Below are 121,896 nucleotides of genomic sequence, written 5' to 3'. Positions count from 1 at the left end.
CTCCTACTCTCCCTCTCTGTGTTTATCTTGTTTTGTGCACCTGCTCACCCAGACCCTGAGATGCAGTTGGATGAATTAGGACCATAGTTTAGCCTCATATTTCAGTGGTATCCCCCTATCTTGTGCCAGCTAACTGTTTTCTAAAGTGAGATTAACGCAATGGAGGACAGGACAATGGACAGGACAATGGATAAAGTGTTTTCTGTACGGCGCTAAGGTTGCATGTGTATGAACAAAAATAAACTTTAACAAAACTCTATGACTCTGTCATACTGTAGAGGTGGTCCCTTCTATCAGGGTATTTACCGTAATTTCCGGACTATTAAGCGCATCCACTGAATTTTTTTAAATATATTATTTTGAACATAAATAAGCCGCACATGTCTATAAGCCGCAGGTGCCTACCGGTACATTGAAACAAATGAACTTTACACAGGCTTTAACGAAACACGGCTTGTAACAAAAATAAATAGGCTTTAACGAAATACGGCTTGTAACAAAAAGAAATAGGCTTTAACGAAACACGGCTTGTAACAAAAATAAATAGGCTTTAACAAAACACGGCTTGTAACAAAAAATAAATAGGCTTTAACAAAACACGGCTTGTAACAAAAAGAAATAGGCTTTAACGAAACACGGCTTGTAACAAAAATAGGCTTTAACAAAACACGGCTTGTAACAAAAATAGGCTTTAACAAAACACGGCTTGTAACAAAAAATAGGCTTTAACAAAACACGGCTTGTAACAAAAAATAAAAAATTAGCAGTAAGCTTTACCAGTAGTTGTCTTTTTGCACTGAGTCAATTCCTCACGCTGCTGTTTCCAACGTCTTATCATCGACTCATTAAGACCAAGCTCCCGTGCAGCAGCTCTATTTCCTTTTCCAACAGCCAGATCAATCGCCTTCAACTTGAAAGCTGCATCATATGCATTTCTCCGTGTCTTTGCCATGATGAGGGTGACAAAATGACTACCGTAATCAGAATGATGGGAAGTTTGAGAGCGCTCGATTTAATCTAAACAGTAAACAAAAAAGTTGTTTGACCTTAACACGTTCGGCAATTTCATTGGTCTAATGAAAGCTTCATGCCGCCAAAAAACTGAGCACGTCACAGAATGTGTTTTTTTGGAGAAAGCGGGAAAAATCCATATATTAGCCGCGTCATTGTTTAAGCCGCGAGGTTCAAAGCGTGGGAAAAAAGTTGCGGCTTATAGTCCGGTACTATAAAAGGTTTAGATTTCTCCATGACATGTGAAACAATCCACTTTTGGAAAGAATAAAACAAACTTGTTTTGCTATATTTCAATAGCTCTTTGCATCTAATATGTTGATTTCAATGTTGTTTTGAAACAATCCCAGGGTCAGGACTGTCACCTTGATGCACAAGCAGGGTGAAAATCTGGATGGTATTAATCACACCCAGGTTATCTCTCCCATTCTCTAGCTGTCCCATGTCTCCCACTGACTAATTCTCTATTGAGCTGTTTCTCAGCTAGGGCTCATCCTATGTGACTCTGGGTCTGTGGAGTATAGGTTTACCCAGAGGGCCAAGCCAGCGCCTCTCTGTGGGCTGTCACAGAGCAGACACATCCATCCTCCGGTCACTGCAGCCACACAATCAGGCCCTGTACTGGGCCGCAGCGGCAGGCTCCCTGGTGTCAGACTGCTGTCTGCAGGCCCCGTAACCCCGTCCGAGTGGGGCAAGTGAAAGGATCCCTCCCTGCCCCCCTGGCCCTTTAACTCTGTGTCACTGTGGCCTGTTGTGGAACAATAACTTCCTCTTGTATTATTGATGCTGTAGGGAACAGCAGTCAGTCAGCACTGTGGGGTTCAGTTGGCTAAAGGAATATATAATGAGAAACAGGATAGTGCCAGCCTCTCTATCTGTGTGCCTGCAGAACACACAGCACACTGGGGAGACAAAACAGAGGGTGCTGGAGAGACAAGGGACCTGTTTGAATACTTGAAGAGGGCATCCTTCCCATAGAGATAGAGTAGCTATCTCTATGATCCATCCATCCTCCCCTCTTGAAATAATCACTGGTTGGATGGGTGAAGGCAAGGATTCCACCAAATATCTTTCACCAATCCAGTCATGTCAGATCAGGGACTATTTCAAGGTAGGGAAGATTTAAGAATGCATTTTCAAAGTGAACAAGTGTTCATGAAACGTAATCTCAAAATGACGGACGAACAGGTGGAAACAATTGATTTTAAGAGCTCACTGTTTTGGTGGCAGAGTAGAGCGAAGGCCCCGTCCGATCGTAGCTATGCTTACCCACTACAAAATGAAAATTGCCTTGTTACAACAGGGTAGGGAATTGAAGAACACCCCCATTCTCTATTAATGAACAATTTCCTCATGAAATAGTGGAGAGACGACGTGCCCTGTGCCCCACTTTCAAAAGGCTCCAAGCAGAGAAGCAGAATGCTCGTCTAGTGGTCGATACATTATATGTAAATAATCAAAAATGTTCAAGGACTCGAATATTACAGCTACCTCCTGTTGAAGTAGGCCCCGATACATATTTGCACCGCATTACACAGTACAAATATGGATTCATAGTTTTTTTTTTACAAAAACGATTTTTTTTCCATGAACGACTTTTTTTCAATTTAATTTTATGCATTATGGAACCGTGGACTATGTGGACTTAAAATTAGGTTAGATTTATGGTAATGTAGAATGGGTGTGATGAACTTATCCTTTTTCTATTTAGGCAATATGGAACTTTGGACTATATGGACGTAATATCAGGTTTTGATTTAGGGGAAGGCGAGGATGGGTAAGGCTCACCCTTTTTTTTCTTTAGGTATAGGAGGCCATGTGCTCCAAATGAGAACAAAGATCTGCTATGAAATGTAATCACCACTAGGGGACAGTACACTCAAGATAATGAAAATGGTATATTGGTCCTTGGCAAATATTGTAAATCACAATTGTTATCAATGATGGAGTCAATTGTGGTCTCAGTCTCAAGACCATTGGAGACCACAAAGCCTAAATGTGTTTTGCCTAGATCTGGGACTGAAGAAATGTGGTATTGGTCCGACCCTCGCTGGCTGCAACCTGGTCTCAGAGCATTTCATATGATTCTTTATGTAAATGTAAGACACTCCATTTAGTATGATATGTTATGTTTCGTATGGTATGTATTCATTTGTGGATGTTCATCATCCATTTTGTATGATATTGTGTGTAACGAATTACAATTTGTAATGATATGTTATGAATTGCAATTTGTTGTGACTAATGTTAGCTAGGCTAGGAGTTAGGGGTTAGGGTTTAGGTTAAAGTTAGGTTAAAGGGTTGAGGTTGGGATTAGGGGAAGGGGAAGGGTTAGCTAACATGCTAAGTAGTGGCAAAATAGCTTAAAAGTAATACATAGATGACAAGTTGCTAATTAGCTAAAATGCTAATGTTGTCCGTGATGAGATTCGAGCCCGCAACCTTTGGGGTTATATGCCCACTGATTCACCCCAACCAACCACCCTCATTTTTGCCTTCTGTCTTATGTAACAATACCAAACTTAACATATCATACTAATTTGAATGTCCTGGATTTACATTTACTATGTTACGTCTATTCTATGAGACCAGGCTGGACCCTCTTACACCTATGTCATAACAGCTCTATTTTCCAAATCATCTGTATGCTAATTCCTGGTGATTTTATGAATCATTATATTACCTTTATTGTGTCAACAATGTTCTTGGACCACATGAAGAAGTTGGTAGAGACTAAATTAAAATGTACTAAGCTCTGTAATTTTACTAATAGGACCTACAAAGACAATGTGGGTACAGTCTGAGCTTCTCCTTGTGAACTTGACAGGTTACATGATGTTTACCTTTTCAGGAGCTTCATTTGTTTAGCAGGAAAAGAGGTAATTTGGCTTCAGCTATCTTTCACAGATCACAAAAGAATGCTTCCTCATTGGTGGGCTGAACAGGCACAGGTACTGAGAGACCTCTCTGATTGGTGGGCTGTACAGGCACAGGCACTGAGCCAACTGATTTGTGGGTGTGTACACGTACTTGATGTCAGGTACATGATAGACAGGAGCAGCAAAGGCCTGAGATTCAATCTGTCTCTCACTGTTGAAATAAACCTACCATTAAAATTATAGACTGATCATTTCTTTGTCAGTGGGCAAGCGTACAAAATCAGCAGGGGATCAAATACTTTTTTCCCTCACTGTACCTCGTGAAATAAAACACGGAATAAACGCACACCAGAAATAGTGCGTCAAACATGACACGTAACACGAAACACTCTCACACAAAGGCCCTCTCCTATTCTCGCTATACACCAAGTCACTTGGCTCTGTCATATCCTCACATGGTCTCTCCTATCATTGCTACGCAGACGACACACAATTAATCTTCTCCTTTCCCCCTTCTGATAACCAGGTGGTGAATCGCATCTCTGCATGTCTGGCAGACATATCAGTGTGGATGACGGATCACCACCTCAAGCTGAACCTCAGCAAGACGGAGCTGCTCTTCCTCCCGGGGAAGGACTGCCCTTTCCATGATCTCGCCATCACGGTGGACAACTCCATTGTGTCCTCCTCCCAGAGTGCTAAGAGCCTCGGCGTGACCCTGGACAACACCCTGTCGTTCTCCACTAACATCAAGGCGGTGACCCGATCCTGTAGGTTCATGCTATACAACATTCGCAGAGTACGACCCTGCCTTACACAGGAAGCGGCGCAGGTCCTAATCCAGGCACTTGTCATCTCCCGTCTGGATTACTGCAACTCCCTGTTGGCGGGGCTCCCTGCCTGTGCCATTAAACCCCTACAACTCATCCAGAACGCCGCAGCCCGTCTGGTGTTCAACCTTCCCAAGTTCTCTCACGTCACCCCGCTCCTCCGCACACTCCACTGGCTTCCAGTTGAAGCTCGCATCTGCTACAAGATCATGGTGCTTGCCTATGGAGCTGTGAGGGGAACGGCACCTCCGTACCTTCAGGCTCTGATCAGGCCCTACACCCAAACAAGGGCACTGCGTTCATCCACCTCTGGCCTGCTGGCCCCCCTACCTCTGCGGAAGCACAGTTCCCGCTCAGCCCAGTCAAAACTGTTCGCTGCTCTGGCACCCCAATGGTGGAACAAGCTCCCTCACGACGCCAGGACAGCGGAGTCAATCACCACCTTCCGTAGACACCTGAAACCCCACCTCTTTAAGGAATACCTGGGATAGGATATAGTAATCCTTAAACCCCCCCCCCCCAAAAAAAAAATAAGATATAGATGTACTATTGTAAAGTGGTTGTTCCACTGGATATCATAAGGTGAATGCACCAATTTGTAAGTCGCTCTGGATAAGAGCGTCTGCTAAATGACGTAAATGTTAAAAAAATGTAAATGTAAAGACATGAGGGGGAACAGAGGAATAAATACATGTAGTGTGATTGGGGAATGACTTCGGCGGAAATCGTGACATGTACATACTACCTCAATCAGTCTCACTAACCGATGTCTGTATGTAGCCTCGCTACCTTTATACCCTCGCTACTGTATATACCATGTCTTTTTACTGTTGTTTTATTTCTTTACCTACCTATTGTTCACCTAATACCTTTTTTGCACTATTGGTTAGAGCCCGTAAGTAAGCATTTCACTGTAAGTTGTATTCGGCGCACGTGACAAATAAACTTTGATTTTGATTTGATTTGAGTACTGCAGGCAGCACCACAGTAACCTCTCCAGCCTGCTCTCTAAGACAGAGCAGCTCCAAACCCAACAGCAGATCTCAGAAGCCCAGACGGACCATGTGTGGATGGGTCTGCTCTTCCTGGCTGGCGAGTGGCTGTGGAGCACCAGGCATGTACCGGGGGGAAGCTGCCCCACTGCCCCGCCCAACACATCAACTGTGGGACTCTGGCCAAGATGGGAGAGCACTGGGGAACCTGGGACTGTGAGGACAGGCTGAACTTCCTCTGCTCCACGAAGAATGAAGAAAAGACAGCCTTCTAGGCCTCTCTTTTACCATGATGACCAATGTTCCCGCTAAGCTGCACGTGGGTGCACAATAGCCCCGAGACTGCCACGCAGATCCCCCAGGACTGCCGCACAGAAGAAATATCAGCCCATGGAGAGAAGCACGAGATTGAACTTCACTGAACTGTCTAGCGTTTTCCTTGTTAGTTAACACTATCAACGTTTCCCTTTACTGTGGCAATTGTGATCGAATCAACACAATATTAGCCAATTTCAATGCAACATACAGAAACAAAATGAACGATGCACGAGATTTTGTTGTAGGCAGAACGCATCGGAGTAGGATTCCATTGCATTGACAAGCAGGACTCGACCCATTCTCTACACAGACCGGTGCGGCATAACCAATCAGTTGCAGTATACCTATTTTGCAAATAGAGCAGTGCCATATATGGATCTGTGCCATTTACTTTGAGCTGGACTGTGTTTACAGCATGAGCGGTCGTGAGTAGATGCACTTGTTTTGAGATCAAAGCGAGAGCTGCATGTAGCCAAGTGTGCACATTTTGCTCATATCCTTTGCTAGTTAGTGAGTTATTAGCCCAGTTATATATCATTTGTAGTCAGCAATAGGGGAAGGATTGCTTCCTACAACAGCACAAAATGTGTACATTTCCTGATATCTTTGAAAAGTTAGTATTGAATAAACTAAGTAGCTAATATGCAGAGGGTAGCATAATTTGTCTGATTCTCTGTAATAATTGTATGGAATAATAATAATAATAATAATAATAATGCATTTTATTTTGTAAAACATTGAGGATGACTTGTAACATTGTATGTTTCTTGGTAACTTGGTAGTGTAAAACGATTGGATAAATCATCTAAAAGTACTCTCACTTATGCACAAGTATTGTCTTACTTTTTGGATATTTTTTTAATTGAACCTTTATTTAACTAGGCAAGTTAGTTAACAAGCTGAAAGACTTAAAGAGGTTCATCCCTGGCCTTCCTCCACTGGGTTATAGAAGTGGCAGATTCAGCAGGCTGCTAGCACTCCATGACTGTCTGAAAGTCTACCGTCGATCCGCAGGCATTACTTTTATCGAGAATTTTGATACCTTTTGGCAACAGAAAATATTTTTCAGGGATGATGGAATTCACCCAAATCACCTTGGCGCGTGAACACTATCTAATCACTACAAGGCAGCTCTAAGAAATTGACTCTGCTATGGCTAGAAAGGAGGCTACTGCCATTAGCACTTTTACAAATGTGTATTGTAAAGTGAAGCCGCTGCTGTCACAGGTTGTCACGGCTGTTTGAAAGAGCGGACCAAAATGCAGCGTGTTCGTAGTTCCACATATTTATTAAAAGTGAAACTGAATGCAATACACTGAAATACTTGAAAATACACAACAAACCGTGACGCAGAGAGGACAACACACTACTCAAAAGACAATAACCCACAAACCACAATGAGAAAAACCCCTACTTAAATATGATCTCTAATCAGAGGCAATCCCAACATAGAAATAGACAAACTAGAACTTAAGCATAGAAATAGAAAACATAGAAAAACAAAAAAACACCCCCTGTCACACCCTGCCCTACACTACTATAGAAAATTACATCTTACTAGGGTCAGGACGTGACACAGATAATCACTAATATTATTACGTCTCAACGCCCCCAGCAAACAGTGATAGATAAACAAAATGTAGGGCGGATCGGGGTCAATTTTGACAATGTAATTCCCATTGCTATGCAGCCTTTGGCTATAAATAATAGGTTGGCAGGTAATGATCCGGCTTTTATTGACACCCCAGGTGATTTCAAAACCCTAAAAAGGTTAGAAATTCATGCACCTAAACGTTCGCACCCTTTTGCCAAAAATGGACTAGTAGAGGTGATGATGTGACAGCGTGGTATGGCAAGGCTTGTTCCATGAATTAATCACAAAAATTGAGAATTAACTGATAACTACGAAACAAACATTCTGGATAATATAGAGAATCTGGAACGATTTATTGATCAGCGTTTTGAAATGCTCGAGAAAGAAACGGATACATCGAAGCGAACCAGACAAGACCTTTTCTCAAGTTCTGCGAGCGAAACAGGAGGAAAGCTGCCCAGGGGCGGTTCTGGGGGGGGGGGGGGCAGTGCCCCTGTGACAACAATTGTGGAGATGTGGAGTAGGACATTTTTTTAACATAACACATTTTTGCTATCATTCTTTTTTTACATCCGTTATTAGACAGTGGCAACGAGGAACACTAATGATTATGAACATGGTCTTTTGCCTGCTAATGCAGTGAATAAAACGATATGACAACAATAACGTCTAATGTAACTGGCCCCTCTAACAGTACAACTAGCCCCAGCTTGGCCCCCCCAGTTGAAATGGTCTAGAACCGCCACTGAAGCCGCCGTCTAAAATTCCAAACTTAACATTGGAGGGGGACGTTTTTATAATTATGTCTCCAAAAGATAGAGCATTGCTTACAAGCATGAGCGAGCAGTTAAAAAAATGGGATCTATTGCCTGGGCTACTGTGTCACATCTGCCGGAAGGATTGGACCAAAACGCAGCGTGTTGAGTGCTCATCTTCTTTTATTTTAGATTAAAGTGAACACTTAAACAAAAAATAACAAACGACAAAACGACACTTCCGTAAGGTACATGGACTATACGAAAAACAATCACCCACAACCCACAGGAAAAAACAGGCTGCCTAAGTATGGCTTCCAATCAGAGACAACGAAAGACACCTGCCTCTGATTGGAAACCATACTCGGCCACAATTAGAAAATGAACAGAAAATGAACTAGAACAAATACCCATGAATCAAACCAACCCCAAAACACACAAAAACAACACCCCCTACCACGCCCTGACCATACTACAATGACAAATGACCCCTTTTACTGGTCAGGAAGTGACATACTGGGGGAGGTTGAGGCCTTAAAAACAGGACTGGATTACAGTAAAAAGGATAGAAGAAATACAAGCGGAAAATACGATTTAGAAAACTACAGTGGACTCCCTAAAAGACACTACAGAGAGGCTACGGTATGATTTTTTAAAATGTATTTAATTTGAAGATTGTACATTACAAAAACCAAGGTAGTTTTTTTGTTTGTTTAATATGATATGTCCTAATTGTAGAGGTCGGGTATATTATGACTTAAAAGCCGTTATATAGTGCGGCCCTTGTTCGCCGATGTGAATCGGAATGATTAGCTTTTAAGATACAACTTAATAAATATGAATATGTATTATAGGGCTAGGATAAAGGATTATATAATTAAAAACCTGCCTAGGTTCTCTATTGGAATAGGCATATACGATCATAAAATATTTGGTATTACCCTTTTACATTAAAAAAATTCATCTCAATATAAATATGTAAAGGATGATACACACCGGCAAATGGATGGATTGAGTATTGTCAACAGGGTTGTTGTCTCTAGTGTGTGTGGGCTGGTTAACACTGGGATAAAGTGATTCAAGTTGACGGTAGAATACAATAATTGGCTTATGGAAGCACTTCTGTAAGCGCAGCCCAACCTCACATTCAATTCGCGCATACATGTGCATAATGTATTTCACAGCCAGCCCATAATGTTGACCCTGAGGACTTGCGTATTTGCACTCCAAATGGAGACCAAAATGAGAAAGTTTCTCACTATAAGTATTTGGGTATCTGGCTTGATGCCAAGTTGTCTTTTGAAACACATTGAACATTTGACAAATAAGCTGAGAACTACGATTGTTTTTTATATAGCAATAAATCCTGCCTCAGTTTTGAAAATAGAAGGAAGAATGTTCAAACAACGCTTCTCCCTGTAATAGACTATGTTGACATTATTTATATGCAAGCGGCAGCCTCTGTTTTGAAACAATTGTACTCAGTATTCCATTCAGCAATACGTTTTATCACTGGGGATGGTTTTAGGACTCATTATTTTAATCTGTACAAACATGTGGGATGGACCTCTGTCTGTAAGAAGAGAACTGCACTCTATTTTATTTATTTAGTCTTGCAGAAACTCTGTACATTACAATACTTCATCGATTCATTTTAGACGTACAAATTACCAAACCCGTTCTCAGAGATGGTTAACTCTGGAGATCCCTTTGGTCTCCACAGAATTGGGAAAATATGCTTTTAGTTATTTTGCCCATGTGTGGAACAATACACAAAATTCCTTGCAATTAGATATTCTGGTGCCTTTCAGGCATTTTTAATTATTGATTGGAGACTTGTTACAGAATTCGATTGCTTTTCTTAAATATATGTAATGTTGTGTATTATGTATTTAATTATAGTGGGTTTTGTAGGGCTGTTATGTTTTATTTATGTATTGGTATTTATTTGTAAACTTATACAAGGTTCTCTTGTACATATTACCTCAAATAACTGGTGTTCTCCCACATTGACTGTACCGGTACCCCCTGTATATAGTCTGCCTATTGTTATTTTACTGCTGCTCTTTAATTACTTGTTACTTTTATTTCTTATTCTCATCCGTATTTTTTAAAACTGCATTGTTGGTTAGGGGCTCGTAAGTAAGCATTTCCTGACTAATAAAATTAGATTTGTAGAAGAGTTCTCAATGTGACTCCGTTTAAATAAAGGTTAATATCAAAAATAAAATGTGAGTAGCTACTGTACTTGTGCTTTGAAAAAAAAGAACAATTTATTCATATAGTTTGAGCTAGGCCTTAAATATTACTTTTACACACCTTTGTATGTACCGTTTCTACAGTCAACTAGTATTCTGTATGTTCAGAGGGCTATGAGCATTGTGTCTCTGTATAGAATGTGTGTCACAGTTGTCTTATGAATGAGACCAAGGCGCAGCATGTGTATCGTTCCACATATTTATTTATCTGTGAAACTATGCAAGACATACTATAAACAAAGAAACAACTAACCATGATGAAGAGGTGCAACATACACTAACTCAAAATAATCTCCCACAAACACTAGTGGGAAAAACAACAACTTAAATATGATCCCCAATTAGAGACAACGATGACCGGCTGCCTCTAATTGGGAATCATACAAAAAACCCAACCTAGAAAAAAGAACCTAGAACACAACATAGAAAATTTAAACTAGACAAAAAACCCAACATAGAAAAAAGAAACTAGAACCAAACATATAAATAAACTAGACAAAACCCCCCAGTCATGCCCTGACCTACTCTACCATAGAAAAATACAAGCTCTCTATGGTCAGGACGTGACAGTACACCCCCCCCCCCCCCAAGGTGCGGATTCCAGCCACAAAACCTGAAACCAAAAGGGAGGGTTGGGGGGGGGGGGGGGGGGGGTGTCTAGTGTTGGTGGCGGCTTTAGTGCAGGACGAAGAACCTTCTCATCCCGCGATCCGCCTGCATCAGAGGGGGTTCTGGTGCGGGACGAAGAACCCTCTCATCCTGCGAACCCGCCAGCATTGGTGGAGGCTCCGGGCCACCGACCGTCGCTGGAGGCTCCGGACCACGGGCCGGAGCCTCCAGACTGGGAACTGTCGCAGAAGGTTCCGGACTGACGGGCCGCTCTGGCGACTCCTGACTGACGGGCCGCTCTGGCGACTCCTGACTGACGGGCCGCTCTGGCGACTCCTGACTGACGGGCCGCTCTGGCGACTCCTGACTGACGGGCCGCTCTGGCGACTCCTGACTGACGGGCCGCTCTGGCGACTCCTGACTGACGGGCCGCTCTGGCGACTCCTGACTGACGGGCCGCTCTGGCGACTCCTGACTGACGGGCCGCTCTGGCGACTCCTGACTGACGCACTAGAAGCCTTGTGCGTGGAGCTGGTACTGGACGTGCCAGCCCGGAGACACGCACCTCAAGGCTAGTGCGTGTAACGGGAAACAGTGGACCGTAGAGGCGCACTGGCGGTCTCAAGCGCAGGGTTGGCATCACCCCTGCTGGCTCGATGCCCACTTTCCCCTGGCACATGCGGAGTGCTGGTACTGAGCATACTGGCCTGAAAATACCAGGCCTTACCATAGCACCTACCCCAAAGCACGGGACCTGTCCAGTCTGTTTACCTCTAAAAAGGGTACGGGGAGCTGGCCTGGGTCTCCAGTCTCACCCCGTCAAACAGCCCTATTGGGGCTGCCTCTCGGGCTCCCTTACCAGTCGTGTTCCCCAGTCCTCGCCAGAATTCTTCCGCTGCTTGGTCCTGGTTTGGTGGGTAATTCTGTCACGGTTGTCGTAGTGGAGAGAAGACCAAAATGCAGCGGGTATGTGGATACTCATTCTTTTAATGAAAAAACGCAAAGCATCCACAGGAAAAAACAAACAATAAACGATACTCACGACCAAACAGTGTGGCAGGCTAAACCAGTAGTGCTCACAAACAATTACCCGCAAACACACAGACAAACACACCCTACTAATATAGGACTCCCAATCAAAGGCAACACAACACACCTGCCTTAAATTGGGAGTCCACCCCAATTAACTATACATAGAACAACCCAACCTAGACAGAACATAGACACACATACAAAACACAACTCCCTCTGCCACGCCCTGAACAAAACTTATACACTTACTCCCTCTGCTGGTCAGGATGTGACACTAGGGCCTATTTATTGCCTACCTCCCTACTCTTCTACATTAACACACACTGTACATAGATTTTTCTATTTTTCTTTTGTGTTATTGACTACGTTTGTTTATGTGTAACTCTGTGTTGTTGTTTTTGTCGCACTGCTTTGCTTTATCTTGGCCAGGTCGCAGTTGTAAATGAGAACTTGTTCTCAACTGGCCTACCTGGTTAAATAAAGGTGAAATGAAAAAAAAGAAACACAAGCATTTCTCTGCACCTGCGATAACAACTGCAAATATGCGTACACAACCAATAAAATGTTATTTGATTTGATGACGGTGAAAACGTGAAACATTTTGGGCTTCCCAAGAAGTTTGAAAAACATGACATGGGACATGCCAAAATGGGGATTTCCAGAGAAAACAAATAACTTATTTGAATGAAAACACACTGCTATTGGATTGTTTTTTACATTTATTAGTTAAGTTAGAGCATAGATGTATGTGATCGAACTGTTCAATTGAGTGTTTCATAAAAATGTACACGCATAATGTCTGAGGGACATAAAAGGCACTCTATTGGTGGAACGACCCTGGTTTTCCATTAGGATTTTTTTCCATTAGGATATATATATATTATTATTATTATTTCAATTAAAGGTAGGGGTGTAGCAGCAGTAGTAGTGATAATAGTGTTCTGTACCATGGCCCAAGGTCCGATAGCAATTTTGGTTAAATCCTGTATCCTACTGATGAGGGTGAGGAAGACCGGGTTGTCGTATTCAAGCCTTTCCCCGTAAATCAGTGAGCAGATGATGTTAGATGCTGCTAGATGGAACAGGTGCTGAGGGTCCATCGAACTGCCTGCCAGAACACAGCAACGATCACCGCACCAGGCAATACACACAGACAAGATAAGAGCAACGATCATAGAGCTTCCGAAATTGAACACAATGATAGGATATAGTAAAAATGACCACATTCTTTATACCCAATGTTAATACAATATTGTACATATTGTAACGCTAATTGGTTGATATTGATGAACTTTAGTCTGGATACTAAGTATGTGGTGATAATAACATGAATATGTATGGTGATGACTATGTGGTACGTTGTGTGTGTGTGGCTGTACCAGAATTGCGCTCCAGCTCAGAGCAGATGTGGGAGACCTCGAGGATGCGGTCTTCCATGGAGCGTTTGCCCAGACCAAAGTTTCTCAGCGTGGTCAGAGCAAAGCGTCTGCGGTCCCTCCAGCTGGAGCCAAAATCTTCCATGATGATCCCTGATGAACACATGTAACAGGGTTGGTTATGTTTCCACTTGCTACTGCAGAAATATGTATTCAATGTTTATGTATTTATATTGGTTGGTTCAAGTCAGATGCCAATAAGGTTTATTGTCATTGGCTATGCTTGATGATAGGGGAAGATTGCAAACGTCAATTCTTCCCAGTCTGATATTGACATGCAAGCAGTAGGTCACGTTCTGAAATACTGTATTCTATTTCAATGTGTAAGAGTTCACTATGTACATTTCCTAACGTCTAAATGTATTTGATATATATGTATATACACTACTGTTCAAAAGTTTGGGGTCACTTAGAAATGACCCACAAATGCTGATGCTCCAGATACTCAACTAGTCTAAAGAAGGTCAGTTTGATTGTTTCTTTAATCAGAACTACAGTTTTCAGCTGTGCTAACATAATTGCAAAAGGGTTTTCTAATGATAAATTATCCTTTTAAAATGATAAACTTGGATTAGCTAACACAACGTGCCATTGGAACACAGGAGTGATGGTTGCTGATAATGGGCCTCTGTACGCCTATGTAGATATTCCATAAAAAAATCAGCCATTTCCAGCTACAATAGTCATTTACAACATTCAAAATGTCTACACTGTATTTCTGATACATTTTAAGTTATTTTAATGGACAAAAAATGTGTTTTTCTTTAAAAACAAGGACATTTCTAAGTGACCCCAAACTTTTGAACGGTATTATATATACTGCTCAAAAAAATAAAGGGAACACTTAAACAACACATCCTAGATCTGAATGAAAGAAATAATCTTATTAAGTACTTTTTTCTTTACATAGTTGAATGTGCTGACAACAAAATCACACAAAAATAATCAATGGAAATCCAATTTATCAACCCATGGAGGTCTGGATCTGGAGTCACACTCAAAATTAAAGTGGAAAACCACACTACAGGCTGATCCAACTTTGATGTAATGTCCTTAAAACAAGTCAAAATGAGGCTCAGTAGTGTGTGTGGCCTCCACGTGCCTGTATGACCTCCCTACAACGCCTGGGCATGCTCCTGATGAGGTGGCGGATGGTCTCCTGAGGGATCGCCTCCCAGACCTGGACTAAAGCATCCGCCAACTCCTGGACAGCCTGTGGTGCAACGTGGCGTTGGTGGATGGAGCGAGACATGATGTCCCAGATGTGCTCAATTGGATTCAGGTCTGGGGAACGGGCGGGCCAGTCCATAGCATCAATGCCTTCCTCTTGCAGGAACTGCTGACACACTCCAGCCACATGAGGTCTAGCATTGTCTTGCATTAGGAGGAACCCAGGGCCAACAGCACCAGCATATGGTCTCACAAGGGGTCTGAGGATCTCATCTCGGTACCTAATGGCAGTCAGGCTACCTCTGGCGAGCACATGGAGGGCTGTGTGGCCCCCCAAAGAAATGCCACCCCACACCATGACTGACCCACTGCCAAACCGGTCATGCTGGAGGATGTTGCAGGCAGCAGAACGTTCTCCACGGCGTCTCCAGACTCTGTCACGTCTGTCACGTGCTCTGTGTGAACCTGCTTTCATCTGTGAAGAGCACAGGGCGCCAGTGGTGAATGTGCCAATCTTGGTGTTCTCTGGCAAATGCCAAACGTCCTGCACGGTGTTGGGCTGTAAGCACAACCCCCACCTGTGGACGTCGGGCCCTCATACCATCCTCATGGAGTCTGTTTCTGACCGTTTGAGCAGACACATGCACATTTGTGGCCTGCTGGAGGTCATTTTGCAGGGCTCTGGCAGTGCTTCTCCTGCTCCTCCTTGCACAAAGGCGGAGGTAGCGGTCCTGCAGCTGGGTTGTTGCCCTCCTACGGCCTCCTCCACGTCTCCTGATGTACTGGCCTGTCTCCTGGTAGCGCCTCCATGCTCTGGACACTACGCTGACAGACACAGCAAACCTTCTTGCCACAGCTCGCATTGATGTGCCATCCTGGATGAGCTGCACTACCTGAGCCACTTGTGTGGGTTGTAGACTCCGTCTCATGCTACCACTAGAGTGAAAGCACCGCCAGCATTCAAAAGTGACCAAAACATCAGCCAGGAAGCATAGGAACTGAGAAGTGGGCTGTGGTTACCACCTGCAGAACCACTCCTTTATTGGGGGTGTCTTGCTAATTGCCTATAATTTCCACCTGTTGTCTATTCCATTTGCACAACAGCATGTGAAATTTATTGTCAATCAGTGTTGCTTCCTAAGGGGACAGTTTGATTTCACAGAAGTGTGATTGACTTACATTTACATTACATTTAAGTCATTTAGCAGACGCTCTTATCCAGAGCGACTTACAAAATGGTGCATTCACCTTATGATATCCAGTGGAACAACCACTTTACAATAGTGCATCTAAATCTTTTAAGGGGGGGGGGGGGTTAGAAGGATTACTTTATCCTATCCTAGGTATTCCTTAAAGAGGTGGGGTTTCAGGTGTCTCCGGAAGGTGGTGATTGACTCCGCTGTCCTGGCGTCGTGAGGGAGCTTGTTCCACCATTGGGGTGCCAGAGCAGCGAACAGTTTTGACTGGGCTGAGCGGGAACTGTGCTTCCTCAGAGGTAGGGGGGCCAGCAGGCCAGTGGTGGATGAACGCAGTGCCCTTGTTTGGGTGTAGGGCCTGATCAGAGCCTGAAGGTATGGAGGTGCCGTTCCCTTCACAGCTCCGTAGGCAATCACCATGGTCTTGTAGCGGATGCGAGCTTCAACTGGAAGCCAGTGGAGAGAGCGGAGGAGCGGGGTGACGTGAGAGAACTTGGGAAGGTTGAACACCAGACGGGCTGCGGCGTTCTGGATGAGTTGTAGGGGTTTAATGGCACAGGCAGGGAGCCCAGCCAACAGCGAGTTGCAGTAATCCAGACGGGAGATGACAAGTGCCTGGATTAGGACCTGCGCCGCTTCCTGTGTGAGGCAGGGTCGTACTCTGCGAATGTTGTAGAGCATGAACCTACAGGATCGGGTCACCGCCTTGATGTTAGTGGAGAACGACAGGGTGTTGTCCAGGATCACGCCAAGGTTCTTAGCACTCTGGGAGGAGGACACAAGGGAGTTGTCAACCGTGATGGCGAGATCATGGAAGGGGCAGTCCTTCCCCGGGAGGAAGAGCAGCTCCGTCTTGCCGAGGTTCAGCTTGAGCTGGTGAGCCGTCATCCACACTGATATGTCTGACAGACATGCAGAGATGCGATTCGCCGCCTGGTTATCAGAAGGGGGAAAGGAGAAGATTAATTGTGTGTCGTCTGCATAGCAATGATAGGAGAGACCATGTGAGGATATGACAGAGCCAAGTGACTTGGTGTATAGCGAGAATAGGAGAGGGCCTAGAACAGAGCCCTGGGGGACACCAGTGGTGAGAGCGCATGGTGCGGAGACAGATCCTCGCCACGCCACCTGGTAGGAGCGACCTGTCAGGTAGGATGTAATCCAAGCGTGGGCCGCGCCGGAGATGCCCAACTCGGAGAGGGTGGAGAGGAGGATCTGATGGTTCACAGAATCAAAGGCAGCAGATAGGTCTAGAAGGATGAGAGCAGAGGAGAGAGAGTTAGCTTTAGCAGTGCGGAGAGCCTCCGTGACACAGAGAAGAGCAGTCTCAGTTGAATGCCCAGTCTTGAAACCTGACTGATTAGGATCAAGAAGGTCATTCTGAGAGAGATAGCAGGAGAGCTGGCCAAGGACGGCACGTTCAAGAGTTTTGGAGAGAAAAGAAAGAAGGGATACTGGTCTGTAGTTGTTGACATCGGAGGGATCGAGTGTAGGTTTTTTCAGAAGGGGTGCAACTCTCGCTCTCTTGAAGACGGAAGGGACTTGGAGTTACATTGTGTTGTTTAAGTGTTCCCTTTATTTTTTTGAGCAGTGTATATTAGATATTGGGGGGCTTCCTGTGATGTGGTTTTGTATGCATGATTGTTCTATAAGTGAGTTAGCTAGCATGCCCTAAATGTAATGGTCACATTAACTCCCTGCTAATTCACAGTTATTTCCGTGCTAACAGACGAATCTCACAAATCTACAGTCGTCAACATACTGTTGTCCTGCACATCTAATGTGCTTCCTTTTTTCTATCATCAGGTACTTACATTTATTGTATTTTGTGATATTTTTGTCATTGTTATGAGGTTTGATAACAAAATGCCCAGTCTGATATACAGTATGTATGCAAGCGGGTAAACACCAATCAACTGGGACCGCTGGCTGGAAATTTCTTTAAGAACACAACTCAAGAGAGTTAAGAAGTATGATCCCTATCTGTTAGACACACACACACACACACACACACACACACACACACACACACACACACACACACACACACACACACACACACACACACACACACACACACACACACACACACACACACACCCAGACATACAGTACATACAGTACATACATACCAGTGGAGGCTGCTGATGGGAGGACGGCTCATAATAATGGCTGGAATAGAGTCAATGGAACGGTATCAAAGATGTGGTTTCCATGTGGTTGATACTGTTCCATTGACTCCATTCCAGCCATTACTATTAGCCATGCTCCCCTCAGCAGCCTCCACTGATACATATGCAGTTCACACAATACCGACAAGGCGGTGTGTGTTTGTGCTCTGCATTATCTAAACTGATTTAAGGTCACCTCTACCTCTACCTACACCAATACAATTATATCACAAATGATAAAACTGACCCAGGACCAGCCTAGGGGACACTAGGGGTTAAGAACACAGTACCTTTGCATTCTGTGATGTCGCTGATCATGAGATGGTTTGGTCGTCCTGAAAATTCAGCTGTGCATGTCACCAGTGCCTCACAAACCGCCTCAAGGCCATTCAGAACCACGACAGGCCGTGATCCGATGTACAGACAGAACACGTTACCATAGCGCCTCTTCAGCTGAAACACAGAGGTAGAGAGAGGGAGAGAGAGTTCCCAAGCGGAACAGTAAGTTGTGTGACAAATCAGACACATCTGAAGATGAAGCTAAACCATAGCAAGCAACTACTGACAGTTCCAGAGGAGGACAGTACATAATAATGGCTGTAACAGAGAGAATGGAATGATGAATTTCATACCATACCACCTATTCCGCTCCAGTCATTACCACGAGCCCGTCCTCCTCAATTAAGGTGCCACCAATCTCCTGTGAAAAGTTATTGTATTGTATCATTGACACTCCTCACTATCTGGGTTAAATTAATATGGATGAACAAACTTCTGTAACAAACAAATCCCCATCAAGAACCTTTTTGAGGGTTGTTTCAAAAGCGGAGACAGTGCATGTTGATTTAGGCCTGATAAAACCTTTTGGAACCTGACCTATTTTGGATCAAACACAGTTTAGTGGCTGTTGCTGCTCTGACATGAATCACAATGGCATTTTAGTTAGTATCTAAGATGCTTAAGTTGAAAGTCTTCTAAAAACATTGTTGTTTGTTCAAGCTTAAAGGTCTGTAAGGACGCTACAAAACCATATCTTCCTGCACACAGTTTGGACAACTTCAAACAAAACCAAATTACTGGTGACTATTCAATCACTGACAACATACAGTATATGACACAAAAATAAACCCAGTGTAAACCAAACTTTTCCAGGTTTGTGGATTTTTTGTAAAGTTCTCTTACCCTTTCCAGATCTTTGAGGGGGTTGACAGGGTCCAGCTGTAGCAGATTTCCGAGGATGGGCAGGAGACGGGGTCCTGGGGGGAGGTTTTTCGGTCGGCGGACCCTGATGAAGAAGAACAGGAGGAAAAATAGCAACAACATCACCGAGCCTATCATGGTGACTGGGCTGCAGGAAATGTGTTCTTCACCATTTAAAGATACCAACCACACCACCCAGGGATATTTGCTGACTCTTAGACGCCACCCACACACATTAGACTGCTTTGAACACTAGCAGTCAGACAGTGTTCATTAGGAGGGATATTTGCTTACTCTGAGTTTACAGCCTTGATATTGACTAGCCTATTTAGACTATTAGGGGATTACGAACCTGTGGTTGAACACAGTGTTCACCACTAATAATTGCACTCAAATGGAGTTCATTCAACGTTTTGATTAGAGTTGTTCACGATTTAAAGAGAAGCCTCCTACACACATTGTCTGTTTATGCTGCCTTTTGTTGTGGAAAATTGTCTTAAGAATATAACACTCTTACAAGAACTTGTGAATTCAATATAGGCATTAATACAGCGTAGCAAAGCTGAGCTGGTCCGCGGAACATCTAACTTCCCTGAGCATCGGCTCTTCTTTTATGCACATACAGCTTATGGGTACATCCCCTATGTTAATGCAATTACTCCTCTTAGTCCTTGCGCCACCATTATCTTCCAACCCGAGTTTCTTGCCTGTTTACGCCTGATAACGCCCACATCTGTTCCGGTTTGGATTACAATGGTGGCAGAACCCCCTAGCTTATACAACAAATAATACATTTATTGCATATGGTTCACATGTTGGTCAATTTGCCACCATCCTTCCTCCTGCTTCCTCCTGACATTGGTATGTCAGAAGGCACAAATGTATCTATGTTCTCAGCTAATGCAATCTTTGGCATGACATCCTACTCAGAGATGGCAATTGTATTGCATGCCCCCACCTCTCTATCCGGTCAATGTACTCATTGTCTACATTAGTGGCTCAGCATATCAGCTGCCCCTAGTTACATTACATTAACTCCCACACTTTCCATTTTATTATGTATTATAATTTTTCTAATATTATCATAACATTTCTATTTTAATACGCATTATTATATGACCTAGATCAAGTCATAAACCACAGCACTTTAAACAAAGTTATAGTTGGATTTTTCTTTTGTAGGGAAGCAATTGAAGGCTGTGGGCGCCCAAACCTGACTCCTACTGTTCAACTCACTAAAGGGAGGAATCTGTAACATGCAGTAACACAGATAGGACAGCAGTCTGCGCCATTACTTGACTGGCCAGCACCCATTTGAAGTTACCAGCCAGCACTCAGAACAGCTCATTTCAAATGATAACAATTTAAAAATAAAAACATAAATATATGTCAGCTACTTCAATAAAATAATTTCTGCATCAGTCATACCATTAGATATGAGTTCAGGCAATGTTTTTTTTATATAGATTAGGCTATGCTTTAAAACTGTTAAAAACATTTGATATGGGCTAATAGGTTTTTAAATTGTCACAAAAAATACTATCAGTCAACATAAAGTACGTGTCTGTGACATTTGAGATCTAAGAGACAGAAATGACTAACGTAAACGTTTAAGTTCTAGTAAGTAGTTAATGTTGACTTCATAAAGGCTAGGCGATATGTAGCATTTTAATTAAATATATGGACACTTTTATGAACAATATCCTATCCTATAGGCTACAGCTGTTGAGACCGCAGTTGGTATTAAATTAAACTAAAAACAACCACAAACAAGTAGAGAGGAGATTTGATCAGGGAGAGTTGAGTTTGAGTGTAACCATTTCTCCAGTTCAACCTATTTGTGGAGCCAATTGAGTAGGGTGCAGGGTGACTCTTATCTTTCATACCACCGCTACATCGTGTTTGACAAGGCGTCAAAAACACTTTGGTTTCATTTCTTCAATTGTGAAACTCCTCAGCTGCTTCAGTTACACTGCTTCAACAAAGCTCCAATGTCGTTCTCTCACCTTCAGTCAGATAGCCCTAAAGAATGTGGCAAGCAGTCACAACTCTAAGAATTGAAAATAAAAAATAACTACAAACAAGTAGAGAGGGGTTCCGATCAGAGAAAGTTGAGTTACGTTTGAGTTTAACCATTTCTCCAGCTCAACCTACTTGTAGAGCGGACTGAACAGTATGCAGTGACTCTTATCTTTCATACAAATCAAATTAAATGTTATTTGTCACACGCGCCGAATACAACAGGTGTTGACTTTACCGTGAAACTCTTAATTACAAGGAAGAAAAATTAGCAAAATAAAAAAAGTTAATAGTAACGCAATAAAATAACGAGGCTATATACCCTGCAAGGAGTACATTTTACATTTTTGTAATTTAACAGACGCTCTTATCCAGAGCGACTTACAGTAGTGAATGCATACATTTTCTCTCCGTAGTGGTCCCCCGTGGGAATCAAATCCACAACCCTGGCGTTGCAAACACCATGCTCTACCAACTGAGCCACACCGGACCGTTACCGATGCAATGTGCAGGGGGTATGAGGTAGTTGATGTAATTTATGTATTATGTACATGTGGGTACGGCTAAAAGTGACTAGGTAATCAGGACATAAAATAAACAGAGTTGCAACAGGGTATGTGAAAAGTGTGAAAGAGTGTGAAAGTTTGTCTGTGTGAGCGTGTGTGTGGAGTCAATATGCATGTGTGTGTGTGTGTGTGTGTGTTGGAATGTCAGTGTAGTATGTATGAGTGTGTGTGTAGAGTATGAGTGTCATAGAGTCAGTGCAAAAAACAGGGGGTCAATGTAAATAGTCTGGGAAGCCATTTGATGTCTCATGGCTTGGGGGTAGAAGCTTTTCAGGAGCCTTTTGGTCTCAGACTTTGTGATCCGGTACCACTTGCCATGTGGTAGCAGAGAGAACAGTCTGTGACTTGGGTGACTGGAGTCTCTGACAATTTTAGGGCCTGCCAGGGAGCTCGGCCCCAGTGATGTACTGGGCCGTATACACTACTCTCTGTACCACCACAATATCATGATTTGCAGCTCAAATGTCAGTCTATAGCACCTTCAGTCAGATAGCCCTAAAGAATTTAGCAAGCAGTCACTCACAACTCTAAGAATTGAGCAGGTCATGAATTAATTGAAAGATTGAACTCCAACAGTGGTAGAAAAGTACCCAATTGTCATTCTTGAATAAAAGATACCTTAATAGAAAATGACTCAAGTAAAAGTGAATGATCCAGTAAAATACTACTTGAGTAAAGGTCTAAAAGTATTTCGTTTTAAATAAACGTAAGTATCCAAAGTAAATGTAACTGCTAAAATATACTTAAGTATCAAAAGTAAAAGAATAAATCATTTCAAATTGCTTATATTAAGGAAACCAGAAGGCACAATTTTCTTGTTTTAAAAAATGTACAAATAGCCAGCGGCACACTCCAACAGACATCATTTACAGACAAGGCATTTAAGTTTAGTGAGTGCGCCAGATCAGAGGCAGTGGGGACGACCAGGATGTGCTCTTGATAAGTGCGTGAATTTGACCATTTTTCTGTTCTGCTAAGTATTCACAATGTAATGAGTACTTTTTGGTGTCAGGGAAAATGTTTGGACATTATTTTCTTTAGGAATGTAGTGAAGTAAAAGTTGCCAAAAAAAACTACTTAAATTCTACTTTAAATAATTTTTATACTACTGAACTCCAAGGTTGTATCCTTGACTCACTCTAAATTGCCTCAGCCTGTTTGGAAGCTACTGACCACTTTCCAGCCACAGATGGCCATGGCAGTCACATAACATAATATTATGCTCCTCATGGTGTCAACTAAGTAGACAAAAGTGTGTATGTTGTGTGATACAAAAAAGACAACATTCTAAAAAGTTTTCATATATTATTTTTTATTCATACAGGTAATCAGGAGTGACTGCCCATTTTTAAAACAAATATCCTCTGAGCCTCACTTAGTCTATAAAAACATAGGAAGGTTTACTCAGTGGATTTGTGGCTACATGCTGAGGTTGTTTGCACATAGGATAACAAAGACGGGTGTGTGAGTGTCAATCTGCAACGTGTACATTGTAGAATTGGAAGAGATAGGGGGTTACAATTAGTATATTCCTGATAATATAGAAAAATAAAACACATTTACGTATACAACCAATATATCACCTGTAGAATAGTTCATTTCGTCCCATTTCAGACACTGACCAAAAATATACGGTCCTGAACTGATAGGCCGGGGTGACAAAAATTCCCATGCCCATTTCTGGTTCCAGTTTGCGCCGATGTGAACTTACTCGTCAGAACATGAGCAGGTTACAAACATAAATATGCAATAAAACCAAACCATACAAATGAAACAGCAGATTTGACACTAAATTATAAAAATATTTACTGCTGAACAAACACATATCATCATAGTTGAATCTGGATCCGGATGTAAAAAAAAAAAAAAACTGAGACAAAATATGTATGTACTGTCCTTGACAGTGTCATTTCACTATAAAATACACCAAAATAAAGATAATTTGACATTATAAAAAAGAAAGTGTGCACATGCACACACATACACTGAGGGAGAAACAGACAAGATATAAAATGCACCAGCAACTGAAGAGAACTGTAAGCCTCATCAATAGTGTCAACAGATTAGGACTGGTAAAAGGCTTTGAATGGATTTACATGTTGTCAGTATATTGTGGTGTTGTGGCTGGTCTTGTGTACCTGACTCATAGGAGAGACTTGATTGCAGCAGGTGAGGGAGCTGATTATCTCTTCCTGCTGTGACTCTAGCACCACTATGTGGGCAATGGAGTAGCTGCACTCCTCACAGCTCATTGACAGTAGAATACAAACAATGCAGCTCCTCACAGCACCTGTCCCTCCCTACCCTTAATCACCATGTAGATCTGAAAGGATCAAATAGGTCTGCAATATGGCAATAGCTCTACCTTGCCCTCTAAAAGACTTGATGGAATTGTCACTATATTGCTTACTATCAAACCGTTTCAGATGTACATAAGTACCTAGGTGTAGTGGTTGATTTTGCCTTGAGCAACCCATTCAATTCCTATCCTTACCTCAACCCAAGCCATCTTTACTTGCCCCAAATGGAGCACAACTCAACTTTTAAAAACACATCCACTGTTACTTCAGTAGCACAGATCAAAAAATATATTCCATGACATCATTAAAGCTTATAAGCCTGTAGGGGAGGGCTGCTCTCCAGGGTAAGTGGCATCATCTCCCTGTTCAAACATCAACAAAGGGGACGCGACAAAAATAAAGAGTATGAAAATTATCAAAAACTGTTCATCAATTCAGCTTATATTACAAGACTCCAAAAATAGACCTGTTTGTTAGTACTCAAAGAATTGTTTTAAAAAAGTGTTCTTGGCTTTCTTTAAAAAAGGGCCTCTTCATGTGAGCCTTGTGGAAGGGTTCATAGGTCAAAGGTTGAGGATGGAGACGTCGAAGAGGTCACAGAGGCCCTCGCTCTCATCCAGGTTATAGATGTAGTCATGGTCACCCGGGGGAGGAGAAAGGCGGAGGAGTGGAGAGAACACTGGTAGAGAGAGGGAGAGGGATATAAACATGAATAACTGGAATCATCAAGTCAAAGTAAAGGTGTTTATAACATAATCCGTTTTAGACTCTTACCTTCTGAAGCCATAAGTTCCTCTAGTAGATCTGCACTCACCATCTCTACACACACACAGAGAGAGAGGTGAGAGAGTGTCTGCTGTTCACATAAAGTCACAGCTTATCATTAACTTCATTTCCTGAAATACAACGCAAGGGTCTGTTCGGATACATTTAAATAAAGTTTAAGACATGTTACACATGCACACGGGGTCAAACACAGTACCTGTAGCGGGGTCAAACACAGTACCTTTAGCGGGGTCAAACATGTCAGAAAAATATTTGGGGAAATCCAGCACTGAAAAACACAAGGCACAATATAGACACCATACAAGTACATTAGAGATTGTTTTTATAAGGTAGAGCCAAGTTACACACCGTTTTCCTGCGTACAGTTATTAAACAACCAAAAATAAAACAGCTTGCACACACACATTTCTATAGCAGGCAGGCATTGTACATAATTTGTTGCCACACAGATGCTTCCTGTGTTACAGTGCATTGGGCAGAGCTTAATGTAAAAAAAAAAAAAAACGTTTCAAAACCACTGTGGTCGGAAGTGTGTGCTTACTAAACAGATAAACAATGTACGTACAGTACCAGTCAAAAGTTTGGACACACCTACTCATTCAAGTTGCATTTCATATATATATATATATATATATATATATATATATATATATATATATATATATTTTTTTTTTAAACTATTTTCTACATTGTAGAATAAAAGTGAAGACAAACTATGAAATGTCACATATGGAATCATGTATTAACCAAAAAGTGTTAAACAAATCAATATATATTTTAGATTCTTCAAAGTAGCCACCCTTTACCTTGATGACAGATTTGCACACTCTTGGCATTCTATCAACCAGCTTCACCTGGAATGCTTTTCTAACAGTCTTGAAGTAGTTCTCACATATGCTGAGCACTTGTTGGCCGCTTTTCCTTCACTCTGCGGTCCAACTCATCCCAAACCATCTCAGTTGGGTTAAGGTCGGATGATTGTGGAGGCCAGGTCATCTGATGCAGTGCTCCATCACTCTCCTTCTTGGTCAAATAGCCCTTACACATCCTGGAGGTGTGTTGGGTCTTTGTCTTGTTGAAAAACAAATGATAGTCCCACTAAGCACAAACCAGATGGGATGGCGTATCGCTGCAGAATGCTGTGGTAGCCATGTTGGTTAAGTGTGGCTTGAATTATAAACAAAATCAGAACAGTGTCACCAGCAAAGCACCCCCACACCACCTCCTCCATGCTTCGGGAAGCATCCATTCACCTACTCCGCATCTCACAAAGACACGGCAGTAAGAACCAAAAATCTCAAATTTGGACTCATCAGACCAAAGGACATATTTCCACAGGTCTAATGTCCATTGCTCGTGTTTCTTGGCCCAAGCAAGTCTATTCCTCTTATTGGTGTCCTTCAGTAGTGGTTTCTTTGCAGCAATTCAACCATGAAGGCCTGATTCACGCAGTCTCCTCTGAACAGTTGATGTAGAGATGTCTGTTACTTGAACTGTGAAGCATTTATTTGGACTGCAATCTGAGGTGCAGTTAAAACAAAAGATACGTTCATTAGAGTTATTTAACTAGTCAAGTTAGTGAAGAACAAATTCTTATTTACAATGACAGTCTACACTGGCCAAACCCGGGCGATGCTGGGCCAATTGTGCGCCGCCCTATGGGACTCCCAATCAGTTGTGATACAGCCTGGATTCGAACCAGGGTGTCTGTAGTGACACCTCCAGCACTGATATGCAGTGCCTTAGACCGCTGCGCCACTCGGGAGCCCATCTTGCAGCAGAGGTAACTCTGGGTCTTCCTTTCCTGTGGCGGTCCTCATGAGAACCAGTTTCATCATAGCGCTTGACGGTTTTTGCGATTGCACTTGAAGAATGTTCTTGACATTTTCCGGATTGACTGACCTTCATGTTTTAAAGTAATGATGGACTACCGTTTCTCTTTGTTTATTTGAGCTGTTCTTGCCATAATATGGACTTGGTCTTTTACCAAATAGGGCTATCTTCTGTATATGCCTAACTTGTCACAACAACTGATTTGATCAAAAGCATTAGGAAGGAATGAAATTCCACAAATTCACTTTTAAGAAGACAGACCTGTTAATTGAGATGCATTCCAGGTGACTGCCTAATGAAGCTTGTTGAGATAATGCCAAGGGTGTGCAAAGCTGTCAAGGCAAAGCGTGGCTACTTTGAAAGATCTCAAATATATTTTAATTTGTTTAACAGTTTTTTTGGATATAACATGATTCCATATGTGTTATTTCATAGTTTTGATGTCTTCAGTATTATTCTACAACGTAGAAAATAGTAAAAATAAAGAAAAACCCTTGAATGAAAAGGTGTGTCCAAACATGTCCTATCGTGATTAAGTACCCATAAAACATTGATACGTATGATGGTATCGCCCCCCTAATGGCCAACCCCACAATTGTATTTATTTATTATTATTTAAAAAATGTAATTTAAAAAAAAGACTGCTAAAAAGTACCACCAGCGAGAGGAATCATGATAAAATATACATTGGAGCAAAATCTATTTTAGTAGTGTATTCCTCTACGTTGGAGCTTTGGCACGAAGAGGTGTGTGCCGGTATTAGGTCTGGGCGACATGGCCTAAAAATCATCTCTCGATTCTTCCAAACCTATGGGCGACTCACAATATACATTTCTTGATTTTTTGTTGATGTTTTCACTAAATAAGCTTTGTTGTACAATTAAAAGGGCAAATACACTGCATTTCAACAAGTCAGCAATAATCAAATGGATTCAGGGCTTGTGAAAGTGCAAGTGACAGTCAAGGATCGTTGCTGGCTGTGCGTCGTGTGATGGGTTGTAAATTATCAAGAGCATGCAACTCCGCTGTCGCTATAACTGGATAATTATTCAATGAGTCACATTTTTTGCCTAATCTTCCTCCCTTATTAGCCTAGGTTTCTTTCTATATGTTGTATAGGTAGGTTGTGGACTACATTGCTAATTATAGGCTATGGAAATTGGCCTACTCTACACATTTCTTTCATAAGCTTTGCTCAGCTGTAAGTTCTTTTGAATTCTCATTACATTTTTCCATCTTGATATTGTTTCCTCAATTTTACTTCTTGTTGCCTGTAACATTTGTTATTTAAAAAAAAGCTGTGATGTTCGCATTTGAAAGCTGCAACTTTAGGACTTTAAACACTTCATTAGAATAGCCTATTTGGTTAATAGTATTCATAATTTTAACTTCATGCTTTTGATAGGCTATTTTAATTAGTGGGATTTGGCTTTTAGCCATTTGGTTCACAACAGAAAGAGGGAGGGTTGCATTATTTTCTAATAATGTTCAACTGTAAGGTTTGTTCAAACGACTCATTACATTTTTCTATCTTGTTATTGTTTGTTCTACCCCTTTCATATTACCTTAGGCCTATTGTGTTTTAAGGTTATTCAAAAACAACATAAAACTTACCGAGATAAATTATCTAACGGCATTCTAAGCTAATTGTTTGATCATGAAGTAGCATGGTGGGAGGGGCAGGAGAAAGCCAGCATGCATAAAAACTTAAGTCATATTCATATCAAATTGAATTCTAACTCACAGTCAGATGAATCGGATTTGATTGGTTCAAAGACAGTCAAGTTGTTGTCCAATGAAGCAGAAGACTGGAGGGACCGGGTGTCCAATGATGGTGGTTGCTGAGCAGGTTTTTCAGTGCAGGAGGTGTCTGGTAGGTAGATAGGTAGGTAGGTAGGTAGGTAGATATGTAGACACAGATGTAGACATGGGACAATTCAATGATATTGTATTGAGAGTTTAGCAGACAAAACATTTTCATAGAGCATGAGAGATATAACAGTGAGGTCACCTGATGGCTTAGCTGCTGAATGTGCTTTAGGCTTGCCGGTGGCCAGACACTGGGTGGTCTCGACAAATGTGTGAGTGGGTGTGTTAGTGGTTGTGTCTGCAGAGGCTGCCGCAGACTTTGTGTTCTGCAGCATTTCCTCAGGGGGCGGGACTGGCAGCACCACGGGGGTTGAGTTAACTGGGTCCTTGTTGATGAGCAGAACATCAATGGGCCCAGCAGCGCTCTTCAGATGGATCTGATACTTCCTCTGACCGTTTTGAACCTAAAAGTGGAGACACACACACTTACTTTTCACCCTGAGGAGACTGAGACAGACTGACTAGGGGGGAGGAGGCAGAAACAAATCGAACTTACAGCTTCAGGTATGGGCACCTCCAGCTGCGTACCAGAGGGAGCACGCACCGCCAAGAGGGTATCACCTTTGAAGCAGCTGCAGATGTCCTCATGATTAACATAGGCCAGAGTTGGTCAGAGTTAAGGTCAGACACACACCTTAACAGAGTATTATAACAGTGTTAATGCTGGCAAATGTGTCCTCTGCTATTGTACAGACAAGACAGAGCTGCAGCTCTTTTTCTATACTTTTCTACTGGTGTGGACTGTCATGGATACCTATGTAAGGTTAGGGTAACAATTTAGATGTTGGTGTAGGTATGAGTATGTGGGTACATAGTAAGGATATGGACTATTGTGTGTGTCCTCGGTCACGTTCTTGATGCTTTGTTGGACCCACACCCTCTGCTGGTCCAGCTCACTTTCCCTCATATCCAGATCTTCAAGCTCCGACTTCAGGTCAATCAGCCTGTCACCAATCTCCCTTGAGTTACAGCCTGGCCCAACTCCCCTTAGACAAATAGTGTACAGAAATGTAAGCACATAATGTGTGCATACCTATACACATACAAGCGGGCGAACGTACACTCACTTCCACTGAATACTATTCTTGGACTTCTTCTCGATCAGGCCGATGCCCTCCAGTACATTGGTGATGTCATAGATGCGCCTCTTCTGTCTGACGGCCAGGGTGTCTGCTGCCTACAAGAGCAGAAAAAACTGTCAAAGCACACCCTCTCTCATCAGAAGCAAAATAACTTAATTAATTATTTTAAAATGCAAGCACCCAAATGTCCCTACCAAGGCTATTTTCCTTAGAGGGAAATGCATATCCAGCGTAGGGTTAATAACAAATCACAAAGGTCAGAGCCTGTGAGACAGGGGCCTGTCAACCAATCACTGGATGGGTCATAGACCTGGTAGCCAATAATAGGAGAGGTCACAACCCTATGAGCCTATCAGAGGGGGGACTAAACAACGCGGACAATAATGACAGACTGTGACACAGCCACCCGCTGAGCGATGAGACACGGCTTGTCTCTTTTGCACACACACTCTGTGTTTTACCCTCTTTTATTCCTGAACTCCTTACTGACATTAACCTAGATCATGTAACAGTTTCACTTAGTTTTAGATTAGAGTTTAAGCTTCTATTTTATAGTATAAATCATCAAGATCACAGTGCATGTGTAATTGCTGGCTTTTGGCCAATAAAAAAATGAAAAGCCGATAAATAAAATTGTTGCTGGTCAAATTGACCGTGAGAAAAAAAAACAAGCCCATTACAAATAATATCAGTTGATGGAAATACATTTGACTGTCAGGCTTACTGGTCTATAGGCTAAAGCTGCAATATGTAACTTTTGGGCAACACGACCAAATTACAGATCGGTCATTATTGAAAGCAAGTTTAAGAAGCGGTAGATCTGTTCTATGTGCGCTATTTCTATGCTCCCTGTTCTTAAGTTTCGTTTTTGCATTTTTTATTTTCAGTTTTGTACACCAGCTTCAAACAGCTGAAAATAGAATATTGTTGATTATGGAAAATATATATCATAGCTGTTTAGATGGCAGAATGATTCCCCACACGGTACTTGCTTGTTTTGTCACATAAATTCTAATTGTTTGCCTAATTTCAGTTTTTGCAACCAGGAAACGGGGGATTGATTTCTGCATAGTGCAGCTTCAATTTACAACATTTTGTGTAATTAAATTGGGGCGTGTGTATTTTCGTTAGTCGCCATGTTTCTTATTTATTACACGTGCACAGCATACAGAGCCAATTTTTAAAGGAATATCACTTGTCAGAGAGCACTAGAGCTGCAGATCCTCAGCTCGTTGCTTCTGGAGTGTCAATGCGCAACAATTCTAAACGCAATCAAATGTTAAAAGCTGTTTTGATGGTCATGATTAAAAATAGCTACTATTGCTTTATTTCTCAACTGAAAATTACAGCGTGCCTTGCATTTGCCATTTATTGAGATACTTCGGGAATGAGGCCCTTTATCTACTTCCCCAGAGTCAGTTGAACCCGGGGATACCATTTGAATGTCTCTGCTTGCAGTTAAGGAAGTTGATAACTAGTGCTAGCACATTTGCTAACTAGCGTTAGCATAAACACTGTAAGTCTATGGTATCTGCTAGCACTTCCAGTCATTGCGCTAACACTAGTTAACATTGGCTCACAAAACTACCTCCAACTTCCTTCATACTGGACACAGAGACATACAAATGTTATCCACGAGTTCATCTGACTCTGGGGAAGTAAATAAAGGGCCTCATTGTCAAAATCCCGAAGTATCCCTTCAAGCGTTACAGTGTTAGTAAACACCTATTAGATTGTAATTAAAATCTTCCCGGACACACTTTTCTAACGAAAACCCTGGTGTGGGTGTCTGAGTGCATGTCATATTCCACATCCATGTCCTCGGAGTTTGTTGCACATCTGTTACAACACAATGTAGCAATCAATATCAATCAAACAGGGCAGTCCTTAAATGTATATAGGTTTAAAATTGAAGACTGCGATTATACTAAAACATAAAGAAACCATAGCTAACAATTCTCACACAGTCAGACAGTCAAAAGAGATGCAGCCCATCACTCACTACTTTGAGATCGAGCACCCCGTCCTCCGCTTCCTGCAGCAAAGTAACGAACTTCGTGGTGAGAAGTCCGAGGCTCCTCTCGTGTCTCTGAGACTGGGGAGCATCGGAACCTTCCAGCTCGGTTCGGCTCACCTCCAGCTCCATAACCAGTCTGAATCGGTTGGATGATATAGTGAATGGGAGGTCTCTGGGCCTATGCCCTCGACCGTCCTAGTCCAGTTCAACTGCAGGGATAGTTGCAACCCTAGAAAGGCTGTGCCGACACGGGGTCAGTGGTCGGTCCAGTTCGTCTCCCCGTGAGCCAGAACACAGTAAGCAGCCACCCAGCAATGATGTCCTGTGCTCGAGCCGTTGGAGGCGGGCTGAAAGCCGGGATGGTTTCAAGCGTAGGGAGCGTCTGCAAAGTGAGGACACCACGGGAAAGTGAAACGAAAATAACACAACTACTCACTGTACCATAACCTACTGTATGCATTGCATACGGAGACGAAGCTACAGTAGAGTAACTAGTTACATCTTTTAGAGTTCCTACTCCAATTTGATCAGATTGTGTATTGAGTGCAAAATACCAAGTTAGCAGTAAATGCAAGCCGGTTTCGATTAGACCTCCGCCCCTGGATTGGCTTGGTAACTCTTTGGCCAACCACCCATAGTTACGTTAGCTAACTACAGTAGTTAGCACAACAAGGTAGCTAACTAGGTAGTGTACAATAGGTACATGCATATAACTAAAACAACGATGGCTAGTGGCTAACTGGCCATCGTTAACTAAACGTTAACTTAGGTGGCAAGATAACTAACTCATCCGATTAGCAACAGACTAGATAACGTTAGCTAGCTACAGTACCTAGCTATCTCCTGTCACGAGTGTCCTGATGAATGGTCGTAAGTACTTACCAATGAGTTCATGAGTTGTCCTCAAAGCAGCGTTGGAATGCTATTCAAATTGAGTTTGTTTCATCGATATATTGTAAGCAAGCAATCACTCAGGGCATTTACTTAACTAATATTCGAAAGGCAGTTTAAAAACTCCCTCCTACTGCATCTTTCATCCAACAGAACCAATGCATTTTTCTTCCTGTTCACGAATGTCTCGCGTACAGCGAACTTGACAGAGAACGAGGCATGGAGCGACGCAGGAGATAGCCAATGAAATCACGTTATAGCTAGGGAGCGTCACATAAAGATGAGTATCACGATACAGCGCAAAATGAAACGATATTGTAATATACACTGGGTGTAAAAAAACTTGCATGACACCAACTCTTGCCATGACATAGACTTATCAGGTGAATCCAGGTGAACGCTATGATCTCTTATTGATGTCACTTGTTAAATTCACTTCAATCAGTGTAGATGAAGGGGAGGAGACTGGTTAAGTACGTTTTTTTAAGCCTTGAGACAATTGAGACACGGATTGTGTATGTGTGCCATTCAGAGGGTGAATGGGCAGGACAAACTATTTAAGTGCCTTTGAACAGGTTATGGTAGTAGGTGCCAGACACATTTGTTTGTGTCAAGAACTGCAACCCTGCTGGGTTTTTCATGCTCAACAATTTCCTGTGTGTATCAAGAATTGTCCACCACCCAAAACACATACAGCCAACTTGACACAACTGTGGGAAGCATTGGAGTCAACATGGACCAGCATCCCTGTGGAATGCTTTCGATACCTGGTAGAGTTATTGTCCCGACGGGGGGGGGGAGTTTTGCACACTCAGTGTATATTGACCCAGTGTCTTGAATAAAACACGGTATTAGAATGTCTTTCAGAACTATGTCAAGACGACATTCACATTTTTGGAACAAAGTAGAGAATGACCAATAACCCATACACCCACAGACAAGTTTAAAAGCAGAAATAATTTTGACAAGTCAAGGACTCTTTTCGCCTACTTTGCAAAGCCCCAACCCTCTATGAGTCACTCACGTGTAAGTAGATTCCCTAAAAACATGCCACTTCAATACAGCTACGACTTTTCCGTAACAGGTTAGGATAATTAACGTAGCAGTTTAGGAGGATTAGGTTAAGGTCAGGAAAAAGTTTAGTGTTAGCGAAAATGCTCTCCTAACATTCTACAAAAAGTCACTTGTACTGAAGTGCAGTGTTTTTAGAGAGTACCCAAGTGTAAGATTGAAATGACCAGAAATCATGGACACCAGAAATCTCCAAAAGTCCCCACAAGGACAGTAAAACAAGGAAAATTCTCCCTCATGCGGATATTTCCCAGGTCCCCATGAGGAAAAAGCCTATTTTAGGCATAGGGGTTAGCTTTAGGATTGGGGTTACAATTATGTTCAGGGTGTGTGTGTGTGTATGTGTGTGTGAGTGTGACAGTCTTGTCATGGTACTTTAACTGACAGTGTGGCCTTTGGATTGTAATGTATTTTGTGGATTCAAATAAAGTATTTAAAATGTGTGTGTTTTTGTGTATGTGAGTGTGTGTGTGTGTGCATGTGTGTGCTATACCTCTGCATCCTACCACTGGATCAGAGGCTAAAGGTGTGATGGTCAAACACAAAGGGGCACAGGGTGGGGAGGGGCCAAAGGGGGCATCTCCCTTCCGAAATTACAGTGTGACCTATTTCTGTCTACCATGGTTATAAACCCACAAAGAAGCCTTCCCGTGAGGCCCAGCCCAGACAGAGAAGACTGGAGTGGGACAGTCAATTGGGGTAGCATCCCCCTCACCCCAATTCAGCACGGAGGCCAAAATGTAGCAATGCTTCAAGATGCAGGGGCAACACAATAAAATACTATGGTACAATTTATTTCAGTTTAATATATGCCACTTAACAGATTCTTTTTATCCAGAGCGACATGTATGACAGAGTGCATATTTTTTATTTTATTTGAATGTGATCTTTGCGGGAATTGAGCCCGCGTTGATGGACCAGTTACGGTCAGAGTATTGGATCAAGCCAAGGTCGAAATTATTTAAACCCTGGTCTGAGGGTCACATTGGCGAGACAACCCCTGATGCATTGGTTGTGTGGAAACGGGTGCATTGGGGGTCAGGGACAGCCGTATGCTATGAATGCACAATGAACAACATGAAAGCCCAGGCCGCTGTGCTGTCCCTGCACTGTTGGGGGAGGGGGGGGGGGCATTGTTTGACAGACAAAAGGCTAACGGTGCCCAGGACAACCCACAGTGCATTTGGCCCCTATGGGACAGAGGATGAGAGACGAGAGGGAAACAAGGGTATCTGGAGAGTACACCCAACCAGATGCCCTCCCTTCTCCTTCCAAAACTAGAATTTCCCACCTCACATCCCCATCCTAAAGAGACAACAATACAATGACAATGAGAGGGCCTCTTCCTCGCAATAAAATAAGAATGAGCCAGAATATAAAGAAGGAGAAAAATTTGAGAGCGAGTATGAGGGAGGGGGTTAAAGGACTGAATGTGATTTCTATGATCTTGTAGGAGCTGATGGTGGGTGACTAATATTCCAAGACAGAAGAACACAACACACCAGTTGTCATACTAAATATGTCATACCCTCTCCCCAATTCCATTTAGATTTTTTCCAAATTGAGTTTCTCTGTTTTATTTTTTCTCGTTTCAGATTCAGTTATTTACTCTCAAAATTCCAAATTATTTATAGAGAAACATCAACATTGGATGTCCTGAGTCCATGTCAATGCATCAATCAAATCAAAAGGAAAAGAAAAAAGCTAACAAATGTAGACTTTTTTGTGTATATTCCTTTTTTGTGTAGATTCCTTTAATTGCACACCTAAGGCCTGATTCCGGCCCGAGTTAAGCCATAAACTGAATGTTATTTATTTTTATGCACTTTTCTCCATATGCATATTCTGACCTTGAACTTAAACATGAAAATAGCATGCTGTTCACCCCGCTTTTCTTTAAAGGTGGAGATCTAAGAAATGAAGGTGTGGCAGACCGGTGTATCTACAGATAAGCCATACTCTGACCTAGACTTATTTCCCTCATAATTCCACCACCTTCATGCATGAGGAAGCCATGAATTAGGTCGAGCGAACTGGCTAACTGGCTACACAAAGTGATGGACAAGCACACACCACACAGACAGGCATGCTGTGCTGTTGCTTCTTCAAAAAGTTACTAGAAATACCAATCTCTGATGCATTATTTTCATATCTTGTGAGAAACTTGTGTAGGTCAACAGATTTTCTAATAAGTTCAATACATTTAATGAATCTTCTAGATTCAACATATTTTGAACATTGTTGAATTGCGTATTAATGTTGGGACCTACTTGATAGTCTGGTAAAGTGCCACCCTGATTCACCCCCTTGCACAGTTATCACAATTTGTTGCTTGGAAAACTACTCCAATCAAAAAGTTTTGTTCAAACACAAGTCAGTATAGACTATCAAGGTTATAGGGGGGACCGGGACCGGTGTTGCAGTTGTCACACTTTTTACTCTTGTGTGTATTTTCAGGCACCAATATCCCTTACAATAATCTTTTCAACGTTAATAGAAATACCAAATTCTTGGGTTGAAATGGGGACCATTTTTATCCTCCTTATTCAAACATGGAGTTATTAGCAGGGTTAGACGTCACACAGAATGTGGTTGGTTGTCACAATGTTGCTAGTAGATTATTTAACCTCTACGGGGTTGGTGCCAATGATTCATTGGATCAGTATGAAACTTTGCACATACACTGCTCTCATCTAGTGGCCAAAATCTAAATTGCGCCTTACCTGGAATAATACATTGTGACCTTTCTCTTGCATTTCAAAGATGATGGAACAAAATAAAAAATATGCATGTTTTTTTCTTTGTATTATCTTTTACCAGATCTAATGTGTTATATTCTCCTACATTAATTTCACATTTACACAAACTTTAAAGTGTTTCCTTTGAAACGGTATCAAGAATGTGCATATCCTTGCTTCAGGTCCTGAGCTACAGGCAATTAGATTTGGGTATGTCATTTTAGGCGAAAATTGAAAAAAGGGTTCGATCCTTAAGAGGTTTTAAGCAATAGCCTATACCATGCAGTCTTAGAAATAGCCTTTCTTTGATCGAACAATATTCCTAACAAAATTCAGCATTTTATTCATTGAGAACAACATATTACATTTTGAGTACATTTGTGTGTGAATGCGTGTTTGCACATGCATGTTTGCGTGTGTAGGTTTGTGACAGAAAAAATATGTGTGTGAGAGAGAGGCAACGAAGGGAGCTCTTTATAGCACAAGCCCAGAATGGAGCTCGGGATTTATTATATACTGGAAATGGCAATGTCCATGAATAATGTTGTTATCATGGGTTAGATTGTGACAACCAACCCCCTAAATAGTTATAATGGAGTTGATAGTGACAACGAACGCCAAATTCAATGTGACAAACATCCCTAACTGAGCAAAAATGCTAACAATGATGCTAGTTACTACATGGCTTGACCTAGCAACTCGGAAATAGGTTTGAAATAAAGTTCTCCCCTTCCTCTTTTCAACAAACATAATTGTTCATGGATACGGCCATAATTAAAACTTTCACCTATGAAAAACACATAGATTTCCCTCACCTGACGAGCAGGTGGATTAATTATTTTAAAGAATTCACACAAAGCAACCTCTAGATTGGGAGTATAAGCACTGTGACAACCAACTCGAGACAGCCAAACCTGGTCTCCCCTAATTGTCATGTTTGCCTATGACTCTAATTTAGTCATTTTCTTTATTCCCTCATGTGTGCTTTATTTTGAATTTATTTACTTAAAAGTGCTTTAAATATTGATTTACTCCTAACGTGTGCTCTATTTAGGTTTACATCTTATTTACTTATTTGAGTGACTCCTTTTAATTTGAATTGATTAACCCCCTTTTGAGTGTTTGTCTCTTTGCGTGAGTGAGGGAATGAGTGTTAAAGGTAGATTCAACTACAAAAATAAATAAAGAGAGTAGCACGCTCTATATACAAGCTGCAAGTAATTTATTGGGTAAACCACCAATGCTTCAGCATCACCATGCCTTCTTCAGGATAGACTCAGCCAAATGATGTTGCCACGAGCTGCACCGGAGATATTGAGAGGAGAGAGATTCAACACTTTGCTCTCACACAGTCACACACAGTATATGGCATGTGCATGGGTTTGCTTTAGACTGTGTACAGCATGGTAGCCACGGGACCAAAACAGTGAAGAAGTTGAGCCTAACGCTTCAACGCTCTTAGTTGTTGCTGAAATTGACCCACTAAGCTGTTTACTTTCTGCATCTATGTCACATCACTGAGTCTACCTTTAATAATGCTGTATTCACAACCTTCTTCTTCGGTGGAGTTTAGGGGGGACTACATCCTGAAAAGTTGTATTGGATTAGGGTCAGGCTTACTCAGAAAACAAATCCAAAACGGAAATGGGAAAACAAAACTTATAATGCCCTCTAACGTCTGAAAACAGCATACAAAACAAAACAAAAAATACTCAGTGCCCTACACAGATCCGGGGACCTGAGAGGATGCCATGCTCCTGCCAGTACTTCATGCAGCCCTTCACCCTTTACATTCCTCACTCCCAAGAATCTTTCAGCTTCCACTACGATAATAGCAATCCTTCCGAGTTCTTTACCACTCCTGTAGTGCAGTTTATCACCGTAACAATAAATGCCCAAAAGTCCATATTTTTCATGATAAGGGTATCTGAATCCTGCAGCTGACTGCGTTCATAACCAAGTGGGAAGGTGGTATTCACCACAAGAGGCAATCTATCAATATGGTTTTTTAACACTATAATTTGTTTACAAGCATGATAGCTGTATTTTTAGTTTACGGTTGATGCAGCTTTTTGGCCATTAACCAATCTCCATTTCTCAACGAGTTCAAAGCACGTGAATGCATCCAACCGGTATTCACGACTTCACAACTAGTAATTAGCACCTTACCACTTGGTTATGAACACAGATTTAGGGACCAGAGCCACGTCCCCCACATCTGAGGAGCATTGGGGTTAATGAGTTGCTACTGCACAAAGGCAGCCAAAGGCAGAAATTAACATGAAATTCTCTGACAACCGCTCAGGTGGACATTCCTGCAGTCAGCTTGCCAATTGCACGCTCCCCCAAAACTTGAGACATCTGTGGCATTGTGGTGTGTGACAAAACTGCACATTTTAAAGCGGCCTTTTATAGTCCCCAGCACAAGGTGCGCCTGTGTAATTATCATGCTGTTTAATCAGCTTCTTGATATGCCACACCTGTCAGGTAGATTAAATATCTTGGCTAAGGAGAAATTCTCACTAACAGGGATGTAAACAAATTTGTGCACAACATTTGAGAAAAATAAGCTTTTTTTGTGAGTATGGAACTTTTTTATTTCAGCTCATAAAACATGGGACCAACACTTTATAGGTTGTGTTTATATTTTTGTCCAGTGTAATTAGAGCCTATTGAGCATAATCTCTCAGACACCCAGAGCATCCCCAAGGGGTCACAACCTTTGTGACAATTGTTGCTGAAGCAGATGAAGCTGAGAAGGAACAAAACATTACGTTTGTGAATTTAGTGGAAACCTGCCCATTTGTAACAAGCATGGTAACAAGCATTCATTGTTACACCTTTGTAATTACAGACCGCAATTACTACCAGTTACATGTTGTTATTACACCATTGGTTTTACAGTGTAATTACACATGTAATTACACTGTAATAAGGACCTCATGAAATTAAGTGTTACTGATTTAACCACAAAGACCAGGGAGGTTTTCCAATGATTTGCAAAGAAGTGTTATTACTATTCAGGTTCAGAAAACGTTAATGTCCTCAGAGAGGCAATTCATTTTGCAGCAGTCATAAAACATATCACATAACAAAACAAATGTATATAAAAAATAGCAAAGGATGTTTACAAGCAACTAGGCTGGGTAAATGGATTTTCATAATAAAATGTAAAAATGGGCTACTTGTTAAAGTGCAAGTGCTAAAGTGCAATTAGTTCAACATTTTGTTAAATTACAGAATTGCATTCAGAATAAAAGAGTACTTGGCTCTGTCTATTTTTTTTTTTACCTTAGGTAGTCTGTTCTTGCGGCCAGAGGGAAGGAGCTGGAATTCGGGGTGGAGTAGGTGAGAAGAGTCAACCGTTATATTATTCGCAGTCTGGAGAGCTCTGCCCAGGTAGAAAGATGACAGTTCTTACTGTTGCAGCCCCTTGCTTTTTCCGCAAGTCCTGACTATCTTGCCCAACCTATTTTTTGGTGAAACCTTGATATTCCCAAACCAGCAGGTCAAGCAGTAGGACAAAATGCTCTCAAATAATGATTCATAAAAGAGAACCACAATGGTTAGGTTAACATTAAAAAAGTGCAATTTCCGTAGGAAATAGTCTCTGTTGGCCTTTCTTAAAAATATATATATTTTTTTAAATTGTGTGTGCATGGTAATGTTCCTTTGAAAGTCAATCACCATATCCTTTCTTTTGTATGTGTTTTAGATGGGATGACTCACACCAGCCAGTAAAATCATTCAGAGCTGGTCCGTGTTCGGTCTCATCCCCTTCGAGGAGACTGACCAAAGGAGTGTCATCAGCATATTTGATCAGGTGGCACCCTGGAAACTGGCTCCGGCAGCTGTCTGTATACAATATGTATGTAACCGGTGAAAGAACGCTGGCTTGTGGGGTTCCAAGTGAAGAAGTGCACATCTCAGAGAGTGTGTTGCCAACTCGTACAGTTAATAAGTTGGTGATCCATGTGATAAGCATAGAATCAAGTCCGAAGTCTCCTCTAAGTCTGTCCTTGAGGATAAACGTATTGATTGTGTTAAATGCAAAGGAGAAATCTTCAAAAATGATATGCATGTTTTTGCTGCCCTTCAAATGCATGTACATCTTTTCCTCTCTCCGACCGGTATGCAAACTGGAGGGGGTCAATGAAGTGTTGGTAGATGAGTAAAAAATAAAGCAAACATTGAATATCCCTTTGAGCATGGTGTAGTTATTAATGACACTTTGGATGGTGTATCAATACAACCAGTCACTACAAATGTTCCTAACTCAGTTGCTGGAGAGGAAGGAAACTGCTCAGGGATTTCACCAAGAGGCCAATGGGGATTTTAAAACAGTTACAGAGTTTAATGGCTGTGATAGGAGAAAACTGAGGATGGATCAACAACATTGTAGTTACTCCACAATACTAACATAAATTACAAACATAAATTAGCTCAATATGAGCTTACTCAAAAGTCTTGCAGACTGACATTCAGCGTAGAGATAGGGTGCACAGGCAAAAAAATCCAGGTTTGTTCTTACTTAGTATATACATTTATTGCATTCAATATATTTCTGGCCTCTGTTTAACAAATAGAGAAACATCAGACGCAGGTGGAATTGAAACATTTAAGAGAATGGATTGAAACGCAATTTAACAAGAAAATCATAAACATCTCCACTCATAAAACTTTATATGTGTCCTTATCAGAGAAAAGTGACTTGTCCTCTGACATAAGCAGCAGTAATCATGTCTCGATATTTTATGGATTTCAGTCCCAGCCAGCAAGAAAGGCTAACCACATGGGGTAATGAAAGCTGGAGGATGCCCTGTCTAAGCAGCTGGCTAGGAGGCCTCAGATGGCTTGTCCTCTTCTGACTGTGATGATTGTACTATTATTGAAGGGTGTGTAGAAAAGGACTGTGAAATCCTAGTGGCAAAGACACACCCCTTTACACCTTTGACCTTTGTATCAATGAGACACTGATCGGAGTCACCTGAGAGGGAAAAGAGAGAGACGCAGGACACTATTCAATCACATATAAGTACATGATCTGTGATACTATTCTGTCAGATACTGATACATACACACATACTCAAACATGGACACAGTAACACACAGTGTCTCAGTTCTCCGCAGGCTACAGAACAAGCACAGCCTATGAGCAAGAGAGATTTTGTAGCACTACAGTGTAACCCCAGAGGTCACACACAGACCCAGGGGCTTAATAATAGTGCACATGCACACTTTAATAAGACCATTAAACACACACTGAGGTATAACATTCAATAGTCAATGGACCATATTGAAACTTTTTCCATTTAGGCCTAGGGCTTAGGCTATGTATTGTTAGTGCTCGACTTGGACTGAAATAGGTGCTGGTAATCACTTTGGGTGCCAGTACTTTTATATTTAGGTGCAAGAGCTCCACAATACTTTTGAGCAAATATTCTATAAGATATTCAAAAATATTCTACTTTAGGGCAGCAGGTAGCCTAGTGGTTAGAGCATTGGGCCAGTAACCGAAAGGTTGCTGGGTTGAATCCCTGAGCTGACAAGGTAAAAATCGGTAGTTCTGCCCCAGTTAACCCATTGTACCCCGGTAGGCCGTCATTGTAAATAAGAATTTGTTCTTAACTGACTAGGTTAAATAAAATAAGAGGTGCAGGAGCTCAAGCAGTAGCAACATTGAGGTGCAAGTACTCTGCTCCAGTGAGCTCCTGCCCAAGTCAAACACTGTGTATTCAAACCACATTTTATTTGTCACATGCACAGAATACAACAGGTGAAATGTTTACTTACAAGCCCTTAAACAACAATGTAGTTCTAAGAAAATAGCCCCCCAAAAAATGTAAGAGATAACAATAACAAATGATTAAAGAGCAGCAGTAAATAACAATAGCGGGGCTATATACAGGAAGTACTGGTACAGAGTCAATGTGTGAGGGCACAGGTGTAGAGGTAATTGAGGTAATGTGTACATGTAGGTAGAGTTATTAACGTGACTATGCATACATAACTATGTATTGTCTAACTGTTGATGTAAAAGGTATAACACTCAATAGTCAATGTATAACATGCAATAGTCAATGGATCATATTTCAACTTCAATGTAGGCCTAGGGCATAGGCTATGTATTGTCTAACTCTTGATTGCCTAACATGCATACATATGCATAATGTACATGCATAGCGTCACCTTAATCATGCATTTTCAGGGATCTTTTGCCAGAGACCCTTATAAAAACGCATGACTGATAATCACTTGTCTTTTTTGTTTTTACTCTTTTACTGGCCTATTGAAAACTCAGGTTGACTAATAGGCTACCATTTTCTCTGACACTCACCCACCTAATACACATTGCCACCTAATTATACCACCCTCACATTCTTCACTGTCATGTTACATCAAACGTTGACATGTTAAATGTTACGCCATGATGGAACCATATTGGCAAATGTAGCCTATTCTTGGTAGGCCTAGTTGTCATATTTTCAGCTTTATAGTTTTCTCGATGATTCTGAGCTCGTGATGATGAACGTCAAAACACAAGATCGATCACATGACCAGAGAGCTCAGTTAGTAGTCATATGACCTGTAGTGTTTTTATTTGCAGGGCATAGACACAGCAGTTGTTCCGCACACATGACTTCGAGTTTAGCAATTGAGGTCAACATTGTTGGCGCATTCGGCTAGTTTCGTCCTCGACATGACCAACATGTCTGTTGTTAGTTTGGTGTTGTGTTTCCTTGCTGTTTCGTGTCTTACATGGGCTAACTACGCCCCTGACGAGGTAACCGAACTACCGGGAATGTCGTTTAAACCAAACTACCGGCAATGGTCGGGCTATTTGAAAGCTAGCCCTGGAAAGTTTCTCCATTACTGGTGAGTATCAGTAATGGTATACGTCGCCACCTAGACTAACTAACAACTTAGTGTTTGTTTTGGCTGGGGATGCTTTCAGAAACTCCAGCTCGTGCACAACATTCGTTTACTACAATATCTATATATATATATCGGTTTATTCCAAATGGGAAAAACAATAAATTAATCAACGCATGGCATAAATAACCGTATTATCTTTTTAAGAAGTCATCAAATAAACTTACAAGATTGACTATTGTTCAATAGTAAATTAATACAGAATTTATTACAGAGACAACTGAAGCTTGTTTAACAGCACTTCAAATAGAAAGTCACCCAGGCAGAAGAGAAGGCTTCTGAAGCTGGACTAGATGATTATTTATACTTGCTCTTTTGCTACTTCCTCCAGCATTGGTCATGCATTGTGTTGTAGCTTGTACCTTTCATTGAGACGTTTTAAGAGCTAGAACATCCTTTGCCATAAGCTATGATAAGTTAATGATTGACAAAATAACACATGACATACTTTTATTCTAGTGTTCTATAGACCACACACATACTGTACACACAGGTCCACGTATGCACACATAAACATAATCAACAGACACTGTTGTACCTGGGGTCTAGAACTAAGTGCGGAGTGCACCAAGTGTGTCTTTGGGTACTCTCTTATCTCCTGTTAACCTGGCCCTCTACCTCCCTGCTTCCCCAGGTTTGTGACCTCACAGAGGGACCCACTGAAGGACCCTGTTGTGCTGTGGCTGAATGGAGGGCCAGGCTGCAGCTCGCTGGATGGCTTTCTGTCAGAGAACGGCCCCTTCCATGTTAGTTCTCCCACATGTTACCTTTTCAGCATGAGCTTAGCAGGACCTGTGATTTCAGTTTGTGTGTCCCAGTGTTTGTGTGTCCCAGTGTTTGCAGTGATTCTGAGTCCCACAGAGTAACACCATCATTTTGTCTCCCCCAGGTGAATGATGATGGGGCCACTCTGTATGAGAATAAGTTCAGCTGGAACGGGATCGCCAACGTTCTGTACCTAGAGTCACCTGCAGGTGTGGGATACTCCTACTCTGACGACCAGAAGTACAAAACTGACGACGACCAGGTGAGATCAGGGTCTCATTCGGGAGAGTGAAATGCATTGAATAAATCAGACACAATTATTTGCCTCTTGTCATAGGCATGTCTGTTATACACACTGTATTTCTATCTGAACATTCCAGTGTTGTGCTCCACTGACAGTGGCTCAGAAATCATGCAGTTCACTCTTCCTTACTGAATACTAAAGTAATAGTAACTGATTTATCTCCCCCTTACTATTAGGTGGCTGATGACAACTACCTAGCTCTGCAGAGTTTCTTTGCCAAGTTTCCAAACTTCACACAGAATGAGTTCTTCATCATCGGTGAGAGTTATGGTGGGATATATGCCCCGACACTCAGCCAGCGTGTGGCCACAGGGACCGCAAAGATTAACTTCAAGGTGAGTTGATTCACACACCAACTTAATTGTCTTGAGTGGATTACACTCTTACGCTCTCTGAAAATCTAAAGACTGAGCATAAGTTAAAAGCAATGCAATGGAATTCCATCCTATCCAACCACCTGTCAATGATTATGTAGAAAAGGCAGAGGATGATATGAATCCAATATGTATGACAGTTATAAAGAACTCCTTTAATGTGTTTTTCAGGGCTTTGCAGTGGGTAATGGCCTCAGTAGCTATGCCCTGAATGACCAGTCTCTGATCTACTTTGGTTACTACCACGGCCTCTTCGGAGAACAGTAAGAACTCACAACACATTCACTCATGTGGGCCCAGACTGTTTTGTTATGTTTACATAACTAGGGATAATTCATTTTGAAAGGCCCACAATATGAATCCAAGCTTGTCTGATGCTTCTGTTACAAGACATTGCAATGTGTTTAAGTAAACTATCCTCTTGCAGACTGTGGACAGATCTGAACACGAACTGCTGCGATAAGGGAACCTGTAACTTTTTCAACAACAGCAAGGAGGCCTGCACGATACTGGTGCACATGGAAACACATTTACAATCGGATAAGAAGTATTATATATCAAATACAAAAATTGAGCTATTACATGCACAGGTTTAACATAGAAATGGATACTTGTACCTTTGTTTCTCCCCCTCATTCATTCTTGCCCTCCCAGTTGAGCCAGGCCTTTAGTATTGTGTATGATTCTGGGCTGAATGAGTATGCACTTTACATGGACTGTGAGGGTGGAGTCGGGGCCAAAGCCTATGAGAGGAGCATGAGCCACCTCTTCAGGAACTACAGGAAGCACTGGGACACCTTCCAGGTAAGTGCCCCCCTATGGAGGAATACAGTGTTCAAGTCCATCCTGGCATTAGATTTAGTTAGTCTTGTGTTCAGAAGGGTTGTTCTGGTTATTCTCAAATTGTTTTGAAGTGGTTATGATGGAAAATATTGGTGTGTTATGTAAGTAATTTGTCTCGCTGTAGCTGCTGAAGGTGCCGCCCGTCACTGGCCAAACTCCTCCTGTGGCTGTGGTCCCTCCCTGCATTAACAGCACAGCTCAGATGAACTGGCTCAACCGGGGTGATGTGAGGGAAGCCCTACACATCCCTGATACACTTCCACCCTGGGATATCTGCAGGTATATTACACTAGTACCCACACATCCCTAACACTCAGGAAGTCTAAATTCAGCAAAGGGACATCTAAAACTTGACAACAGTAAACTACCTACAAAAGAACATCTTTACCCTAACTCTATGTAGTGATGTGGTGGGAGGACAGTACACCAACATCTACTCGACAGTGAAGGATGTGTATCTGAAGCTGCTGTCTCTGGGTGTCCGGGCGCTGGTCTATAACGGAGACACTGACATGGCCTGCAACTTCCTGGGAGACAAGTGGTTTGTGGAGCAGCTCAACCAGAAGGTAAAGCTCTTGAAGACTGGTATTTGGGTCATGTGGCATAGAGATTTGGATGCTGGCTTGAAGGGTATTTGGCATGTTTGTAACTCACAGGGCATGCATTGTGAAGACTTTTCTTTCATTTCCAGACAACCACCAAGTACCAGAGCTGGATATCTGATGACCAGATTGCCGGCTTCTACGAGCAGTATGGAAACATCACCCTCCTGACTGTGAAGGTAAGCACTACTTAGTTAGCATATTGGCATTGATTCACTGTCTCAGACTCATTAACACACCACAGACATGTTCATAAAGATTAGTGGATGCAACAGGGGTGAGGCTGCTGCGTTCTAATCCCATCTTCTGTTTCAGGGCGCTGGTCACATGGTGCCGCAGTGGGCTCCAGGCCCCGCCTTAGACATGTTCCAATCCTTCCTGTCAAACAAACCCTACTGAGCATGCTCCTGGGGCTGCTTCCAGTGTCCGTAATGGGACTTGTTAGTAGGTCAGGATGATGGCCCATTTTTCTCAGGGAGGGTTGGGTGGAAAAGGGGAAACAAATGTTTTGTTTTTGTATTGAGATCAAATGAAATGTTTCTGTTGCACTCCAAGTAAGTTCATTAGATCAAAGCGCAACTCTGGAGTTGGGGTGACAGGAGTGTAATCGGCCTAAGCCATTTCTTAATTTCAGTAAATGTATAATTTTACTTGAAGCAAACTGCATATTAATAGCCTTACAGAAATGTTTAGGTGCATCACATGTCAAATCTTCCTTTGGTGATGCTGTGCAATCACTCTGGTTGGCTTTCTAACTGATTAGCAGCTTATTAGTCACATCAGAACTGTCATTTGCCTTTTGAATTTCCTCATGCAGTTTTTGTATCAGGGGTTTTCAATTGTCACCACTTGGGGGAGCTGAAATGCCATGGAACTCAAATAACCAAAAGGCCAATCAGCACTTTAAAATGATCTAACATTCTTTGTCTTTCTAATAAATGCTTTTTATGAAACCATTTGTATCTCATTAATTTATAATTTTAAGAGCATTTTTTTTTTATTGAACATGATTAATTACAGAATGTGTAAAAACATCCATGTAATCTTAAGTGACTTCCATAGACAGACATGTAAAGATAATGGTGGTGAATTGCAGGGATGGTAATTGAGCACCAAAAATCTCCTCCTCAGCCATTATACTGAAGATTCAGTACACAACAGGCCCATCAGTGTAGCAGTTTAACTGGACATGACTAGTGATTCCTGTGTTAAATGAAATTAAGATATATATTTAGTTGCGTCAAGACTTACAGGTAGGCCTTCAATGTCTCTAGTGCTTCCTACATCTGCATTGCTTGTTTGGTGTTTTAAGCTGGGTTTCTGTATAGCACTTTGACATCTGCTGATATAAAAAGGGTTTTATAAATACATTTGACGAGTCCATGCGTTTTCCAAATGGGGTACTGCAGGGGCCGCAATTACTTTTTTTGGGAGGAAAAATATTGGTATTTTTAAACAGAATTAATGCCATGTTTGAGAACTAACAATTAAAAGCCAGACAGAAAATAAAAACAGGTATTTGGAACATATTATTTTTGAGCAGAGGAGCAAAGCATTAGTAATGGCAAAATTGTCTCACTGTGTAGAATTGCTGGAAATTAGCTTCAAAACCACTACATTTTCTTCCAGCTCAATGGAAAACTGTAGAATTGCAGATTTCTTTTACATTTTCTCTACACCAGCAGTGGTGACCCGTCATTTAAGCCCCACATTTTGGCAAAAAAATAGAGTTAATAAAGCCACATGGTCTCTTGAAGGCAGCACCAAAATGCAGGTGTTTCAGCCTAGCTCAGTGCTTTCTGTGGTGGTGGGGCAAGCCAGCAGAAAACAGAACAGGGTCAATCACAGCGCAACGCTCCATCATTCATGGGGACACTACGTCACCGCCAAGTCTAAGGGTAGACCTCATTTCTAGCCCCTTGGGCGCTGCCATAATTACATAAGTGCCCATCCAAGAAGGCTCAAGGTTATTGGTCACAGATTAAATATAACGTGATTTGACTTCATTTTCAGTAAATCTTAGTCATGAATCAAGTCAACAATCTACTGGCAAATCCTTTTTAATCCTTGTCATATGAAGAGAAATAGATAAAACGTATCGGTGCTCATCGGCCACTGGACAAACATTACACAAGTTGTAAATCGCAAATTCAACTGAGTGTGTTGGTAAGGAATCAGTGAGAGTGGCTGTGTGGTTCCACTTCTGGGATTAAAGGGCTCTTTTCCAAGTTTAAAATGATAAACATTCAACATTGGCCATGCTGTCAATGACGCATGATTTGTTCCACGCTCAAAACAACTCGGAACTGCGAAAACTTGTCTTGAACTCACGGAAGTCAACTGGGAAGTCAGGAATAAATGAGCTCCAACTGGGAAAGTATGTTTTGAATGGTCATCCATCCTCTTTCTAGAGCTACAACCTGAAGATCAATGACATGATTTGACATTGTTTTTTTCCGAGCTCCCAGTTGTTTTGAAAGAACCATAAATTCAGAAAATGGCAGACTTGGATGACAAAATTTTCCCACGAAGGACCGCCACGCCACCTTCCAGTTCAAGTGAGCACAGCACAAGGTGAGTCCATGTATTGTATACTGTAGCTATTCACCTGATAAGACAATATGTTTTTACTAACATGAGGATTTAGGACAAAACTATGACAATCTGAATTCAATGACAAAACCATGTTTATTCAAATGTAGATTGATAACAGGAGAATTCATGATAATATAAGACTGCTTATTGTTCAACCAGATTACTAAATTGGTTCAGTTCAGAAAAAACTATTTCCCTTGGCTCCAATTATGGAATACAAATTATAAAAACAATAACAAGTAATTGAATTTCAAGCATTTCCAATCAAGTTCAAGTCATTGTAAAACAGTAATTGCTGCCCTGAGGAACAATCCCTTTGAACATGATAGATTTTTGTTCCTTACCTCTTTCTGTAGCATATAGCTAATCTCTCTGTTGGTAAAGCACATTTAAAATATCTGTCTGTTTAAAGCTAGGCCCAATACAATCGTTTAACCACAGGAATCAGCCTGAGACCCCAGACTTCTGAAATCTCAAAGGCATTCAAAATCGATTAAAATTATAATGCACTTGCCACATTACACAGGTTTCAGAACTACAGTTGCAGGATACATCTTCAAACCACTTAATCATTGGAATTGTAAAATTACTATAAAAATGGATGGAAATGTTTGGCCACATTCTTAAAACAGTATGTTCATTACTCATCAGTAACAACACCCATCAGAGAGAGGTACCCTCTCTCACTGCCCAGTTTCTTGAGGGATGGGATGCCACCTGTAGTGCAGTGGTGTGTGCTGGGCCAGCAGGGAAAGGCATAAGGAGGGGCTGAGAATGTCAAAACGGATTTAGTACTGCAGCCCACAACGGGGCGAAAACACTGAGGACTGTTCCCACAATAAAATTTAATAAAAACGACATAACATTTGCATAATCTTTTTAAAAAGATAGGTCATTGTCAGTGGTTGCGCTCAGGACTCTCGTCCAATCCTAGAGCATCGCTCCATGGGTGACACGAGTGCTTGCTATGGAGCGGTTTCATCGTCAGGGAGACAACGAGACGTGCGGCATGCAGGAGAAGTCACAGGAGGGAGTGTGTTTGCATGTGTGTGTTGGATCCTCCACATCCTGATATAAGTCAATAAAGTTCAGAATAGCAGCAAAGAGTCTTCCTGGTCAGAATTCTATTGGCTGTCCGAATAGTGGATGACGTCTTGATAGATTGCATTGGCGGTGGTCTGGCCAAAGACGAAAGTGCCGATGGTTACCATGATGACACCGTAGACCACCATCCCATGCCAGCTATAGAGAGAGAAGATCAGCATTCAGTAACAGTCACATGAGGAGATTACGTACAGGTAGTGAGTCTAGTCTTACCTAGCAGATCGGACCTCTGTTTCTGAGAGCTTTGCCTGAATCAGACACAGACCTGCAGGGAAGAGCGGACATTATATACAGGCATTATGCTTATTGCTGATATAAACACACAGAATCAGACACACTGGTCATACCTGGGAAGACAAAGATGAAGCAGGCTGCCAGGCCTCCGATGAGGGAGATGACTCGGCCAATGTCGGGGATGAAAAGTGCGAGGACGAGTGTGATCGTGAACCACACAAGCGTCTGCAACACCCTGCGTCTCCGCTCACGCCTCACACACAATTCCACCTGCTCGCCGCGGAAACGGAGCCATAGCCCCTCCAGCACCGCCCTGAAGAAACAAGTTACACAACACAAAAATGTAGTACTGAAATGGCATGGGTGGCACACAGTGGTTTGTAGGGTAAGGTTAGTGTCTCACCGGCCACAGAAGTGTAGAATGGGATAGGAGGTGATAACACAGATGACGATGAAGGCCCTTGCGATCGCCACGGCGATGTCATTAGGAGGATATGACATCAGCACATCCTGACTGACGTTAGACCCAAACGACAGAAAGCCACAGACACCTGAGACAGGGAGTATGCAGTATTAATACATCAACGAATCACACTAGAAATGGGCAATGTCATTAAAAAAAACCTGATGCTTCAAAACTAACTATAGAGCCACACACTGGACAAACACACACCTGTGCCAGTGTAGACAAAGAGGCAGATGATCATGCCGACGGTGACCACACCTCCCCAGGGCTTGAGTTCACTCCTTCTCATGCTGTTAAACACTGGCACACTGCTCACATGACACTTTCGAGAAAGAGAGAAAGATTGTGAGAGGATGTAAGTAACTTCAAGCATTTTCAATCAAGTAATAGAAATAGCCATATGCACACCCCTGCACATTCATACAGACACTCACAAACACAGACAGATACCTGGAAGCCAAAGCATATGGTGGGCATGGCGTTCAACACTGCACTCCAGGAGGACGGGCTGTAACAGACACACTGACTGATTAAAACAAACAAAGCATGATGGGAACAGTAGTTTGATGTAGACTATGCTTTAATGAAAGGCAGTGGGCTGAAATGCCATTTCTGGACTCTATTTCCTGTCTGCTACCATGGGTGTAGAAAACAGGTCTGAATGAATGGGAATTGTATATGTACAGTACCAGTCAAAAGTTTGGACAGACCTCCTCATTCAAGGGTTTTTCTTTATTTTTACTATTTTCTACATTGTAGAATAATAGTGAAGACATCAACACCATGAAATAACACATGGAATCATGTAGTAACCCAAATAATTGTTAAACAAATCTAAATATATTTTATATTTGGAGATTCTTCAAAGTAGCGACCCTTTGCCTTGACAGCTTTGCACACTCTTGGCATTCTCTCAAACAGCTTAATGAGGAATGGTTTTCCAACAGTCTTGAAGGAGTTCCCACATATGCTGAGCACTTGTTGGCTGCTTTTCCTTCACTCTGCAGTCTAACTCATCCAAAACCATCTCAATTGGGTTGAGGTCGGGTGATTGTGGAGGCCAGGGCATCTGATGCAGCACTCCATCACTCTAATTGGTCAAATAACAATTACACAGCCTGGAGGTGTATTTTGGATCATTGTCCTGTTGAAAAACAAATGATAGCGCAAAGCAGATCGGATGGTGTATCGCTGCAGAATGCTGTGGTATCCATGCTGGTTAAGTGTGCCTTGAATTGTAAATAAATCACAGACAGTGTCACCAGCAAAGCACCCCCACACCTCGGGAACTACACGTGCATATCATCTGATCACCTACTCTGCATCTCATAAAGACACAGCGGTTAAAACCAAAAATCTCAAATTTGGACTCATCAGACCAAAGGACATATTTCCACAGGTCTAATGTCCATTGCTCGTGTTTCTTGGCCCAAGCAAGGCTCTTCTTCTTATTGATGTCTTTGAGTACTGGTTTCTTTGCAGCAATTCAACCATGAAGGCCTGATTCACGCAGTCTACTCTGAACAGTTGATGTTGAGATGTGTCGGTTACTTGAACTCTGAAGCATTTATTTGGGCTGCAACTCTAATGAACTGATCCTCTGCAGCAGAGGTAACTTTGGGTCTTCCTTTCCTGTGGCGGTCCTCATAAGAGTCAGTTTCATCATAGCGCTTGATGGTTTTTGCGACTGTACTTCTTAAAAAAAGTTATTGATATTTTCCGGTTTGACGGACATGTCTTAAAGTAATGATGGACTGTCGTTTCTCTTTGCTTATTTGATCTGTTCTTGCCATAATATGGGCTTGGTCTTTTACCAAATAGGGATATCTTCTGTATACCAACCCTACCTTGCCACAACACAACTGATTGGCTCAAACGCATTAAGAAAGAAAGAAATTCCACAAATTAACAAGGCATACCTGTTAATTGAAATGCATTCCAGGTACACCTGGAATTGCACCTCATTAATCTGGTTGAGAGAATGCCAAGAGTGTGCAAAACTGTCATCAAGGCAAAGGGTGGCTACTTTGAAGAAGAAACATATTTTGATTAGTAACACTTTTTTGTTACTACATGATTCCATATGTGTTATTTCATAGTTTTGATGTCTTCACTATTATTGTACAATGTAGAAAATAGTACAAATAAAAGAAAAACCCTGGAATGAGTAGGTGTGTCCAAACTTTTGACTGGTACTGTAGTTCAGTTAGCTTACCTGGTTGGAATGTAGCCGGGGGTCATCTCTTTATCAGGCCAGATGTATTTCAGTATAACCACAATGGTGACATACCAGGTGCCAACAACACTGAGCGCACTACAAAACAGGAGAACAGCACTATCAGACTGACCTGTGTTCATGTAGCCTACTGATACAAAGCAGGCTTCAAATTCTAATTCAATCATCAGTTGTAGACTAAAGGATGGTGTGGGAAGGTATACTTAGTACATTTGTAAAGTGTATTTGTCGGATGCAGGAAGGCATACCTGGCGTATTTCTGGAAGCCAATCTCTTTGGGGATGGAAAGAGGCAGAATGACCAGGACGGCGGTCACACAAATGGTGAACTTACGGTCAATGTACCAGTGACCACCGACCACACCGTCTGGCAAATGAGCTATTGCAGCTATCACTACAGAAAGACAGAGATAGTGAGTAGAGGAAGTGAGAGAAATAGAGGAAAGGCAGCAGAGGAAACAAAACATTCCATTGACTACAGTCTTATTTAAAGTGGAATTGTTTTAGTGCTGGCTATCTGATAGCAGGGTCATAGTCCATCTGAGACTGACCTAAGGTGGCTTTCCAAACTATTTTGAAGGTATAAAGGACATGGAAACCTGGTGAAAAAGGCTAGCCAATGCTACAATCTCCAACTTTGAGTGAAACTCTGGTACCCTGCAAACCATGATCTGTATTGTATTTTACACAAGTCAAACGTAATGGAGTCTATGGCATGTTGTTAATGGTTGCCGTTCATTCAAGGACTTATACATGACCGCCTCATTGACCTGATAGCTAGTGAGGTGAGACAGACAGTACCACCATCAGTGCTTATTCACAAATATTCTCATCAGAGGAGGCTGGTTTGATGTGTTTTCTTGTATACCGAATATGCCAGATATTGTTGTGTTGGGGAAGGAGCTCATTCTGGAAGTGGGTTACTCTTTTGACTCCTACATAGAGCAGACCTTTGCTGACAAGTTGCTGAAATACCAGCCCCTTGTTTGTCAGCTGTCATGGGCAGCTTAGCGGTTTGGAGAAGTTGTTTGGCAATTCTACGGTAACAGAGTGATGCGGAGACTTAGATTTTTCACTTTAAAATGTCAAACAAAAAACAATGATTGCAAAGTTAAACAACCCAGAAAACTCTATGCACAAGGCCTACTTTTAACAATTTCCAAAAACACATTTATCTGAAGAACAGTGCAGATGCAAAGTTTAGTAACCGAGTGCCGTCATTATGTTATCATCACTCTGTTACCGGGTGGGAATCCACTTCACTTACTGTAGTTCAATATCCAAAATATAGATTATTTTCAAACTCAAGGTATTTTATTTCACCTTTATTTAACCAGGTAGGCTAGTTGTGAACAAGTTCTCATTTGCAACTGCGACCTGGCCAAGATAAAGCATAGCAATTTGACACATACAACAACGCAGAGTTACACATGGAATAAACAAAACATAGTCAAAAATACAGTAGAACAAAAGAAAACAAATCTATATACAGTGAGTGCAAATGAGGTAAGTTAAGGCAATAAATAGGCCATGGTGGCGAAGTAATTACAATATAGCAATTTAACACTGGAATGGTAGATGTGCAGAAGATGAATGTGCAAGTAGAGATACTGGGGTGCAAAGGAGCAAGATAAATAAATAAATACAGTATGTGGATGTGGTAGGTAGATAGATGGGCTGTTTACAGATGGGCTATGTCCAGGTGCAGTGATCTGTGAGCTGCTCTGACAGCTGGTGCTTAAAGTTAGTGAGGGAGATATGAGTCTCCAGCTTCAGAGATTTTTGCAGTTCGTTCCAGTCATTGGCAGCAGAGAACTGGAAGGAAAGACGACCAAAGGAGAAATTGGCTTTGGGGGTGACCAGTGAGATATACCTGCTGGAGCGCGTGCTACGAGTGGGTGCTGCTATGGTGACCAGTGAGCTGAGATAAGGCGGGGCTTTACCTAGCAGAGACTTGTAAATAACCTGTAGCCAGTGGGTTTGGCAACGAGTATGAAGCGAGGGCCAACCAACGAGAGCGTACAGGTCGCAATGGTGGGTAGTGTATGGGGCTTTGTTGACAAAACGGATGGCACTGTGATAGACTGCATCCAGTTTGTTGAGTAGAGTGTTGGAGGCTATTTTATAGATGACATCACCGAAGTCGAGGATCGGTAGGATGGTCAGTTTTACAAGGGCATGTTTGGCAGCATGAGTGAAGGATGCTTTGTTGTGATATAGGAAGCCGATTCTAGATTTAATTTTGGATTGGAGATGCTTAATGTGAGTCTGGAAGGAGAGTTTACAGTGTAACCAGACACCCAGGTATTTGTAGTTGTCCACGTATTCTAAGTCTGTGCCATCCAGAGTAGTGATGCTGGACGGGCGAGCAGGTGCGGGCAGTGATCGATTGAATAGCATGCATTTAGTTTTACTTGCGTTTAAGAGCAGTTGGAGGCCACGGAAGGAGATTTGTATGGCATTGAAGCTCGTCTGGAGGTTAGTTAACACAGTGTCCAAAGAGGGGCCAGAAGTATACAGAATGGTGTCGTCTGCGTAGAGGTGGATCAGAGAATCACCAGCAGCAAGAGCAACATCATTGATGTATACAGAGAAGAGAGTCGGCCCGAGAATTGAACCCTGTGGCACACCCATAGAGACTGCCAGAGGTCCGGACAACAGGCCCTCCGATTTGACACACTGAACTCTATCAGAGAAGTAGTTGGTAAACCAGGCGAGGCAATCATTTGAGAAACCAAGGCTGTCGAGTCTGCCAATAAGAATGTGGTGATTGACAGAGTCGAAAGCCTTGGCCAGGTCGATGAAAACGGCTGCACAGTAATGTCTCTTATCGATGGCGGTTATGATGTCGTTTAGGACCTTGAGCGTGGATGAGGTGAACCCATGACCAGCTCTGAAACCAGATTGCATAGCGGAGAAGGTACGGTGGGATTCGAAATGGTCGGTGATCTGTTTGTTAACTTGGCTTTCGAAGACCTTAGAAAGGCAGGGTAGGATAGATATAGGTCTGTAGCAGTTTGGGTCTAGAGTGCCTTTGAAGAGGGGGATGACAGCAGCTGCTTTCCAATCTTTGGGAATCTCAGACGATACGAAAGAGAGGTTGAACAGGCTAGTAATAGGGGTTGCAACAATTTCGGCAGATAATTTTAGAAAGAGAGGGTCCAGATTGTCTAGCCCGGCTGATTTGTATGGGTCCAGATTTTGCAGCTCTTTCAGAACATCAGCTATCTGGATTTGGGTGAAGGAGAAATGGTGGGGGCTTTGGCGGGTTGCTGTGGAGGGTGCCGGGCAGTTGACCTAGGTAGGGGTAGCCAGGTGGAAAGCATGGCCAGCCGTAGAGAAATGCTTATTGAAATTCTCAATTATAGTGGATTTATCGGTGGTAACAGTGTTTCCTAGCCTCAGAGCAGTGGGCAGCTGGGAGGAGGTGCTCTTATTCTCCATGGACTTTACAGTGTCCCAGAACTTTTTTGAGTTAGTACTACAGGATGCAAATTTCTGTTTGAAAAAGCTAGCCTTAGCTTTTCTAACTGCCTGTGTATATTTGTTCCTAACTTCCCTGAAAAGTTGTATATCACGGGGGCTATTCGATGCTAATGCAGAACGCCACAGAATGTTTTTGTGCTGGTCAAGGGCAGACAGGTCTGGAGTGAACCAAGGACTATATCTATTCCTAGTTTGAGTGGGGCATGCTTATTTATCCTGTTAGGGCTAGGGGGCAGCATTGACACGGCTGGATAAAAAACATACCCGATTTAATCTGGTTACCACTCCTACCCAGTAACTAGAATATGCATATACTTATTACATATGGATAGAAAACACCCTAAATTTTCTAAAACTGTTTGAATGGTGTCTGTGAGTATAACAGAACTCAAATGGCAGGTCAAAACCTGAGAGATTCCTTTACAGGAAGTGGCCTGTCTGACCATTTGTTGAACTTCTTTTCCATCTCTATCATTTACTAAGGATCTCTGCTCTAACGTGACACTTCCCACGTCGTCCATAGGCTCTCAGAGCCCGGGAAAAAACAGAATGTCGTCATTCCAGCCCCAGGCTGAAACACATTATCGCCTTTCTCAAGTGGCCGATCAAGAGACACTGGCTTATGCGCGTGACCCCGACCGCCCCCGCCTTTGGGATTTTTTCCTCTGTTTGCCGAAAAGGAGATTCCCTGTCGGAATATTATCGCTTTTCTACGAGAAAAGTGTCGTAAAAATTGATTTTAAACAGCGGTTGACATGCTTCGAAGTACGGTAATGGAATACTTAGAATTTTATTGTCACGAATTGCGCCAAGCGCGTGACACTTCTTTACTATTTCGGATAGTGTCTGGAACGCACGAACAAAACGCCGCTATTCGGATATAACGATGGATTATTTTGGACCAAACCAACATTTGTTATTGAAGTAGCAGTCCTGGCTGTGTATTCTGACGAAGACAACAAAAGGTAATGAAATTTTTATAATAGTAAATATGATTATGGTGAGTGCTAAACTTGCCGGGTGTCTAAATAGCGAGCCCGTGATGCCTGGGCTATGTACTTAGAATATTGCAAAATGTGCTTTCACCAAAAAGCTATTTTAAAATCGGACATATCGAGTGCATAGAGGAGGTCTGTATCTATAATTCTTAAAATAATTGTTATGCTTTTTGTGAACGTTTATCGTGAGTAATTTAGTAAAATGTTAGCGAATTCCCCGGAAGTTTGCGGGGGGTATGCTAGTTCTGAACGTCACATGCTAATGTAAAAAGCTGGTTTTTGATATAAATATGAACTTGATTGAACAAAACATGCATGTATTGTATAACATAATGTCCTAGGGTTGTCATCTGATGAAGATCATCAAAGGTGAGTGCTGCATTTAGCTGTCTTCTGGGTTTTGGTGACATTATATGCTGGCTTGAAAAATGGGTGTCTGATTATTTCTGGCTTGGTACTCTGCTGACATAATCTAATGTTTTGCTTTCGTTGTAAAGCCTTTTTGAAATCGGACAGTGTGGTTAGATTAACGAGAGTCTTGTCTTTAAATGGCTGTAAAATAGTCATATGTTTGAGAAATTGAAGTAATAGGATTTTTAAGGTTTTGAAAATCGCGCCACAGGATAGCAGTGGCTGTTACGTAGGTGGGACGAATTCGTCCCGCCTAGCCTAGAGAGGTGTTAAGATGGTGAGGAAGGCACTTTTAAAGAACAGCCAGGCATCATCTACTGACGGGATGAGGTCAATGTCATTCCAGGATACCCCGGCCAGGTTGATTAGAACGGCCTGCTCGCAGAAGTGTTTTAGGGAGAGTTTGACAGTGATGAGGGGTGGTCATTTGGTCGCAGACCCATTACGGATGCAGGCAATGATAGCTGAGATCTTGATTGAAAACAGCAGAGGTGTATTTGGAGGGCGAGTTAGTTAGGATGACATCTATGAGGGTGCCCGTGTTTACAGATTTGGGGTTGTACCTGGTAGGTTCATTGATCATTTGTGTGAGATTGAGGGCATCAAGCTTAGATTGTAGGATGGCCGGGGTGTTAACCTGTTGGGGGTAGGGGGCAGTATTGACACGGCCGGATAAAAAACGTACCCGATTTAATCTGGTTACTACTCCTGCCCAGTGACTAGAATATGCATATAATTATTGGCTTTGGATAGAAAACACCTTAAAGTTTCTAAAACTGTTTGAATGGTGTCTGTGAGTAAAACAGAACTCATATGGCAGGCAAAAACCTGAGAAGATTCCTTACAGGAAGTGCCCTCTCTGACAAGATCTTGTTCTTCTTGTCTCTGTTTATTGAAGACTGAGGATCTTTGCTGTAACATAACACTTCCTACGGCTCCCATAGGCTCTCAGAGCCCGGGAAAAAGCTGAATGATATCGAGGCAGCCCCAGGCTGAAACACATTTGCGCTTTTGGCAAGTGGCCGATCAGAGGACAATGGGCTTAGGCGCGTGGACGAGTCGACCCCATGCTTTATTTTCTTTCATCTTTTTACCTAAACGCAGATTCCCGGTCGGAATATTATCGCTTTTTTACGAGAAAAATTGCATAAAAATTGAATTTAAACAGTGGTTGACATGCTTCGAAGTACGGTAATGGAATATTTAGAATTTTTTTGTCATGAAATGCGTCGTGCTCGTCACCCTTCTTTACCCTTTCGGATAGTGTCTTGAACGCACGAACAAAACGCTGCTGTTTGGATATAACTATGGATTATTTGGGACCAAACCAACATTTGTTATTGAAGTAGAAGTCCTGGGAGTGCATTCTGACGAAGAACACCAAAGGTAATAACATTTTTCTTATAGTAAATCTGACTTTGGTGAGTGCTAAACTTGCTGGGTGTCTAAATAGCCCGGCATCACAGGGCTAGCTATCTACTTAGAATATTGCAAAATGTGCTTTCACCGAAAAGCTATTTTAAAATCGGACATATCGAGTGCATAGAGGAGTTCTGTATCTATAATTCTTAAAATAATTGTTATGCTTTTTGTGAACGTTTATCGTGAGTAATTTAGTAAATTTTTAGTAAATTCACCGGAAGTTTGCGGGGGGTATGCTAGTTCTGAACGTCACATGCTAATGTAAAAAGCTGGTTTTTGATATAAATATGAACTTAATTGAACAAAACATGCATGTATTGTATAACATAATGTCCTAGGTGTGTCATCTGATGAAGATCATCAAAAGGTTAGTGCTGCATTTAGCTGTCTTCTGGGTTTTTGTGACATTATATTCTAGCTTGAAAAATGGGTGTCTGATTATTTCTGGCTGGGTACTCTGCTGACATAATCTAATGTTTTGCTTTCGTTGTAAAGCCTTTTTGAAATCGGACAGTGTGGTTAGATTAACGAGAGTCTTGTCTTTAAAATGGTGTAAAATAGTCATATGTTTGAGAAATTGAAGTAATAGCATTTCTAAGGTATTTGAATAACGCGCCACAGGATTCCACTGGCTGTTACGTAGGTGGGACGATTTCGTCCCGCCGACCCTAGAGAGGTTAAGCATGTCCCAGTTTAGGTCACCTAGTAGCACGAGCTCAGAAGATAGATGGGGGGGGCAATCAATTCACATATGGTATCGAGGGCACAGCAGAGGGCAGAGGGAGGTCTATAGCAAGCGGCAACAGTGAGAGACTCATTTCTGGAAAGGTGAATTTTTAGAAGTAGAAGCTCGAATTGTTTGGGTACAGACTTGGATAGTAATACAGAACTCTGCAGGCCATCTTTGCAGTAGATTGCAACACCGCCCCCTTTGGCAGTTCTATCTTGGCGGAAAATGTTATAGTTAGCGATGGAGATTTCAGGGTTTTTGGTGGTTTTCCTAAGCCAGGATTCAGACACAGCTAAGACATCCAGGTTGGCAGAGTGTGTGTGCTAAAGCAGTGAGTAAAACAAACTTAGGGAGTAGGCTTCTAATGTTAACATGCATGAAACCAAGGCTTTTACGGTTACAGAAGTCAACAAATGAGAGCACCTGGGGAGTGGGAATGGAGCTAGGCACTGCAGGACCTGGATTAACCTCCACATCACCAGAGGAACAGAGGAGAAGTAGGATAAGGGTACGGCTAAAGGCTATACGAACTGGCCGTCTAGCACGTTCAGAACAGAGAGTAAAAGGAGCAGGTTTCTGGGCACGATAGCATAAATTCAAGGCATAGTGTACAGACAAAGGTAAGGTAGGATGTGAGTACATTGGAGGAAAACCTAGGCATTGAGTAATGATGAGAGAGATATAGTCTCTAGAGACGTTTAAACCAGGTGATGTCATCGCATATGTAGGAGGTGGAACAACATGGTTGGTTAAGGCATATAGAGCAGGGCTAGAGGCTCTACAGTGAAATAAGACAGTAATCACTAACCAGGACAGTAATGGACGAGGCATATTGATATTAGAGAGAGGCATGCGTAGCCAAGTGAACACATGGGTCCAGTGAGTGGTTGGGCTGACTGGGGACACGGCAATTCAGACAGTTAGCAGGCCGATGCTAACAAGCTAACAGTTAGTAGGCCGGGGCTAAACAAGCTAGCAGTTAGCAGACCGGGGCTGGCAAGCTAGCAGTTAGCAGACCGGGTTAGCAAGCAAGCAGTTGGCAGCCCAGGGCTAACAGTTAGCAGACCGGGGCAGGCAAGCTAGCAGTTAGCAGACCAGGGCAGGCAAGCTAGCAGTTAACAGACCGATGTTATAGTTGACACCCCAATCTTTCTGCAGACATCTTTGAATCTAAATTCGGAGTAGATATTTAAGAGTTTTTGGAAAACGTGGTCACAAAAAAAACTGAGGGAGATTTTACCGTCATTCTGTTACCAAACTTTTCATCTGCACTGCTTTTCAAGTAAATGCATCAGTAAGTGTCCAGATATCCGTGTCCTTTTGAATTCTTCGACTGTAATGTGATTTGTAGATTCAAATAAAGTATTTAAAAATGTGTGTGTGTGTACACACGTTCATTATCTATGTGTGAAAAACACTCACAGCGGTCCAGCTGGTCTCCAATGACGATAAAGAAGGCGATGCAGGTGCCGAAGGTGTAGACGGCGATGGCCACCTCACAGATTACCCCGGTGACCTTCCCACACGAGGCCCGCACCACCTCCTGGTAGGTGCCCTCATTACTGACCTAGACAAACAGCACAGGGTCACTAGGATGAGTACTGCTGTAAAAGACTGTCTTAAATTGTAGATTGTGTGTTCATAAGGGGGGGGGTATTAACTTACTAACCTGGGAGCAGTATGCCAGGATCACCAGACCGCTGATGATGAAAATCAGCATTAACTACAACACACAAAAACAGGAAGTTATACCAAATACATTCTCACTTCTGCTCCTGGAGTGCCACAGTGTGCAGGCTTCGGTCTCAAAAGTGAGTATGTAGCGCTCACCATCTGTAGCACCACCCCTGCAATCACGCCTCCAGCCATGTTGAAGGCGGCGGGGAAGTTGAGTAGTCCTGCCCCCAGCGCAGCGTTCACCACAATGAAGACAGCGGCTGTGGCAGACACCCCTCCACTCCTCTCTCTGTCTGACAAAGGGGGGCGAACGGACTCCACACTGGGGCTCTGCAGTAGCCACGCCCTCTCACCAGCATCTTCACTCCCAGCCTCGGCCCAGTCCCCCGCCTCACTGTTAATCGCCATGGGACACCACCCGGCTGGCACAGCCCCAAAAACAATACCTAAAACACCCCCAAATTCACTCTACTCTGTTCAACACAGACTTCAACAATAAAGAGCTGAGTTTAGGGTATTCAGAGTTTGGGTTGAGGGGTCAGTCTGAAGGTTGAAAGTTTGTTGTGGCTCTTGTGACATTCAGGACACAGATGACTGCTTGTCAGTTTATCCTCAAAGTGGATGTAGTGTCACCCAGCAGTCAACCCTTTCGTCAATCTGCAACAAGACAAACACACATTACAGCTTTGGCCTATTCGACACCTTCTCAGCTCTCTCTAAGTGCTTACTACCTAGTAAAACTACAACCTGCTTTCCCAGTAGCCTACACATTCTTGTCAGTGCGTTCTCCCCCCGGTCCCCTGCCTTGTGCTGTCGGCTGACCTTGCTTTACTCACCAACACCAGAATGTGACCAAAAATAACAAATAAAAAGACTGGTCAAAAAAAAAAAAAAGACGAATCACCAGGAATTCAGCTAAAAATTAGTTTAATTTTAAAAATCTGTTCCCAAGTATTCCCACGAATAAAAAAAAAAGAGACATGATCGTGTGTCAATGTCATCAAGGTATGAAGTTGTTATTTTCAAATACAATCTCTTTTTGGGCCTAGTTGTGGTCAACTTGCAGTGTTCAAAATTATTATAATTATGTTCCGGCCTCCCGACCATTCGCTCCGACAAAAAATTAATTAATTAAATTAATTCCCCCAAAAAATTGAATCGGCCCCTAGGCTGAATCTAGTTGCCTACCCCTGCTTTACAGCATTCCTCGGAAACACATTCTAAAGAGACAAGTAATCATTCGTTTTAGATAGGTCTGATCCCAAGAGATTTTCACTTCATATCCCTGAGAAGGATCACAGTAAAGTGGACTTCAGTGATCAGGGTCACTGTTCTCACGATGACACAGTGTGCCACAGTAGATGACTGTTGTAAACCTCACTGTCAGGCGTGGGACCTACACACTAAACAGGATAATTATTAGTGCTTGTCAGAGGCTATGCATTTTTGTAGGCATTCATGTAGGTAAGCTATGTCATGGACATGTTGACTGTAAGTCATAAATAAGAATAGGTTATATTGAAATACAAGGTGGATAACAACTTAATCTAGTCAAAGGGAAATAGACCACATACTTCTCTTACCTCAATTATTTTGAAATTTTGTTTGTGTTCACAAGCTGCTAGGCAGAGATGGTAAGGGGCCTGTCAATAGACCATTAACACAAAATATCTTGTCTACGTACTAAAAGATGACAAGTGTCTGTAACTAGTCATCCTCAACCACCTTTAGACTTTTCTTGACGTTGAGGTGACTTGGAGAAATGAATTATCATGAACATTTTCAAACCCTCTGAAGGGGAAATATATCCCCTGCAGGACTTTCAAGACATATTTTAAAAAAGGGATAGTTTACCTACATTTTTTACCAAATTCTTAAAAAGGTGCAATATGCAGAAATCGCTCTGCCATTTCCTGGTTGCAAAAATTCTAAATAGTTTGCCTAACTTCAGTTTGTGACAAAACAAGCCCTCAGTGTAGAGAATCACTCTACCATCTAAACCACTGAAATACACTACTGGTCAAAAGTTTTAGAACATTTACTCATTCAAGGGTTTTTCTTTATTTTACTACTTTCTACATTGTAGAATAATACTGAAGACGTAAGAACTATGAAATAACACATATGGAATCATGTAGTAACCAAAAAAAAGTGTTAAACAAATCTAAATATATTTCAGATTCTTCAAATAGACAACCTTTGCATTGACAGCTTTGCACACTCTTGGCATTCTTACAACCAGCTTCACCTAGAATGCTTTTCCAAGAGTCTTGAAGGAGTTCCCACATATGCTGAGCACTTGTTGGCTGCTTTTCCTTCACTTTGAGGTCCAACTCATCACAAACCATCTCAATTTAGTTGAGGTCGGGGGGATTGTGGAGGCTAGGTCATCTGATGCAGCACCATCACTCTCCTTCTTGGTAAAATAGCACTTACACAGCCTGGAGGTGTGTTGGATCTTTGTCTTGTTGAAAAACAAATAATAGTCCCACTAAGCACAAACCAGATGGGATGGCGCATCGCTGCAGAATGCTGTGGTAGCCATGCTGGTTAAGTGTGCCTTGAATTATAAATAAATCACAGACAGTGTCACCAGCAAAACAACCCCACACCATAACACCTCCTCCTCCATGCTTTACGGTGGGAAATACACATGCGGAGATCATCCGTTCACCCACACCGCGTCTCATAAAGAAATGGCGGTTGGAACCAAACGTCTCCAATTTGGTCTCCAGACCAGAGGACAAATTTCCACCGATCTAATGTCCATTGCTTGTGTTTCTTGGCCCAAGCAAGTCTCTTCTTATTGGTTTCCTTTAGTAGTGGTTTCTTTGCAGCAATTTGATCATGAAGGCCTGATTCACACATTCTTCTCTGAACAGTTGATGTTGAGATGTGTCTGTTACTTGAACTCTGTGAAGTATTTATTTGGGCTGGTAACTCTAATGAACTTATCCTCTGCAGCAGAGGTAACTCTGGGTCTTCCATTCCTGTGGCGGTCTTCATGAGAGCTAGTTTCATCATAGCGCTTGATGGTTTTTGTGACTGCACTTGAAGAAACGTTCAAAGTTCTTGAAATTTTCCGTATTGACTGACCTTCATGTCTTAAAGTAATGATGTACTGTCGTTTCTCTTTGCTTATTTGAGCAGTTCTTGCCATCATATGGTCTTTTACCAAATAGGGCTATTTTCCGTATACTATTTTCCTATCTTGTCACAACAAAACTGATTGGCTCAAACGCATTAAGGAAAGAAATTCCACAAATTAACTTTTAAGAAGGCACACCTGTTAATTGAAATGCATTCCAGGTGACTACCCCATGAAGCAGTTTAGAGAATTCCAAGAGCGTGCAAAGCTGTCATCAAGGCAAAGGATGGCTATTTGAAAAATCTCAAATCTCAAATATATTTTGATTTGTTTAACACTTTTTTGTTACTAAATGATTCCATGTGTTATTTCATAGTGTTGGTCTTCAGTATTACTCTACAATGTAGAAAATAGCACAAATAAAGAAAAAACCTTTGAATGAGTAGGTGTTCTAAAACTTTTGACCGGTAGTGTATATATTTAAGTTGTTTGAAGCTTCTGTACAAAACTGAAAGTAAAAGAAAAAAACGATACTTAAGCATAGAAATAGCGCACATAGAACATATCCCGCTTCTTAGACTTCCTTTCAATGAGAATGACCGATCTATGATTCACATTTCTATGTGAATTTGGTCATCCACCCAAAAACTTCCATTTTGCAGCTTTAATAATTATAATCTCTCAATGTTAATCTTAAAATTAACCAGATTGATGCATTTAGCTATTGAAACGAAAATGTCTTCTTCCAGGGAGGATGCCCACGGATGCCCTACTAGTGTTCCCCTTCTGGATTTGGGCTAAACCCCCAATGTCATCAAATCATAGAAACACCACAGGAGCTACTTAAACAATAACAAAGACTAGAAACATTCATAAAATACAGAAATTTGGTAGCTTTACTAATAGTCAACTTTGCATATAAAGCAACTGGATCTTACATTCAGATCTAGCAACAGGCCTAGAAAATCCCAAATCACGACAATGAACTTGATTGGTGATGTTATTACAGCAAACTGGACACTGCATCATCGTCGTCAGCTGTTGCTAGCTGGCTGATAGTTTCCGAAAGCTGCTACCGCCTCCCCATCTACATATGCTTTAACCTATTCTGTTGAAAATATGAAAATGCATATAATATACTCAAATACTCGACAAATACCTCTCTATTGCCTCTCCGATGCTTGTGTTTTTCTCCAACAACCGCAAGCGCAGTGAAATTCCTGCTGAACAAGCAACGATGGCATGTGACTTGTTTGGGATGTGATCATGTGACGATGTAAAACGACGTCTTCAAAAACGAAGTGCATGGTGGGAATTGTAGTTTACTGCCACGAGAACGCCACAAATCATTCCAGAGAGGGTTTTAGCAGGGTAGATACTGCAGTAGAGGAGGCTGCTAAGGGGAGAACGGCTCATAATGTCCGGAACAGAGCGAATAGAATGGCAACAAACATATGGAAAAAAATGTTTTTGACGTATTTGATACCATTCCACCTATTCCGTTCCAGCCATTATCACGAGCCTGTCCTCCCCCAATTAATTTGCCACCAACCTCCTGTGCACGGCAGATACATCTTCATAAAACGAGAGTATTTTGTGTCTAATAAAACCAATGATTTACATAGTAAAATCATGTCCTACACTATAGTCCAGTGGTTCCCAACCAGGGGTACTAGGACCCCTGGGGGTACTTGGTCTATCCACAGGGGGTACTTGAGAAGATTCATGAGACAATAGACCTACTGGTAAAATGCAGGAGGGGATACTTCAGGCTACTCCAGCCAGAGCAAAATTCAGTTGGTGGTACAGTAACTTAAAAGGTTGGGAATCACTGCCGTAGTCCAATGGTATCAGTTCAGTTTCTTGACAATATAATTTTTTAGAAAGAACTACAAAATAAGCCCAGTTATTTCAATTATAGATGTTTTATTAATTGTTCAGAGAAAGACATAACCGATGCTCCGTATTGGTTTATTATTTTGCTCTAAACCGAACATGGTGACAATAATCTTCATGAGTAGACAATCTGTCTTGTTACAATCAGAAAGACACACAGAGAAAATGTTTGAAGGCTGATCATTAGTGCAAAACACTGTCTATACAACTTTTATATGTATTAAAAAAAGTTCTTTAACCTCTTGGTTCTGAAACGGAGGGGATAGGAGTCACCCCGTGATCTAAATAACACTTGTGAAATGACTTTTCTTGTGGAAATACAAGAGCACCATCATAGGACAGTCTATCCTTTTAAAGCTGCAAATTGTAACTTTTTGGAACAAATTCACATAGAAATGTTTAGTTATAGATCAGTCATTGAAAGCAAGTCTAAGAAGCAGTAGATCTGTTCTGCTTACGATTAAGTTTCATTTTTGCATCTTACTTCCAGTTTGTACACCAGCTGAAAATACAACACTTCTGGTTATTTAAGATATATTTCCCAGCGGTTTAGATGGTACAATGATTCTCTACACATTGACAAAACAAGTCTACTTAAATTAGGTTAACTATTAGAATTTTAGCAACCAGGAAATGGCAGAGTGATTTCTGTATATTGCACTTTTAAAACCTCATAAACCAAGTGCTTGGGGGGGGGGGGGGGGGGGGTTGAGGGACATTCAGTAGGCATTTAAGACTGGCTGGCTGCTCACTCATCAACACAGAGGCTGAGTGAAAGGACAGAATGATCATACATTGTCCATTTCTAAAGCATACTAAAATATCAATTACCGTATCTCATCTAAAAGTAGTGCCAGACAATCTTATAACTAATTGTTATCTGGAAATGAGTTTTCTGCTACTATACTGTTGTTGAGGAAAAGTTGAACTTTCACATCCTACATAAAATATGCAATGACAGACAAGAGTTCACAGTTAACACACACAACAGAATCTAAGTGTTGGTAAACTCATCTGTAGCCTGACAGCAATTTGGACCACAGCAGGCAAAGCAGGTTTAAAAGAGAATATTAACCTGTCATTATTAAGCCATTTATTAAGTTAATTAATATTTATTGTATGTCAAAGTTTAATAAGTGTAGAAGAGAGACATCAGACATCAGCTCATTAGTCAAATGTAGGGCAGATCATTGGACCATCATTAAACAAACTTTGACATGGTGGCCTCGTTGGGGAGGTCACAGGGAACTAACCATTAAACATCGCTACCCCAAGGAGGGTTGAGGGCAAAGTTGAACAATTGACAGTCTTAAAGAATGTCCAGCTCCTCTGTAAGGGATGGGTGAAGGGGCATTTTTATTTTGTTTTGGATTGTGTCCAGCGCCACCACACCCCACTGTTCCTCCCAGCATTCTCCTTTTTACTTAGTGACGGCGTGGATTCCATGCGCTAGGTATCCCACGTTGCCAGAGGTGACGCCTGCCATGGAGATTCTACCATCCTTGGTCATGTACACAGAAAACTCTTTAGTCAGCCGCTCAACCTGGGGTAGACGCACACAAACAACTGGACTCAACGCAATTTATCATTATACTAGAACCTAATTCCAACTGATGAATATGACCAATATGAATATAATAATGTCTTGTAAGGTACAGGTGTGGATATAAAGAGTGGGTGTGGTCGTTTGTTTGTGTGTACCTGTTCAGGCTTGAGGCCTGTGAAGCAGAACATGCCGATTTGGTCGATGACATGCTGCCAGTTGTGAGTGGAGCCCTCGTTCTTCAGGTTGGCCGCCAGCTGCTCCCTCATCTTGATGATGCGGTTGGCCATGCCGTGGACCTCCTCCAACCTGTGTAGAGAGAGAGAGGTTAATCAGGGGAGTTGATGAGGAAACAGAATGGAAGAGACAGGAGGCCACTCCGATACCTTCCCAGGCGGTCAGCTACATTATAAAATCACAGCATCAGTGAAATGGGCAAACAACATTTGTGTGTGTGTGTGTGTGTATGTGTGTGTGTATGTACACTTACCATATTTTATAAAGGTCTGGTGTGTTGAGAATAGTGGCAGCGATTCTGGCTCCGTTCATTGGAGGGTTGGAGTACATTGGCCGGATCAGAATCTTCAGCTGAGACTCCACCCTCTTAGCTTCCTCGGCATCGTTACACACCACAGTGAACCCTCCCACTCGCTCACCTGTCAACACACAGACAGGTAAGATACCACACCGGTGGGAGTTTTTTTTTTACCCTTCTATGTCAATACCATAGTTTGAGAGTGAAATTTTGTGTGTGTATAATGAGACCGACCGTAGAGGCCCATGTTCTTAGCAAACGACTGCGACAGGACAATGTTGTGGCCCTGCTCGATGAAGTGACGAACAGCCCAGGCATCACGATCAATATCTCCACTGGCAAAGCCCTGGTAGGCCATGTCAAAGAACACCAACAGGTCCCTTTTCTGAAGGAACGGCAGAACAGAGGAGTTATTATTATTAGGACCATGTGTGTGTTGTCTGGCACAGTAAAGATGTCAGTCTTCACACAAAACACCTGTAGGCACTGGGCAGTAAAGCTCTTCAGCAGTATAGTCCCAATAGTGACAGAGACTTTAGCCAGTTAGGGCCTTTACAGAGAAATCACCATTGAGGTATTTCATATCTATGGTAAGCACACTCACCTTCACCAGGTCAGCGATCTCCTTCCACTGCTCAGGCTTGGGGTCCACACCGGTGGGGTTATGGGCACAGGCATGCAGCATGATCACACTCTTCTCTGGCATTTTCTGTTTCAGAGGGAAAATAGTGTTACCCAACATTCAAATCGGAGTCTCATGAAAAAAATTGACCCCCACACCTTAACCTTATTAAGTCAACAATACAATATAAAAACAGATCACAGAAGACGTAGTAATGGTCCTCCATGTCAGTGTGGAATCATACAACCGCACCCCCCCTTTCCCATCCCTCTCTCACAGAGATGTCGTCGAGCGCCCCGTTAAAGTCGAAGCCGCAGGTGGAGGGGTCGTAGTAGCGGTAGGCTTTCAGCTGCATGCCAGCATCTCTGAAGATGGGTGTGTGGTTCCCCCAGGAGGGCTTGGGCAGGTACACGTCACGGGACGCACTGTGGAAACGAGACTAGAGAAAAATATAATGAATTAACTGACTGACACCATACACACTCCGCAGTACTACCAGTATGAGGAAATTATTGTTTTATAGAACACAATCATTTGTGATGCATATATATTATAGAGAAGGCAGTCGTTTCAGGCATGTATAGGCTGGTGCACTGTTCTAGGGGGCTATGGGCCCAAATGGAACCGTGGTAGTGTAGGTGCATTCATTCTCTTCCTGTTTAGCTATTTTTGTAACAGTATTTTTTATTGGAGTTTCACAATTTTCACCCATATTTAAGAGATACAACAACAAAGACCAGGCAAAAAAAACAGCACTCACTTACACATATCCGTATGTATACACACCATTTTCCTCTCCCCGCTCGGCACTTCTCTCACCCCATCCCCCCATTGCGTCTCTCAATACATACATTTTAAACAAACAAACAGAAATTTAAAAAAAATAAAATTACGCTCAGTTTAAACCAAGAAGTTGAGTTCCCCACGTGGACCGTACAGTGTAATTCTGAAATACATAGATCACCATTCTAAGAGAATCCTCGCAGCATAATAGCTGATACTTCAGGTTCTAGGTAATTTAGATAAGGTTCCCATACTTTGTAGAACTGATCTGTCTTAGAATGCAAAGTACATGTCACATATTCCAGCGGCACCCATTCAAATAGTATCTTATGCCAATCTTTAATAGAGGGAACCTTATCACTAATCCACTGTAAAAGTATGTTTTTCCTCGCTGCGAAGGTAAGGATGTTGTAAAGCCTCCTCTTACCCACAGAAGTTACATGCCTACTAGGGAGACCTAACAGTAGAGAGACTGGGTCCAATTCTAGATCGCCCCCTAGGATCTTTTCAATTTCTTGCAGAACACCCGACCAATATCTTTGTATTTTGGTACATGACCATAAACAATGTGTTAGGGTGCCTGTATCAGTTTTACATTTAAGACACTGAGGAGAGGAGGAAGAGGGGCTAAAAGCATGTCTGCGATTTGGGGATATATGCAATCTGTGTATTATTCTTAATTGAATTGCTCTAGTACGATTACATATAGATATTGTTTTTGCATATTTCCAAATGTCCTCCCACATCTCTTCGTCAATAGTAACAGACAGTTCTTTCTCCCACACTTGTTTCACCCTCTGTGTGTCGACAGCAGAAAAGGACCTTAAAGCATCATAAAACAGACATTTTCCTTTGTGGGGAAAAAAGCATTCTTTCAATGACAGACATATCAGGGTTGCCAATCAAGGTGGTGCTCTTCAGAATATAATGTCTTACTTGTAGGAAACGGAAAAAGTCCTGCTTTGGGAGTTGATATTTCTCGACCATCTGCTCAAATGACAAAATCTTATCCGCAAATAAGTCATTTAGTCTGCGTATGCCCTTATTAAGCCAAACGTTAAAGCCAGCATCCAGCAATCCTGGGGCAAAATCTGGGTTGTTAAGAATTGGGGTAAGAGCAGAGGTTAGTTTGGACCTTCCCAGGAAACGTTGAACTGACCTCCATACTTTGAGTGTGTTAAGTGTAATGGGGTTGTTACAGTGATCTTTTACAGACTTGAAACTTGTGAAAAATAAAAGATCCTGTAAAGGGTATTTTGAAAGAGAAGTCTCAATGTCTAACCAAATAGAGGAGTCATCATTTGTGATCCAGTCAGAAATATAACATAGGTGGGCACACCACTGATAGAACCTGATATTGGGCAGATCCAAGCCACCCATAGAACTTGGCAGCTGCAATATTGCCATCTTTAGTCTTGGCTTGCATTTACTCCATATAAAAAGGAACTTAGCCATCCATTTACATCCTTTATTACCTTATTGGAGAGTAATACTGGGATCATTTGGATTGGGTAAAGTAGCCTAGGTAAAATGTTCATTTTCAAGAGGGATATTCTACCCAACCATGAAATCGGAAGAGAGTTCCAGCGCTCCAGATCCTGTCTTATTGTGTCAAACAAGGGAACAAAATTGGCTTTGTACATTTGTTGGAATTTAGGAGTTACAGATATACCCAGATACGTAAAACCTGAGGGAGACCATTTAAAAGGGAAGGGGGGAGAAGTATTAGGTACAGAGTGAAGGTTACCATGTGGCATAGCCTCTGATTTAGTGAGGTTAATCTTGTAGCCTGAGAATTCACTGAATAATTCAATATTAATAAGAGATGTGATTGAAGTCTCGGGATTAGAAATGAATATCAGGACATCATCAGCATTCAAGCTTATTTTATGGTGAACATCACCAATGAGCAGCCCCTGTATAGCAGGCGTTACCCTGATGGCCTCGGCCAGTGGTTCCATAACGAGTGCAAATAGGAGGGGGGGACAAAGGACAGCCCTGTCTGGTACCTCTGTGTATAGAGAAGCTATTTGACCTTAGTCCATTAGTAAGGACAGCAGCCTGAGGATCATCATATAAAACTTTCACCCATTTTATAAAGTTGTCCCCCAGACCAAATTTATTTAGAGCAAAGAATAGGTAAGACCACTCCACACGATCAAATGCTTTCTCAGCATCTAGGGAGAGCACAAGACCATCCATAGCACTTCGTTGGTAGACTTGAATTACATTAAGAAGCCGTCTGACATTGTTACATGACCTACGGCCCTTAATGAAGCCAGATTGGTCTCCTTTCACAATTAGTGGCAGTGAGTCCTCTAATCTTGTGGCTAGAATTTTAGAAAGCAATTTTCTATCCACATTCAGAAGGGAAATTGGTCTGTACGAGGAACAAGACTCCGGACATTTTCCCTTTTTGCGAATAAGTGATATGTTGGCTTCTCGCAGCGTTTGGGGGAGCTGGTCATTTGAAAATGAGTGGTTAAACATATCACGCAATGGCTCAAGGATCAGGCCATGGAACTCTTTATAGAACTCACTACAAAACCCGTCTGGTCCTGGGGCCTTACCATTTTGCAGATTCTTAATTGCGAACATTATCTCTTCCTCAGTAATAGGGGCATTAAGGAGAGACCTCTGTTCTTCGGAGATAGTAGGGAGCTCAATCTTAGAAAATAAGTTCTCCATTAACTTGGGTGCGTCATTTGGCAGTTCTGAGGCATAAAGATTTGCATAAAATTTCTTAAATTAGTCATTTATCAACTTATTTTCATAAATGATTGCCATCAGAATCAGTAATAGCCACAATTGACTGTGAGTCAGCTCTCTTTTTAGCTAGGTACGCCAAGTACTTTCCTGGCTTATCGCCATGTTCATATAGCTTTTGCTTGACAAAATTCCTGTTTAGCTGTTAAGAGGCAGGTCTTTACCAGGAAGTTGGCTCCGATGCACAGTGAGCCGGTTCCTGAGATGGTCTGGACAGTGATGTTCTGAAGAGAGGAGAGATGTTAATAGCATTTCTATCATTCACTTAACCTGTTGGGTCTAGGGGGCAGCATTTGCACGTCTGGATAAAAAAAAATGTACCCGATTTAATCTGGTTACTAATCCTACCCAGTAACTAGAATATGCATATACTTATTATATATGGATAGAAAACACTCTAAAGTTTCTAAAACTGTTTGAATGGTGTCTGTGAGTATAACAGAACTCATTTGGCAGGCAAAACCCTGAGACATTTTCTGACAGGAAGTGGATACCTGATGTGTTGTATTGACTTTAAACCTATCCCATTGAAAAACACAGGGGTTTAGGAATATTTTGGCACTTCCTATTGCTTCCACTAGATGTCACCAGCCTTTACAAAGTGTTTTGAGTCTTCTGGAGGGAGATCTGACCGAACAAGAGCCATGGAACGATGATGTCCCATTAGACACCTGGCGCGCGAGTTCATGTTGGGTACCCTCGTTCCAATACGTTATAAAAGAGTATGCATTCGTCCACCTTGAATATTATTCATGTTCTGGTTAAAAAAGGCCCTAATGATTTATGCTATACAACGTTTGACATGTTTGAACGAACGGAAATATATTTTTTCCCCTCGTTCATGACGAGAAGTCCGGCTGGCTTACATCATGTGCTAACGAGACGGAGATTTTTGGACATAAATGATGAGCTTTTTTGAACAAAACTACATTCGTTATGGACCTGTGATACCTGGAAGTGACATCTGATGAAGAGAATCAAAGGTAATGGATTATTTACATAGTATTTTCGATTTTAGATCTCCCCAACATGACGTCTAGTCTGTATCGCAACGCGTATTTTTCTGGGCGCAGTGCTCAGATTATTGCAAAGTGTGATTTCCCAGTAAGGTTATTTTTAAATCTGGCAAGTTGATTGAGTTCAAGAGATGTAAATCTATAATTCTTTAAATGACAATATAATATTTTACCAATGTTTTCTAATTTTAATTATTTAATTTGTGACGCTGACTTGACTGCCGGTTATTGGAGGGAAACGATTTCCTCAACATCAATGCCATAGTAAAACGCTGTTTTTGGATATAAATATGAACTTGATAGAACTAAAAATGCATGCATTGTCTAACATAATGTCCTAGGAGTGTCATCTGATGGAGATTGTAAAAGGTTAGTGCATCATTTTAGCTGGTTTTATGGTTTTGGTGACCCTGTCTTTGACTTGACAAAACATTACACACAACTCTTGTAAATGTACTGTCCTAACATACTCTAAATTTATGCTTTCGCCGTAAAACCTTTTTGAAATCGTAAAACGTGGTTAGATTAAGGAGATGTTTATCTTTCAAATGGTGTAAAATAGTTGTATTTTTGAAAAATTTGAATTTTGACATTTATTTGGATTCAAATTTGCCGCTCTTGAAATGCACCTGCTGTTGATGGAGTGCACCACGGGTGGCACGCTAGCGTCCCACCTAGCCCCAAGAGGTTAATACACCGACAGAAAATGTGCTTTCAAGCTACCACCCACACATCCACTCACCCTGCCACTCTTGAGGACCTCACTGTCAGCCCCCAGGGCTAGCAGAGCGCAGGACTTGGTGAAGTCCCCCAGACCACCGATGGCCAGATACTCCTTATCCAACTGCTTGGAAGAAATCAGAGCCTCTGCCTAGAGAGGGGATGGTAGGGAAATAGTGAGTGTGAGAGCAAGTAGAAAAGTTTAATGGTGACATTTTCTCGGCATCCACTTCTTGACTGATCCAAAGCCCTGCCAAATCAGAGCTAATAGCGTAACACACACAGCTGGGGTTTAGCATGGCTGCGTGAGCTGAGCTCAGAACAACCATGCAGAAATACTGTTAATGTCTAACACATGGGTCTGCTGGAGCCTGCACCTCAAACTTACATACATAAAGTATGCAAACATACATCTACACAGTAATAGTGGTTCCATATGGTTATACAAGTTAAGCTCAGGATGACAGTGCAGAAATGCACCAATCAGAAACACAAAGGCCTGCAACTCCACAAAAGCTTGTATAGTGAGAATCAGCTCAATAACATGAAAACCACCTTCATGCTTCTACGTGTTTGTTAACTGATCCGGTTCTTACATAAAAGGGCTAATAGCAGTGTGACTGGATTGGCCTTTCCCCAATGCTGAGCTCGGGATTACAAAACAATAAGAGCTGGCGTAGCTACTCACCTTTCCTCTGAGGAGTGAGTCGCAATAAAATATGAATGGCTGGGTGAAACTGGGGATAGTTATCTAGTCCCTGTGTGTGTGGAAGCCTGGGTAGTTACACTGGTTGTCATGGTATTCCTACCTTGCGGACACAATCTAGCACAAAGGGTTTGCCGTGGTCGTCCCTGTAGGCCCCCACCCCCAGGTTCATCTTCTTCGGGCTGGTGTCCCTCTTGAAGGCCTCCGACACCCCCAGGATGGGGTCAGGGGGGCCCATCTGAACTCCACCCCACCATGAACTGCAACAGAGGGTAGGGGGAGAAACAAACAGAAGCAGCTTAATTTATCATTTTGAAGACTTGTGTTCTTATTTGTTTCACAGTGGACACCAATGGATGAGTTTATTTTTCTAGTCACTCAATGTAGGCTTATATTTCTCCAAGAAACTGGACTTAAAATAAAAGACTAAAACTCAACAGTAAACAGTACTGTAATCTGCTCAAGAAACAGTTGCTCTCACCCAACCAGAGGAGAGTAGCACCAACCACCCACAGTAGACCAACACTCTGGACTATGACCTGGTGAATGCCTGGTCATAGTCCCTGCACAGCAAAAATCCACACACAGTCCCTGCACAGCAGAAATCCACACACACACACACACACTACAAAATCACCACTACACACAGCTGAAGTCAGTCGAGGTGAAGGGCCCGGGTTGGATGGCATTAGGGGGAGTCACTAAAAGGGAGGAGATGTACTGCACAAAATACATGAACATCTCTCTCCATCGCCACTACACTACCAGAATGACAGCTCTAAAGGGCAGGGGGAGAGTGGTTGAAACAAAGGCAACGGTTGGTTCTTTGAAATTCAGAACACATTCATTCATCATATCCTTGGATCTTGTTATTACAGCCTGGTCTTCCTTTCACACTGACCCCACCAAGCTGATTATTCATCCAATACTTTACACTTCCCTTTCCACACACACACACACACACGAAGGTCAGGCACTGCAAACATATGCTCTCACACACAAAACGATTATCTCCCCCTGTATGGAATGTGTCTTGTGAGGAGGAAAGAACAGAAAATTAGCAGGGGCCCAGTTCAGGAACTAATATAATTACACACACACGACCTTGCCCACATGACCTCTGAAAGAGGGGCAAGCAGGACCTCTAATCTTACATATTCCTCTCACTGCTGTACTGGAGGCTATAGGCCTGCTGAGGCTGAACTAGAGATACATTTTTTTCCCATGCAATGTTCTAAATGTAAGTTCACAGCAAGACTCCCAACAGAGAATCACATCTGTTTTAGACAGCCTACATTTCTATTGGAGCCTTCTGTAACATTGCACTCTCTAAAACCGTGTTGTGTCTGATGCTACTCACCAGTGCGTACTGGTACAGTAGTATGTTTTGATATGTCAAATGTAGTGGTGAGCCACTATGACTTGAGCAGTGATACTCTGCAGCTCACTGAGATTCAGGTTCAACGGTTGTGTTCAAACACCCTGGAAATCACAGCAATACTTAGAGCCGAATGCTTCGCAAAGGGCAGCAATGCCAAGACCGCAACATGAGACTATAGACAAGAAAGATGACATGACACCCACCTTGAGTTTGAGGGAACACACTGAACAGTCAGTCACCTGTCATAGAGCCTGTTTACATAGCATTATAGAACATCCTTATAGAACGCCCATTGTCCAATAACAAAAAGATCTCAGGTGACTAAAATTGAACACTAAGCCGGTCAGAAACATTGGGACTGCACATTAAAATCAGATCCTCAATCAGTAAAACTGATAACAAATATGAATACTTGTTATCTGATTCTGACAAATCTGTTATCAGAGTGAGAAGAACCTGGGTATATTATCAGCCTACCCACTGGTGCATACTGCTACTATTATCAGCAGTATGTGCGATCTACATACACAGAACCTTTGTACATTTTAACTTGTGAGATGTCGAGCAAACATAAATATGCTTGGTAAACACTTCATTGGCCAGGGAGTACACTGACTGAGTCCTATTTATGCCACTATGACAGCACCAATGAGGGGCCATCCAATGTTTAGTCACAGACTTGAATTTAGCCTGCTAATGGACTAAAATGTACTTGAATACAGACCGAAATTATTTTTTGAATGAGAATAATTTAACTCGGCGCACGGTCTTCTAACAAAACCCGACAGTGATGCAGAGTGTATTTGCTGATGCTTTTCGAACACAGCCTGTTTTCCAGAGATGTGAAGCGGTATCTTATAAGTGAGAAACAGAGTTTGCCCTCCAAGAGGAAAGCGAAAGGACACCGGTTACTGCGGTCACATCTCAGTAGAAACCGGAACATCCCTTGGCCAATCAGCGACCAGGGGCCTGCACATGATAACCAATGATCACGCTAGAATTAGGGAGCTACGGTATGCGAGGGAGATCAAACCGAGAAAATGTCGAATCTCAAAGGCTAAAATGCTACTGCGACTTAAAAATATATTTTTTAAATGGAATCATTTACCTTTCACAGGAAGTAGTGAATGATCACTATGATATGACGACAACATACAGATAGCCTGCCACTAAAATCGGAATAATATTTTTACAGAGCCACCAAATAACAGTATCAGTATCCATAGTTGGAAAGTAACCTTGCCAAATTCGATTGTCAGTGAACTGGTTGAGCCTTGAAGTTTACAAGTATGACTTGACTAAACCCAAAGACATGAACGAGAAATGTCAGTCACGACAGGCGGCTGATGGATAAATGCGAGTTTCAGTCAGTTATCAAACCAAATCAAATGTAATTTAAATATTAGGTAGATAGCTAAATTACAATGAGAGACGTAAGTGCCTGACCGCTTTGGACACCCATTCTGTAAATTTGAAGTTAGGCCACTTGAGTCATTGCGGCATGGCTGGCTAGCTAGCTAACTAACTAAGTGCTGCTAGCTATTCATTCAATGGCAAACTACCAAAGTAGCTACGTGTCAAACATGACAGTGCAGAGATTGCATGTCTGGTATTACCTGTTACGGGTAGACAAAACTCCCAGGGATGGGGAGAAAGTCCCAATACTGGAGATTACCTTGCTGGACTTCAACAGAGACATGGTTGAGTCGAGGCGCAGAATGACAGAAAATGCAAAGAGTGAGCATATGAATCTGAGGGATAACACGCACGCACGCACGCACGCTTCTTTCTTCTTCGATGAGGTTCAACGGCGGTTGGCATCCAATAAATGCTGCATTATCGCCACCTACTAGACTGGAGTGTAACTCCCTTATACTTTGTTTAAAAAAATATATTTATATATTCAACATTATTCAACAAATACCTTACCATCTAACACTACACTCACAAAAAGTATTAATAAATACCATACTCCACTATTTAAATATATTTAGTCCTACTTCAGGCCAACAGCCTGAAAGGATGGAACACCACCGCTTAACACACCCTGTAATTTTTCTGATGTCATAACTCGCACACCCAAAAACCTCTCTACAGCTGCCACCACAACCTCAATTTTGTGCAACTTACGTTCTATCCCTGCAGTACAGTGGATAACCATTACTATAAATGGCAAAAATCCAATCTTACTGAAACATATATCACTTGATGGTTTATCCCTCTGTACTGGTACACATCTACTACTCACACCACTCCTCTCAGGATCCCTCCCCCTTGACCTCTCTTCCTCTACTTTCTTCACTGCCTCAGCATATTACAACTTCTGCACTACTCTAACCCTGGAAACCTCAACCTGCCTCTCTCCCACAGGACAATTCTGATCCCCAGCCGCATGGGCACCCCTACAATTAACACATACCACTACTTTCCCCAATGCTACACATTCATTTGTCTCATGCCCTTCTGCACAATTCTCACACCTAGGAACCTCCCTCCTACACACTGCTGCCACATGCCCGTAAGCTTGACACCTGTAACAACGTAATGTAGTCGGCACAAAAGCTCGTACAGGATAACTCATATATCCTAACATCACTTTGTCAGGCAAAGACTCAACATCAAAACTCAAAAGTACAGACAATGACTCACTCACACCACCCTGTCTGCGTCGCACCAAATGACGAGCATCACATACACCAGGAATCTTCCCCTTCAGTTGGTTAGCTTTCACATTTACCGCTACCCCAGTAATTACTCTTTCAATGGCACCCTTTTCTTGAGAGCAAAACAATTCACATCTCTTGCCCCCATTCGTTTAACACGGAGCACCTGCTCCCTCTGACCAGCAGAAACACATACAATTATTACAAGACCACTTCTGGTTACCCTCACCAATTCCACAGTACCCAACTCTGTTATCACCTACCCTGAAACATCAAATGGATCAGCCAAAAAGCAAGGGCCCACTTTTTCCAAAAACTTCACTCCTACTGTCACAAACTCATCTTTATCCTGACCCTCGGTGCAAGCCTCGGGCATCGAGAACTTCACCACACCTACCACCTCCAATACTTCACCCTCATTCACTTCCCATTCTCCTCCTGTCTTCAACTCACTCTGCTTACACTTTCTACTATTCTTCTTTAACAAACCATCTCCCTTTTTTCAGCCATTTTTAACCAACTCAAGCTCACCCTCTTCCTCTTTCTCTCTCTTAGACCTCCTCTGGCTCTTTTTTCCCCTTCATTCCTCCTCCATATTCCAAGTATAACTCTCCTTATGATAATACTGCACTTCTCCTGACATACATCTTGTTATTGCCTTGTCAAGTGACGCCATTTAACCCGCTGTCACAATCTCCATACAATCAGCACGAACTCCTCAGGATGTAGCGCTAAACAGTGCATCCCACTTGTAAAGCCGGGTGGGGGGCAAGCGCTCAGGTCTTCTTCTTCTATGGTATTATGGAGGTCCGGAAACAAATGTTAGAGTTGTATGCCGCCACCAACTAAAAAGAGATTCTGGCTTGAAAAAGTTTAATATTTTCAGAAGGAGTCGGGTAATTGGTCAAGGGAGGAGGATTGGAGGTAAAGAGAGAGGAGATTGAAAAGACTGAGGGTGGCGCAGAGGATGGGCTTGAATCTGTTGAAGCTAGCAATAACAAGGGAGAGGGTATGTCGAGGAAGATTGGTGTCAAGTTCAAACAGAGTTAGCCGGACGCCAGTTCGAGCTCTGGAGGTGAAATGGTAGGAGTAAAAGGTCTTGTGAGAGGCTCGGAGCCAACATTAATTAATGGACATGGTTATGATAAAGATATGTTTCGTCCAGTGGGAGTGATATTTTTGAAGAGGGTGGAACCAGGCCTTTTGGCTGATCTATGGGTGGTTTCAGGTTGGTTGGAGAAGGTGGTGGGTGCTGTTGAGCCGGTGAAGGTAACCCAAAGTTGACTTGTGATGTTTGTTTGTGTTTCATCAGAGGGAACAAGTGCTCCGTGCGAGGCAACTTGGGTAAATATCTGTTTTTTGCTTTGCTCTTAGGAACAGGGCACCACTGAAAGGAGTGATTTCTGGGGTAGCGTTAAGTGTGGAGGTGGAGCAATTGAAGTTGAAGATTCCTGGTGTTTGTGACGACTGTCGTTTGGTGCGATGCAGACCCGGTGGTAAGCGTGGTGAAATAGAGGAGTCACTGTCAACCTTTTGATTTTTTTATGCAAAAAGGTCAGGATATATCAGTTATCCTGTTAGAACGTTTGTGCAGAAACCACTGCGCTGTTTCAGGGGCAACGTTTATGGTCATGTCGCAGTAGTGTTTGAAGGGAGTAGAGGTCGACCGATTAATCGGAATGGCCGATTAATTAGGGCCGATTTCAAGTTGTCATAACAATCGGTAATCGGTATTTTTGGCCACTGATTTGCCGATTAAAAAAAATAAAATGTAGAATTTATTTTTTGACACCTTTATTTAACTAGGCAAGTCAGATTAAGAACACATGCTTATTTTCAATGACGGCCTAGGAACGGGGGTTAACTGCCTTGTTCAGGGGGGATTCGGGGGATTCGTTTTTGCAACCTTCCGGTTACTAGTCCAACGCTCTAACCACCTGCCTTACATTGCACTCCACGAGGAGCCTGCATGTCAGGCTGACTACCTGTTACGCAAGGGCAGCAAGAAGGCAAGGTAAGTTGCTAGCCAGCATTAAACTTCTCTTATAAAAAACTATCAATCTTAACATAAATCACTAGTTAACTATACATGGTTGATGATATTACTAGTTTATCTAACGTGTCCTGCGTTGCATATAATCGATGCGGTGCCTGTTAATTTCTCATTGAATCACAGCCTACTTCGACAAACGGGTGTTGATTTAACAAGCACATTTGCGAAAAAAGCACTGTCGTTGCACCAATGTACCTAACCATAAACATCAATGCCTTTCTTTAAAATCAATACACAAGTATATATTTTTAAACCTGCATATTTAGTTAATATTGCCTGTTAACATGAAATTGTGTCACTTCTCTAGCGTTCATTGCACGCAGAGTCAGGGTATATGCAACAGTTTGGGCCGCCTGGCTCGTTGCGAACTAATTTGCCAGAATTTTACGTAATTATGACATAACATTGAAGGTTGTGCAATGTAACAGGAATATTTAGACTTAGGGATGCCACCCGTTAGATAAAATACGGAATGGTTCTGTCACATTTTCCTTCGTTGTGTTGCAGGGAAGACCAAAATGCAGCGGAGTTGTGGATACTCATATTTTAATTAACAAAAAAAGAGTAAAGCATCCACTTGACAAAACAATAAATGATACCCACAACACTAAACAGTTTTGCAGGCTCACCAACGCAGTGCAAAAACAACTACCCACAAAACCAAGTGACAAACATACTCCTACATATATGACTCCCAATCAGGAACAACGATCCCCAGCTGTTCCTGATCAGGAGTCACAAGACCAACACAGAACAATCACACACACAAGTGAAATGGCTAGCTAGTTAGCGGGATGCGCGCTAATAGCGTTTCAAACGTCACTTGCTCTGAGACTTGGAGTAGTTGTTCCCCTTGCTCTGCATGGGTAACGCTGCTTCGAGGGTGGCTGTTGTCGATGTGTTCCTGGTTTGAGCCCAGGTAGGAGCGGGGAGAGGGACGGAAGCTATATTGTTACACTGGCAATACTAAAGTGCCTATAAGAACATCCAATAGTCAAAGGTATATGAAATACAAATCGTATAGAGAGAAATAGTCCTATAATTCCTATAATAACTACAACCTAAAACTTCTTACCTGGGAATATTGAAGACTCATGTTAAAAGGAACCACCAGCTTTCATGTGTTCCCATGTTCTGAGCAAGGCACTTAAACGTTAGTTTTCTTACATGGCACATATTGCACTTTTACTTTCATCTCCAACACTTTGTTTTGCATTATTTAAACCAAATTGAACATGTTTCATTATTTATTTGAGGCTAAATGGATTTTATTGTTGCATTATATTAAGTTAAAATAAGTGTTCATTCAGTATTGTTGTAATTGTCATTATAACAAATAAATAAATACATTTTTAAAAATCGGCCGATTAATCGGCAGCGACTTTTTCTGGTCCTCCAATAATCGATATCGGTATCGGCGTTGAAAAATCATAATCGGTCGACCTCTAGAAGGAGAGTCCAAGATGTGAGAAGTGTGCAGGAGGGCATGGAAAAGAGGATTGTGTAGTTTCAGTGGATAAAGTTGTGTAGGTCAACTGTAGGGGTGTACATGTTGCTGGGGATCAGAAGTGTCCGGTTCGAGAGAGGCAGGTTGAGGTGGCGAGAGTCAGAGTAGTGCAGAAGGTGTCTTTTGCTGGGGCAGTGAAGAAAGTAGAGGATGATGGGTCAAGACTGAGGGATTCTGAGAGGATTCCTGTGAATTGTAGATCTGTGACAGCACAGAGGAATAGACCAATGAGTGATACAGTGCCTTTGGAAAGTATTCAGACCTGTTGACTTTTTCCACATTGTGTCACGTTACTTTTTCCACATTTTGTCACGTTGAAATATTACATTTACATAAGTATTCAGACCCTTTAATCAGAACGTTGTTGAAGCACCTTTGGCAGCAATTACAGCCTCAAGTATTCTTGGGTATGACACTACAAGCTTGGCACACCTGTATTTGGGGAGTTTCTCCCATTCTTCTATGCAGATCCTCTCAAGCTCTGTCCTGGTTGGATGGGGAGCGTCGCTGCACAGCTATATTCAGGTCTCTCCAGAGATGTTCGATCGGGTTCAAGTCCGGGCTTTGGCTGGGCCACTCAAGGACATTCAGAGACTTGTCCCGAAGCCATTCCTGCATTGTCTTGGATGTGTGCTTAGGGTCGTTGTCCTGTTGGAAGGTGAACCTTAGCCCGAGTCTGAGGTCCTGAGCGCTCTAGAGTAGGTTTTCATCAAGGATCTCTCTGTACTTTGCTTCGTTCATCTTTCCCTCGATCCTGACAAGTCTCAGTCCCTGCCACTGTAAAACATCCCAGCAGCATGATGCTGCCACCACCATGCTTCACTGTAGGGATGGTGCCAGGTTTCCTCCAGATGTGACACATGGCATTCAGGCCAAAGAGTTCAATTTTGGTTTTATCAGACCTGATCATCTTGTTTCTTATGGTCTGAGAGTCCTTAGGTGCCTTTCGGCAAACTCTAAGCAGGGAGTCATGTGTCTTTTACTGAGGAGTGGCTTCCATCTGGCCACTCTACCATAAAGGTCTAATTGCTGGGGTGCTGCAGAGATGGTTGTCCTTCTGCAAGGTTTTCCCATCTTCACAGAGGAACTCTGGAGCTCTGGCTCTGACCATCGAGTTCTTGGTCACCTCTCTGACCAAGGCCCTTCTCCCCCGATTGCTCAGTTTGGCCGGGCGGGGGAGTCTTGGCGGTTCCATTCCGGTTACAGTCCCATCTTCCATTTAAGAATGATGGAGGACATTGTGTTCTTGGGGACATTCAATGCTGCAGACATTTTTTGGTACCCTTCCCCAGATCTGTGCCTCAACACAATCCTGTCTCTGAGCTCTACGGACAATTCCTTCAACCTCATGGCTTGGTTTTTGCTCTGACATGCACTGTCAACTGTGGAACCTTATATAGATAGGTGTGTGCCTTTCCAAATCATGTCCAATCAATTGAATTTACCACAGGTGGACTCCAATCAAGTTGTAGAAACATCTCAAGGATGATTAATGGAAACAGGATGCACTTTAACTTAATTTCGAGTCTCATAGCAAAGGGTCGGAATACTTATGTAAATAAGGTTTTTCTATTTTTTATTTGTAATACATTTGAAAACATTTCTAAAAACCTGTTTTCAATTGTCATTGTGTGTAGATTGATGAAGAAAAAAACATATTTAATCCATTTTAGAATAAGGCTGTAACGTAACAAAATGTGGAAAAAGGGAAGGGGTCTGAATACTTTCCGAATGCGCTGTATATCCTTCAGTAAGGTTGGCTTCTTAGCGTTCATAGCAATGTTATCAACTGTACTGCAGAAATGGAACGTAAATCACAGAAAATAGATGTTGTGATGGCAGCTGCAGAGAAGTACTTGGGGGTATGAGATTTCACTTCAGAAGGGTTACAGCGTGTGTTGGGTGGTAGTGTCCCGTCCTCAGGGCGTTGGCCTGAGGTAGGATCAGAGAGGGTTAACGTAGTGGAATAAGGTGATGGGTTTTAATGGGTATAGGGTTAGTTGGTAGGGTAATTAAAATATATGCATATTTTTATTTTTTTCCCGCTTCCCCTTTTCCACTTTGTATCACAAAGTGTAATGTATCTATATTGTAGTTCAGTTTGGGGCAATAACGGAACATATTGGATGCCAACCACCGTTAAACCTCACCGAAGAAGAATTCACAAAAGATAAGTATTCCCATTACGTGAAGGGAAAAAATAACATGAATCCACAAAAACTACAAACAATATAATTATCAACAGAAATGTTCCCACACCTTCAGTCATTTGCAGGCTCGGTGGCCTGAGAGGCTGGGATCACTCGAGACAGTAGGCATACCCCATTTACAGTGAGGGGGAAAAGTATTTGATCCCCTGCTGATTTTGTACGTTTGCCCACTGACAAAAAAATGATCAGTCTATAATTTTAATGGTAGGTTTATTTGAACAGTGAGAGACAGAATGACAAAAAAAAAATCCAGAAAAACGCATGTCAAAAATGTTATAAATTGATTTGCATTTTAATGAGGGAAATAAGTATTTGACCCCCTCTCAATCAGAAAGATTTCTGGCTCCCAGGTGTCTTTTATACCGGTAACGAGCTGAGATTAGGAGCACACTCTTAAAGGGAGTGCTCCTAATCTCAGATTGTTACCTGTATAAAAGACACCTGTCCACAGAAGCAATCAATCAATCAGATTCCAAACTCTCCACCATGGCCAAGACCAAAGAGCTCTCCAAGGATGTCAGGGACAAGATTGTAGACCTACACAAGGCTGGAATGGGCTACAAGACCATCGCCGAGCAGCTTGGTGAGAAGGTGACAACAGTTGGTGCGATTATTCGCAAATGGAAGAAACACAAAAGAAGTGTCAATCTCCCTCGGCCTGGGGCTCCATGCAAGATCTCACCTCGTGGAGTTGCAATGATCATGAGAACGGTGAGGAATCAACCCAGAACTACACAGGAGGATCTTGTCAATGATCTCAAGGCAGCTGGGACCATAGTCACCAAAAAAACAATTGGTAACACAGTACACCGTGAAGGACTGAAATCCTGCAGCGCCCGCAAGGTCCCCCTGCTCAAGAAAGCACATATACATGCCCGTCTGAAGTTTGCCAATGAACATCTGAATGATTCAGAGGACAACTGGTGAAAGTGTTGTGGTCAGATGAGACCAAAATGGAGCTCTTTGGCATCAACTCAACTCGCCATGTTTGGAGGAGGAGGAATGCTGCCTATGACCCCAAGAACACCATCCCCACCGTCAAACATGGAGGTGGAAACATTATGCTTTGGGGGTGTTTTTCTGCTAAGGGGACAGGACAACTTCACCGCATCAAAGGGATGATGGACGGGGCCATGTACCGTCAAATCTTGGGTGAGAACCTCCTTCCCTCAGCCAGGGCATTGAAAATGGGTCGTGGATGGGTATTCCAGCATGACAATGACCCAAAACACACGGCCAAGGCAACAAAGGAGTGGCTCAAGAAGAAGCACATTAAGGTCCTGGAGTGGCCTAGCCAGTCTCCAGACCTTAATCCCATAGAAAATCTGTGGAGGGAGCTCAAGGTTCGAGTTGCCAAACGTCAGCCTCGAAACCTTAATGACTTGGAGACGATCTGCAAAGAGGAGTGGGACAAAATCCCTCCTTAGATGTGTGCAAACCTGGTAGCCAACTACAAGAAACATCTGACCTCTGTGATTGCCAACAAGGGTTTTGCCACCAAGTACTAAGTCATGTTTTGCAGAGGGGGTCAAATACTTATTTCCCTCATTAAAATGCAAATCATTTTATAACATTTTTGAGATGCATTTTTCTGGATTTTTTTGTCGTTATTCTGTCTCTCACTGTTCAAATAAACCTACCATTAAAATTATAGACTGATAATTTCTTTGTCAGTGGGCAAACGTACAAAATCAGCATGGGATCAAATACTTTTTTCCCTCACTGTAGCTCTTCAAATGTGAAATCTTTTCATCCCAGATATCGTTCAGCTGCAGAAACAATAATGTAGATCTTTCGTGACATTTTCAACTTGAGAAGTGCCGTTTATCACCATTGTTTTAAGAGAGACTAAATCCACCTTCATCACATGAATCATTTATGGATCCTGTTGATTTCAGGCTGCAGTGCAGGCCTACAGGTATTCACTACCATGGGAAAGTGTTCATGTCAAATGAGATCTCCTGCTTTGTTTGTGCAGTAATACATATCACCACAGGGGGGGTGCAATTGTCCTACAAGTGATAAACAGTTGCTCGCACGACCCTGCAGGGTCTGTGCAATCCGGGATCCTTGGGACATCCCTACCCTAAACCCTAACCTTAACACCTACCCGAACCGTTTTACATTTTCAACCTCAATGGGGTAGGGACATCCAAAGGAACTCCGTAGTACTGCCGTTCATGAAGTGTATTTGATCTGTGCATTTGCTATCTTGAGAAGTGCTTACTCCCTCATTGGCGTAAGTGAGAGAGAGAACACTAAACTACATAGTTTTCAAATGTATATTCTCTTTGGTTAGAGTAGACTAAACATACTGGCTAAACCTCCAACTTCAAGTAACTTTTTTGCATTTTTGACAAAATTCCAGGTAAAAAGATATAGGACGATTAGACAAAATGTACATGCATTTATTATGGTCTCTTAGCTTTGTCTTCCTATGAGGACAACAAGGCGAGACCCAAATTCAGACACAGGAAGCAGATGGTTGAGCTCCGATATTTATTAATCCAAGGGGTAGGCAAAAGGTAGGTCGGGGACAGGTGAGAGTTCATAAACCGGGTCAGAGTCCAAAACAGTACCAGACGAAGGGCAGTCTCGAGGTCAGGCCAGGCAGGGGTTCAGTAACCAGATCCGAGTCCAAACAGTACAAGGGGGTCGGCAGGCTTGAAGACAGAACAGGCAGAGTGGTCAGGCAGGCAGGATCGGAGTCAAGACAGGCAAGGGTCGAAACCAGGAGGACCAGAACCAAAAGAGACTGGGGAAAAAAATAGGGACAAGGAAAACCGCTGGTTGACTTGGCTAACAAGACAAACTGGCACAGAGAGACAGCAGACACAGGGATATATACACCGGGGATAATAAGCGACACCTGGAGGGGGTGGAGACAATCACAAGGACAGGTGAAACAGATCAGGGGTGTGACGGCTCCCAGCCTGTGGCAGAGGCAAGTTCTCTCTATATAGTCCCTATTCCTCTTTCCTCTTCCGTGCTTGTAAACTGCAAAGGGAGAGAGGGAGTAGATGGATATTCCTCCATTGAATTATTTGCTTAGTCCCAGTTGCTTCTTTACCCTAAAGTAGCAGCAATGGGATCTTGTTGTTGTGTTGTTTTGTAGGTTGCTGAGAGAATGGTTCTGTATCAATTCCTGAATGAGAGTAGGCCTAACTGGAGCAGGTTTCACAAGGAGTAACCTCTGATCCATTCACAGTCCGATGTAAATGTCATTCATGTCATTGCTTTTTTAGTAGATAGACTGTAGCCTATTTACTCAGTGTGTCTTCTGTAAGTCTCTGTGTACTGTGGCGGAAGAATCAGAATTAGTTGTTTGTCACAAATTAAGTGGGAAACTGTCACCAAAGTCAGCCCAGAATGAAAGTTCTTTCGAACATGACAGTACCTGTGTGTTTGTTTCGCTGTCCTGGTCCACCCAGGCCACAGGTAAGGTCAAGGATAGCAGGGTTCGGTACACAGATCTGGTTCTCGGTAGGTCCAGGTCTAAACGCCAACAGGTAAGTCCAAAACAGTCCAGCTCGTATACGGTAAATCCAGCCAATGTAGATTGTCTCTTTCTCTATGGTTCATAGATCCTTCCCGCCCTCTCTCTTGCTCTTCTCTGAGCAGCTGGTTGGTGCGGTGCTGGACCTGTAACGTGTCCTGATACATTCGCATTGCATCCTGATGAGCTATTTGTTGAGCTCTAGTTGCCTCTTGTTGAGCGGCCGCCGCTTGTAACAGGGCCTGTATGGCTCCCTCCATACTAATTTTCCTGAAAAAACTGTCCTAACCAAACAAAGCCACAAAAAAACCCCCCAAAAAACCTGACTCCCCTTTGGAGTGCTACCTAAACTTTATTTTTTTAATATATATTTTTTCTTTCAACCAGCGGTATGGTTAATCCAGTGCCCACAATAGATAATTAAGATGTCTTATCTGCATAATATGCTTGTGTGATATACTTGTTATTAGAATGTATCCCTTCGGACTTGGCAGTTGCACTTCTTCCCTTAGCTGGGGCTCAGTCACCTGGGGCCCAGAGAGGGGAGAGGTCAGGCTTGTCTTTCACATGTCCCTGGTGCTATGCAGAATATCAGAAAGGGAAGAGGACAGGAGGGAACATTGTCTTCATATGTGAATGTGTCTACTTATTCTTAAACCATGTGAAAGGATGGCATGATTAATGGGGAACAAATTACTTGTCTCCACAATGTACGCCAGTCACTCCCTCCTTTGGCATTGGGGAATGTGTGTGGTAGTGTCTGGAACCATTGTATGTCATCTCTGATGTTGCACTTATCCTGGGGTAGTGTATGACCTAGAGGCTCACTCCCCTCAGTGAGCTTGTCCAGGAGTGTGGTAAAGGGGTTTTACTTGAGATGAGAGTTTCTGGAGTTGACAATTGACTTATGCCATTGGATGTGTTGGTGTTTTTGTGCAATGAAGTACCAGGAACGAGATTGGAACCTCGTCTTAGGTACCAAACTGAACGATCATTTCTAGTGAATGCTATCTGGCTACGGGATACTCCATTCTCATTTAAAAAGTCTCACCTTGTGACCCGTTCCAAACATCTGTGGTTTATGTCGACTAGGGGCTGGATCTTGGCTATAAAAGACCTTAGTACTTTTGTCTCGCCACTTTCAACGAATCATCAGAGACGGTGATTCGTCGACCAGCCATTGCTATTGCAAAGCGCTCACTATTAAAGATTTAGTTTAAGTATAACTCTGACTTGTGTGATAAGTTTGTCTCTCCTCATTTGATAGTAAAGAAATGAACCACCACAGTACACACTGACAGTTTCTGCATTTCTTTTCTGCATGTTCTGATTCTACTTGTCACGGCTGTTTGAAGGATCGGACCAAAATGCAGCGTGTTCGTAGTTCCACATATTTTATTTATTGTGAAACTAAAATGCAAAGGCCACTCCAATACCTTGACTTTGTTGTCCTTAAGCCATTTTGACACAACTTTGAAAGTATGCTTGGGGTCATTGTCCATTTGGAAGACCCATTTGCGACCAAGCTTTAACTTCCTGACTGATGTCTTGAGATGTTGCTTCAATATATCCACATAATTTCCCTTCTCATGAAGCCATCTATTTTGTGAAGTGCACCAGTCCCTCCTGCAGCAAAGCACCCCCACAACATGGTGCTGCCACCCCCTTGCTTCACGGTTGGGATGGTGTTCTTCGGCTGGGCAAGCCTCCTCCTTTTTCCTCCAAACATAACGATGGTCATTATGGTCAACCAGTTCTATTTTTGTTTCATCAGACCAGAGGATATTTCTCCAAAAAGTACGATATTTGTCCCCATGTGCAGTTGCAAACCGTAGTCTGGCTTTTTTATGGCGGTTTTGGAGCAGTGGCTTCTTCCATGCTGAGCGGCCTTTCCGGTTGTCGATATAGGACTCGTTTTACTGAAGATATAGATACTTTTGTACCTGTTTCCTCCAGCATCTTCACAAGGTCCTTTGCTGTTGTTCTGGGATTGATTTGCACTTTTCACACCAAAGTATATTCATCTCCTGAGCGGTATGATGGCTGCGTGGCCCCATGGTGTTTATACTTGCATACTATTGTTTGTACAGATGAACGTGGTACCTTCAGGTGTTTGGAAATTGCTCCCAAGGATGAACCAGACTTGTGGAGGTCTAGAATTTTTTTCTGAGGTCTTGGCTGATTTCTTTTGATTTTCCCATGATGTCAAGCAATGAGACACTGAGTTTGAAGGTAGGCCTTGAAATACATCCGCAGGTACACCTCCAATTGACTCAAATTATGTCAATTAGCCTATCAGAAGCTTCTAAAGCCATGACATCATTTTCTGGAATTTTCCAAGCTGTTTAAAGGCACAGTCAATTTAGTGTATGTAAACTTCTGACTCACTGGAATTGTGATACAGTGAATTATAAGTGAAGTAATCTGTCTGTAAACAATTGTTGGAAAAATTACTTGTGTCATTGTAACGCCCTGGCCATAGAGAGGGGTTTTTGTTCTTTTTTTGGTTAGGCCAGGGTGTTACATTGGGTGGGCGTTCTATGTTCATTTTTCTATGTTTTTGTATTTCTTTGTTTTGGGCCGTGTGTGGCTCCCAATCAGGCACAGCTGTAGTTCGTTGTTGCTGATTGGGAGTCACACATAAGTAGCCTGTTTTTCCTTTGGGTTTTTGTGGGTGATTGTATTCTGTTAGTGTGTTTTCCTGACAGAACTGTTTGCTGTCGTCTTTGGTTTATTTTTGTAAAGTGTTCTCTTTTTATATTACATTTCTAAAGATGAACACATCCTCCGCTGCACCTTGGTCTAATTCTGACGACGGCCCTTACAGAATCACCCACCAACAACGGACCAAGCAGCAGAGGAAGGAGCAGCACCAGGAGGGGATGAAGCAGCGTGCTCGGGAGGTAATGGCATCCTGGTCGTTGGAGGTTTTGGAGTCAAGGATTGCCTGGACATGGGATCAATTACTTGACCAATGCAGCAACCTGCCGAGGGAGCGCGACGGACACGAGAGGCAGCCCCCCCCCCAAAAAAATTGGGGGGGCACACGGGGAGGTTGGCGGAGTCAGGCGTTAGACCTGAGCCAACTCCCCATGCTTACCGGAAGCAGCGTGGAACTGGTAAGGCACCGTGTTATGCTGTGAAGCGCACGGTGTCTCCAGTGCGCGTTCATAGCCCGGTGCGCTATAGGCCAGCCCCCCGCAAGTGCCATGCGAGTGCAGGCATCGAGCCAGGACGGATTGTGCCAGCTCAGCGCGACTGGTCTCCAGTGCGGCTTTTCGGTCCAGGTTATCCTGCACCGGCTCTGTGCACTGTGTCTCCAGGGCGCTGGGAGGGCCCAGTTCGCCCAATGCCTGCGCTCCACCCGTGCCGGGCCAAAGTGGGCATTCAGCCTGGAGTGTGGGTAAAGAGCCTACGTACCAGAACTCCAGTGCTCCCCCACAGCCCGTTTTATCCTGTGCCTCCTCCTCGGACCAGGCCTCCAGTGGGTCTCCCCATCCTGGTCAGTCCTGTGCGTCCTCCACGGACCAGGCCTCCAGGGGGTCTCCCCATCCTGGTCAAGCCTGTGCCTCCTCCACGGACCAGGCCTCCAGGGGGTCTCCCCATCCTGGTCAAGCCTGTGCCTCCTCCACGGACCAGGCCTCCAGTGGGTCTCCCCAGCCTGGTGAGTCCAGTGCCTGCGCCCAGAGCCAGGCCTCCTTCATGTCTCCCCAGCCTGGTGAGTCCTGGGCCAGAGCCGCCAGAGCCGCCCGCCAGTCCGGAGCCGCCAGAGCCGCCCGCCAGTCCGGAGCCGCCAGAGCCGCCCGCCAGTCCGGAGCCGCCAGAGCCGCCCGCCAGTCCGGATCCGCCAGAGCCGCCCGCCTGTCCGGAGCCGCCAGAGCCGCCTGCCTGTCCGGAGCCGCCGGAGCCGCCAGAGCCGCCCGCCTGTCCGGAGCCGCCAGAGCCGCCCGCCAGCCCGGTGAGTCCTGTGCCTGCGCCCAGGGCCAGGCCTCCTTCATGTCTCCCCAGCCTGGTGAATCCTAGGTCAGTGCCGCCGGAGCCGCCCGCCAGCTCGGAGCCACCGGAGCCGCCAGGGTCGCCCGCCAGCCGGGCGCAGCCAGGGACGCCCGCCAGCCGGGCGCAGCCAGGGTCGCCCGCCAAGCGGGCGCAACCAGAATCGCCCACCAGCTGGGCGCAGCCAGGGTCGCCCGCCAGCCGGGCGCAACCAGAATCGCCCGCCAGCTGGGTGCAGTCAGGGTCGCCCACCAGTCCTCCGGCGCGGCCAGGGGCACCACCTAAGTGGGCGACGCCGAGGGTGGAGCGGAGGCCACGTCCCGCACCTGAGCCGCCGCCGTAAGAAGGCCCACCCGGACCCTCCCCTTCAGAGTCAGGTTTTGCGGCCGGAGTCCGCACCTTGGGGGGGGGGGGGTACTGTAACGCCCTGGCCATAGAGAGGGGGTTTTGTTCTTTATTTTGGTTAGGCCAGGGTGTTACATTGGGTGGGCGTTCTGTGTTCATTTTTCTATGTTTTTGTATTTCTTTGTTTTGGGCCGTGTGTGGCTCCCAATCAGGCACAGCTGTAGTTCATTGTTGCTGATTGGGAGTCTCACATAAGTAGCCTGTTTTTCCTTTGGGTTTTTGTGGGTGATTGTATTCTGTTAGTGTGTTTTCCTGACAGAACTGTTTGCTGTCGTCTTTGGTTTATTTTTGTAAAGTGTTCTCTTTTTATATTACATTTCTAAAGATGAACACATCCTCCGCTGCACCTTGGTCTAATTCTGACGACGGCCCTTACAGTCATGCACAAAGTAGATGTCCTAACCGACTTGCCAAAACTATAGTTTGTTAACAAGAAACTTGTGGAGTGGTTAAAAAACGAGTTTTGATAACTCCAACCTAAGTGTATGTAAACTTCTGACTTCAACTGTATACACACCATCATATACATATTCAACTGTATACTGTATACACACCATCATATACATATTCAACTGAATACTGTATACACACCATCATATACATATTCAACTGTATACTGTATACACACCATCATATACGTATATTTATATTCTGGCATTGCTCGTTCTAATTCATTTAAAATGTTTTGATTTGCGTGTATTGTTTTGTATTGTTAGGTATTACTGTGCTGTTGGAGCTAGGAACATAAGCATTTCGCTACACCCCCAATAACATCTGCTAAATATGTTTACACAACCAATACAATTTGATTTGATTTAAGCAAAATTTTGCATACTGTATTTATGCATGTAACATCAAAGACTTAGAAGCAGTGGTGGAAAAGTATTCAATTGTCATACTTGAGTAAAGGTAAAGATACCTTAATAGAAAATGACTCAAATAAAAGTTAGTCACCCAGTAAAATTCTACTTGAGTAAAAGTCTAAAAGTATTTGGTTGAAAATATACTTACGTTTCAAAAGTAAAAGTATAAATCATTTCAAATTCCTTATATTAAGCAAACCAGACGGCTGGTTGATTTTTTTATTTACGGATAGCCACGGGCATGCTCCAACACTCAGGCATCATTTACAAATGAAGCATGTGTGTTTAGTGAGTCTGACCAGATCAGAGGCAGTAGGGATGACCAGGGATATTCTCTGTTTAGTGAGTCTGACCAGATCAGAGGCAGTAGGAATGACCAGGGATGTTCTGTTGATAAGTGCAGGAATTGGACCATTTTCCAGTCCTGCTAAGCATTCAAAATGTAATGAGTACTTTTGGGTGTCAGGGAAAATGTATTGAGTAAAAAGTACATTATTTTCTTTAGGAATGTAGTGAAGTAAAAGTAAAAATAGTCAAAAATATAAATAGTAAATTAAAGTACAGATACCCGTAAAAAATTACTTAAGTAGTATTTTAAAGTATTTGTACTTAAGTTCTTTACACCACTGCTTAGAAGTATGTTGTGGCTGGGTGTATTTGCTCTGGGATGAAAAACACAGTAGTTACAGGAATGGAGGTCTGCTGTAGCAGTTCATCAGGGGAGAAGCTGATGACAGGACAGGATGGAGAGAGGGAGAAGGAAGAAGAATTGAAGAGGGAGGGAGGGAGTGACAGAGAAAGAGAAGGAGAAAATGAGAGGAAGAGAGGAAGAAACAATAAATGAAGAGACGGAGGAGGAGTGACAGAGACAGAGAGAGGGGATAGAAGAGAGAGAAGCAGGAGAAAAGGATGAGAGAGAAGTGTTACTGACTGTAATGCTGAATGACATTTGAAAGCCTCCCCTGATCAGGGGTTTCCTTGAGCACCATGTCAGACAGGCTTTCATAAAACCCACTGTGTGTGTGTGTGTGTGTGTGTGTGTGGTGTGTGTGTGTGTGTGTGTGTGTGTGTGTGTGTGTGTGTGTGTGTGTGTGTGTGTGTGTGTGTGTGTGTGTGTGTGTGTGTGTGAGTACGTGTGTGAGTACGTGTGTGTGTACGTGTGTGTGTGTGTGTGTGTGTGTGTGTGTGTGTGTGTGTGTGTGTGTGTGTGTGTGTGTGTGTGTGTGTACGTGTGTGTACGTGTGTGTGAGTGTGTGCAAAGCCAATTGCTTGCAGGGAATGCAGCTGTCAAAAAGGGGAAAGGCAATTATAGGGAACGATAACAGATCATGTTTTGCCCCCATCCGACACACCCACACACAGACAAACAGTTCCCCATTGTTCCTCCACACCCAGAGGTGAAGTGTTTCCCAGGGAGAGATTCAGGCCAGTGTAATTACACTGTAATAAGTTGCTGTGGAAATACGTTACCGTGGAAATAAGAAGTTGTGGTATTGTAATTAACGCTCAAAGGACAGCCATATGTAAGCACACAAACACAGAAGTGGGCCAGGGAGAGTGGGACACTCTTTTGCAGGAAGTCTTGTGTGTGACAAAGAGAGTTGATTGAGAGGCTGTGGCTACAGTATGTACATTTTTATGGGTGTGTTTCTGTCAGTGTATCCTTGCTAGTGGGGGATTTAAACACATACATGTATTTTCACATAGGAAGCACAGCCAATGACAAGCATTTACGACTCCAAAGAATAATAGATAAGTAAAGCAACAAAATAAGACAACATATTACTACTACTGATACTGACAGTTGTGAAAAATCATTCATCCATGTGTGTGTGTGTGTGTATGTGTGTGTTTTTGTGTGTGTCTGCATGTTAGTATCTTTGTCTCTCTTAGTCTCACTCATTTTCAGAAATGATGGAGATTAATTTCTCTGCCGAATAAATGGATTAGAGACAGAAACAATGGAGGGAAAATCCAAAGAGTGTTTTTTCTTTTGCCACCATTTCAGAAATCAGGGATTAGTGGCACATTGGGACTGTGCTGAGCAGGAGAGGCCTGTGTTCCAAAACCCATCAGGGATTTGACAGCATCTGTTCCCCTCTCTGCTCTGGCCATGTCCATGACTCACGAGAAAATTCCTGAAAAGCTTTACAACTGTTTGCCTTATCCAGCCACCGCAGAGCTGTCCAACAACACTCAGTGGTGTGTGTGTGTGTGTGTGTGTGTGTGTGTGTGTGTGTGTGTGTGTGTGTGTGTGTGTGTGTGTGTGTGTGTGTGTGTGTGTGTGTGTGTGTGTGTGTGTGTGCGTGTGTGCGTGTGCGTGCGTGCGTGACTGTGTCTGTATCTGTACTGGACCAAAAAGACAGCAGACTTTATAAGCCCAAACTCATTTCTAAAAACACTCAACTTTTCTACTTCGTGTGCCGATAACTCTTAAATGTGTTTGTGCACCGAGGCTGCAACCTTGCCTCATCCTCATGCTGTTATTAACATCAGTTTGTTTGTTCCTAATATTGTGTGCACCTATCCCTTTTGTTTGAAGCAATAGCAATTCTACTCAGGGGAGAATAGCTAAATATGGACCCCAATCTTAGCAGCTTGTCTTTTCCCCCATCTCTCGCTTCGCTCGCTTCCCTTTTTCTTTCTGAGTGAGGAACCAATGTGGGGGAGGGAATCAGAGCAGATTCTATTTCTCCTGTACTGTTGTCAGCAGTTGGCTGCTTGGGGATCAAAGTAGAGTGTGTGTGTGTGTGTGTGTACGTGCGTAAGTGCGTGGTTAGGTGTTTTTTTGTGCTTTAAGAAAACTAGAGTGAGTTTAATTAAAGATGAAAGTGCGGATGATTAATTGATAGAAGTCACACTGTTCCATTTGGTACTAAACCAGGGGTGTCCAGACTTCTCCATACAGTGAAAAATGTGGACAGCTCCAAAAGCTTGTGCATAACATTAGATGTATTACCCAAGAAACTGAAGGTTTTCACAAAAATATATATTTAAAAAAAATGTGCAACAACATAATGTTTACTGTGTTGTGTGGTGTTGTTATTTTAAACCTTTAAAGACCTTAAACAAGCCTGGTGCATATTTGTCATTCTCTTTCAGGACTCAGGACTCTCCCATATATATATATATATATATATATATATTACACAGGGAAATGTGTCCACCAACTGGAGTGCCCTAAATTGCTCTGTCTGCAAATTCGGGATGTGCGTGTAAGTAGTGAGGCTCAAAGGCTCCGATGGAGCTGCTGAGGCAAAAAAACATCAGGAGTTTTTCTTGTAGTGATACAGTAAGTAAACAAACTTATTGAGAATTTCAATTCCTTTGTGATCTCAAAGGTTTGTTAGGCTATTATGGTAGGACTAGTCTACTAGCAGGAGGTGTTGGAGAATGGTTGTTTAACTCCACTCATATCCCTCCCCTCGGTCACTCATCTCCTCCAGCCTTGACCCACTCAGTGTTCGTAGTGTGCAATAGAGACAGATAAGTACCTCTGAAAGTTCTCATCTATGAAAAATGGAGTGTGCAGGCTCCCTCCATCAAACTGCCTTTCAACGGGAGATTAGAACAGCGGGAATGGAGTGCTCAGGGAGATAACGCGCCTGCTCCCAACATCTGTATTGGAACTTTTATCTTCACAGGAATCCCATTATGCTGGCAAAGAAAAATAGCTCTCCCTTGCCTGGCCAAGATTAAGTCTTCATAGAAACAGAAATAACTAGGCATTTATAGAGATGTATAGGCTGATATAGAAGTTTAGCAGACTGAGATCCCATGGTTTGGATAGAGACAGTTTGGCCCTGTGGATGTGAGTAAGGCAGAGCCATAAGTGATCATCAGCTATATTTATTGATGCTCTCAATAATTTCTCCATTAAAATAGTACGAGCCTAAACCCAATTCAAAAACAAGGCAACAGACTGAAACGAATAGTGAGGGAGGGGGCATTGAGATTGGAGGTAAATAGAAAAAGAGAGAAAGAGAGATTTACAGGCGAACTGTAAAAAAACAAAGAGTAGGCTAAGGGAGTACAGTATAAAGGACATTCAGGCAAAATGTACATGCGTTCAAATAAATAGTCATATCATATATTCCTTCTATTATTTCCATATGTAATGGTTAACTCACTATAGAATTGCATGTAAAAAAATAACAAAAAAGCTGCAGATGCTGATGACATCATCAGGTAGCGCCACACTGCGATAAGGGGGGAGGTGAGGTGGGGCAAAGTAAGGGACAGGTAATTAAACAGAGTGGGTCAGTTGGGCTGAGGGTCTTGTTTATGCCTTCAAGTGGACATTCACTTTCACTCTACAGATGTTGGAGTGGAGGAGGGGGGCATACATGCACCTAGTAATGCCAGGATGGGGGCAGTGGGGAGTTGTCATGGGTCAGAGGTGAAAGATCACAGTGTGGAGTCGCGGCAGAGGACGATCTCCAGCTCGGTGCGGTAGAGCTTCCCCGCGTCGGACAGAGCCATGATGCTCTTCTTATAGCCCACCAGACCGGTCGAGTCCAACTCCTACAGCAAACAGGGTGAGAAACAGACGTGAGTGCTAGTGCCTCAACCAATGATATCATTAACTATGGTGTCTACCCTGTAAACAATAATGAGTCATTAGGACGTCCCCAGGACTTCACGAAATGGTCGCCTGAAGTCGTCAGGACGTTGTCTCATGGTCCCTTGGAGGTTTTGTCTAGTTCCCAGTTGGTCCCAGGTACGTCCCAAGGACTTTTTTTTAGAACTTTCTTGGGATTTTGGGTCTTGTACAAGACCACAACGTTCTGCTCTTGTAAACACTCCAGGTGCAGTATGACATAATCAACCAATCAACTAATCAAAAGATGAGTCAGTAAATAAGTGAAGTCTCTCGTTCTTTACCATTTTGTTCTTGTCATGTAGGTCCTTCAGCAGTGCGTCCAGCTCCTGCTCATCGATGTAACCGTTTCCATCCTAGTGAAACAGTGAAAAACAGTGAAACAGCAGACAGGGGCTGGGCATCTCATATCATATTCTCATTAAAAGAACAATCAAACACTCAGATATCCTCCCACTCAGAGTATACACAGGTAAGATCAATCATTCACAGACCAACTGCCAATCCAAGTCATTACAAAGGCATTAGTATGAGACTCCTATACTGTACACCTGTCTTTCCTACTGTACTGTTTTCTTTGTGGAAGATTCAGTGGCATGTATTCATGGATGCCAAGCGAAGCCAGGCTTCCCCAAAATGTTGACCAAGAAAAAATATATATTTTGTGGCTCTGTGTTTCATAAATTTCCTTCAATTCACAAGAGGCTGAAATGAATATATCTCACCGGAGAAAGCATCTGAGCAAACCAAACAGCTCCCCTCTGTCTCAGTATGTGTAGAGTATCTATCTGATGCTCTCTGGTCAGAAAGAGTATGACATTGTTGCTGCTCATAGCATTGAATTCAAGGGAAGCCAGTGAGCATTTGGCCTCCCTTGATAAAAAATACATTAAATAATTGTCAATCAGCTTTGAGCTAAACTGAGTGAACTCAGCTGTGAATGGTGCTAGCTCACCATAAAAAAAGTGTCAAGGGAAGGCTTCAGACCAATCACATCACAAGCCAAAGCCAAATGTCATTAATGACAGAATAAAACTTGAATTGTTGCATCTCGTTGTGTTCGGCCCTTTCCTAAATTAGGGATTTGGACTTGTGGTTTTACTTAATTCTCCATACTGGCCAATGATTATAATGGCGATTCTGATCGATCAATAAATTCATGCATTGCGCCCCTGGCCTGAGAGGATGGAAGTTCAACATGTAGCTAGATGTACACTCTTAGAAAAAAGGGTTCCAGAAGGGTTCTTCGGCTGTCCCCACAAGAGAACCCTTTTTGGTTCCAGGTAGAACCCTTTGGTTCATGTAGAACCCTGTGGAGAGGGTTCTACATGAAACCCAAAAGGGTTCTACCTGAAACCAAATAGGTTCTACCTGGAAACAAAAATGTTTCTTCAAAGGGTTCTCCTATGGGGATAGCCGAAGAAACCTTTTAGGTTCTAGATTTTTTTCAAAGAGTGTAGTATGCTAACGTTAACTAGCTGTTCTGGTGTATCGTTGCGTATGAAAGGAAGCTAGTGAGCAAGTATTTTAGCAAGGTAGCCTAGGACAACCAAAACTAAAAGTGTGTACTGTATGATAGTCATAGACCGTTTAGACAACACGAAAGAGGAGGATGGCATTGGCGTTTCTCTACAAGTAGGTTGAGTCGACATGTTTTTTCTACTTGCTCACACACACACACACACACACACACACACACACACACACACACACACACACACACACACCCACACATAAATCAGTACATAAATCAGTAACATTGACAGGCAGCTCCTGTTTTCTTTGTAACTTGCAATAACTCTCTGTGGTTCTAAATCAATAGTTGTTTAGTAGTCCAAAAATGTGGGAAACATTACCTTGCTTGACCATGCTGTAGATCATGTAACTGTTACATGCAATATGTTTTGTGGACAGATGTTGCTCTCCGGTTTTGTGATGAAACAAATGTGTGGTTGAATTTATTCTGCCACTGTGTCTTCTTATTGTCTTGGCATTAGGCCTATATATCATGGTGGCAAGGCATATGAACTAACAGGTTATAGAGCAAACAGCGCAGTTATCACAACACATAGGTTGTAATATGGCTTTTTTTCTATATTGGCTTCCCCCCTGATTTTACCCACGCACCACTACTGGGAAGGTTACCAAGGTAACACTAACAAAATGAATGATACAGACGCAGGTGTGTCTCTGGAGTATTTACCTGTGCAAGTGACCATTTGCATGGAGCTAGTAGCTTGAGTGACAGGGATACAAGCAATCTCTCTCACACACTCTCCCACCCACACACCCTCCCTGTAAATATGTCTACTGTTGTCACAAATCCCACCGAAGGTGGCTCCCCTGCCTGCTCGGGCGGCGCTCGGCGGTCGTCTTCGCCGGCCTACTAGCCACCGCTGATCCCTTTTTCCTTTTCTGTTTGTAATGTCTTATTGGTTGCACCTGTTCCCTATTGTGTGTCTTGATTTGTGTTTATTTAAGCCAGTTTAGCCCGCCCAGGTTTGTGCGGGATTGTTTTGCTGTCGTTGTGTTTTTTGGATGTGCTGGCTATTCGCCTTGTATTCTCTCTCCGGACTGTGTGCCCGTTGTTCTTGGTTGGTCGTTTGTTCACGCGCCCGTTTGTGTTGGCGTTGACCGTTTTTGTGCCGGGAAGAATAAAGGACATTATACCTTACCTCTGCTCTCTGCGCCTGACTCCTACCACCACTCCTAGTATCTCGTGACAACTGTGCTCATTTACCTTGTCATAGAAGGTGAATATTATGTTGAACTGCTCTGCTGAAAGCTTGCATCCCTGGAGAGGCGGGAAAGACAGTGAAGGGAAAGGAAATAAATAATAATTGTACATGATATATATACATTGAGTTTACCAAACATTAGGAACACCTTCCTAATATTGACACATAGCACCCTGGGAATGCCTGCATCTGTTCCTCACAAACTGGAGACTAACTGGTTTAATTAACGAGCCTAAAGGACTGAACGACAGATGTGTGTGTGTGTGTAGTGTGTGTGTGTGTGTGTGTGTGTGTGTGTGTGTGTGTGTGTGTGTGTGTGTGTGTGTGTGTGTGTGTGTGTGTGTTTTCGTGTGTGTGTGTGTGTGTGTGTGTGTTTCGTGTGTGTGTGTGTGTGTGTGTGTGTGTGTGTGTGTGTGTGTGTGTGTGTGTGTGTGTGTGTGTGTGTGTGTGTGTGTGTGTGTGAACAAGCGTGCTTGAGTGCATGTGAAAGAGTGTTGCAAAGACTTAAGGCTGTCGATGTGATAGTCTAGCCAGGTGCAGACTCAGTAAACGTCTCCTGTGATAAACAGTTTAATCCTCTTACAGTGAATGCAATAAAGCTGAATTGTACCATAGATCTGCCGACATACATATTGTATGACCTTTACCTTAGGGTTCTGGTCAAGACTGCTTTAATTCACATAGTGACCGACTCTTTCACAAATGAATACATTGCCCCAATTCCTAAAGAATGTTGTGTGTGGGGTGGGGTGTGGGGGTGGGGTGGGGTGGGGTGTGTGGGTGTGGTCTCACCTCGAACTTGAGCAAGAAATTTTCTTGAACCGGCAGCAGCCTTAAATGAGATAAAAGAAAATCGTTCATATTCAGATTCTTTACTTCAAAATGGATTTAAGTATAGCACAGAGAGTCTCTCAATGAACAAGACACACATACACTCACCTGGCCATTTCAGACAGGCCCAGTTTCCCATCACCGTTCAGATCAAACATCTTCAGCTGGAGAGTGAAATACAACAGTGAGTGGCGTAACATTACTACACAGTGTTAAACCTGTGTGTTTGTGTACACATGTACAGTATGTGTGTCACACTCACTATTGTCTGTGTGTACTCGTTGAGTTTCTTGTCATCATAGTGTCTGTTGGCTTTCTTCAGAAGATCTGACAGGAAACCCTGAGGAAGACAGATCCTCGTTACCCCACTGGTAACTGGCTCAATGACCCAAAATTAAAGTTTAAGGATGAGAGCTCAGGGGTCCTCCTCTGACAACAAGCACAAGTCCTTGGAAACTGACTACTGAAGGTTATGAATGTATTAAACTTTGACACATTTGTTTACCTTCAGTTCATTGGCTTCGATGTATCCACTGCGATCAGTGTCATACCTTCGCCATGCCTGTAGACAGAGCATTTTTAACATTTCATTACAACACAGTACACATGCATTTAAACACAGAGATTAAGAACTCTAAAGCCTTAAAACCCTCTTTACTTTAACAACAAGTGGAAAAGTCATAATGCTATAATCGGTAGAGAGAATGTAGCCAGACGGAGATAGAAGAGGATGAGAGTGAGACAGAAAAGTATATAATTTGTGTTTTAATCTACCAGCTGTCCCGTGTCTAGAGCGAAACCTTATCAAAGATGGATGCCCAAACTACATCACCCCTCCCCCCACTCTCCTGCAGTAAGCCTGCAAACCATCCATAATGTATGGCAGTCTGAGAATAGCTTCTGTGTTCCCCTCCCCCCTCCACTTTTAACACGGGGTAGCCAGCACACTGGACCACTGCAAAACTCTTTCCTTCTGTCTATCCTCCCTTCTCCTTACTTTGCGTGTCTCCACCAGCAGAGAACAGTTAAAAGGAACCCCCCTCCCTCTCTCTCTTTCTCTCTCTAGTTATTTCTAGATATAAAACGCTTTAGACAAGGAGATGCCTGTTTCCCTGATATTTCTAATCTCTGTTGGGATTGATTCTGTGTATGTGGATGGATGTATTTTTGTGGTGGTTTTTGTGTATGGGACGAAGTGATCAGACTTAGCAATACACCAAAAAGTTATCTGTATCGGAGAGCAATGATAGCAGGAGCCATCTTTAGTGATCGATATACTCTACAGTGCAGTGGGCTTACACACACACACCACACACACACACACACACACACACACACAGACAGACAGACAGACAGACAGACAGACAGACAGACACAACTTACCGCCATGAATTCTGCACTGGATCCCACAAATGTTCTGAAACAAAGCAGGAAATTCTCCTCTGTGGGCAGAATCTGAGCTAACTGGAGAGAAAGAGGGAGAGAGAGAGAAAATATAGAGAGAGAGGATTAGTACACTTGGCTACTAACTCAATATTAAAGCGGATTTCAACAACAACACTGTGTACAAAACAAAGAACATATATGCAGATATAACATCAGAGGTAAACATAAGAAGTAAGCAGACATTTCAACAGAGGAGTTTGAATGTGCTTGTGTACAGTATGAGTCTTACTTCTGACATCTCAATTCTTCCGTCTGCATTCTTGTCAAATTTCATCATGAATTCCTTCATTTTCTCTCTAAAGGCAGCATGTGTGGGATCCTTGAATAGACAAACACACACACACAAACACACAGAATAAATCAAAAACGGATAAAACAGCGACTTCCTACCTAACGACTCTCTATGATGATGAGTTGTTGTAGCATATTATATCAAATTATCTAGTCTATTAGCCTATCTAGAAGCCTGAATACACCATGGATGATGACAGTCAAGTAAAGTGGACCATGTTCTCATTTAAATACAATGTTTAAGGTTGCTTCGACTAGGATGGAGTCAGTTACTCACTTTAAGGCAGGAAGCAAGGAAGGATGCATTTTCAATGTATTCAAACCCACTCACCACACCTGTTCCTCTCCGCGCAGTCTCTAGCTGCCGGAAGAAGTTCTCCAGCTCCTTTCCCTCAATGTAGCCATTTCCTGTAGGACATACCCAAGGGTTAAAGGTCATTCCTGGGATCAGTGAGATGGGGATTACATTGACTTTTGAACCTGTGGAAAACATAATAGTTACACGGCACTTTCTCAATTAATCTTTCCTTGATTCCTTGCATCCTCTCTCCTCACCTCCTTCGCAAATCCTATTGGAGAAAAAAGTCAGGGAGGGACTTTGGACCTTCTTCTCCAATACAGCTGAGATGGAGGTGAGGGGATCAGATGCTCAGTATCTCACCAAATGTGAATTGAGATAGAACTCTGGTATGTAGTGTGTGTTTCATTACTGTAAAAATAAACAGGGTTCAATATGGAGGCATTTTTTAAGCCCTTTGTTCAACAAGTAGCTCAATGAATGTCCGGAACAACGAGTCCACAAGGAGTCCAGAGAGTCAAGTGTTGTATAGCACCGCCATGACTGTTTGCATACTCTAAACGATATGGAAACATGTTGACAAAAACACTCTCATTATCTAGCCTAATGCTACAGTCACACGATATTGTCCATCTGGCCAACACGACTCCCACAGGAGTACAGTAGCATAACATTGAGTCACATATTTATATCCAACACTGCTGAGCTCCCTGGTCCTTACTAGGATTAGTCTGATATCCCAGCAAAACCATCAGGCTCAGTATCTGATGGGAGGATGAGATAGAGGGAGGAGGAGAGAAAGGGAGAGTAGGTCGGAGGGAGGGATCTGAAAGGGCAGGGGCTTAATGTGACTTATTGTGTCATAGCATCATAGGAATAAAATGATAGCTAACCTCACGGGAAGAAAATTATGGAAAGGGGAAAGAGATTACTTGATAAGTGTGTGTGTGTGTGTGTGTGTGTGTGTGTGTGTGTGTGTGTGTGTGTGGGTGTGTGTGTGTGTGTGTGTGTGTGTGTGTGTGTGTGTGTGTGTGTGCGTGTGTGCGAGTGTGTGTGCGTGTGTGCACGTGTGTGTGTGTGTGTGTGTGTGTGCGCACGCGCGGGTCTGTGTGCGCACACTGTAGGGGCAACCCACATACTCTAGATATTTAAGGCTGATTGAGAATATAACAAGCTCCTAATTGTCTTGCCCGATCAGATCTCTAACGGTTTGTACTCTGTGAGTTCCCCCAGGTCTGTGCTCTGTGAGTTCCCCCATCGGGGAGATGAGAGAAACACTCAGAGGCCATCAAACACACACGGGAGAAACACACATCACACACACACCCTACAGGCAGATAGAAAAGGAGAAACAGAGAGAGAGAATGGGAAGAAATAGCTAGGAGATGCAGCAATAGAGAGAGAGGGGGGGTAAAGAGAGGGCAGAAGAAAGGACCCGCTCTAACATTCTTGTAGTTTAGCTCAGTGTTGGGAGAAGGTAGGGGTTCTGCATTAGTCACATGACCAAAGCACTGCTGGCATCTGGAAACTTTAGGCAGATCAGGGTGGCATTTACGAATGGGAAGTGTGGAAATTCTTTGGTAATGCTGCCACAGAATGATATTTAAAAACAGGAATCGCCTGCAGCTCAGAAGGCATTAGAAACATATTCACAGTGGAATGGCTTTGTGCCTGGGGGATTGACAGTGGGGGGTCAGGTAGATGTTTATTGGGGCACTAGATATTCTGTAGCGACATTCACAAACATGGCAGGCATGTGACTGGCTACGCATGGTGTACAGCAAGTTTGCTGACGACACAATAGTTGTAGGCCTGATAACCAACAATGACTAGTTCACCTATAGGGAGGCGATAAGTGGACTGGCATTGTGGTGACATCATGACAACAACCTCTCCCTCAATGTCAGCAAAACAAAGGAGTTGACTGTTGACTTCAGGAAGCAGAGGAGTGAACATGCCCTGATCCACATCAACGGGACTGTAGTAGAGAGAGTCACTAGTTTTATGTTCCTCAGCATCCACATCACAGAGGACTTTTCTTGGACCAACAACACCATCACTCTTGTCAAGAGGGTGCAACAGCACCTCTACTGCCTAAGGCAGCTGAAGAAATTTGGCATGTTGCTAGAAATACTACCGCTGAACCATCAAGAGCGTCCTGAAAAGTTGATTCACGGCTTGGTATGGGAATTGCTCCGTCCACGACCGCAAAGCTCTCCAGCGGGTGGTGAAGACGGCCCGAGTGCATCACTGGGACCATGCTTCCACTCATCCAGGACGTCTACTTGAAACTGTGCCTGAGGAAGGCACTCAGCATCGTCAAGGACCCCACACACCCCAGCCACTAGCTGTTTTCTCCCTTACCTTCGGGCAGACTGTTTCGAAGCATGTGGTCTAATACCAACAGGCTCACTTTAAGTTTTTATTCTTATTTTTTTACTGTTTTTTATTGTTGTTGCATTGTCGAAAAGGAACCTGCAAGTAAGCATTTCGTTGGACAATGTATACAATACGTATCCCGTTGTCACGCCCTGACCATAGAGAGCCCTATGGTGTTGTAGGTCAGGGCGTGACTAGGGTGTGTTCTAGTCGATTCATTTCTATCCTTGGGATTGAGTATGGTTCCCAATTAGAGGCAGCTGAGTGAAATTGCATCCAGTGAAATTGCAGAGTGCAAAATTAAAAAATACTAAATTCTAATATTTAACATTCTTGAAAATATATGTGTTATACATCAAAATAAAGCTTAACCTCTTGTTAATCCAGCCAAAGTGTCAGATTTCAAAAAGGCTTTATGGCGAAAGCACACCATGCGATTATCTGAGGACAGCGTCCCTCATACAAAACACATGAAAATAATTTTTCAACCAGGCAGGTGCGACACAAATGTCAGAAATAGCGATATAATTAATCACTTACCTTTGATGATCTTCATATGGTTGCACTCACACGACTCCCAGTTACACAATAAATGTTTGTTTTGTTCGATAAAGTTCCTCTTTATATCCAAAAACCTCCATTTGGCTGGCACGTTTTGTTCAGTAATCAACTGGCTCCAGGGCTGGCACAACAGGCAGACGAAAAGTCAAAAAAGTACAGGTAACGTTCATAGAAACATGTCAAACGATGTTTAGAATCAATCCTCAGGTTGTTTTAGTTATAAATAAGCAATAATATTTCAACCGGACAATAGCGTTGTCAATAGAAAAGGAAAAATAACACATGGCGCGCTCTCGGCCATGAACAACAAACAACTCTGGGACATCAGACAGTCCATTCACTCTCTGTGCTCTTACTCACTAATTTTTCACAATACAAGCCTGAAACTATTTCCAACAGACTGTTGACATCTAATGGAAGCCATAGGAAGTGCAATCTGACCCCACAGCCATCGGATACTGTGTTCAATTCAATTGAAAACTACAAACTTCAGAATTTGATTTTCTCAGGTTTTCGCCTGCCATATGAGTTCTGTTATACTCACAGACATTATTTTAACAGTTTTGGAAACTTTAGAGTGTTTTCTATCCATATCTTAGCTATCCGTTTTCTATGCATATCTTAGCTTCTGGGCCTGAGTAACAGGCAATTTACTCTCGGCACGCTTTTCATCCGGATGTCAAAATACTGCCCCCTACCCTAGAGAGGTTAAGGTGTCCCTGTTCCCACCTGCTTTTGTGGGATATTGTTTGTGTTTGTGCTTGTTGCACCACGTAAGTCACGTTTCATTGCTTGTTTATTGTTTTGTTGAGAGGTTTTCACTTAATAAAAGGATGTGGAACTCAAATCACACTGCGCCTTGGTCCGTCCATTATCACGAGCGTGACAGAATATCCCACCAATCAAGGACCAAGCAGAATGCTCGGGAGGATAAAGTGAGTTGGACCTGGGAGGAAATCCGGGGAGGATGCGAGACCCTTCCTTTGAGAGAATCGCAGAAAGTACTGGAAGGACAGCGACAAGCCGGGGGCCACGGCCACAGAAACTCCAAGATTTTTTTTGGGGGGGGGGCATATGGGATGGTCGACTGAGCAGCGGGGAGTGCCAGAGTCCGTTTGGGAGTCGGTGGAGGAATACAATGAAAGATACCGGAGAGAGGTGATAGCGAGTAGTATGCTGCAGCGCAGGCGTGCTGAAGAGCGTGACACCAGTCCAGTGCCATCTGTGCCGGCTCCACGCACCAGGCCTGCAGTGAGCCTTCTCAGTCCGGTACGTCCTGTGCCGGTGCCTCGCACTCGCCCTGAAGAGCAGGTCATCAGTCCGGTGCCATCTGTGCCAGCTCCCCGCACTTGCCCTGAAGTGCGTGTCACCAGTCCAGTGCCACCTGTGCCGGCTCCACGCACCAGGCCTCCAGTGCGCCTCCCCAGTCCGGTACGTCCTGTGCCAGCTCCCCGCACTCGCCCTGAAGTGCGTGTCACCAGTCCGGTGCCACCTGTGCCGGCTCCACGCACCAGGCCGCCAGTGCGCCTCCCCAGTCCGGTACGTCCTGTGCCAGCTCCCCGCACTCGCCCTGAAGTGCGTGTCACCAGTCCGGTGCCACCTGTGCCGGCTCCACGCATCAGGCCTCCAGTGCGTCTCCCCAGTCCGGTACGTCCTGTGCCAGCTCCCCGCACTCGCCCTGAAGTGCGTGTCATCAGTCCGGTGCAACCTGCGCCGATGCCCAGTCCAGGCACGGCGTCCAACCCAGCTCCATGGCCAGAGCCTTCCTCTGCACCGGTGCCCAGTCCAGGCACGGCATCCAACCCAGCTCCATGGCCGGAGCCTTCCTCTGCGACGGTGCCCAGTCCAGGCACGGCGTCCAACCCAGCTCCATGGCCGGAGCCCTCTGCGCCAGTGCCTAGTCCAGGCATGGCGTCCAACCCAGCTCCATGGCCGGAGCCCTCCTCTGTGCCGGTGCCCAGTCCAGGCATGGCATCCAGTACCGCTCCAAGGCCGGAGCCTTCCTCTGCGCCGATGCCCAGTCCAGGCACGGCGTTCAGCCCGGCGCCATGGCCGAATCCGGAGTCTGGGCGGGGGCTACAACCCGCACCGGAGCCGCCACCGACACTAGTCACCCCCCCTACCCTCCCCATTTGGTTTCAGGTTTTGCGGCCGGAGTCCGCACCTCTGGGGGGGGGGGGGGGTACTGTCACGCCCTGACCATAGAGAGCCCTTGGTTCTCTATGGTGTTGTAGGTCAGGGCGTGACTAGGGGGTGTTCTAGTCAATTCATTTCTATGTTTGGGATTGAGTATGGTTCCCAATTAGAGGCAGCTGATTATCGTTGTCTCTAATTGGGGATCATACTTAAGGTGTCCCTATTCCCACCTGCTTTTGTGGGATATTGTTTGTGTTTGTGCTTGTTGCACCACATAAGTCACGTTTCGTTGCTTGTTTATTGTTTTGTTGAGAAGTTTTCACTTAATAAAAGGATGTGGAACTCAAATCACGCTGCGCCTTGGTCATTCCATTATCACGAGCGTGACACCCGTACAACTAATACAACTTTCAACGTAAAACGTTTAACTTTGTGTGATGTATTTGATAGGTAAATCATCATCTGTGCATTGGCTCGGCTGGTCTTTGAGATGTAAGCAAATCACTGCAGAAACACAAAGCTTTGTGTATGTAAATAAATCAGCCCATCAGATGGAGGGACTGAGGGCTGTCTCCTCTCTATATCAACATGTCATCACTCCACAGAAGCACAACTAAACATATTCCTGTACTGTGTGGGAGGGAAGTGGGTGAGTTGGCTGGTTAACTGTGTAAAGAGGTTTCACCAAAGACATGGATATTATGCTAGATATGTGCAGACCATCACAAATAATCCCAATTGCTCTTCCCAATGTGAGGATTTAGTGTGAATTATGCCCATGTCTTTACACAGGGCCGGACTTGGGCATAAGCGACATAGGCGGTTTGTCTACGTCCCCTGGCCGCTAGGGGGCCCATGACCCAAAAAGGAACTCATTAGAGTTTGAACAGCAGAAAACACAAAGCGCAATTTCGAAATGTGGTTGTGCATCAGCAGTTTTCCTCTTGTTATGTCAGTCACTGACAGCACTCCATTAGCCCACGAAGCTTCGCATTTTTAGATTGATAAATTAGTGTACCCTGCTATCTAAATTTGTAGTAATAATGACCAAATTACTGAACAGGAACAAAGGGCACGTGCGCAGGGGCCCTGCCCTTTAGAGGGCCCCCATTGATTTTGTTTGCCACTCTCACTCACGAATAAAATTGCATAAAATTAGTTAGACATTTACTATAGTTTCTTTTTAGCCCTATGGCAAAATGTGTACAATTGCAGAAAACTTGCATTAAAACTGAAAAACTTTCTCTATGACCTATGGCAAAATGTGTGGAATTACAGGAAATTTACTTTAAAAATGTATAAATATTTCCATGGTCAAGTGGGGAGCCACTAAAATATTTTACCAGCGAGGTGGTAGGCCCCTCAACTAAATCTCATATAGAGCCCCAAAAGGCTTGGCCCTGTTCATACATTTTCCAGTTATGTTAGACATAGATCTTGTTTCCTTGCATGGAATAATATTTGGTGTGAAGAGTGGAATAATGCATGCGCTTCCCAAATGTCATAGGCCTATTCTCTACTCCACACACAGACACATTCTGCACAAACCATAACACACACACACACACCATACAAGGCCTGTCCTAAGAGTGAATCATCTGAAGTTTTAAATCTGAAACGCGTCATTGACATTGACCGAAAAATGTAATCTAGGATTCTTGAAAAGCATGCTCCACTACCCCAGCTCTAGTCCCACTTTATCATGTATGAGACTATGGACATAGATTGGCACACGGATTCGACTTGACAGACCGACACAAACCCGCTTGGCCACAATATGTTTCTGTTAACCACCTCTGCCTCCCACAGATGGATTACTGGCACAACATCTCTGAAAAGCCTTAAATGCATTCATGTATTCACAGCGAACAGTGAGACCTATTTTTACATTCCACAAACTATAATTTGTGGAATTAGAGTGTGTGTGTGTGTTGTCGTGTGTGTGTGTGTTGTCGTGGTGTGTGTGTGTGTGTGTGTGTGTGTGTGTGTGTGTGTGTGTGTGTGTGTGTGTGTGTGTGTGTGTGTGTGTGTGTGTGTGTGTGTGTGTGTGTGTGTAATTGCACTCATTCCTCATCCCTGGCTCTACTAATTCTAGGTCCATTCCAGCCCAGTGCACGCCAGGGATGCGTATGGCTTAGTTGACCCGGTGGGCGGATTTAACTCTCGGCTGGGGCAGTGGAGTGTTTGAGCGGCTCGGAGAATCCCTGCGCTTGCTCAGGTGTGACTGTTTACATGCTCTAGGTTTACACGCTCTAGGTTTACACGCTCTAGGTTTACACGCTCTAGGTGAGAGGCTGCAGAGCTCAGAGTGAGCGCTATGGGGCGGAAACATGTTAAGTCTGCGCAATGTCACAGACTTTTTGACACATCTTTACACACTTCAACAGGCGCGTGTTTAGTAGAGCCCTCAGTAAGTCTAAATGGGCCTAGCCCAGCGTTTTGCTGCCAAGCAGAATGTCTCCAACGGCCCTAAGGGACCACCATGGGATGGGGGAGAAGGATTCAACATGCTTTGCGCAGTGCAGAAATGAATGCATGGATGGATGGATTAAAGAAAGAAAACGCAGTGCTATAGCATGCAATATATTTATATCCAAAGACGTAAATGAGAGATACTGAGGGTCATGGGATTTAGCAACTCGTATAGCTGCTGTTATAATCACTGTTTATAACCTTTCATGATCACTTTTGAGTGCTGTGTGACAGAGACCAGCTCTAGCGCACAGTGACGCACACCATACCCGTGACTGGGCCATCGAGCTGCAGTCAGTCACACCCATAACCGCCCAGTATCTAGTGCGTGCACTCCCCCCCATCCCTCTCCCCCAATGACTGTAAAGGCTATATGGCTATTCCCTATATTAATTCCGTCGCTCTCCTTTTCCCCATCACTACTTCTCCCTCGTCTCTCCTCTCCCCCCACTTCCACTTTACCATCCTCTCTGTCCTCTCGCCCCATCTTCTTCGCACACTGCTCCCCGTTCTCCTACCCACCTTTCCCCCCTACTCTCTCTCCCGCTCCACTCCTTCCCATTCCCAGACCGGACACGGCAAGCTGCCTGTCAATACACCGCGCCTGGCAGAAGCCCCGGTGATGACATAGGCTACTGTAGATTCATTCATAGGAGACGCGCGGATCCGGTTGCCTCGTTGGGGTCGCTACAAGCCAGGCACATATATAATTCACAGCGATCAAACAGCGCTAAAAACAGCCACTCCGTTTTGCACACACGTCACCACTCTATATAATAAATGATCTAGCAAGAACAACGCATGTTTACTCTCAAATAATGTAGTGCTGTAGTAGACTTTCGTGTTTTACGCACAGAAAATAGTGCCACAAATGTGGTCCAAAGCAGCGCTTTTTCCATAACTTAGCTGTTTGATGCGTAACTTGCTGTTTGATGCGTAATTGAGGAACTAAAAGAAAATGATGATTAACAAACATGGTTATAGGGGATTATATGTAGCCTACGTGTCGACTGAAATCTCATATAACACTCGTGTGGGAAAAATGCACAAACTGAACTATTTGAAAATGCTTTTCTACTTTGCTACTTCAAAATATGTTTCCTTATCTGACAGTTCTGCAACAAATATCTACAAACCACACAAATGCCCCTTTATACAACTTCAATATGCTAATTGTGCAATTAAAGTTAAAAAAGGAGTGTCAAGTTAAAAATATTTTTCAGAAGTGCATGATCACGGAACAGGGTACAGGGCACAGGGAACTCTGACTGACAATCACAGCCAAGATTCCCAAGACGCTGTTTAAATAACAATCCATATGCTCCTCTGTCCCGCAGTACAACACACAGGACTTCCTACCCTCATCTATCACATCTGCTCACTTTCTCTGTCCCGCAGTACAACACACAGGACTTCCTACCCTCATCTATCACATCTGCTCACTTTCTCTGTCCCACCAAGCACTAGCCGATCAGTTTAACAACTATCCAACCATTCTGAATTTACAACCAGCCTACTCCTATGATATGACCATAGTCCAGTCCTGCCCAAGTTTAACCCCCTGGCCGTAGCCGTACTGACCGTCTGCGTCGAAATGTTTCCAGATGTCGAGAAACTGCGCCGCGGTGAGCTCTGCCAGGTGGAGATGAGGGGGCTGCTGTGCTTGACTCGCCATCGTTCAGTCGCTGCAGCTTTTTCTTCTTCTTCCCGAGTTAACTTGGTCCCAGTCTGATCCAGAGCCTAAACTGTCAGCGGCTCGCACTCAGCCGGGGCTTTTAAACCCCCCCGCGGCGCATGCACTTTTCACGCTGACAGAACGGGGGCGCAGCGGCTCTGAACCTGCATGTACTCTGAGCTAAGGAGTGTGAGAGCCTGCAGGAGCTGTACTGATCTGTCACTCCCCTCAGAGGGATGACAGATACTCAATGGCACTGTCCATGCAGGCTCTGTCCATGCAGAATAACACTCTCTGTTGATTGGAATTATGGAAATATAATCATACAGAGAAAGGCCCCATATACTAGCACTCATGAGCCGAAAATTACATCAAAACATTCCATCACATAGTCTGTCCCATCAAACAGCCAACTAAGTGTGTGTGTGTGTGTGTGTGTGTGTGTGTGTGTGTGTGTGTGTGTGTGTGTGTGTGTGTGTGTGTGTGTGTGTGTGTGTGCGTGCGAGTGTTAATGTGTGAGTGCACATGCTCTGGTAATGAGTATTTATCTCTCTGCTCTACCAAATGCCTCACCATTGATCTTACTGTACTTATCAAATATCCCTTTGAAAAAAGACTGTACTATCCCCTCTCTCACCGTTCCTAATTTACTCCCATTTTCTCCCCCCATCCATCAATGCATCCCTCTCTCACTGCCCCATCTCCCTCGCAGTAAGCCCAGCTCTTCTATAGGGTCTGTTTAGATTTAAGTTTCCCCTCAGACTCCTTGGCCATTCAACCTCATAGCTGGCACAAATCATATCACACAGTTGGAGAACTATATTGTACTGCCACTAAAGTATAATAAAGCCTCTTTAGGCTCTGGTATGGGGGATATCCCCACTCATCCTTTATCTATTTTCTTCTCACTTTTCTCCCATTCTTTCTATTTGAGGCTCCAGAAGCTTTGATAAAGCCTGAAGGTGCGTGTGAGAGAGAGAGAGAGAGAGAGAGAGAGAGAGAGAGAGAAAGAGAGAGAGAGAGAGAGAGATAGACATTTCAAGGGGGAAAGGGAGAGAGAAAAGCATTTTATCTCCACATAGCAGTGTTGTGTATTGATTAGAGTGAAATTACGAGAGAGAGGACCCCTGTTGTGAAATCTATACTGTATGAATAATAATTACAGACAGTGTATATAGCAGTGTTTCCCTCTGCTCTGATCTCTCTGGGGAGAGGAGAGAGAGGGGGAGAGGAGAGAGAGAGGGGGAGAGGAGAGATAGAGGGGAGAGGGGGGAGAGGGGGGAGAGGGAGCAATAGAGAGATTGGAAGAGAGAGTAGGGTGTAGTAGTTAGAGTAGATGGACCACTGATCAGCTCTCACATGAATATGTCCATTAAATCCTCACGCAAGGTTTACCTGAACACAAAAATATCCCCACACATGCATGTATACACGCACTAACACACATACTGCACAGTGACCTCAGACCTAATCCCTTTAGTTAACCATCCTGTCATCAGAAAGGCCATTACATTTAATCTGCTGATAAGAAGGTGAGGGTATTATTTTAGCATGCCACTCTCACTGCACCCCCCATGGATCATTTGAAAGTAAATTTTCAATCAGGGTAACGTCCTTAAAAAAAACGTCATCTGCATATTTAGCATTTAAATGTAAATTAGAGTGAGGAGGAAATGGCTAGAATGTGATAGATATTAATAAAAGATAACGTGCACATTATAACACAATCAGGGACATGGGGGAGGGAGGGGGCATAAAGGAGGTGGGCAGGTGTATAACAGGCTTTTCAGACCATTTTAATTAAAAAAATATATATATATTTTTAACTCCATAGCTGGGGTAGAGCTATGTGGGATGAGAGTATGCCTGACGTGTGTGTGTTTCCATTAGGCATGTGTGTGTTTAGGGTGGGTGTTCAGGGAGCTCATCCTAAACCAAGAGGTCATTTTACTTACAGTAGATCCTGCCCGTCATCCCCTCTATGCAACTGCAATACTCTCCCTTCATCATTTCTCTCTAGTTCCTCACTATTCTTCTATCTCCATCCCTCTCTCCATTTGGTTATTGATCCATGTTATTGATGACAATACCTTTCTTGTCTTCTGTAGTTTCACCACATCTCCTGCTTGGATCAATGAGACTTACTCTAGCATCTCTCCATCTCCCCATTCCCACTCTTCCTCTCTTCCTTCTCTTTCGATGTAACATGATCAGAGAAGCAATATTGGTTTAACTTACCAAACCATTTGATTAATAGATTGATGAACTTAAAGGCAGTTGAACATAGAGGTAGACACACATGATCGGAATGGTGCCTTTTATTTCACAAGAGTGTTTCAGAAGAGATGCACGGTTAGACATTATGTTCATAGAATAATAAAACCTTTTATATTAATAAATTAAAACTGTCAATACTGTCAGTAAAATAACAGATAACTATAATATAATGTATTCATTTATTTTTAGAAAGATAGTTACAAAAATGACTTTGGACTGAATGGAATATCAGCGTCAGCTTTTTCAAGAAAATAAGATATTACTTAAGAAAGAATAATCAGATGTGGACAATAATAAGGTGGAGTTGAGTTCCAAGTCCTCTCAATCTCAGGCACATATTAATAACTCACAAATACTGATTTGGATACAGTGTGTGGAATCAGATACACTCGTATCTCTCTGATTAAAGCTGTCCTTAGTTTTTATTGTACTGACAGTATTGGACGGTTCTGACTTAGAATATGTGGACAACTACAAATACCTAGGTGTCTGGTTAGACTGTAAACTCTCCTTCCAGACTCACCTTAAGCATCTCCAATCCAAAATTAAATCTAGAATCGGCTTCCTATTTCGCAACAAAGCATCCTTCACTCATGCTGCCAAACATACCCTCGTAAAACTGACCATCCTGCCGATCCTCAACTTTGGCGATCACCCCCAATGCCAATTCTTCCTTTAGCTGCCTTTCCTTCCAGTTCTCTGCTGCCAATGACTGGAACGAACTGCAAAAATCACTGAAGCTGGAGACTCATATCTCCCTCACTAGCTTTAAGTACCAGCTGTCAGAGCAGCTCACAGATCACTGCACCTGTACATAGCCCATCTGTAAATAGCCCATCCAACTATCTCATCCCCATACTGTATTTATTTATTTATCTTGCTTCTTTGCACCCCAGTATCTCTACTTGCACATTTATCTTCTGCACATCTACCATTCCTGTGTTTAATTGCTATATTGCAATTACTTCGCCACCATGGCCTATTTATTGCCTTAGCTCCCTTATCCACCCTTATCCAGCGTAGCCTAGTGGTTAGAGCGTTAGACTAGTAACGGAAAAGTTGCAAGATCAAATCCCCGAGCTGACAAGGTACAAATCTGTTGTTCTGCCCCTGAACAAGGCAGTTAACCCACTGTTCCTAGGCTGTTGTTGAAAATAAGAATTTGTTCTTAACTGACTTGCCTAGTTAAATAAAGGTAAAATCAAAATGTGCACACCCTGTATATAGACTTTCTCTACTGTATTATTGACTGTATGTTGGTTTATTCCATGTGTAACTCTGTGTTGTTGTATGTGTCGAACTGCTTTGCTTTATCTTGGCCAGGTCGCTGTTGTAAATGAGAACTTGTTCTCAACTAGCCTACCTGGTTAAATAAAGGTGAAATAAATCAAAAATAAATTGAACATCACTATCAGATAGTGTGTGTATCTATATTCGGGCCAGGAGGTTGATGATGAGTTTCTGCAGGTCCTGTGTGCGTCGCTGGGTGATTTCCAGCACCTCCTCATGGTTGACGCGGTCCTGGCTGCCATACTCTGACACCACGCGGTTGGTGATGAGAGACAGGCCAAACACACGCAGACCACTGTGACGAGCCACTATCACTTCTGGCACTGTACTCATACCTGAGTGAGAGGGAGCAAGAGACAGGGAGCAAGACAGAGATAAAAGGGAGAGGTCAGAGGGAGACAGAGGGAGAGAGAGAAAGTGATATAGGAGGGTGTGGGTGTGTGAAGACAGGGGATAAAGAGGGGAAGGGAAAGATAGGGGGAGGGGGAGACCCAGAAAATGAGTCATGTCAAAGGATAACATGTACAGCTTCCTCCCTGTCAACCTGTTACCCTCTAACTGACACCACTCAGGGTTCAGATCAATTGAACTGTGACCCCTGAAGCTGAACCCATTGGCATAGATATCCCCCTGCGCACAGACGTCAATTCAACGTCTATTCCACGTTGGTTTCATTGAAATTACGTGGAAACACTGTTGATTCAGCCAGTTTGTGCCCAGTGGGATGGCACCTGATGTGTGTTAGAGAGAGAGGAGCACCTGACGTTTTCTGTTATTAACATCCGTTTGTTTGTTCCTAATTTTGTTTCTAGCTGCATGCAGCTCTTCGTGTGTGTGTGTGTGTGTGTGTGTGTGTGTGTGTGTGTGTGTGTGTGTGTGTGTGTGTGTGTGTGTGTGTGTGTGTGTGTGTGTGTGTGTGTGTGTGTGTTATTGATGGTGTCATTGGTTAGATAGTATTACAAATTCCAGTGACTGGTATTAGCACCTAACAAACCCTGAGCTTCACACTCCACTCCCCATCACCCACAACTGGAGCCTGAGAGTCTAGGGGGCCCCATAAACCTGCCTCTCAAACTCTCCCTGACCTGTGTCAGATGTGCCCTGATAGGTTGCTAGGGAGGTTAGTAGGGGGCCGGACATTTGCCCATGCTCTTGATTATACAGGTCACACAATACTTGCAGTCTCCCTCAAGCAGGTCTCTGCCCATCAACAACTGGACGCAATAATATCTCTGGACTTGTGGGAGGTGTGCATGCCCAAAATCCACTACCATTCCACAACCTCTCCCACTTTTCATCCCCATATGCATCAACATATTCATCTTCCTCAGTGTGTTTAAATAAAGTTCCTGTGTGTTCATTCTTTGGCTGCTTTATTCCCCTCTAACCGGGGGGCGGTGTCAGTGAGTCACAAACCAGTAAAATATGTAGAGCCGGGGCACTCTCTTTCAGATAGAGTGCTCTTGGGGAGAGCCTTCTCCATTTCCTCAGTCAGAAGACAGTATACACATCAGAGGCCTGATGTGCTCCCTGAAGGTACAAGTTTCCCTTTAGCACAGATCTGAAAGCTGACCATAAATCAGTGTCTTGTACCCACCCACAGCGTCTGCCCCCAGGCTTAGCAGAATCTTGCTCTCTGCCACTGTCTCGAAGGCGGGGCCGCCCACATTGCAGTACACCCCCTGTTGGAGGAAAGAGGAACAGCCCTGCTCCTCTGCCACCTCTCGAGCCAAACGGCCCAGGTCTGCATCATACGCATCCGACATGCAGGGGAACCGTACACCAAACCTACACACACGCACACACACACACACACACACACACACACACACAGAACAGTAGAGTTAACACACACACAAACATACACCCCAAAACTTCACACGCCAAAGTGTACTTTTTTAAAGTCCACACATACCATCAACAATCAAAGCACCTAATGATGGTAATAAGGGCTCATCACAGCTAAATGACTCATTATCGTAATAACTCCATTTAGGTTATCGACATCTCATTATCAGTGCCTTAGCGATGACTGCTTAGAGGCACTTGAATTGCTAGTTCAGACTCAAACATGACAAATCTCAAATTACAGTCTATTCTCAATACAGTAGAAAGTGCATAGGACAGAACCCCATAGAATAGGGTGTCATTTATGGTCATTTGGCCTCAGTGTTTGGGAGGCTCACTGATGATCAGAGGCACCTGTTTGACTGTCTCACCTGTCATCGTTGTGTCCCCTCAGAGGGTTGATCCCGGCCAGGCCTGGCATATTGATGTGGTCTCTGATCAACATGACGTCACCAACATTGAACTTAGGGTTCAGTCCTCCTGCAGCGTTGGTCACTATCAACGTCTCCACCCCAAGCAGAGTAAACACACGCACCGGGTACGTCACCTGCACAACACACAGAATATACAGTACTTCAGCAGTCAGAGTGGACCTACACCGTTACAGTGTCTTGGAGTGACAGAGAGCATCATCACGTTAATCAGCTGTCTTTACTTAGGACTCAGCAGCCCACTGCTGTCTCAACTATAATGTCATCTGCCAGTCCTGTGGTCAGAGTAGTCTAGGAGCTTCATGTTGGACAGTGACACAGCAGAATCCAATACAGCACTCTGTAACAAGCTTAGGTCCTGCTTAGACAGTATCAGTTGCATATGTTTATTGCATGTCTTTATTTTACAGCAATTTGTCTTCAAAATACTTTTTATGGAAAGCATAGCATACACAGCATGGTATGTGCTGAATGTGTGTTGCATTATGTTTCAGAGCGGAAGAGGCAGTCTAACCATGGCAATGCTGTAGCCCTCATAGTAATGGAACCTGCCCTGCATACAAACACAGGCCTTCCCTTGCAGCTCCCCGAACACCAGATTCCCAGCATGGCCTGGCACTGATAGAAAGAGGGAGAGAAAGAGAGAGACATACACAAATACGTGCACGGCACAGGAGGCTGCTGAGGGGAGGACGGCTCACAATAATGGCTGTGATGGAGTGAATGGAATGGTATGAACAACATGGAACCATGTGTTTGATACCATTGCATTATTTAGTTCCAGCCATTACTAGGAGTCTGTCCTCCACAATTAAGGTTCCACCGGCAGCTTGTGGTGCACTGGCACATTCACACTAAATACACCAACTTCCTTGCCAGATTTGTGCCCGACGAGGTGTTGCACACACACATGCGCACGCAAACACACACACATACATACACACGTATGTTACCCTACATGGGATGGGATTAAGGGAGACAGATGAGGAAATGGGGTCAAGTTGCAGGTCAAAGCACTAACAGACCAGTCTACCTGGTGTGCAGTATGGTGGAGTTTGGTGTGTGTGTTTAGTAGGTGGGCCTCTCCCTGTGTGTCTCAGTGGCAGGGCCAGTTCCCCTACCCCCTGAGGTGTGATTAAGCCCTGTACCCCAGAGCTTACACCTGAGTAGGAAAACAACCCAGCTACCCCCCCCATCTACTCACCATGGTCCCTCATTAATGATGTCACCTGAGACCAATGTTGATGACATGGCTTTAGAACTTTATTATGCAATGTAGTCATGTGCTTTGAGGTGAAGAAGATGTTAAGCTACAGACTCACAACACTGTGTCAGAGATAAGAAGTCTTCAAGGTTATGCGTGTATACTGTACCTGTGCTCTGAGGGAAGTGAGGGATGTCTTTATAAGGGAAGGCTACACTATTCTCCAGTAAGTCTGCCAGCCCTCCCAGTCCAGAACCACAGATGATGGCCACCTTGGGCATGTGCTGTGTACGCTCCAGCAGCCAATCAGCTGTCTCCTTGTACTGCTCATAGGTGTACCTGCGAAGTGGAGAGAGATAATGAGAGAGAGAGAGAGAGAGAGAGAGAGAGAGAGAGAGAGAGAGAGAGAGAGAGAGAGAGAGAGAGAGAGAGAGAGAGAGAGAGAGAGAGAGAGAGAGAGAGAGAGAGAGAGAGGAGAGAGAGAGAGAGAGAGAGAGAGAGAGAGAGAGAGAGAGAGAGAGAGAGAGAGAGAGAGAGAGAGAGAGAGAGAGAGAGAGAGAGAGAGAGAGAGAGAGAGAGAGAGAGAGAAGAAGAAAGAAAGAAAGAAAGAAAGAAAGAAGAAGAAAGAAAGAAGAAGAAAGAAGAAAGAGCCAACAGTGAAGGGTTAGGGGCAAAGGGAAGGATTTGGGGGGTGTAAATGCAGTTTTGTCCCACTACTGCAGTGGAGCGTTTAGCTCAGGCCCTGGGCAAGGTAACTTGGCAGGATGGTGATGAATCACAGGCCGAGTAGCCTCCATAAGCAAATCCACTGGAGCACAGCAAGCAAGCAGTCCCTTACACACACATCAAAATGCGATACTCAACACACACGCGTGGGTGGTGATGTGTGAGTGTGTGTGCATGCACACACTTCCAACAAGTGGGCCCTGAAGCCTGATTGGAGGGTTAGGATGCGTAAATAAACCCCATCAGCCAGCAGGGATAAACGAGCTTGTGATAGCCTTGGTCATGGGGGGTGGGAGGTGGGGGTGGAATGGCTTGAGCAATTCATCAAATTCAATCAATTCAATTCACTGGGTGAGTAGACATCTCTCACTCTGTCCTGAAGGCAAGGACAGAGAGAGAGAGAGAGAGAGTTAGAGACAGACAGACAAACAAACAGACAGACAGACAGACAGACAGACAGACAGACAGACAGACAGACAGACAGACAGACAGACAGACAGACAGACAGACAGACAGACAGACAGACAGACAGACAGACAGAGTGAGTTAGAGAAAGACAGACAGACAGACAGACAGACAGACAGACAGACAGACAGACAGACAGACAGACAGACAGACAGACAGACAGACAGACAGACAGACAGA

The 121,896-nt window shown here is 43.2% G+C and overlaps 6 protein-coding genes across 11 annotated transcripts in view; 1 reads left to right on the top strand and 5 right to left on the bottom strand.

The window, feature by feature from the left end:
- Nucleotides 1-23,331: 23,331 nt before the first annotated feature.
- Nucleotides 23,332-33,041, bottom strand: LOC100195281 (E2F transcription factor 4). Of its 3 annotated transcripts, none has more exons than XM_082957520.1 (10): nucleotides 32,806-33,041; nucleotides 31,909-32,305; nucleotides 29,892-30,001; nucleotides 29,650-29,810; nucleotides 29,321-29,430; nucleotides 28,967-29,228; nucleotides 28,700-28,825; nucleotides 25,319-25,390; nucleotides 25,111-25,155; nucleotides 23,332-25,015 (listed from the first exon to the last, which is right to left on the bottom strand). In XM_082957520.1, exons 2-10 carry the CDS (start codon nucleotides 32,050-32,052, stop codon nucleotides 24,900-24,902), a joined length of 1,146 nt encoding a protein of 381 aa, XP_082813646.1. In that variant the 5' UTR covers nucleotides 32,053-32,305; nucleotides 32,806-33,041; the 3' UTR covers nucleotides 23,332-24,899.
- Nucleotides 33,042-43,195: 10,154 nt separating this feature from the next.
- Nucleotides 43,196-47,397, top strand: LOC106562245 (lysosomal protective protein). Its single transcript, XM_014127004.3, has 11 exons — nucleotides 43,196-43,499; nucleotides 44,191-44,302; nucleotides 44,446-44,583; nucleotides 44,802-44,960; nucleotides 45,171-45,262; nucleotides 45,427-45,511; nucleotides 45,654-45,803; nucleotides 45,967-46,121; nucleotides 46,246-46,408; nucleotides 46,534-46,623; nucleotides 46,760-47,397. The coding sequence occupies exons 1-11, from the start codon at nucleotides 43,324-43,326 to the stop codon at nucleotides 46,841-46,843; spliced, it is 1,404 nt and encodes a 467-aa protein (XP_013982479.1). The 5' UTR covers nucleotides 43,196-43,323; the 3' UTR covers nucleotides 46,844-47,397.
- Nucleotides 47,398-49,476: 2,079 nt separating this feature from the next.
- On the bottom strand, nucleotides 49,477-66,155 carry LOC106562244 (sodium-coupled neutral amino acid transporter 7). 2 transcript variants are annotated; one of them, XM_014127002.3, is made up of 12 exons: nucleotides 66,050-66,155; nucleotides 61,956-62,459; nucleotides 61,795-61,848; nucleotides 61,548-61,692; nucleotides 53,328-53,472; nucleotides 53,059-53,157; nucleotides 51,294-51,351; nucleotides 51,051-51,165; nucleotides 50,781-50,928; nucleotides 50,491-50,690; nucleotides 50,357-50,408; nucleotides 49,477-50,281 (listed from the first exon to the last, which is right to left on the bottom strand). In XM_014127002.3, exons 2-12 carry the CDS (start codon nucleotides 62,208-62,210, stop codon nucleotides 50,164-50,166), a joined length of 1,389 nt encoding a protein of 462 aa, XP_013982477.2. In that variant the 5' UTR covers nucleotides 62,211-62,459; nucleotides 66,050-66,155; the 3' UTR covers nucleotides 49,477-50,163. The 2 variants fall into 2 exon arrangements, with proteins under 2 accessions (XP_013982477.2, XP_013982478.2); XM_014127003.3 differs by having other exon boundaries at nucleotides 65,829-66,108.
- Nucleotides 66,156-66,796: 641 nt separating this feature from the next.
- Nucleotides 66,797-78,664, bottom strand: LOC106562243 (aspartate aminotransferase, mitochondrial). The gene is made up of 10 exons (XM_014127000.3): nucleotides 78,475-78,664; nucleotides 75,581-75,737; nucleotides 74,794-74,922; nucleotides 73,200-73,259; nucleotides 69,764-69,925; nucleotides 69,469-69,573; nucleotides 69,099-69,249; nucleotides 68,820-68,985; nucleotides 68,488-68,638; nucleotides 66,797-68,329 (listed from the first exon to the last, which is right to left on the bottom strand). The coding sequence occupies exons 1-10, from the start codon at nucleotides 78,555-78,557 to the stop codon at nucleotides 68,207-68,209; spliced, it is 1,287 nt and encodes a 428-aa protein (XP_013982475.1). The 5' UTR covers nucleotides 78,558-78,664; the 3' UTR covers nucleotides 66,797-68,206.
- Nucleotides 78,665-98,196: 19,532 nt separating this feature from the next.
- LOC106562260 (calretinin) lies at nucleotides 98,197-113,559 on the bottom strand. The gene is made up of 11 exons (XM_014127025.3): nucleotides 113,382-113,559; nucleotides 104,286-104,362; nucleotides 103,893-103,982; nucleotides 103,601-103,681; nucleotides 102,723-102,779; nucleotides 102,480-102,557; nucleotides 102,326-102,381; nucleotides 102,179-102,218; nucleotides 101,389-101,442; nucleotides 98,933-99,004; nucleotides 98,197-98,572 (listed from the first exon to the last, which is right to left on the bottom strand). Exons 1-11 carry the CDS (start codon nucleotides 113,473-113,475, stop codon nucleotides 98,456-98,458), a joined length of 816 nt encoding a protein of 271 aa, XP_013982500.1. The 5' UTR covers nucleotides 113,476-113,559; the 3' UTR covers nucleotides 98,197-98,455.
- A 2,218-nt stretch (nucleotides 113,560-115,777) lies between these two features.
- Nucleotides 115,778-121,896, bottom strand: part of LOC106562242 (purine nucleoside phosphorylase) — a 28,657-nt gene continuing 22,538 nt past the window's right edge. For all 3 annotated transcript variants that reach the window (XM_082957811.1, XM_014126996.3, XM_082957812.1), the window contains exons 2-6: nucleotides 120,695-120,864; nucleotides 119,836-119,939; nucleotides 119,262-119,437; nucleotides 118,640-118,830; nucleotides 115,778-117,377 (exon numbers count right to left, since the gene is read on the bottom strand). In XM_082957811.1, the coding sequence (XP_082813937.1) occupies nucleotides 117,181-117,377; nucleotides 118,640-118,830; nucleotides 119,262-119,437; nucleotides 119,836-119,939; nucleotides 120,695-120,806 (780 nt within the window). In that variant the 5' untranslated portion in view covers nucleotides 120,807-120,864 and the 3' untranslated portion in view covers nucleotides 115,778-117,180. The remainder of the gene's footprint in view (nucleotides 117,378-118,639; nucleotides 118,831-119,261; nucleotides 119,438-119,835; nucleotides 119,940-120,694; nucleotides 120,865-121,896) is intronic.

The sequence above is a fragment of the Salmo salar genome, chromosome 11 (assembly GCF_965601325.2).
Source record: "Salmo salar chromosome 11, fSalSal1, whole genome shotgun sequence".
Taxonomy (NCBI): domain Eukaryota; kingdom Metazoa; phylum Chordata; class Actinopteri; order Salmoniformes; family Salmonidae; genus Salmo; species Salmo salar.
This window is presented reverse-complemented; position numbering and strand designations above follow the sequence as displayed.

Coding starts and splice junctions, on each gene's coding strand:
- LOC100195281 (XM_082957520.1), bottom strand. CDS start 32,052: ATGGAGCTGGAGGTGAGCCGAACCGAGCTGGAAGGTTCCGATGCTCCC. Junction 29,229..29,320: donor AGGTGCCCATACCTGAAGCT/GTAAGTTCGATT, acceptor CTCCACTTTTAG/GTTCAAAACGGTCAGAGGAA. Junction 28,826..28,966: donor TTCAGCAGCTAAGCCATCAG/GTGACCTCACTG, acceptor TCTACCTACCAG/ACACCTCCTGCACTGAAAAA.
- LOC106562245 (XM_014127004.3), top strand. CDS start 43,324: ATGACCAACATGTCTGTTGTTAGTTTGGTGTTGTGTTTCCTTGCTGTT. Junction 45,263..45,426: donor CACGGCCTCTTCGGAGAACA/GTAAGAACTCAC, acceptor ATCCTCTTGCAG/ACTGTGGACAGATCTGAACA. Junction 46,624..46,759: donor TCACCCTCCTGACTGTGAAG/GTAAGCACTACT, acceptor CTTCTGTTTCAG/GGCGCTGGTCACATGGTGCC.
- LOC106562244 (XM_014127002.3), bottom strand. CDS start 62,210: ATGGCGATTAACAGTGAGGCGGGGGACTGGGCCGAGGCTGGGAGTGAA. Junction 51,352..53,058: donor CCCGGCTACATTCCAACCAG/GTAAGCTAACTG, acceptor TGTCTGTTACAG/CCCGTCCTCCTGGAGTGCAG. Junction 51,166..51,293: donor CCATATGCTTTGGCTTCCAG/GTATCTGTCTGT, acceptor CTTTCTCGAAAG/TGTCATGTGAGCAGTGTGCC.
- LOC106562243 (XM_014127000.3), bottom strand. CDS start 78,557: ATGTCTCTGTTGAAGTCCAGCAAGGTAATCTCCAGTATTGGGACTTTC. Junction 69,574..69,763: donor GGGCGCTCGACGACATCTCT/GTGAGAGAGGGA, acceptor CCTCTGAAACAG/AAAATGCCAGAGAAGAGTGT. Junction 68,330..68,487: donor CAGGCCTCAAGCCTGAACAG/GTACACACAAAC, acceptor CGTCTACCCCAG/GTTGAGCGGCTGACTAAAGA.
- LOC106562260 (XM_014127025.3), bottom strand. CDS start 113,475: ATGGCGAGTCAAGCACAGCAGCCCCCTCATCTCCACCTGGCAGAGCTC. Junction 102,558..102,722: donor TCGAAGCCAATGAACTGAAG/GTAAACAAATGT, acceptor TGTCTTCCTCAG/GGTTTCCTGTCAGATCTTCT. Junction 102,382..102,479: donor ACGAGTACACACAGACAATA/GTGAGTGTGACA, acceptor TTCACTCTCCAG/CTGAAGATGTTTGATCTGAA.